The sequence below is a fragment of the Ylistrum balloti genome, unplaced genomic scaffold (assembly GCF_031769215.1).
Source record: "Ylistrum balloti isolate Yb309-2 unplaced genomic scaffold, AGI_CSIRO_Ybal_v1 Utg370614, whole genome shotgun sequence".
Taxonomy (NCBI): Eukaryota; Metazoa; Mollusca; class Bivalvia; order Pectinida; family Pectinidae; genus Ylistrum; species Ylistrum balloti.
In genome coordinates, this window is record NW_026782377.1 from 217,713 (window position 1) to 355,341 (window position 137,629).

At 36.1% G+C, this 137,629-nt stretch overlaps 5 protein-coding genes across 7 annotated transcripts; 3 read left to right on the plus strand and 2 right to left on the minus strand.

The window, feature by feature from the left end:
* Window positions 1-50,255: 50,255 nt before the first annotated feature.
* On the minus strand, window positions 50,256-59,836 carry LOC132557031 (2-oxoisovalerate dehydrogenase subunit beta, mitochondrial-like). The gene is made up of 9 exons (XM_060221493.1): window positions 59,701-59,836; window positions 57,445-57,522; window positions 56,797-56,865; window positions 56,402-56,535; window positions 55,866-56,021; window positions 55,151-55,322; window positions 53,963-54,108; window positions 53,419-53,505; window positions 50,256-52,049 (listed from the first exon to the last, which is right to left on the minus strand). Exons 1-9 carry the CDS (start codon window positions 59,825-59,827, stop codon window positions 51,909-51,911), a joined length of 1,110 nt encoding a protein of 369 aa, XP_060077476.1. The 5' UTR covers window positions 59,828-59,836; the 3' UTR covers window positions 50,256-51,908.
* A 216-nt stretch (window positions 59,837-60,052) lies between these two features.
* Window positions 60,053-71,262, plus strand: LOC132557032 (arginyl-tRNA--protein transferase 1-like). 3 transcript variants are annotated; one of them, XM_060221495.1, is made up of 10 exons: window positions 60,053-60,149; window positions 61,348-61,411; window positions 61,713-61,999; window positions 62,208-62,395; window positions 63,011-63,088; window positions 64,004-64,165; window positions 66,423-66,604; window positions 66,845-66,944; window positions 67,509-67,626; window positions 68,743-71,262. In XM_060221495.1, the coding sequence occupies exons 1-10, from the start codon at window positions 60,053-60,055 to the stop codon at window positions 68,922-68,924; spliced, it is 1,458 nt and encodes a 485-aa protein (XP_060077478.1). In that variant the 3' UTR covers window positions 68,925-71,262. The 3 variants fall into 3 exon arrangements, with proteins under 3 accessions (XP_060077478.1, XP_060077477.1, XP_060077479.1); XM_060221494.1 differs by lacking the exon at window positions 64,004-64,165 and adding an exon at window positions 64,196-64,357; XM_060221496.1 differs by having other exon boundaries at window positions 63,014-63,088.
* Window positions 71,263-75,021: 3,759 nt separating this feature from the next.
* Window positions 75,022-80,029, plus strand: LOC132557025 (transmembrane protein 161B-like). Its single transcript, XM_060221488.1, has 2 exons — window positions 75,022-75,081; window positions 75,986-80,029. Exon 2 carries the CDS (start codon window positions 76,013-76,015, stop codon window positions 77,504-77,506), a length of 1,494 nt encoding a protein of 497 aa, XP_060077471.1. The 5' UTR covers window positions 75,022-75,081; window positions 75,986-76,012; the 3' UTR covers window positions 77,507-80,029.
* Window positions 80,030-82,004: 1,975 nt separating this feature from the next.
* Window positions 82,005-118,810, minus strand: LOC132557038 (uncharacterized). The gene is made up of 19 exons (XM_060221503.1): window positions 118,397-118,810; window positions 100,328-100,431; window positions 97,817-97,934; window positions 97,381-97,413; window positions 95,720-95,745; window positions 95,204-95,344; window positions 94,876-94,971; window positions 93,956-94,017; window positions 92,498-92,632; window positions 90,917-91,000; window positions 86,480-86,588; window positions 86,230-86,373; window positions 85,742-85,868; window positions 85,278-85,363; window positions 84,977-85,052; window positions 84,662-84,750; window positions 84,467-84,536; window positions 82,410-82,550; window positions 82,005-82,143 (listed from the first exon to the last, which is right to left on the minus strand). The coding sequence occupies exons 1-19, from the start codon at window positions 118,808-118,810 to the stop codon at window positions 82,069-82,071; spliced, it is 2,130 nt and encodes a 709-aa protein (XP_060077486.1). The 3' UTR covers window positions 82,005-82,068.
* Window positions 118,811-126,282: 7,472 nt separating this feature from the next.
* Window positions 126,283-131,689, plus strand: LOC132557023 (uncharacterized). The gene is made up of 9 exons (XM_060221486.1): window positions 126,283-126,904; window positions 127,154-127,258; window positions 128,349-128,462; window positions 128,804-128,989; window positions 129,122-129,343; window positions 129,603-129,715; window positions 129,891-130,033; window positions 130,330-130,433; window positions 130,887-131,689. The coding sequence occupies exons 1-9, from the start codon at window positions 126,283-126,285 to the stop codon at window positions 131,687-131,689; spliced, it is 2,412 nt and encodes an 803-aa protein (XP_060077469.1).
* Window positions 131,690-137,629: the final 5,940 nt, after the last annotated feature.

The following is a 137,629-nucleotide window of genomic DNA, read 5'->3' on the forward strand; positions in this document are numbered from 1 at the left end:
CATATGCTAATGAAGCTCTGTGTTAAAACATTGCCATATGCTAATGAAGCTCTGTGTTAAAACATTGCCATATTCTAATGAAGTTCTGTGTTAAAACATTGCCATATGCTAATGAAGCTCTGTGTTAAAACATTGCCATATGCTAATGAAGCTCTGTGTTAAAACAATGGCATATTTTATTTTGATATCGTTGGTAGTTGCTATGGTATCTGGATATCTGTGGTAGATGCAGTTCTATAAAATATTGGTAATATTTCCTAAAGAAGCTCTTTGATAAAACAGTGTCAACTCCTAATGAAGCTCAATGATAAAACATAATGGAGCTTTACCTCAATGTTACCACTAATCCTACCATCCTACTTTCCAATTATCATTAATCCTGAAGTTGTGTATATTGTTGATCCAGGTTTTAAGTAGTCTCTACTGACAAAGGAATTTTCCTAGAATTCTGGTCAGTGTAGCAACGACATGTAGAAGACGATGGTGACTAATGCTGTCTTTGGTAAAGGTATTAATGTGTTGTACTTGTTAATCTCCATGCAGTTTGTCAACTCTTGTGTCACGAATATTCTATAAAATGGGTAAGTTTTGTATCTATCTGGACATAATTACTGGTCCAGGAAGTGTGCTCTCTAGAGAATGACTTTGTCAATGTTTAGCAATTTGTTCCGATACGTATCGTCCATGGTAACATATGTAGTTAATGAATTCGGTTGATACATGTATGAAGGTGTTTTGATTGACCCTTTAACTGACAGATGAAACAAGAATGACGGTGCAGTTGGTTATCTATGTAGACAGATAGCGTCCTCAGACAGCATAAACCAGGCACCTTCTACAACCTGTGACTCAACAGAGCAAATTCATTTTAAAATTAGAAAGAATCATGACGAAAGAATTTACTTCTTGTGCTCAAAATATTGTGGAGATTGTAAAACTTTGTTTTTGTTTATGGTAATGAAAGACTCTTGTCAAAACAGAATTTTAAATCTGTTTTAATTCTTGGTTCTGATATTTATGATCCTATGGAGGAAATAGTTCTTACATTGTTATATGGTCGGCTTGTGTCCCTTGTGTGTACTTTCCTACTCAAAAGTTGCCTTGGAAAGTTGCTGTCCTTGTGAAATTTATCTCGCTTCATGTCTTTCTATTTACACAATAAGTGACAATATGTAATCATCCAATCCTTTGTTTCCACCAAACATCTGTTTCCAGAGGACACATCCATTCAGACTATCTGTAGGACTTTCCACAGGGTGCATCTGTTCAGACTAGATTTATACAGAACCAGTGGTATTGTGTAACTATTTCAGTACTGAGAAATGCTATGAACAGATTTATATAAAGAACCATTTATTTGTGTGATTAAGTAAGGAGAAAAGTTGGAGCAGACTTACACAGAGCCATGGTGCAACAATGCTGTGAACAGAATTTTACAGAACCAGTGGTATTTTGTGTTGAAGTAAGGAGAAAAACTGGGAACAGATTTACAGAGAATCAGTTGTATTTTGCAACTTAGAGTGAAGATAAATGCTGAGAACAGATTTGTGTTGGTGTGATGTATAATGATACAGACATGTTTTTCTGTGGACTAATTGCCTCTTAATTTCCTGATATTATCCATACCATATGCGACACAAACAGCGGTGTGGCTTGCTTCAGTACTAGCTCACCGTTCAACAACAACACTAGTGTTTGATAAGGTGGTAAATATCACAAAACTTTGATATGTGGAAAAATGAAGATTGTTGTGTGAAATACCACTGATGGTCCTAAGCTGTTTCGTAGGTCAAGGCCATCGCCTCTGATCCCTCATCCTGTGTTAACTTTAAATTCACATTTTCAGCTTCTTTTCAAGATCTGATGGGCTGATCCCCCATTTAAGGTTTTAAGGTAACTGGCTCAAAAGTTGAAAGGTCATCAACACTCGTAAGAAAATAACTGCCAATTTTCTCCAAAATCTTAAAGTCTTTGTATGTGCAAGTGTAGGGAATGATGTGAAAATCATTTTGAACCAAGTTTAAGGTCACCAGGTCAAAGGTCAGTGAGACTGCTACATAGTAAAGCTTCTAATTTCCTATGAATCTGTTACATTTCTTTTTAGGCATATGCATTTGAAACATTATTTTTGATATCACAACACATCTGTACCCAGTCATAATTACCATATGCAGATTACTTAATGGCATGCTAAGTTTAGGGTTTTGTTTTTATAGTGGAAATTTGACTACCTAGAGAAAAATACCTGCCGATGTTTGAATTTAAACCCTGGCAAGGTTCAATGGTTTCTTGTTTTTGTTTTGATTTTGTTTTTCAGATTCATAAATTGTATTATTTTTAAACAAAACATATTTAAACAATTAATATAGCAAGTTGACAATATTTTTAAACAATTCAGAACTCTACAAACTATACATACAGATACTATCACTATATAACATGACTAGATCCAGAAGTCTAGATTCCATGTAGCTACTGTATTCAGATTTCAACCTCTCATCACAATGTAAATGGTGTTACCAGACTATCAGTTTAAATAAGGTGTCAGACTCTTACTATATATAGATTTTCAGTGCTCTTCAGCAATGTGTTACAAAACCATTTAGTCTGTTGGTAAATATGTCTAGATTCCAGTTCTTTTCAGCATGAACCCATAAAAAGGTCAAGGTCATTCGGTAGCTATATTTAGATTTGATTTCCCTGCAGCGTACAATGCTTCAAATTTTGAAAAACACAAGAATTCAGGTAATTGTTTTTGGTCATTGGATCGAAGACCAAGAAAGAGTCAAGACGATGTGAGATTTTGATATCTATCAGTACATGTATTACAGTGTCGCTAGATTACGGATGACAGACATTAATTATTGAAGTCATAACCAAATTGAAACTTGTTCAATTTAGATCCCTTCTTTTAAAGAATAGGTACCGCTGTGTGTTTACTTGCTAGATGTTATGGAAGTAAGGAAGTAAAATGGAAGTGAAGTTTAATGTTTTACTGAAATTATCAACACCATTAAACACATGATATAATGATGTTATCACAAATCACATCATTTAACACGTGTCTGTATCCCTCCATGTCTAGACCCATAAACACAAACATCTATTTCTCTGAAATGTTTGTAAGATGAAACGTTTCTATGACTTTAAGTTGTTTATATGATATTGCAGAGAAATGAAAACCTAAATAAGTGACCACTTTATGTTATGTAATAACAGCAGTTGTGGCTGTACATCTACTTTACAGTTATATCTGCATCCCCTGCCTTTGTGCACAGCAACATCGTAATGTCACTACTGAATTTCTACAACACAGGACTATTTTGAGTTCTGTTATGTAAGAACCTACCTGACTCATAAGGAAACAAAATTGATCTCTTTAGTAATGTGCAATCAGATCACAAAGTGTCTTTACATTTCTCTCTACTTTGCATAATGTCTACATAATTTGGCCAGTTGTTATAACTTAACAGCGCCTTCTTTTATCATATGAAATTGGCTGTTCTTTAAAAAAGTCTCAAAGGTTAAAACTATCCTGAAATCTGAGAGGTTTATAAATACACCACACAACTTTACTATGGAAACATTTTGGTACATCAGACAACCATACAACTGAAAGATCTGAGAGTTCTAGGTACATCAGACTAGTGTACCACTGTGATGTTTAGGTACATCAGACAGGTGTACCACTGAAATGTTTAGGTACCATGTACATCAGACAGGTGTACCACTGAGTGGTTTAGGTACATCAGACATCTGTACCACTGAGATGTTTAGGTACATCAGACAGGTGTACCATTGTGATGTTTAGGTACCAGGTACATCAGACAGTTGTACCACTTTAAGGTTTGAGTACATCAGATGGCTGCTGTAACACTGAGTGGTTTAGGTACCAGGTACATCAGACAGGTGTACCTCTTTAAGGTTGGAGTACATCAGACAGGTGTACCTCTTTAAGGTTTGAGTACATCAGATGGCTGCTGTAACACTGAGTGGTTTAGGTACCAGGTACATCAGACAGGTGTACCACTGAGTGGTTTAGGTACCAGGTACATCAGACAGGTGTACCATTGTGATGTTTAGGTACATCAGACAGTTGTACCTCTTTAAGGTTTGAGTACATCAGACAGGTGTACCACTGAGTGGTTTAGGTACCAGGTACATCAGACAGGTGTACCTCTTTAAGGTTTGAGTACATCAGATGACTGCTGTAACACTGAGTGGTTTAGGTACCAGGTACATCAGACAGGTGTACCTCTTTAAGGTTGGAGTACATCAGATGGCTGCTGTAATACTGAGTGGTTTAGGTACCAGGTACATCAAACAGTTGTACCTCTGAAAGGTTTGAGTACATCAGATGGCTGCTGTAACACTGAGTGGTTTAGGTACCAGGTACATCAGACAGGTGTACCTCTTTAAGGTTTGAGTACATCAGATGGCTGCTGTAACACTGAGTGGTTTAGGTACCAGGTACATCAGACAGGTGTACCTCTTTAAGGTTTGAGTACATCAGATGGCTGCTGTAACACTGAGTGGTTTAGGTACCAGGTACATCAGACAGGTGTACCTCTTTAAGGTTTGAGTACATCAGATGGCTGCTGTAACACTGAGTGGTTTAGGTACCAGGTACATCAGACAGGTGTACCTCTTTAAGGTTTGAGTACATCAGATGGCTGCTGTAACACTGAGTGGTTTAGGTACCAGGTACATCAGACAGGTGTACCTCTATAAGGTTTGAGTACATCAGATGGCTGCTGTAACACTGAGTGGTTTAGGTACCAGGTACATCAGACAGGTGTACCTCTTTAAGGTTTGAGTACATCAGATGGCTGCTGTAACACTGAGTGGTTTAGGTACCAGGTACATCAGACAGGTGTACCTCTATAAGGTTTGAGTACATCAGATGGCTGCTGTAACACTGAGTGGTTTAGGTACCAGGTACATCAGACAGGTGTACCTCTATAAGGTTTGAGTACATCAGATGGCTGCTGTAACACTGAGTGGTTTAGGTACCAGGTACATCAGACAGGTGTACCTCTATAAGGTTTGAGTACATCAGATGGCTGCTGTAACACTGAGTGGTTTAGGTACCAGGTACATCAGACAGGTGTACCTCTATAAGGTTTGAGTACATCAGATGGCTGCTGTAACACTGAGTGGTTTAGGTACCAGGTACATCAGACAGGTGTACCTCTTTAAGGTTTGAGTACATCAGATGGCTGCTGTAACACTGAGTGGTTTAGGTACCAGGTACATCAGACAGGTGTACCTCTTTAAGGTTTGAGTACATCAGATGGCTGCTGTAACACTGAGTGGTTTAGGTACCAGGTATATCAGACAGGTGTACCTCTTTAAGGTTTGAGTACATCAGATGGCTGCTGTAACACTGAGTGGTTTAGGTACCAGGTACATCAGACAGGTGTACCTCTTTAAGGTTTGAGTACATCAGATGGCTGCTGTAACACTGAGTGGTTTAGGTACCAGGTACATCAGACAGGTGTACCTCTTTAAGGTTTGAGTACATCAGATGGCTGCTGTAACACTGAGTGGTTTAGGTACCAGGTACATCAGACAGGTGTACCTCTATAAGGTTTGAGTACATCAGATGGCTGCTGTAACACTGAGTGGTTTAGGTACCAGGTACATCAGACAGGTGTACCTCTATAAGGTTTGAGTACATCAGATGGCTGCTGTAACACTGAGTGGTTTAGGTACCAGGTATATCAGACAGGTGTACCTCTTTAAGGTTTGAGTACATCAGATGGCTGCTGTAACACTGAGTGGTTTAGGTACCAGGTATATCAGACAGGTGTACCTCTTTAAGGTTTGAGTACATCAGATTTGTACATCAGACAGGTGTACCTCTTTAAGGTTTGAGTACATCAGATGGCTGCTGTAACACTGAGTGGTTTAGGTACCAGGTATATCAGACAGGTGTACCTCTTTAAGGTTTGAGTACATCAGATGGCTGCTGTAACACTGAGTGGTTTAGGTACCAGGTATATCAGACAGGTGTACCTCTTTAAGGTTTGAGTACATCAGATGGCTGCTGTAACACTGAGTGGTTTAGGTACCAGGTACATCAGACAGGTGTACCTCTTTAAGGTTTGAGTACATCAGATGGCTGCTGTAACACTGAGTGGTTTAGGTACCAGGTACATCAGACAGGTGTACCTCTTTAAGGTTTGAGTACATCAGATGGCTGCTGTAACACTGAGTGGTTTAGGTACCAGGTACATCAGACAGGTGTACCTCTTTAAGGTTTGAGTACATCAGATGGCTGCTGTAACACTGAGAATTAAAGGTACAATATGTGTTATTATTGTATAGGTTTTACTTACAATGAATGACGATATACATTTTTTACTTTCTTATTTCAATGCAGCTATATCTATATCAGAGTACTTTGCTAAATACAAGTGCTTGACCTTGAGATTATGTCTATCGATAGACATTCCTCTGGATACTCGACCTCTGGCTTGAAATCCCGGTTTCAGGCCTACTTCTCAAGCTTGTAACCAACTGAGTAACAGTCACTACCAGTCAAAATAATAACTGTCAGGCCTTAGCTTTGAATTTATAGCAAGTATCATAGCAAGTTTAAGGTAGATAGATTCTAAATAAATTTTCAAGGGGGATATTTCTTATTATACTACAATTTTTCACTGCTGTTAGGAAGTTAAACTTCAGACACTACTGAGATAAGTGGATCCTAAAACTATGATTTAATCAATAAGGCGACTAAAGAACCCTTGTGAAAACTGAATCTGCTAAAAGTGTGCAAGTGATACTCAGCTTACATCCCCATATTGATAAACCCATAAAAGATAATATGTAAATATTTATATCTTCAACTTTTATAATTGATATTTATAGCGGGTAAAATTTTCAGTTTTGCATCAGGGGGCATTTCTTTTTTTACAGCCAAAGATAGATATGTTTACCTGAACTTTTGAGAACTATCTTAATTCCAGCTATGAATTTTCTGATCTTAAAACCATAGTGGTAGAATTTTCATAACAAAACCCAGGGTAAAATTCTCACATCTGCAACCCAGGTAAAATTCTCACACCTGCAACCCAGGTAGAATTTTCACAGGTGCAACCCAAGTAGAATTTTCACAGGTGCCTAAAATGTGTCCGGGATAACATGTGTATGAAAAGGATGTATATATGTTTGCCCTTGAGAGATGACAATGATTGAAAAAATAGTGTCATATGTTTGTGTTTATGGATTTGGAGGGTAAGGATGTACAAACATTCAAATATAAAAAGTAGCCTGCTACCTTATATCCAGGAGGTACATTTCATGCATTACACCAGTCTATACAGTCACAGGATTCTATAAACAGTGTGAGATGTCAGGTCTATATAGTCACTGGATTCAAAGCTCTGTATCTATAAACAGTGTGAGATGTCAGGTCTATATAGTCACTGGATTCAAAGCTCTGTATCTATAAACAGTGAGATGTCAGGTCTATATAGTCACTGGATTCTATAAGCAGTGAGATGTCAGGTCTATATAGTCACTGGATTCTAAGCTCTGTTTCTGTAAACAGTGTGATGTCAGGTCTATATAGTCACTGGATTCTAAGCTCTGTTTCTGTAAACAGTGTGAGATGTAAGGTCTATATAGTCACTGGATTCTAAGCTCTGTTTCTGTAAACAGTGTGAGATGTAAGGTCTATATAGTCACTGGATTCTAAGCTCTGTTTCTGTAAACAGTGTGAGATGTAAGGTCTATATAGTCACTGGATTCTAAGCTCTGTTTCTGTAAACAGTGTGAGATGTAAGGTCTATCTAGTCACTGGATTCTAAGCTCTGTTTCTGTAAACAGTGTGAGATGTCAGGTCTATATAGTCACTGGATTCTATAAACAGTGAGATGTCAGGTCTATATAGTCACAGGGTTCTATAAACAGTGAGATGTCAGGTCTATATAGTCACTGGATTCTATAAACAGTGAGATGTCAGGTCTATATAGTCACTGGATTCTAAGCTCTGTTTCTGTAAACAGTGTGAGATGTAAGGTCTATATAGTCACTGGATTCTAAGCTCTGTTTCTGTAAACAGTGTGAGATGTAAGGTCTATCTAGTCACTGGATTCTAAGCTCTGTTTCTGTAAACAGTGTGAGATGTCAGGTATATATAGTCACTGGATTCTATAAACAGTGAGATGTCAGGTCTATATAGTCACTGGATTCTATCAACAGTTAGATGTCAGATCTATATAGTCACTGGATTCTAAGCTCTGTTTCTATAAACAGTGAGATGTCAGGTCTATATAGTCACTGGATTCTATCAACAGTTAGATGTCAGATCTATATAGTCACTGGATTCTAAGCTCTGTTTCTATAAACAGTGAGATGTCAGGTCTATATAGTCACTGGATTCTATAAACAGTTAGATGTCAGATCTATATAGTCACTGGATTCTAAGCTCTGTTTCTATAAACAGTGAGATGTCAGGTCTATATAGTCATTGGATTCTATCAACAGTTAGATGTCAGATCTATATAGTCACTGGATTCTATAAACAGTTAGATGTCAGATCTATATAGTCACTGGATTCTATCAACAGTTAGATGTCAGATCTATATAGTCACTGGATTCTATAAACAGTTTGATGTCAGATCTATATAGTCACTGGATTCTATAAACAGTGAGATGTCAGGTCTATATAGTCACTGGATTCTATAAACAGTTAGATGTCAGATCTATATAGTCACTGGATTCTAAGCTCTGTTTCTATAAACAGTGAGATGTCAGGTCTATCTAGTCACTGGATTCTATCAACAGTTAGATGTCAGATCTATATAGTCACTGGATTCTAAGCTCTGTTTCTATAAACAGTGAGATGTCAGGTCTATATAGTCACTGGATACTGAGCTCTGTATCTATAAACAGTTAGATGTCAGATCTATATAGTCACTGGATTCTAAGCTCTGTTTCTATAAACGGTGAGATGTCAGGTCTATATAGTCACTGGATACTGAGCTCTGTATCTATAAACAGTTAGATGTCAGATCTATGTAGTCACTGGATTCTATAAACAGTTAGATGTCAGATCTATATAGTCACTGGATTCTAAGCTCTGTTTCTATAAACAGTGAGATGTCAGGTCTATCTAGTCACTGGATTCTATCAACAGTTAGATGTCAGATCTATATAGTCACTGGATTCTAAGCTCTGTTTCTATAAACAGTGAGATGTCAGGTCTATATAGTCACTGGATACTGAGCTCTGTATCTATAAACAGTTAGATGTCAGAACTATATAGTCACTGGATTCTAAGCTCTGTATCTATAAACAGTGAGATGTCAGGTCTATCTAGTCACTGGATTCTAAGCTCTGTTTCTGTAAACAGTGTGAGATGTCAGGTCTATATAGTCACTGGATTCTATAAACAGTGAGATGTCAGGTCTATATAGTCACAGGGTTCTAAGCTCTGTATCTATAAACAGTGAGATGTCAGGTCTATATAGTCACTGGATACTGAGCTCTGTATCTATAAAAGTGAGATGTCAGGTCTATCTAGTCACTGGATTCTAAGCACTGTTTCTGTAAACAGTGTGAGATGTCAGGTCTATATAGTCACTGGATTCTATAAACAGTGAGATGTCAGGTCTATATAGTCACTGGATTCTATAAACAGTGAGATGTCAGGTCTATATAGTCACTGGATTCTAAGCTCTGTATCTATAAACAGTGAGATGTCAGGTCTATCTAGTCACTGGATTCTATCAACAGTTAGATGTCAGGTCTATATAGTCACTGGATTCTAAGCTCTGTATGTATAAACAGTGAGATGTCAGGTCTATATAGTCACTGGATACTGAGCTCTGTATGTATAAACAGTGAGATGTCAGGTCTATATAGTCACAGGGTTCTAAGCTCTGTATCTATAAACAGTGAGATGTCAGGTCTATATAGTCACAGGGTTCTAAGCTCTGTATCTATAAACAGTGAGATGTCAGATCTATGTAGTCACTGGATTCTAAGCTCTGTATGTATAAACAGTGTGATGTCTATATAGTCACTGGATTCTAAGCTGTTTCTATAAACAGTGTGAGATATGCAGGGCTGTTTATACATTTTGACAACAAAATTGATCCTTATTCCATAGAAAGAAGATTGACTGTAAAATAAAACTGTAGATTGTAATTATAAGTTTTTCACTTTATACCAGATGTTTAGTTATTGATAGGTTATATACCTAGTATATCTGTATGGTAATGTATTGTAAAGCTCCCCTGGGGCCGATCACTGTATTATTGGATTAGAACCCTTTTCTATCAATAATTCACTTTTGACACAAAAAATCACGTTTTGTGTAGGAGGATTTATCTGACCTTTTGACCTTTACTTGAGTTGTGATCATGCTGACGTGCTTTCCAGTTCACCCAGTATGGATTCTTTTCAGAATTGTTATTTAAATTTTTTGATATTTACGTGATGGAAAAAACAGATCTGGTAAACATGAAATTGAGTTTTAAAGGTCACAATAATTTGGTGATAACTTTAGAGATATCAGGTGATTATTTCAACAGTTTCTGTCTTAGTGCCAAAGTACATAATTGTATGTACCCATTGGTCCTTTTTAAGTCACAAGTGTTTAATTTTTACTGACTGAGTAATAAGGAAATCACATTTTGAATATTGAATTTACAGTACAATTTAACATCAAGTGAATGAGCAAATCAAAATGAACACCTACAAGCTTGTAAACCAGGATACTCTGTGTAGCAGGACTGACTTAAAGAAGAAAAACATTCATGATTTAATGTTCTTACCAGGTCAATCTGGCTAGCTTAATGTTGCTAAGAGCCTTAATTTGAAAAAAAATACCCGCAGTTTAGTAAATGCTTTACTTCTTCCACTATTACCTTAAAATAATAAATTTCAGTGTATGGAACTGCTTTCAGATCTAGTAAAATATATATCAATTCCATTAATGTATTTAGTTACTACATTTCACAAAAGTAGGAACAAATTAGGATGTTAGCAGTAAGTTTCAAATTTGTGTCAGAAACTTTCAGGCTGATGTCTCTGTCTGGTTCTTTGTAAGGAGGTCAAGATGACAAACTGAAATCTCTGTCTGGTTCTTTGTAAGGAGGTCAAGGTGACAGGCTGAAGTCCCTGTCTGGTTCTTTGTAAGGAGGTCAAGATGACAGACTTAAGTCTCTGTCTGGTTCTTTGTAAGGAGGTCAAGATGACAGACTAATGTCTCTGTCTGGTTCTTTGTAAGGAGGTCAAGATGACAAACTGAAGTCTCTGTCTGGTTCTTTGTAAGGAGGTCAAGATGACAAACTGAAGTCTCTGTCTGGTTCTTTGTAAGGAGGTCAAGATGACAAACTGAAGTCTCTGTCTGGTTCTTTGTAAGGAGGTCAAGATGACAAACTGAAGTCTCTGTCTGGTTCTTTGTAAGGAGGTCAAGGTGACAGGCTGAAGTCCCTGTCTGGTTCTTTGTAAGGAGGTCAAGATGACAAACTGAAGTCTCTGTCTGGTTCTTTGTAAGGAGGTCAAGGTGACAGGCTGAAGTCCCTGTCTGGTTCTTTGTAAGGAGGTCAAGATGACAAACTGAAGTCTCTGTCTGGTTCTTTGTAAGGAGGTCAAGGTGACAGGCTGAAGTCCCTGTCTGGTTCTTTGTAAGGAGGTAAAGGTGACAGGCTGAAGTCTCTGTCTGGTTCTTTGTAAGGAGGTCAAGGTGACAGACTGATGTCTCTGTCTGGTTCTTTGTAAGGAGGTCAAGATGACACACTGATGTCTCTGTCTGGTTCTTTGTAAGGAGGTCAAGGTGACAGACTGATGTCTCTGTCTGGTTCTTTGTAAGGAGGTCAAGGTGACAGACTGATGTCTCTGTCTGGTTCTTTGTAAGAAGTCAAGGTGACAAACTGATGCCTCTGTCTGGTTCTTTGTAAGGAGGTCAAGGTGACAGACTAATGTCTCTGTCTGGTTCTTTGTAAGGAGGTCAAGATGACAGACTGAAGTCTCTGTCTAGTTCTTTGTAAGGAGGTCAAGATGACAGACTGAAGTCTCTGTCTGGTTCTTTGTAAGGAGGTCAAGGTGACAGGCTGAAGTCCCTGTCTGGTTCTTTGTAAAGAGGTCAAGGTGACAGGCTGAAGTCTATGTCTGGTTATTTGTAAGGAGGTCAAGGTGACAGACTGATGTCCCTGTCTGGTTCTTTGTAAGGAAGTAAAGGTGACAGGCTGAAGTCTCTGTCTCGTTCTTTGTAAGGAGGTCAAGATGACAGACTGATGTCTCTGTCTGGTTCTTTGTAAGGAGGGTCAAAATGACAGATTGATGTCTCTGTCTGGTTCTTTGTAAGGAGGTCAAGGTGACAGGCTGAAGTCCCTGTCTGGTTCTTTGTAAAGAGGTCAAGGTGACAGGCTGAAGTCTCTGTCTGGTTCTTTGTAAGGAGGTCAAGATGACAGACTGATGTCCCTGTCTGGTTCTTTGTAAGAAGGTTAAGGTGACAGACTGAGGTCTCTGTCTGGTTCTTTGTAAGGAGGTCAAGGTGACAAACTGATGCCTCTGTCTGGTTCTTTGTAAGGAGGTCAAGGTGACAGGCTGAAGTCCCTGTCTGGTTCTTTGTAAGGAGGTCAAGGTGACAAACTGATGCCTCTGTCTGGTTCTTTGTAAGGAGGTCAAGGTGACAGACTGATGTCTGTTTAGTTCTGTATCAGGAGGTCAGGGCTACATATTCATGTCTCTGTTTGGTTGTGTATCAGGAGGTCAAGTCTACATATTGATGTCTCTGTTTAGTTGTGTATCAGGAGGTCAAGGCTACAGACTGATGTCTCTTTTTAGTTGTGTATCAGGAGGTCAAGGCTACATATTGATGTCTCTGTTTAGTTGTGTATCAGGAGGTCAAGGCTACAGACTGATGTCTCTGTTTAGTTGTGTATCAGGAGGTCAAGGCTACATATTCATGTCTCTGTTTAGTTGTGTATCAGGTCAGGGCTACATATTGATGTCTCTGTTCAGTAGTGTATTAGGAGGTCAAGGTTACAGACTGATGTCTCTGTTTAGTTGTGTATCAGAAGGTCAAGGCTACATATTCATGTCTCTGTTTAGTTGTGTATCAGGTCAGGGCTACATATTGATGTCTCTGTTCAGTAGTGTATTAGGAGGTCAAGGTTACATATTGATGTCTCTGTTTAGTTGTGTATCAGGAGGTCAAGGCTACATATTGATGTCTCTGTTTAGTTGTTTATCAGGAGGTCAAGGCTACACATCCATGTCTCTGTTTATTTGTGTATCAGGAGGTCAAGGCTACAGATTGATGTCTCTGTCTGGCTCTTTGTAAGGAGGTCAAGGTGACAGGCTGAAGTCCCTGTCTGGTTCTTTGTAAGGAGGTCAAGGTGACAGACTGATGTCTCTGTCTGGTTCTTTGTAAGGAGGTCAAGGTGACAGACTGATGTCTCTTTCTGGTTCTTTGTAAGGAGGTCAAGGTGACAAACTGATGCATCTGTCTGGTTCTTTGTAAGGAGGTCAAGGTGACAGACTGATGTCTGTTTAGTTCTGTATCAGGAGGTCAGGGCTACATATTCATGTCTCTGTTTAGTTGTGTATCAGGAGGTCAAGGCTACAGACTGATGTCTCTGTCTGGTTCTTTGTAAGGAGGTCAAGGTGACAGACTGATGTCTCTTTCTGGTTCTTTGTAAGGAGGTCAAGGTGACAAACTGATGCATCTGTCTGGTTCTTTGTAAGGAGGTCAAGGTGACAGATTGATGTCTGTTTAGTTCTGTATCAGGAGGTCAGGGCTACATATTCATGTCTCTGTTTAGTTGTGTATCAGGAGGTCAAGGCTACATATTCATGTCTCTGTTTAGTTGTGTATCAGGAGGTCAAGGCTACATATTGATGTCTCTGTTTAGTTGTTTATCAGGAGGTCAAGGCTACATATTGATGTCTCTGTTTAGTTGTGTATCAGGAGGTCAAGGCTACACATCCATGTCTCTGTTTATTTGTGTATCAGGAGGTCAAGGCTACAGATTGATGTCTCTGTCTGGCTCTTTGTAAGGAGGTCAAGGTGACAGGCTGAAGTCCCTGTCTGGTTCTTTGTAAGGAGGTCAAGGTGACAGACTGATGTCTCTGTCTGGTTCTTTGTAAGGAGGTCAAGGTGACAGACTGATGTCTCTTTCTGGTTCTTTGTAAGGAGGTCAAGGTGACAAACTGATGCATCTGTCTGGTTCTTTGTAAGGAGGTCAAGGTGACAGACTGATGTCTGTTTAGTTCTGTATCAGGAGGTCAGGGCTACATATTCATGTCTCTGTTTAGTTGTGTATCAGGAGGTCAAGGCTACAGACTGATGTCTCTGTCTGGTTCTTTGTAAGGAGGTCAAGGTGACAGACTGATGTCTCTTTCTGGTTCTTTGTAAGGAGGTCAAGGTGACAAACTGATGCATCTGTCTGGTTCTTTGTAAGGAGGTCAAGGTGACAGACTGATGTCTGTTTAGTTCTGTATCAGGAGGTCAGGGCTACATATTCATGTCTCTGTTTAGTTGTGTATCAGGAGGTCAAGGCTACAGACTGATGTCTCTTTTTAGTTGTGTATCAGGAGTTCAAGGCTACATATCAATGTCACTGTTTAGTTGTGTATCAGGAGGTCAAGGCTACATATTGATGTCACTGTTTAGTTGTGTATCAGGAGGTTAAGGCTACATATTCATGTCACTGTTTAGTTGTGTATCAGGAGGTCAAGGCTACATATTGATGTCTCTGTTTAGTTGTGTATCAGGAGGTCAAGGCTACAGACTGATGTCTCTGTTTATTTCTGTATCAGGAGGTCAAGGCTACATATTCATGTCTCTGTTTAGTTGTGTATCAGGTCAGGGCTACATATTGATGTCTCTGTTCAGTAGTGTATTAGGAGGTCAAGGTTACATATTCATGTCTCTGTTTAGTTTTGTATCAGGTCAGAGCTACATATTGATGTCTCTGTTCAGTAGTGTATTAGGAGGTCAAGGTTACATATTCATGTCTTTGTTTAGTTGTGTATCAGGTCAGGACTACATATTCATGTCTTTGAGCAATTCTGTTTAATTATTGAAACTTGTAGTAAGCTTTTCCATTATCACAAAGGTTAAAGTGTGAACAATCAAGGATGTTAGCAGTATGACTGATTTTGAAACTTATTGAAAGTTATTTCGAGCATTTCCATTACAAGTAGATATGTAGGTCAAGGTTGAGTGTCAAGACAACATAGGAGAATGTTAGTTTAGTCTATAACAGTGAAATAATGTACCTGATCATTTGAGGAGCACTGCAGTGCATATTTTATAGGTCAGCACATTCACAGGAGTAATTAGGTAAAACAAGGTGTCTGGCATGGTGACAAGGACAAGTGAGGTAGTTTGATATTTGACAAGTCTGTTTCATCTGTCTGAGGTTACATGGTACATTTGACATGTCTGTTTCATCAGCTGTTGTGGTATCTAAACACATAGTATTGGAGACCTCCCATCTGGCACACCCATCAATGTACTTACTCTACTGGACTTAAAATATTGTTTAAGTTCAAGTTACTGATATACATGTTTCTTGTTGGTAAAATATATGTTTCAGATATCAAATCCTTGTTTTTAAGCCTGCCATCATTCTTTAAAGTTCTTTGCCCACTTAAGAAAATATTAAAGTTCTACGTAAAACTATGGTGACATGATCAGTTTTGGCTAAAATCGTTTATGTTACATTTTTATATTGATCTTATTCAAATTGCCTGTCAGTGTTCATCATCTAATCTTTCATATAGGTGTTTGGGGTTCAATTGTTGTGTTGTGAAAAGTGCCCCACTGTTGTGATAAGTCTTCTACTGTTGTGAAAAGTTTCCTACTGTTGTGAAAAGTCTCCTGCTGTTGTGAAAAGTCCTCTACTGTTGTGAAATGTCTTCTACTGTTGTGGAAAGTTTCCTACTGTTGTGAAAAGTCTACTACTGTTGTGAAAAGTCCTCTACTGTTGTGAAAAGTCTTCCACTGTTGTGGAAAGTTTCCTACTGTTGTGAAAAGTCTACTACTGTTGTGAAAAGTCCTCTACTGTTGTGAAAAAAGCCTCACTTTTGTGAAAAGTCTCCTGTTGTGAAAAAAGCCTCACTGTTGTGAAAAATTCCCAATTTTTCTGAATTTTTTTCCTTATGGAAAGTGCATAACTGTTATTAAAGGACCCCTGCTGCAGCCCATAACTTGCATCCAACCTTCCTGAACACAAACTTTTTGTGATAAGATAACAGATATTAATTTAGCCAGGAGTACCCTTGAACATTGCTATTAATACACATGTACGGTCAGTGAAAATTCATTCGCTACTGGTTACATTAAAAAAATTCATCTCATCAAATTCCTTCTCTACAGGGCATGTTTACAAAGTTACCTCATTGAATTAATTCACTGCTAGGAATGTTCAAGGAAGAAACCTTTTCAAATTCATCCTCATCTGGGCATGTTTACAGAATTCACCTCATCAAATTCATTCTCTACTGGGCATGTTTACAGAATTCACCTCATCAAATTTATTCTCTACTGGGCATGTTTACAGAATTCACCACATCAAATTCATTCTCTACTGGGCATGTTTACAGAATTCACCTCATCAAATTCATTCTCTACTGGGCATGTTTACATAATTCACCTCATCAAATTCATTATCTACTGGGCATGTTTACAGAATTCACCTCATCAAATTCATTCTCTACTGGGCATGTTTACAGAATTCACCTCATCAAATTCATTCTCTACTGGGCATGTTTACAGAATTCACCTCATCAAATTCATTCTCTACTGGGCATGTTTACAGAATTCACCTCATCAAATTCATTCTCTACTGGGCATGTTTACAGAATTCACCTCATCAAATTCATTATCTACTGGGCATATTTACAGAATTCACCTCATCAAATTCATTCTCTACTGGGCATGTTTACAGAATTCACCTCATCAAATTAATTCTCTAATGGGCATGTTTACAGAATTCACCTCATCAAATTCATTCTCTACTGGGCATGTTTACAGAATTCACCTCATCAAATTCATTCTCTACTGGGCATGTTTACAGAATTCACCTCATCAAATTCATTCTCTACTGGGCATGTTTACAGAATTCACCTTGTCAAATTCATTCTCTACTGGGCATGTTTATAGCAATCACCTCATCAAATTCATTCTCTACTGGGCATATTTACAGAATTCACCTCGTCAAATTCATTCTCTACTTGGCATGTTTATAGGAATCATCTCATCAAATTCATTCTCTACTGGGCATATTTACAGAATTCACCTCGTCAAATTCATTCTCTACTGGGCATGTTTACAGAATTCACCTCATCGAATTCATTCTCTACTGGGCATGTTTACAGAATTCACCTCATCAAATTCATTCTCTACTGGGCATGTTTACAGAATTCACCTCATCAAATTCATTCTCTACTGGGCATGTTTACAGAATTCACCTCATCAAATTCATTCTCTACTGGGCATGTTTACAGAATTCACCTTGTCAAATTCATTCTCTACTGGGCATGTTTATAGCAATCACCTCATCAAATTCATTCTCTACTGGGCATGTTTACAGAATTCACCTTGTCAAATTCATTCTCTACTGGGCATGTTTACAGAATTCACCTCGTCAAATTCATTCTCTACTTGGCATGTTTATAGGAATCATCTCATCAAATTCATTCTCTACTGGGCATATTTACAGAATTCACCTCGTCAAATTCATTCTCTACTGGGCATGTTTACAGAATTCACCTCATCGAATTCATTCTCTACTGGGCATGTTTACAGAATTCACCTCATCAAATTCATTCTCTGCTGGGCATATTTACAGAATTCACCTCATCAAATTCATTCTCTACAGGGCATGTTTACAGAATTCACCTCATCAAATTCATTCTCTACTGGGCATGTTTACAGAATTCACCTCATCAAATTCATTCTCTACTGGGCATGTTTACAGAATTCACCTCATCAATCATGAGAGTATGAAATAGTGCTGCATACATTAAAGGCGACCTTCCTTTAAATCTAGGTTACTTGTTTACTGTAGGTAGGACATATGTTGATCTTGAACCAATTTAAATGACTGATTTAGGATAATTTTATAGTCATTAGAGATGTTTTGTTACAGTCATGTCCATTTAGATATAAAGCCAAATGTTGTCCTGTGTCCTTTACATGGTGATAACATCCACTCATTGAGCTAAATGTGCTCCATCAACCTCCCACAGATTCTGTGCCAGATATTTGTAGAGATATGTTGTAACTGCTATCCGAGGTATCAGTCTACTTGATGCTGAGTAGCTGTGTGTGATTATTGGTAAGTTTTCTCTGATAACAGATTGCTCCAGTGCTAACACACAGATGTTGGTGTTCAGACCTTCTAAAGAAGGCAGGCTGTTTGTACATATATACTGCAGGTGCTTGGGAAAATTCTCATAGTAAATTGAGTAAAAAATACAACAAGAAAAAAAAACTCATCTGAAATTGGTAAATGGTCTCTCATGCATGTGATAAGTGCTGGCTGGTCTGTTATTGGTTTTCATCTGAAGCTTGTCCCAAGAACAGTGACTCAACAGAAAAGTTTGGGTGCTCAGTGTACATAAGCCAAATCTTTATTTATTTCTTTTCATACGGTCTTCTTTTTGCCTGCCTTTTCCATCACCAATATCAGGTTTAAAAGTGTTTTTCAGTGGAACAAAATTACATGAAATATTGCTTTCACAGATGTATGGCTGGATCCGAGATTTTCCATCTTGATAAGCCCAAACTTAAACAAGACAAGACAAAATTCTTGACTTTGAAACATGTTACCATGAAGCAGTAATGTTAGAGCTTTTAGGACTGTAAACAGAATTTATCATGATTTAACATAGCAATGTAGAGTTAGTTTTTGTTGACAATTACGTGGAAATTGCCAGCTGTTTGATACCAGTTAACTAATACACATTTGCAGATTGTTGTCTTCTCAGCATGGTTTCCAAACAGTGTTTATTGGTATGTTGTTTTTCTGATGTTTTTGATTTTAATTAAAAAAATGGAAAAAATGACATGATTATAAATATTAAATACAAACAAACCAAACATAACACTTAGCATAACACAAACTACTCTGGACCTGTTAGGGAATGATGTTGTACCAATCTGGACCTGTTACTTAGGGAATGATGTTGTACCAATTTGGACCTGTTACTTAGGGAATGATGTTGTACCAATCTGGACCTGTTACTTAGGGAATGATGTTGTACCAATTTGGACCTGTTACTTAGGAAATGATGTTGTACCAATCTGGACCTGTTACTGAGGGAATGATGTTGTACCAATCTGGACCTGTTGCTTAGGGAATGATGTTGTACCAATCTGGACCTGTTACTATGGAATGATGTTGTACCAATCTGGACCTGATACTAAGGGAATGATGATGTACCAATCTGGATCTGTTACTTAGGGAATGATGTTGTACCAATCTGGACCTGTTACTGAGGGAATCATGATGTACCAATCTGGACCTGTTACTGAGGGAATGATGTTGTACCTATCTGGACCTGTTACTTAGGGAATGATGTTGTACCAATCTGGACCTGCTACTTAGGGAATGATGTTGTACCAATTTAGACCTGTTACTTAGGGAATGATGTTGTACCAATCTGGACCTGTTACTTAGAGAATGATGTTGTACCAATTTAGACCTGCTACTTAAGGAATGATGTTGTAACCAATCTGGACCTGTTACTGAGGGAATGATGTTGTACCAATCTGGACCTGTTACTTAGGGAATGATGTTGTACCAATCTGGACCTGTTACTTTGGGAATGATGTCGTACCAATCTGGACCTGTCTGGACCTGTTATTTAGGGAATGATGTTGTACCAATCTGGACCTGTTACTTAGGGAATGATGTTGTACCAATCTGGACCTGTTACTTAGGGAATGATGTTGTACCAATCTGGACCTGTTACTTTGGGAATGATGTTGTACCAATCTGGACCTGTTACTTAGGGAATGATGTTGTACCAATCTGGACCTGTTACTTTGGGAATGATGTTGTACCAATCTGGACCTGTTACTTAGGGAATGATGTTGTACCAATCTGGACCTGTTACTTAGAGAATGATGTTGTACCAATTTAGACCTGCTACTTAAGGAATGATGTTGTAACCAATCTGGACCTGTTACTGAGGGAATGATGTTGTACCAATCTGGACCTGTTACTTAGGGAATGATGTTGTACCAATCTGGACCTGTTACTTTGGGAATGATGTCGTACCAATCTGGACCTGTCTGGACCTGTTATTTAGGGAATGATGTTGTACCAATCTGGACCTGTTACTTAGGGAATGATGTTGTACCAATCTGGACCTGTTACTTAGGGAATGATGTTGTACCAATCTGGACCTGTTACTTTGGGAATGATGTTGTACCAATCTGGACCTGTTACTTAGGGAATGATGTTGTACCAATCTGGACCTGTTACTTTGGGAATGATGTTGTACCAATCTGGACCTGTTACTTAGGGAATGATGTTGTACCAATCTGGACCTGTTACTTAGGGAATGATGTTGTACCAATCTGGACCTGTTACTTTGGGAATGATGTTGTACCAATCTGGACCTGTTCCTTTGAGAATGATATTGTACCAATCTGGACCTGTTACTTAGAGAATGATGTTGTACCAATCTGGACCTGTTACTTAGGGAATGATGATGTACCAATCTGGACCTGTTACTTAGGGAATGATGTTGTACTAATCTGGACCTGTTACTTTGGGAATGATGTTGTACCAATCTGGACCTGTTACTTAGGGAATGATGTTGTACCAATCTGGACCTGTTACTTAGTGAATGATGTTGTACCAATCTGGACCTGTTACTTTGGGAATGATGTTGTACCAATCTGGACCTGTTACTTTGGGAATGATGTTGTACCAATCTGGACCTTTTACTTAGGGAATGATGTTGTACTAATCTGGACCTGTTACTTAGGGAATGATGTTGTACTAATATGGACCTGTTACTTTGGGAATGATGTTGTACCAATCTGGACCTGTTACTTAGGGAATGATGATGTACCAATCTGGACCTGTTACTTAGGGAATGATGTTGTACTAATCTGGACCTGTTACTTTGGGAATGATGTTGTACCAATCTGGACCTGTTACTTAGGGAAGGATGTTGTACCAATCTGGACCTGTTACTTTGGGAATGATGTTGTACCAATCTGGACCTGTTACTTTGGGAATGATGTTGTACTAATCTGGACCTGTTACTTTGGGAATGATGTTGTACCATCACATAACTGTTTTGTTTTAATCTTTGATACTTAGTAACTACTTGCACTTCTTGAATTACCTGTTACATGATCAAATTTGATAATATTTATCATGGTGATATGCTACCATTCTGTTTCTAAACAGATATTTGGTTATGTTGATAAAGATTGTGTTAGTATACTTTAATGCTGAAACATTGTGATTGTAATGTATCAGATTTAATGAGAAACACCGGTAGTTCTCTGTCCCTACTGCAGTCTGGTTACTGGGGAGACAGAATGTAGGGGCCAGCCAATGTAACTCCATCCTGTACTCCGGCTATCTTGATCTCCATCTTATCAGACCTGAGGTAACCTGAGGACTGCTCTTTCACCATACTTACTGTATCTTGTTTAGAAATCTTTGGAAACAGGCTAAGTGGAGTAGCTTTCTCCCAGAGTTCCTAACAGTACAGGTATGGACAGGGACTAAGGAGTCTCACTGTACTGCCTGTGGAGTGATTTCTGATCAGGTCAGCTGACCTAAGTTTATACACTCTATATTAGATTTGTAAAATACTCTTTATCAATTCAGAAGTAGGCCTCTTAAGTATGGAGCTGTTTATCTTCATTAATAACCTGACTCCCCTCACCTAGTCCCCCCACCACACTTCATACTCGACACATACACAAAGATCCCTCCACCTCCCATCACCCCATCACCACCACTGTTGTTGTATCAAATGACCTAGATTTTTGTGAAAAAGGGCAAGGTCAATGGTATCTTATAGCATGAGTGTAAAAAAGTTACCATCTGTTTTTCATGTGTGCTTATTTCACTGTATCATGTCACCTACTGACGTGAAACATATATGGCCTTAATAAATACCAAAATTGTGGATTTTCAGATAATTTATATATTAGCGGATTTTCAGATAATTTATATATTTTGTGGATTTTCAGATAATTTATATATTAGCGGATTTTCAGATAATTTATATATTTTGTGGATTTTCAGATAATTTATATATTAGCGGATTTTCAGATAATTTATATATTTTGTGGATTTTCAGATAATTTATATATTAGCGGATTTTCAGATAATTTATATATTAGCGGATTTTCAGATAATTTATATGTTTTGTGGATTTTCAGATAATTTATATATTAGCGGATTTTCAGATAATTTATATATTAGCGGATTTTCAGATAATTTATATATTTTGTGGATTTTCAGATAATTTATATATTTTGTGGATTTTCAGATAATTTATATATTTTGTGGATTTTCAGATAATTTATATATTAGCAGATTTTCAGATAATTTATATATTAGCGGATTTTCAGATAATTTATATGTTTTGTGGATTTTCAGATAATTTATATATTAGCGGATTTTCAGATAATTTATATATTTTGTGGATTTTCAGATAATTTATATATTTTGTGGATTTTCAGATAATTTATATATTTGCCTTAATTTTTTCCGATTTCATTTTATGAAGAATTCAATAAATGTATAGAGATAAAAGCTTTGTCATGTGACCACTGATTTGACATCAGATTCTGACAGACTGACCTTTACTTTTCCAAGAGCACAACAAACTGATTTTAGGATTGTGATAAACTTAACCAAGTATGACTGTTCAGTTTTGATATATAGCAATGCCTATGTCTACGTGACACATCTTATCAATCATCAGACCCTGGTTGTTCAAAGACTGTTCAGAGATAACCAGTGGTTTGTGAAAATTTTCAAACATGAATTAAACACAATTAAGAACATTCTTTATCATTTCACACCTGTATATGTGTTGAGACGAGTTAGACTGATATATTTTGAGTGTTCATTTGGCATGGAATACTCTTGTATCTTCAGTGGCAACAATTTAGATTTTCACTGCCCGCTGTTTACCTGTAGCTAACATTTGAAATACCAAGGCCTGGTGTCCATTTGACCACTGTCTGTTGTTTTGTATTTGACTACATTTTCATCACAGTTCAAATGTTTAACTGACCCTCCCACCTGAGTGTCAAGTTACTCTGGAAGAAAACAAAGTGTAATCAGAATTCCTGGGAATAAACAATTTAATACTTCATCAACACAAAAAACAATAAACAGTTTCAAACGATTCTTCAATACTTAACATCTCTACAAAACCATAACAATCCCACAATGATAGACTACAAAACCATACCAATCCCACAATGATAGACTACAAAACCATAACAATCCCACAATGATAGACTACAAAACCATAACAATCCCACAATGATAGACTACAAAACCATACCAATCCCACAATGATAGACTACAAAACCATACCAATCCCACAATGATAGACTACAAAACCATAACAATCCCACAATGATAGACTACAAAACCATAACAATCCCACAATGATAGACTACAAAACCATACCAATCCCACAATGATAGACTACAAAAAACCATAGACTACAAAACAATCCCACAATGATAGACTACAAAACCATAACAATCCCACAATGATAGACTACAAAACCATACCAATCCCACAATGATAGACTACAAAACCATACCAATCCCACAATGATAGACTACAAAACCATACCAATCCCACAATGATAGACTACAAAACCATACCAATCCCACAATGATAGACTACAAAACCATAACAATCCCACAATGATAGACTACAAAACCATAACAATCCCACAATGATAGACTACAAAACCATACCAATCCCACAATGATAGACTACAAAACCATACCAATCCCACAATGATAGACTACAAAACCATACCAATCCCACAATGATAGACTACAAAACCATACCAATCCCACAATGATAGACTACAAAACCATAACAATCCCACAATGATAGACTACAAAACCATAACAATCCCACAATGATAGACTACAAAACCATACCAATCCCACAATGATAGACTACAAAACCATACCAATCCCACAATGATAGACTACAAAACCATACCAATCCCACAATGATAGACTACAAAACCATAACAATCCCACAATGATAGACTACAAAACCATAACAATCCCACAATGATAGACTACCAAACCATACCAATCCCACAATGATAGACTACAAAACCATACCAATCCCACAATGATAGACTACAAAACCATACCAATCCCACAATGATAGACTAACCATAACAATCCCACAATGAAACCATACCAATCCCACAATGATAGACTACAAAACCATACCAATCCCACAATGATAGACTACAAAACCATAACAATTCCACAATGATAGACTACAAAACCATAACAATTCCACAATGATAGACTACAAAACCATAACAATCCCACAATGATAGACTACAAAACCATACCAATCCCACAATGATAGACTACAAAACCATAACAATCCCACAATGATAGACTACAAAACCATAACAATCCCACAATGATAGACTACAAAACCATAACAATCCCACAATGATAGACTACAAAACCATACCAATCCCACAATGATAGACTACAAAACCATACCAATCCCACAATGATAGACTACAAAACCATACCAATCCCACAATGATAATACAAAACCCCAATCCCACAATGATAGACTACAAAACCATAACAATCCCACAATGATAGACTACAAAACCATAACAATCCCACAATGATAGACTACAAAACCATACCAATCCCACACTGATAGACTTCTTACACATTGTTAACGCAGTTCTTTAGTGTTCTCTTCATATCTATACCAATCCCACAATGATAGACTACAAAACCATAACAATCCCACAATGATAGACTACAAAACCATAACAATCCCACAATGATAGACTACAAAACCATAACAATCCCACAATGATAGACTACTCTACAGAACCATACCAATCCCACAATGATAGACTACAAAACCATAACAATCCCACAATGATAGACTACTCTACAAAACCATAACAATCCCATAATGATAGACTACAAAACCATAACAATCCCACAATGATAGACTACTCTACAGAACCATACCAATCCCACAATGATAGACTACAAAACCATAACAATCCCACAATGATAGACTACAAAACCATAACAATCCCACAATGATAGACTACAAAACCATAACAATCCCACAATGATAGACTACAAAACCATAACAATCCCACAATGATAGACTACAAAACCATAACAATCCCACAATGATAGACTACAAAACCATACCAATCCCACAATGATAGACTACAAAACCATACCAATCCCACAATGATAGACTACTCTACAAAACCATACCAATCCCACAATGATAGACTACAAAACCATACCAATCCCACAATGATAGACTACAAAACCATAACAATCCCACAATGATAGACTACAAAACCATAACAATCCCACAATGATAGACTACTCTACAGAACCATACCAATCCCACAATGATAGACTACAAAACCATACCAATCCCACAATGATAGACTACAAAACCATACCAATCCCACAATGATAGACTACAAAACCATAACAATCCCACAATGATAGACTACAAAACCATAACAATTCCATAATGATAGACTACTCTACAAAACCATAACAATCCCACAATGATAGACTACAAAACCATACCAATCCCACAATGATAGACTACTCTACAAAACCATAACAATCCCACAATGATAGACTACAAAACCATACCAATCCCACAATGATAGACTACAAAACCATAACAATCCCACAATGATAGATTACAAAACCATAACAATCCCACAATGATAGACTACTCTACAAAACCATAACAATCCCACAATGATAGACTACAAAACCATACCAATCTCACAATGATAGACTACAAAACCATACCAATCCCACAATGATAGACTACAAAACCATAACAATTCCACAATGATAGACTACAAAACCATAACAATCCCACAATGATAGACTACAAAACCATACCAATCCCACAATGATAGACTACAAAACCATACCAATCCCACAATGATAGACTACAAAACCATAACAATCCCACAATGATAGACTACAAAACCATACCAATCCCACAATGATAGACTACAAAACCATACCAATCCCACAATGATAGACTACAAAACCATACCAATCCCACAATGATAGACTACAAAACCATACCAATCCCACAATGATAGACTACTCTACAAAACCATACCAATCCCACAATGATAGACTACAAAACCATACCAATCCCACAATGGTAGACTACAAAACCATAACAATCCCACAATGATAGACTACAAAACCATACCAATCCCACAATGATAGACTACAAAACCATACCAATCCCACAATGATAGACTACTCTACAAAACCATACCAATCCCACAATGATAGACTACAAAACCATACCAATCCCACAATGGTAGACTACAAAACCATAACAATCCCACAATGATAGACTACAAAACCATAACAATCCCATAATGACAAACTACTGAATATCTACATTACAAATTCATCACTTCATGATGTTAAAATACCTTACCAAACCACACTAACCAAAACTTGTCAACTCCACCATGTCATATTCACAAACCCCCTCATAGCATATAGCTGATGTCAGTCAGTCCTGTCAACTCCTGTTCTGAATCTATGTCATTTCTTCAAAACCTCTCAACAGATTTCATTCATATTTATCTCATGGTATCATTTCATCAAGTTCTACATATTATAGTACTATAGTGGTAAAAGTAAAGCGCATTCATGTTTTACAGATATTTCTCGTTAATTTGATAATTGATTTGAAAACAATGGAATATGGTTAAAGGACTATTAGTCCAGTCAATATACGGTTTCACCTCCAACTAATTGCAACAGAAACTATTCTTGTTGAATATTAATCAAGATATGTCTAAATAAAACATAGTAAAAGTCTAGAAAAATCTAATTAGGGGAAAGTAGAAAAAAACGTGATCAAAAACCTCTTAAAATGCACTGATTACGTACAATCCATATGAGTCGCCGTACATGCAAAGGGAGATAATTTCTGTTGGCAAACACGGTTTGTTTACATTTTGTCGGCTATCGATTTATTGAAGAAACATACGAAAAGCTGTTATCAGTATGGTAAGTTGTGATAAATCTGAGACCACCTTACTTACTTCAAACGGTATTTACTTGTAAAATCAAATCAAAAGAAGATTTTTAATGTTGTGTACATATTTTAGCCTGGAACGGATGTGTTGTCTGCTCCGATAGCCGAACCTGGGCCAAGTACCGTACGTTAATTTTGAGTATCTTATTCAATTTTTCGAATCAAAGTGATGGCATTGTCTAATAAGTAAATACATCAACATTGGGTCTAATTTAAATTGTATTTCAAATACACTTTTTTCTAAATCACTGTCAAATATACTATACCAGTTTGTACGCGGTAAAAAACTATGGAAACCTGTAGTCGCCGTAAATATGTTGATTTGGTTAGTTTATGACGTTAGTTATAGCGATGTAAATTCCATACCTGTAGTTAAAATAAAATTGAAAACAAATTAATTTGTTTGAATAATGATTTATCATTTGTTTGATTTTTTCCTGACAGTTTATTTATGCAAGAATGTTCGTAGTTGACTAAGTACCTTTTAGCAGGAAGATTCCCATTCCACTGAACACCTTTCCACAGGAATTGCCAATCGACTATATGCCTTTCTTATGGAAGGTTCCAACAACTTGACTGATTAATTTGTGTCATAACAATTATTAGATACTTTGTTTTAATTGTTTAAATTTTGTGGTCCCCTCTCCCAAATCCTGCCAATGTTCAGGAACCCCAAAACCTCACTAAAGGTCAATGACCAGCCGTTCACTGCCCTGGGAAATGATGTATTTGGGAGAAGCTGTAGTTGGACAGTGCCACCATAAGGACACCCACAGGGGTAAAAATACCTTCAAGTTCACATGGCTTAAGGTAACATGTAACTATTTGCCAGACATTAATTATTATACACAGATGTTGTATATTCTTATTGCACTTCCTTCTACTAGATGGTGACAGATTTTTTGGACTGTTTCTGGTGCTTCCATCTGCCAGGTACCTACAAGGAAATTACAGTTATCTATCTGCAACACAATGACATCAATATAATATCGGGCTGTCAGAAGTAGATTTTTATTTTGTATGATTTATATTACACCCACATATCTGTAGTTGTGATTTTAAATGTATAAGTGCTTATATACCCATGTCACAATATTGTATGACATATAAGCCATGATGTTATAAGTAAAAGATATACATTGTCTAGGATCTCTTATTGAAAAAAAAAACAAGTACAAAATTCTAAAAAGGATTTTAAAGTGAAAAAAAAAAATCTGTATTCACATCGTATTTATTATACAGAAAACCCCGATTCATATGGAAGTTTAAATATTAAGGCACATACATCCTTTATAGGACATCTATATTAATATGTATCATACATCCTTAAATAAAGTTATCTTCACAGGTGGTATTTACATGTATATTTAATAGAAGCATCATCTTTAGATAGCATACATCCTTAAGGGAAGCTATATTATTAGATATCCAGTGGCCTATCTTAAGCCAAGCTTAATGCTTTTGTTTAAGATTCATTCTTCTTTGTTTCACCTATTCATTAATCCAAGTCATTTTTTGAGTTGAGGTAAAATTCTTATCAGGATCAATAGAATTTTTATATTTGTATTGCTGCTCTAACTGGGGCTTATTTCACTGAATGCACAGTTTGAGGTCTTGTTATGTATGTCTTAAGGATCAACACTGGACATGTGTCTCCCATAAACTGGACAGGACAAAAGTAGTGTAGATTTGATAGATAAGCATGTGTAACTGCAGCAGCACACCTGTAATTAGCTGTTGCACCTGGAGATCTATGTCACTCTGACATGGTGCAAGTTGTACCTGTACAAGGTAGTCTGGATAAGGTTTGTCAGAATTTGGTTATGTAACCCTGTCCCACATTCCCTAATGGACCCATACAGGAAGTGATGCTTGTTGAAACAGACAGGTGCTTGACAACTGAAGGTGTCTGAGTTTGACCTTGAGTGTTGACCTTGAGGCCGTAGGTGTATTACTGGACAGGCTTTTTCCCCTGGGCAATCCATGACAGACAGGAATACCAGCAGACAAAACATAGGTAATCACCCTACATGAGACCGCTGTACAAGAAATTAATTACGTTACATATGGTAGGCCACTGATTATAGAATTATGACCAAGACTGCTGGGATTTGACAGAGTTACAGCAAATTATTCTGGTCTAGTCTGCGTATTGATTCCTGATCACCTTTCCCTCCACATTCTCAATTATGTGGTTAAAATATTTATGTTAGCATGAAATTTCTTGGCCATCTTGCAGATAATTTATTTGATTTATTACATAATAAAAATGATCTGAATGTAGATGAAAACATTCTAAAACAGAAAATTTCCGTACAAAATAGTTGATTTTAATTACATATATAAACTTCTAAGTATGGGAGAATTACAAAGCATGATAGAGCTTATCTTAAGCTGAGATATTTAAAGTGATGATGCAATTCCTTTAGACAATGTGTTTTCTGTATCAATCCCATTTCACCACTGCCAGGCTGTAAGTGTGATCCTCCTTTGGGTATAAATTTGTACTGTATTGTAGCTCAGAGTGGAGGTGAGAACTGTGATGTGAATTATCTGTTGTTGAGAACATAAAATGGTGATAAATGATAATTTTCTATAACGATTGTTCTGTCATGTCCTATTTAGACAACAACAACTCTTACAATCTGCCCCAGTGATCCCCTAATTGCTGCGTAAGTGCAATGCTTTTTCAAAAAAGTTGGATTGTACTTGTTTCTGAACTAGAGATAAATGTCCTGGATGTCTGTATATCAGTAGATGACAGACCAGCAGTTGCTATGCAAATCTATTACAATGATTCATTCACTGATGAACCTCAACAGAAGTCAGATAGGTTTTCTCATATAGTTTAGTACAGTGTATTAGATATATGTGTGTGCATGGTTACTATGGAAATCTGGTGCACTGCAATTTGTGATGCTATAGGTAGATAGACGATAATATATAAAAAAAAATGTATTCATGAAATATCATTATAGCTTGGTTTACAATCATCTCTCTGTTTAGAATTAAATTTTGGTATATTTCATAATTTATCAGACAAAAATTCTTCTTAATTCCTAAACAGAACATTTTATCAGATAAAAAATGCCTATAAAATTTGATATATGAAAAAAGCCTATCTTGACTTTACGAGCACTACCTGTCATTTTCACACACGGTCAGAACATCTGTTTTAAAGGAGGCCTACTAACCTCACTTTGATATGTTTTGACATTTCAGTTTGATATGTTGTACATTTTGTATCCAAACATCAAATTGAGGTTTTAATAAACATACATACACTTTTATAAATATGATCATTTTCACAGCAATACTTCTATGTTAACTTTACCATTTGGTTGATATGAGGTTTCATTTTAGTGATAAAAGTAACATTTTGTCCATATTTTACTACTAAAATCAATTTGCTGCTTTCTTTGAAACCAAATGAAAATGGTTTTCTTTAATGACAGATGAACATTGATACACATTGCTCAATGTGGTACCAATCTCAAGATACGAATCAGTTTGATAATTGATGCTGCTACAAGTTTAACACTCGCTGACATTTGGCATTTCAGTACCCTATATCCTTCTTTTCCACCATTATACTCGGCTTAACTTTTTTTTTCCCACTAGAAATTATTTTCAAGTCATAAGCTTTCAGGAGCTCTTGATAATTTGTTTTTATTGAAATCTGGTAGACCATGGTTTCTTTGTAAAATAGAAATTATATTGAGATCCCAAATCTTATAGAAAGTTCATCATAGGAAATGTGATGACTGGGTCAGTGTGTATATATTCATATTTATTGCTGTATGTAAGCATGCTGCTAGTGACGGAACTACTTTCTTGCTTAGTCATGTGTAACATTCCCATAGCAAGGTTAAAGGTCAAACAGTATACTATGTAGGAGTTACTATTTCCTGCTTAATACACCTTGTCAACTTGTGTAACATTCTGACTGGCTTCTGAATGTGTTGTTAACAGCCTGAACCTCCATCACTTCAATAATAGTTTTTTATCCTCATGATAAGATATATAGCTATCAACAATAAAACCAGGATGTTTTCATATACCAATAGGATTAGAAGCATACTATCATATTTTCATTAATTGTATGGTTGTGTAAAATAAATCTTATTGGAAACAAAATTCTTAATACTCTTTTTTCTCTGCCATTTTGATTTATCGATGAGTGTATATCTACTGTTCTATTTTAACAGATGAAGAAGGCTTTCTCAAACCTCCACATCAACTCAGGTACCAAGAATGAACAAAGGGCCACAACTCCGTATAAATACACATGCAATGGGCTTGACTCATTTTCTTTGTGTAATATCCAAAGGTTCTGATATATATAGGTTGACATTACTTTGTACAAAGGAAAATAGACAACACAGTTTCAATGCAACCTAAGAGAAATGCAGAAATAGAAAATGTACTCAGAAAAAGCGAAGAATTCAAGTCTATTGAGGACTTATATTATTATACACAAGTTCTTTAACTATAATCTGTGTGATAGTATGATTTTGTTCATAGGGGATATGTCGTGTCAGAGAGTTCATATCGTATGTCACCCTTGCGGAGTGTATATTCTTTTCGGTTGTTTTGACATGGACGGGTACAACAGTCACACCTTGGTAGTACATATAAATGTTTACACCAACGTATGCCAGGGATGGGTTTACGATCAATGATTCAGGCTTCTTACGAACATACTGGTTAACCGGCTTTCTAACATGATCAATTGATGACATTTTAAATCTTAAAACAAATATTTCTAAGATATGTACTCTTTGATAATTTCTAATGCAATTATTTTGAAAATTAAAATAAAGACGCCTATTGCTGAAGTTGTCTGAAAATTTGAAATACAATCAGAAGATTTCCTCTCTGACTTAATGAAGATATCTGTCTTATAATTACTTAAAGTTTAAGTTATATATAATGCACTGTTACTTGTAGAAATGAAATGGCTTCTGTGGCATTTAACTGTTAATGTTAGTAGTGAATGTTTATAGTGAAAAGTACATTTCTGAATGTAACTTTATTGGGTAATACAATGTCTTTACGTACACAATCATACATCAATCTCCCTTTCAATGACCCATGGGCATGTTTGGAATTTGATCTTTACAAAAGTATCAATTTTTTATAGTTTGTTCTCGATCATTAAAGAAAGTGTGAAATTAAATACCTAACAAACATGTATCATGTACGTGGAGACCAATGTGTAACACAAGCACAAAATTTCATCGACGTAAACTAGACTAAACTGGAACAACCCGGATGTATTAGCCCCACGAAATTGATCACTATAGAATACTGGTAATATGTACGTAATGAACCACACATGGCAGAACATATAGATATATAGGGTGTTGCAGGATCATCATTTTACATAGGACCACTGGGTATTGCATACTTTTCTCAATAATTGCTTTTTGTAGGGAAAAAAATAGGACACTTATTATGAAATATGTCACTGCAATTTTGATGCTCAACAAAATATCTCTAACATACAGTGTCACCAATTCTTTAAAGTACAGTGTACACATACAATGACACAGATATGTAAATGTAGAAATATTACATTATAAATGTGTATTCACGTATTTATGCAAGCGGATGTGTACTGGTACATTGATGCTTTTTCATGAGTTACAACTATTTACATATAATTATACTGACCAATTAATGTCACTGAGTTAATGTGAAAAAGCTTTAAACATTGACTAAAACTGCTGTCATTCTGCTGTCTAGTAAATAACATGGTGCTCATTTACTTTAATTTCAAAACATTCTAAAAAATTATTTTTGTGACTGCATCAAACAAGAGATCTGGAGACAAAAATGAAATCTGTCTGATATTATATCCATCCTTAAACAGATGATCAATAATTCACCAGTACTATCAACTTGTTACTGTCAGTAGCAAATAAAAACAACGAGCTCTCCTTCACAGGAGATGCAACACCCAATGGGACATACTGCTACAGTGTGACTCATGCCAGCTCATACAGTTGTGAAATAATTTTCTTTTTGTTTGATATCTATATTACGAGAAGTGAGTTCCACAGGTGAGATTCGGGTTAGATTTTTAAAGTGCATTTGATTACAGCTCAGTGAATATACTTAATTTTAATCAGCAGTAAGTTGAGGGTGTCACGCATAACATTTGACTCCATGTAAAGCAGCGGATTAGGACAGTGATTTAGCATTTGATAAATGACATTTAATTGAGCTGAAATTTTGCAGTCATGGGTGTAACAACTTATCACAAGGTGTACTGAGTTTTTGGTGGGATGAATACAGTAGATTATAGAATTCAGTGAAACTTAATTGAACAGTTCAACCTTCACACATCAGTTTTACATATACAAGCCAATAAGGAAGGTTGTAATTTGTAGTCTGTTGTAATCTGCAATCTGCTGTAATCAGCAATAAGTCCTTGAGAGACTAGAACATTTACTAGTGATTCAGAGTCACTCATGGTCAGTGGGGGTGGGCTTATTTAGGAGAACAATTTATCACACAGCATACATATTTAATCAAAGAGAATAGTAAAGCCATATGGGGGCTTATGACGTAGCATAGATTTATTATCAGATAAATGATAACTATGAAGTAGTGGCATTGTCCTAGCATACTGTACGCCGTTTTCATGCTTTTCCTTATAGTATGGCCAAAGGGAGGTAATTCTCAGATTTTTTTTACCTTGCTGATAACAGTTAGATATGTGCAACAAGCAGATGTCTTGTTATTTTCTTTGTTTTGATTCACATAACTTAGCTTGTATGATGTATTTGTGTCATTGTCCATTATAAGTTTCTGTTAGGACGCCCTACAGCTAAGGAGTTCATGTCCAACCCTTTCCAAGGCAGACCTTCATTAGGTGTCAGATGAGCTTTACCGTAATCGTGCTCAAATTTTTTACTTTCTTTTTCTGAACATTGGTGTTGAAAATCGCAGAAAATTCTTTTTGGTTTTTCATCAGTAAGGTGTTAACTGTATTTAGCCTAGCTTCTCGGATAAAATATGTGCACCATGTCCATATACCAGTAGCTACATCACAGAGTGAACAAACCAAATCACGGTCAAAAAGAGACTTGTATTGGGTAGTGAGAATTACTGATAACACCTTAAGTAACCTTCACTTTGATTTGCAGGTGGTAACTGTCATCAGTAATTCCTCAAAGATTTTAGTGTTGAAGTGGGGACAATCAGAAAATTTGTAAACATTTTACATGTACATTTTCTGTAGAAGCTGACCAGTATCCATTAGCTTTAGATATTTTGCACTGTATTTTAGACAGTCCTAATTAATTTTGTTGAGTTAAATACCTGTGTGCGATAATTTAACCTCTAATTCTACAAGAAAACATGAAATCATAGCAGTACCATTGAAATAGATAAAAGTAATATAGGTTCTCCCTACTGTAGGAAAACTTAACATTATTTCAACTGCTATACTGTCATTCAATTAAACATTTGCTAGTTAATGATTTCCCAAAAGATTTAGAATTTCTTGATCAACAGGTTGCAGCTTTTTATTTCAACACCACTACCTCATTCAATTCATGTTGTTGTGTCATTGATTCATTTTCCTCCACTGTGCCAGTCAAGATTGTGGTTAAAATTTGATAACTTCCAGCGATCAAATTACACATTTGTGAGTCTGATTATGTTGTATATACCTGTTCATAGCTAATCGTATCTCCTGAGAGGTGAGGAGACAATGTCTGTCTGCAGACAGTTAAAACACCTGCTACTGAGACTTAAGGTCTGTCGTCATACATCTTACCTGAGGCAACAAAGTCTATCAACAGTCAACCATTTTACCTGAAGAGACTAAGTCTGTCTACAGTCCACCATTTTACCTGAAGAGACTTGGTCTGTCTACAGTCCACCATTTTACCTGAAGAGACTTGGTCTGTCTACAGTCCACCAATTCACCTGAGGAGACTAAGTCTCTCTACAGTCTACCATTTCAGCTGAAGAGACTTGGTCTGTCTTCAGTCCACCATTTCACCTGAGGAGACTTGGTCTGTCTACAGTCCACCATTTTACCTGAAGAGACCTGGTCTGTCTACAGTCCACCATTTCACCTGAGGAGACTTGGTCTGTCTACAGTCCACCATTTCACCTGAGGAGACTAAGTCTGTCTACAATCATCTCACCTGAGGAGACTAAGTCTGTCTACAATCATCTCACCTGATGAGACTAAGTCTGTCTACATACATCTCACCTGAGGAGACTAAGTCTGTCTACAATCATCTCTCCTGAGGAGACTAGGTCTTGTGCAACCATCTCACCTGAGGAGACTAGGTCTTGTGCAACCATCTCACCTGCGGAGACTAAGTCTGTCTACAATCATCTCACCTGATGAGACTAAGTCTGTCTACATACATCTCACCTGATGAGACTAGGTCTGTCTACAATCATCTCACCAGAGGAGACTAAGTCTGTCTACAATCATCTCACCTGATGAGACTAAGTCTGTCTTCATACATCTTACCTGAAGAGACTAAGTCTGTCTACAATCATCTCACCTGAGGAGACTAAGTCAGTCTACAATCATCTCACCTGATGAGACTAATATTAAGGCCTGATTCACACAGTTACTTTGGCCTGATTCACACACAGTTATTTTTGTTGATTCAGTGGAATGTAAAGGCCTGATTCACACACAGTTATTTTTGTTGATTCAGTGGAATATTAAGGCCTGATTCACACACAGTAACTTTGGCCTGATTCACACACAGTTACTTTTGTTGATTCAGTGGAATGTTAAGGCCTGATTCACACACAGTTTTTTTTGTTGATTCAGTGGAATGTTAAGGCATGATTCACACATAGTTATTTTTGTTGATTCAGTGGAATGTTAAGGCCTGATTCACACACAGTAACTTTGGCGTGATTCACACACAGTTACTTTTGTTCATTCAGTGGAATGTTAAGGCCTGATTCACACACTGTAACTTTGGCCTGATTCACACACAGTTATTTTTGTTGATTCAGTAGAATATTAAGGCCTGATTCACACACAGTTTTTTTTGTTGATTCAGTGGAATATTAAGGCCTGATTCACACAGTTACTTTGGCCTGATTCACACACAGTTATTTTTGTTGATTCAGTAGAATATTAAGGCCTGATTCACACACAGTTTTTTTTGTTGATTCAGTAGAATATTAAGGCCTGATTCACACAGTTACTTTGGCCTGATTCACACACAGTTATTTTTGTTGATTCAGTGGAATGTTAAGGCCTGATTCACACACAGTTATTTTTGTTGATTCAGTAGAATATTAAGGCCTGATTCACACACAGTTTTTTTTGTTGATTCAGTGGAATTTTAAGGCCTGATTCACACAGTTACTTTGGCCTGATTCACACACAGTTTTTTTTGTTGATTCAGTGGAATGTTAAGGCCTGATTCACACACAGTTATTTTTGTTGATTCAGTGGAATATTAAGGCCTGATTCACACACAGTTATTTTTGTTGATTCAGTGGAATATTAAGGCCTGATTCACACAGTTACTTTGGCCTGATTCACACACAGTTATTTTTGTTGATTCAGTGGAATGTTAAGGCCTGATTCACACAGTTATTTTTGTTGATTCGGTGGAATGCTAAGGCCTGATTCACACACAGTTACTTTTGTTGATTCAGTGGAATATTAAGGCCTGATTCACACAGTTACTATGGCCTGATTCACACACAGTTATTTTTGTTGATTCAGTGGAATATTAAGGCCTGATTCACACTCAGTTATTTTTGTTGATTCAGTGGAATGTTAAGGCCTGATTCACACACAGTTATTTTTGTTGATTCAGTGGAATGTTAAGGCCTGATTCACACACAGTTATTTTTGTTGATTCAGTGGAATATTAAGGCCTGATTCACACAGTTACTTTGGCCTGATTCACACACAGTTATTTTTGTTGATTCAGTGGAATGTTAAGGCCTGATTCACACACAGTTATTTTTGTTGATTCAGTGGAATGTTAAGGCCTGATTCACACACAGTTATTTTTGTTGATTCAGTGGAATGTTAAGGCCTGATTCACACACAGTTACTTTTGTTGATTCAGTGGAATGTTAAGGCCTGATTCACACACAGTTATTTTTGTTGATTCAGTGGAATGTTAAGGCCTGATTCACACACAGTTATTTTTGTTGATTCAGTGGAATATTAAGGCCTGATTCACACAGAGTTATTTTTGTTGATTCAGTGGAATATTAAGGCCTGATTCACACACAGTTATTTTTGTTGATTCAGTGAAATGTTAAGGCCTGATTCACAGTTACTTTTATTGATTCAGTGAAGCATTAACTTAGCTGTCTATGTTGACATTAATGCTGGCCTTTACGAGCGGACCATTACACCCCAGCCTGTAAAACATAACTAGTATGACATCATTCATTCATGTCAAGTTTTTTCTCTTATGGGTTATGTAGATCGCTTAATAGACATACTTAAAGTTCATAGGTAAAATAATTAAGTTGTTTACCGACCCCAGGTACTAAAATGTTAATCCAATGCATGACAGCATCTTGTCATAGTCGCCACTTTTTGAATCAATAAATGTCAGCTTTTAATTAGGATGCTCTGCTGCATACTGTAAATCAACAAATTAAGAACAGAGATTTGAGAAATGATGAGAACACACACTCCAGGTGACAGTCTGTTAAGTATAACCCCTGGTATTTACACACTTCAAACTAAAACCCTTCACTGGCAAGGAAGTCCTTGTTCAATACAACCCCTAGTATTTACACACTTCAAACTAAAACCCTTCACTGGCAAGGAAGTCCTTGTTCAATACAACCCCTAGTATTTACACACTTCAAACTAAAACCCTTCACTGGCAAGGAAGTCTTTTTTCAATACAACCCCTAGTATTTACACACTTCAAACTAAAACCCTTCACTGGCAAGGAAGTCTTTTTTCAATACAACCCCTAGTATTTACACACTTCAAACTAAAACCCTTCACTGGCAAGGAAGTCCTTGTTCAATACAACCCCTAGTATTTACACACTTCAAACTAAAACCCTTCACTGGCAAGGAAGTCTTTTTTCAATACAACCCCTAGTATTTACACACTTCAAACTAAAACCCTTCACTGGCAAGGAAGTCCTTGTTCAATACAACCCCTAGTATTTACACACTTCAAACTAAAACCCTTCACTGGCAAGGAAGTCTTTTTTCAATACAACCCCTAGTATTTACACACTTCAAACTAAAACCCTTCACTGGCAAGGAAGTCCTTGTTCAATACAACCCCTAGTATTTACACACTTCAAACTAAAACCCTTCACTGGCAAGGAAGTCTTTTTTCAATACAACCCCTAGTATTTACACACTTCAAACTAAAACCCTTCACTGGCAAGGAAGTCCTTGTTCAATACAACCCCTAGTATTTACACACTTCAAAGTAAAATTATTCATGGGCAAGGTAGCACTTTTAGTACAACTCCTTATATTTATACACTAAAACCTACAATAGCTAATAGCCCTTGTTAATATAACCCTGATATGTAAACTCATCCAAAGACAGCACATCAGCAGTGACTGACATTTGGCTGTAAGGATGATACTGACTGTGACAGTTGGCTGTGAGTATGTTACTGACTGTGACAGTTGGCTGTGAGGATGTGACTGACTGTGACAGTTGGCTGTGAGGATGTTACTGACTGTGACAGTTGGCTGTGACAATGTTACAGACTGTGACAGTTGGCTGTGAGGATGTTACTGACTGTGACAGTTGGCTGTGAGGATGTTACTGACTGTGACAGTTGGCTGTGAGGATGTTACAGACTGTGACAGTTGGCTGTGAGGATGTTACAGACTGTGACAGTTGGCTGTGAGGATGTTACAGACTGTGACAGTTGGCTGTGACAATGTTACAGACTGTGACAGTTGACTGTGAGGATGATACTGACTGTGACAGTTGGCTGTGAGGATGTTACTGACTGTGACAGTTGGCTGTGACAATGTTACAGACTGTTACAGTTGACTGTGAGGATGTTACAGACTGTGACAGTTGGCTGTAAGATGTGACTGACTGTGACAATTGGCTGTAAGGATGTTACTGACTGTGACAGTTGGCTGTGACTGACTGTGACAGTTGGCTGTAAGGATGTTACTGACTGTAACAGTTGGCTGTGACTGACTGTGACAGTTGGCTGTAAGGATGTTACGGACTGTGACAGTTGGCTGTGAGGATGATACTGACTGTGACAGTTGGCTGTGAGGATGTTACTGACTGTGACAGTTGGCTGTGAGGATGTGACTGACTGTGAAATTTGGCTGTGAGGATGTTACGGACTGTGACAGTTGGCTGTGAGGATGTGACTGACTGTGACAGTTAACTGCGAGGATGTAACAACCTGTAACTCTGCTGTTGATAAATATCACACACTGCCTGTAACCCTGTGGTTGATAAATACTACACACTGCCTGTAACCCTGTTGTTGATAAATACCACACACTAACCCTGGTATGTAAACTCATCCAAAGACAGCACATCAGCAGTGACTGACATTTGGCTGTAAGGATGATACTGACTGTGACAGTTGGCTGTGAGGATGTTACAGACTGTGACAGTTGGCTGTGAGGATGTTAGAGACTGTGACAGTTGGCTGTGAGGATGTTACTGACTGTGACAGTTGGCTGTGAGGATGTTACAGACTGTGACAGTTGGCTGTGAGGATGTTACTGACTGTGACAGTTGGCTGTGAGGATGTTAGAGACTGTGACAGTTGGCTGTGAGGATGTTACAGACTGTGACAGTTGGCTGTGATAATGTTACAGACTGTGACAGTTGACTGTGAGGATGATACTGACTGTGACAGTTGGCTGTGAGGATGTTACAGACTGTGACAGTTGGCTGTGAGGATGTTACAGACTGTGACAGTTGGCTGTGAGGATGTTACAGACTGTGACAGTTGGCTGTAAGGATGTGACTGACTGTGACAATTGGCTGTAAGGATGATACTGACTGTGACAGTTGGCTGTGAGGATGTTACAGACTGTGACAGTTGGCTGTGAGGATGTTACTGACTGTGACAGTTGGCTGTGACAATGTTACAGACTGTGACAGTTGACTGTGAGGATGTTACAGACTGTGACAGTTGGCTGTAAGGATGTGACTGACTGTGACAATTGGCTGTAAGGATGTTACTGACTGTGACAGTTGGCTGTGACTGACTGTGACAGTTGGCTGTAAGGATGTTACTGACTGTGACAGTTGGCTGTGACTGACTGTGACAGTTGGCTGTAAGGATGTTACGGACTGTGACAGTTGGCTGTGAGGATGATACTGACTGTGACAGTTGGCTGTGAGGATGTTACTGACTGTGACAGTTGGCTGTGAGGATGTGACTGACTGTGATAGATGGCTGTGACAATGTTACAGACTGTGACAGTTGGCTGTGAGGATGTTACTGACTGTGACAGTTGGCTGTGAGGATGTTACTGACTGTGACAGTTGGCTGTGAGGATGTTACAGACTGTGACAGTTGGCTGTGAGGATGTTACTGACTGTGACAGTTGGCTGTGAGGATGTTACAGACTGTGACAGTTGGCTGTGAGGATGTTACTGACTGTGACATTTGGCTGTGAGGATGTTACAGACTGTGACAGTTGGCTGTGACAATGTTAAAGACTGTGACAGTTGGCTGTGAGGATGTTACAGACTGTGACAGTTGGCTGTGAGGATGTTACAGACTGTGACAGTTGGCTGTGAGGATGTTACAGACTGTGACAGTTGGCTGTGAGGATGTGACTGACTGTGACAATTGGCTGTGAGGATGTTACGGACTGTGACAGTTGGCTGTGAGGATGTTACTGACTGTGACAGTTGGCTGTGACGATGTTACTGACTGTGACAGTTGGCTGTGAGGATGTTACTGACTGTGACAGTTGGCTGTAAGAATGTTACGGACTGTGACAGTTGGCTCTGAGGATGTTACTGACTGTGACAGTTGGCTGTGAGGATGTTACTGACTGTGACAGTTGGCTCTGACGATGTTACAGACTGTGACAGTTGGCTGTGAGGATGTTACTGACTGTGACAGTTGGCTCTGAGGATGTTACTGACTGTGACAGTTGGCTCTGAGGATGTTACGGACTGTGACAGTTAATTGCGAGGATGTAACAACCTGTAACTCTGCTGTTGATAAATATCACACACTGCCTGTAACCCTGTTGTTGATAAATACCACACACTACCTGTACCCCTGTTGTTGATAAATACCACACACTGCCTTTAACCCTGTTGTTGATAAATACCACACACTGCCTGTAACCTTGATGTTGATAAATACCACACACTGCCTGTAACCCTGTTGTTGAGTAATACAAACACTGCCTGTAACCATGTTGTTGATAAATACCACAAACTGCCTGTAACCCTGTTGTTGATAAACACTACACACTGCCTGTAAGCTTGTTGTTAAGTAATACCAAACACTGCCTGTAACCCTGTTGTTGATAATACAACACACTGTCTGTAACCCTGTTGTTGATAAATACTACACACTGCCTATAACCTTGATGTTGATAAATACTACACACTGCCTGTAACCTTGATGTTGATAAATACCACACACTGCCTGTAACCCTGTTGTTGAGTAATACCACACACTGCCTGTAACCCTGTTGTTGAGTAATACCACACACTGCCTGTAACCCTGTTGTTGAGTAATACCAAACACTGCCTGTAACCTTGTTGTTGAGTAATACCAAACACTGCCTGTAACCCTGTTGTTGATAAATACCACACACTACCTGTACCCCTGTTGTTGATAAATACCACACACTGCCTTTAACCCTGTTGTTGATAAATACCACACACTGCCTGTAACCTTGATGTTGATAAATACCACACACTGCCTGTAACCCTGTTGTTGAGTAATACAAACACTGCCTGTAACCATGTTGTTGATAAATACCACAAACTGCCTGTAACCCTGTTGTTGATAAACACTACACACTGCCTGTAAGCTTGTTGTTAAGTAATACCAAACACTGCCTGTAACCCTGTTGTTGATAATACAACACACTGTCTGTAACCCTGTTGTTGATAAATACTACACACTGCCTATAACCTTGATGTTGATAAATACTACACACTGCCTGTAACCTTGATGTTGATAAATACCACACACTGCCTGTAACCCTGTTGTTGAGTAATACCACACACTGCCTGTAACCCTGTTGTTGAGTAATACCACACACTGCCTGTAACCCTGTTGTTGAGTAATACCAAACACTGCCTGTAACCTTGTTGTTGAGTAATACCAAACACTGCCTGTAACCCTGTTGTTGATAATACAACACACTGTCTGTAACCCTGTTGTTGATAAATACTACACACTGCCTATAACCTTGATGTTGATAAATACTACACACTGCCTGTAACCTTGATGTTGATAAATACTACACACTGCCTGTAACCTTGATGTTGATAAATACCACACACTGCCTGTAACCCTGTTGTTGAGTAATACCACACACTGCCTGTAACCCTGTTGTTGAGTAATACCACACACTGCCTGTAACCCTGTTGTTGAGTAATACCAAACACTGCCTGTAACCTTGTTGTTGAGTAATACCAAACACTGCCTGTAACCCTGTTGTTGATAAATACCATACACTGCCTGTAACCCTGTTGTTGAGTAATACCAAACACTGCCTGTAACTCTGTTGTTGATAAATACCACACACTGCCTGTAACCCTATTGTTGAGTAATACCAAACACTGCCTGTAACCCTGTTGTTGAGTAATACCAAACACTGCCTGTAACCCTGTTGTTGATAAATACCATACACTGCCTGTAACCCTGTTGTTGATAAATACCATACACTGCCTGTAACCCTGTTGTTGAGTAATACCAAACACTGCCTGTAACCCTGTTGTTGATAAATACCACAAACTGACTGTAATCCTGTTGTTGATAACACTACACACTGCCTGTAATCCTGTTGTTAAGTAATACCAAACACTGCCTGTAACCCTGTTGTTGAGTAATACCAAACACTGCCTGTAACCCTGTTGTTGAGTAATACCAAACACTGCCTGTAACCCTGTTGTTGAGTAATACCAAACACTGCCTGTAACCCTGTTGTTGATAAATACCACAAACTGACTGTAATCCTGTTGTTGATAACACTACACACTGCCTGTAATCCTGTTGTTAAGTAATACCAAACACTGTCTGTAACCCTGTTGTTGAGTAATACCAAACACTGCCTGTAACCCTGTTGTTGAGTAATACCAAACACTGCCTGTAACTCATGTGGGTGACATAAAAGAAGGGTGTCATTAAGTTAAGATGGTTCTGTTACGTGATAAAATGATGAGAGCAGTAACTTTCTTACTGTTCTTTCAGGGATTTGTATCATAGTGGATCATGTGGGAAATGTTCATTGCTTCTCTTTAAATCTCCTTAAACACACCGAAGACATCCATCAAGATTTTCTTCTGTGTCATTGATTTAATGTATTTAGTAATGTTGAAAATAGGCTTGAAGCTGTGAAATACCACATTAAATACTTAAGAATCAGGAACACTTAGTGACACTAGCTGCCCAGCTGTTGTTGTACTCTCTAATACTGCGGTAAAATGACCTGGCTGGTATTTAGAGCTACAGATAAAAGTAGGTTATACATTCTAATATTGTGATTTATAGTTCACGATAAAGAATCAATATTTTTTGTATTGAGGTGACAAACTACATTGGAAAAGTTATTAGTGTATGTAATATCATCCAATAGATGTTGGTGTGTGGTACCTGATCAAGTTAGGCTAAGGTTACCAATCAGTGAGATTGGTGTTGGGACAATTTGTATCGTATAGACACACCCTGGCATCAACATCTGAATGAAATATGTATACTATATACTGATGGTGGTTTATATCACTGAGGCCTGTGATTATTGATGCAAAATCATGAGGTCAAATATCATGGAACAGTTTGGTAATGTCAATAGAATAATTCTCATAACACAGCCAGTCGAAGATTAGAGTGTGATAATTAAATGACTATGTTGTTACCTTCATCAAATGACCAGTGTGAAGCACTGTTGTATATAGCATACACGATAATGCGGAATCAATCAACTTGTCTTTAGACTGTACTATAATCCTGTGTACGGTAGAAAATAGCTGGTAAAAACACTATAGAAGATAAAAGATGGTGACTTCACTGCAGTACTGTAGCAGATGACCTTAACCAGCCACCTAGTCAAAGATCAGCTGTATAAATGCCTGTATTTTCAATGTCAAGGTCACAAATAGGAGTCATATCTTGTAAACTCCAAGGCCATTAAAAGTTGAGGTCAAAGTTATGGCTCTTTTGTCTGGTAGTCCAAAAATTAAGGTCACTGTGGGAGGAAACCAGAGGACCTGAGGGGTTCACCTGGGGAAATCTTTGACGTGGGGCAGTTTGGTAACCCCAAATTTTTTTCACTTGCACATGCAAGTCACTGAGGTGAAATACAAGTCACCAGTAGACCACCATTTTAGTAGTGGTTTATGTTAGAGATGCAGTGTGAATGTCGACATATTTAAACACATTTAAAAATCACAAATAACATACTGGTTTACAGACGGTTTATTCCATTATTGAAATGTTAGAAACTCATGATGTAATTTGAATGAATTAATTACATTATGATCAGGGGGATATATGAACTAGGCCCTGAAATACTCACATGGCTTCTGTTAACAGATTTTACCTCGCCATGATTTTCTAAAATAAATAAAAAAGGGCGAGGTACAGCTGTGATTAGATTCTTCTCGTCATATTGTTTAACTCAAGTTTTTTTTTCAGAGAGCACAGCCGTACATTATCAAAGGCGCAATGCGAAACATGCTTCATGCATTCAAAGCAATTACAGGCAAATGTCAATCAGAGAGATGTTTATAGGGAAGATAGAAATTCTCATTTCAGCTTAAGTTCACAGAAATCAAAGACCTACTGGATTCAAATCAAAGTGTATTGTGTTAATTATCAGGCCTGACATGACTGAACTACTTGGTTTTTTCGCTGATGGCCATGTTTTGATGTTTAGAGAGAATGCAGTGGGTCACCATTAAGAGTACAGGGACTGATAAAGCTTGGGTCACCACTGCCTCGACACTCCTTGAGAAAAACATTTGATGTGGCTAGCCGTACCAGACAGGCAAATTGACAATCTACTTCAGAGAAAGTACATTTATTTTATTTGTATATACATTTATTTTCTAGCACTAATGAAGAGGACAACAGTCTGCCTTAATTTAGAGCATTGTTGAAGAGGACATTACAAATTATCCTCCTTTATTTCATTTGTGTAATTTGACATTGGAAACTGATTCCTTTTGTAGAGAAATATTAATTCATATCTGATATAGACCAAATGACTGTAATTATCCTAAAACTGAACATTTACATTTGAAGACCATGGATCTGAATGCCTTCTCTCATAACCTGTCTATATTGTTATTAACATCACCTACTAAACCTTCCCCAGGACTGTATTAGTATTTTCCAATACAGCATCTGTTTGGCCCTTGATCTCAACTTGAAACAGTATATAACAGTACATCTGTGATACAAAAATTGAAATGTAACATTGTGTTAACCATTTAACCTCAACACCTGTTCTGTAATTGATACAGTGCTAATTCAGTGTGTTTATTTAAAAACTTGAGGAGGCTATTCCACATCCTTCTTATGTAAATATAAAATGGATGTTTCGTAAGATTGACAGATGTATTTTTGGTTTGACCTTTCCTTTGAGATTCATTTCTGCCACATCTTTAGAAAATGACAGAATGTAAAAAAGCGTAATGACACACCTTGAAGTATTTTCCTATAACCAACAACATAATTGTCCTTACGGTGTTATTGACAGTCACATTTCCTGGCAGTAATTCTATATTAGTATAATTTTGTCACGTATAGTCTTGTACATTTACCTCTAATGACTCAATTATCAGTTTATGTTGTTTCTTTGTATTAAAATTTACCAAATTTCATCTCCCAGAAAGGTCACTTTGCCATTTTAATATGACTGAAGCTTTAAAACCACCTACCAGTGTAACGATGTGATTATATTAAAACAATTGGATCCAAGTGTAGAATGATGTTATATGCATGTCTTTATTTCTATAATGTACTTCATCTACCATGGAGGTCTTTACAAAGATACATCAGAATTTCAATATTGATTGTGTTGACAAACACTCTGGAAATTACTCCTTACTCCTTAGATTGACCCGATCACAGATGTCACCTGATTGTGAACTGTAAAATACTTCTACATTAAAACATCAATAGGCAAAGCAATTACAAGCAGATGTTAAAAATATACTACAAGATGTTTTCTTCCTCACACAGGTATGGTGATATTTGTTCATCATAAAGACAGTATATTCAGAAGTTGGAAATGAGATAAGAACGATGTCCAAAACTAAGAAAATGAGAAAAATTAACAGAGTAAAAATATAAGGTTTCAAGGTCAAACAAGGACAGCTGTATTAACTCTGGTAACATTGAAACAGACGTGTATACATATATCTGATGTTCTTTTTTTTCTTTCCCAAACTGATCAGATGAATTATGGAATGATTCCACTTCCATGTTTAACATTGATTTTGACTAATTTTCTGCTGGATTTCTATATTTCTGGCCCCTATAGCACCACTGAAGAGTCTTAGAAGTAAGCTGACACCCTCATAATCAACAAGGTTTATAGCAGACACTGACTCAAGAAACAAACCACACAATATTCATGTGCTTCGGTGTGACTTAAACCTCTGGTCTCTTGACTTCTTTTTTAATGCTGACAAACTTTATGTTCTTAATGTGAACAAAAAAAAATTGTTCATCATTTAAAAAACCTTTTAGACCTACTGACCTTGACCTTTGCCCAGTAACTTGATCTCTTCAACACCATTACCTTGACCCTTAGTCAGTTGACTCTTTGATTCCAACCACCTATCATAACAAAATGTTCCTCAGTGAAAAGATACCAAACTTTACCTTGACATCTGACCCAGTGACCTTGATGTCTTTGATCAAATGAAGATGACCTCTAGTCATTTGACACAATGATAAATTCCTCCAAACGTTGCAATATAATGTCACAACTAATTATTAAAGGGCACCTGTGTTTTTGTTATGGGGCCTTAATAATGATGTGGTCTTATTCATTATTTAGCATATATACTGTATCAATTGATATTAATTCATGCAAAAAGTTTATTTCTATGTCTTGTTCAGTCCTTTTATATCCATTTTATCTGGCATCCACTTGTAAGACAACATTTTAACTGTAATGATCTGCTTTTAAGATAATGAGTTGTTCTGATAACAACTAGGGTCAAAACAGGTTTCTTCTGGTAGATAGCTTACTTAATGTATTAAGACAGGACTAACAACCTTCAATTTCAGTTTTATATGGCAACATGCTGGGATATTGGAATAAAAATTTTAATTTTTATGATTGTGAAACAAACAGGTTCTTTTGATCACTTGTAAATTTTAAATGAGAACTAGCCGATTTGAACGATTCCATAGAAAACTTGTTTAGTATATCTTGATGAAGTTCAGTCACCATGACTTTGTATTGTTAATATGCTGATATTGGTTATCAAACCCATAATAATGTGTTTCTATAAACATCTGTTGTAGTCTTTAGGACTTTTTATTATCGAGATCCAGTAAAGCTTTTTATGGTGCATCACCACAGAAAGTATAGGAAAGTAATATATGTTTGCTTTGTGGTTGTTTTGTGGTTTGTAGCAGTAATTACTGGAAGATATGATGTTAATGACTAGTATGGGAGGGGTATATATATCTCAAACAGACAAGGAACAGAAGATTCAAAATGCAAGTTTGCATGTACTGGAGATTTATTGGCATAGTATACATACAAGTGGTGTTTGACCCATGACTTGCATACATATCATATCACAAACAGACATTAAACTGTCTTTACATGCATTACACGTTCACACAAAAACACCTTATCAGATCGCTCACACAGAAATACTATATCAGATATGTCAATTTTTTTCAATAGATTATGTCATCTACAGCACAGTATGATTCAATCAACAACCTTTATGAACTAAACAGTGAAATATGATCACTTTTTCTGAGATTTGTCAGTTTATTTAGTGTCCCTGTAAGAGTAGAGTAGGATTGATCAGTAGAGCATGAAGGTCTGGAAACAGATGGTTTCTCATTCCTCTACACATTCCTTCTACACATGACATCCCAGGGTCAAGGGAGTTTACAGCTTGTTAATTTTTTTTCCCAAATCCACAGAGTTACTAAGGTTTGGGGCTATTAACAGGATCTGCAATAGTTTTCAAAGGGAAGGTCCTAGTACAAAACGAATATATGTAGTGAAACATCAGGAACAGACAGCCAGACAACACCTTCGGTAGATTGAGGACGACACACCTAGTGTGTCGAAACATGTAAACCATTAAACTTGACCTAATCTACCGAAGGTGTTGTCTGGCTGTCTGTTCCTGGTGTTTCACTACTTACGTTTTTGGAGCCGGACTCGGTATTCCGTGCGGAATCCGCCTTGGGTAGACTACTGAAATTACTGAACCATTATCCCGGATATTGGATCTCTTTTCTTTTGTATTGTAAAACGAACATATGTTTAGGGTGTGAGAGGTAGAGTGTACCAGTACTCGGGCTACTAAGATTTAGAAGCCTGGTACATCAGTACACAGAATACTGAGGTTTAGGGCCCTTACAGGTACAGAGTCCCAGTACACAGGGTACTAAGGTTTAGGGGTCCCTGACAGGTACTCTGTCCCATTACACAGGTTATTAAGGTTTAGGTACGCCACACGGTATCCCAGTATTCAGAGTTATTACTAATTGTCCAACCATATATTGTTCTTTATTGAGCTAATTATGAAATTTGTAACTTTAGAAATAGACAATAGGGGCAGACATCCATATAGCTCCTAAAGTGATCACAAGAGTCATCACAGAATGGTCTTACATTGTGGCTTACTTTATTCAGACTTACTGAACTTATCAACTTATTCATCATTACTCTGTGATATTGTCCCAAAAATATATGAAAATAATGTTACGTAAAACAGAAGCTGTAAAGCAAAGAGTTCCCACATCCAACCAGCCAACTCCTTCTAATGTCACCCAGAGTTTCCATCACCATGCGATGACCTAACAAAGTACATGTGTGTTCCTACAAATAGATTAGCCAGACTATCTCTAACCATTAGTAGTCCTCCCCTTAACCCCAGTGAATATTTACCTCGACCCTAAACTCCACAGGTCTCCCCTCTACCTTTACACACTGATTCCTTAGGCCAAATTTAGGTTCTGAAGTCAACAGGAAAATCAAATCTTATCTTAACACCTCCCATCCTTAATTAGTATAACACAGTTAAGCTACATGTTTGAATTAGGTTTGCTAATTTGATAAGAGATGTTGTGGAATCTGCAGTGATACCACAAGTTTATCTCTCCCTACTACACACATCACCACTAATGTCATTAGACTAATACATGCTGTTAAATTAATTCATGAATGCAGCTCCACCCGTTGATTTCACATATCTCTATAGATATTTGAAAACTGAATTCCTGCCACCTTCGTCTTTATCAAAATTTCATGGAGTAATCAATTTAATGTTTAAGGATTAATCCTCATTTGTAGCCTGCTGGTGTATACTGCATACATAACAACACCTACTACTACGCCATTTTGGTATTAGATGCAATTGACAAAAGTGATCTCAATTTTTTCCTTATTGATATAGATCCACTTCCACATTCTTAACTTTAATTTCCCTATAGAGAAAACCATTGTTTTAGTTAAGGAACAATCCCAAACCATCTAGAGATGAGATAATTAAATTCTTGTAAAAAGTACAAAGCTACCTGATGTTTCATCTCTTTATTTCTAAACTGTCTTTAAAGAATAAACATTTTCAGTCAAAAATCAGTTTTCCTTCTGTTTGGAACTAAAATAAATATTACAGGTTACCAGATAGAAATGACACACTATACTAAACCAAGTATTATATTAACATCAACGTGATGAATGTTTGATCATTTTAACATCCAACAATAATAATAACAATAAAAAAATACTCCAACGTTCAAATTGGATACTATCAGTATTATAAAATGGCATCAGAGTATACTTAGAATTTATGTCAACTGTCCGAAACATTTCAGCACTGTAATTATTAAATCCTTCATATGGCAGTGCCTTATGTTAAATACTAGCAATATGTACAGAAGACCTGAATAAAGCAAGAATATAAATATATAACAGGAATCTGGGTCACAATCTTTCTTCTGGAATGCATGATTATTATCCATATATAACTGTTCAACACACTTGATAATTCAGATATTACTCCCTCCAGTAAGACATTGTAACTGAACTGATTAAATGTCCTGGATCTCCATCCAGTAAGATATTTGTAATTGAACTGATTAAGTGTCCCATCCCTCCATCCAGTAAGACATTTATAATTGAACTGATTAAGTGTCCCATACCTCCATCCAGTAAGACATTTATAATTGAACTGATTAAGTGTCCCATCCCTCCATCCAGTAAGATATTTGTAATTGAACTGATTAAGTGTCCCATCCCTCCATCCAGTAAGACATTTATAATTGAACTGATTAAGTGTCCCATCCCTCCATCCAGTAAGACATTTATAATTGAACTGATTAAGTGTCCCATCCCTCCATCCAGTAAGACATTTATAATTGAACTGATTAAGTGTCCCATCCCTCCATCCAGTAAGACATTTATAATTGAACTGATTAAGTGTCCCATCCCTCCATCCATGTATCTTTGAACTGACTTTTTGTACCAGTTCTTCATCAAGTAAGAAATCAAAGAAATGTGCTTTTATGTCTCAGTCAGTCTCTCCACAACAAAGAATTCCTTGTAAGTTCTTACTGTACCTGTACATATAGTACAGTGATGTCACTAAGTAAACAATATTTACTTGTTGGATCTACTGGCCATCCTCATCCAGTGTCCTTTTGAGTTGAGGCCTCCCTATAGTAGCTGCTTGGTACCTAACTGAACAACATGCAGGAGGCCTAATGCATGCCATCCACAACAATTTGGGTAAAGTTTAGTAACACAAACCACTCCATGGTGTGACTGAACACCTCCGACTGTCACATGGAGTTGTATTGTCTGAGGCAGTTCTACACTAAGTTATCAGGGCCTTTAACAGCAAAACAAATCCACACGTTATGAGCCAGTCAGCAAAGTGATGAACTTCTCCACACTTGTGTAATATGATGAGATTCTTTAAAGTTAACTTGCCTGGTTCCTGATCAGATCACATATTCACATACATGATGCAAGCATCAAATTATATATATATAATTATATTTATATATCACAAGATCAGATACAAGGTAAAACTTCAATGACTTGTTATATGATTCCACATACTCCCTATTTCATAACAGTTCCTTATACATGTAGATGAAGGAAAATGGCTGACTGTAGATCTGTGATGACTACTTGTCAATAACTAAAGAGTGGTATGACCTCTGGTCAATAGTTCACAACTGTTTTGACAGCTTCAAGACATCTCCACTTATCTGGAAGGTAGAAGGCCTCATACACATGAGGGAAGGGCGTGTCATATCCACAAATTCTCTGTATAGGTGCCTCCAAGTTTAGGAAACATTCACTCTGAAAAAACCATGGAAAATATTATGTAATCTATGGGAGCAGATTAAAAATACTAGGTTTATCAGTTTTGCTTTATTATCTTGGTTTACTTGTCACCATATTTAGTTTTGCATTCAGTAATTCCACCTTTGTATTACACCGAGTTATTTCTCCTACTGCATCTCCATATCAAAAGTCATTACTCTCTCCAACTTCAAAACACTGGTAATGTTCCTTACTGTTCCTTATTTAATGTTCACATATATGTATCAATGTCACCTCACTTCATCCTTAAAGGTGATTTCATCACATCGTAACTTCCTTACTTGCCTTGCATGTCCATTGGTATAAAGATTCTCATATCCTGTCCTTCACAATCTCAATCTTATCAATTTTTCTTTGCTATTTCCCATATCCTGCATTTTCATGGAAGCCCTTCATTACTCTGTCCATGTCCCTTAGGCCTAACACTGACCCCATATTATCCATATCCAGTCAGTTTTCTTAACAAAAACAATAGTTAAAAGTCCTGTCATATTTTTATAGTAAATGTGTGTTTTGTAAATTCCAATTCAAACCTGTGAGTCCTCATATATCAATGTACCATTACTTCATTCCTGTTTTATCATATTACATGAATCTTGGTATAAAACAGCACATCTCTTTATAAATACCACAAGTCTTACATCACCTTAAACCATTGATGGAGAGATATGGGTGGCCTCATTATTTATTTCAAAATGTTCATTAATTATTAATCTTCGCTCCTGTTAAACCTCAGTAATAAATTTAACTAAGGAACAGATGTAGTGTGTGCCTAGTAAAACATATAGTCCAAGGGAAATAACTCTTAATTTGCTGAGTGTTAAAATGGTACCAAACTTCAGGAGAATCACTTTGCCAGTGACAAATTTCCATGCTCCCAAACAGTACCCTTCCAATGATTCAATGATATATACCTTTAACTCATGCTATGACAGCCAAGTGAAATTTTGAAATAGCCTATTGATGTTCTGAACAAAGATATGGTACCACAATAGCACTGTCGCTTCTAAAATTCTAATGTGTGTGAATCCATCTAAAATGGAAGTAGTCAAACTGTCTGTAGTCTGTAACCATCTTGTACTGAAATACTCTTCATGAGTCAGTTCTTTTATTGATAAAAAATGCTCAAAATATCCTTCCAATTAGTGATGGGACGACGATTGGATATAATCTATTATCTAATTGTATGATCTTGTCTGAAGACATTGTTACATTTACTCTTGTTTGAAGCAATGTGGGATCGTTATTTTAATATTCTTTCAGCAAAATGAGAACAAGGTATACATTTGCACCAATGGTAACTGCTGTATGTCTATAAATCACAGAAATAAACTCTAATCTATACCTGTACGGTGGCAGCTATCTCTGCAGCGAAACCCATGGTTACTGGGGCCTCATGGGCAATCAACAACTTCCCCGTCTTACATACAGACTGAAAACAACCACATGAGTCTTGTATTGCCACGGAAACGCATCACTTAACACAAAGAAAATGTATCTACTTTTATTTCATTACATATTGAAATCTAAAACTCAAACACCATGTCAGAAATGTTTTAAATGTAAAATTCACAGAATAAGCTTAGTTCCAAATATTGTTATCTTGTTTCATGTTTTATTGCTATAAATATAAACCATTTGTCCTTGATCTTTGACCTTGTAATTAAAACTGTTTTTACCACAAAACTCCTCCTTTGATTCTGATCATTTTGGTTATAATACTATTCAGCTGTCAATGGAGAATTTCACCTTGATCTTTAACTCAATGACTTTTGGTCCCATGACTGAACATAAGGTTTCATTAATACCAATTGCAAGGAGTAGGAATAGTTCAGATAACATTAATTTGTATCAAATGGGCCATAATTACTTTTTGATATATAATTTACCTTTAGAATAGTCTCTTCATCCCAAGGGAGAATGGTTCTGAGATCAATAAGTTCACAAGACACATTTAATTTTTCTTGAGCTAGTTGTGCCACCTCTCGGAGGACATGAACTTGTGTTCCCCAACCAACCAGTGTGACATCACTTCCTGTAAACAAATAAAGCTACAGTTTAGCGATACTTCCTGTGATAATAGGTCCAACAGACCTCTATTGTTCACAAGTGTTTAATTCTTACCATGTTTGAAAATGTCTGAAAATGACTGATAGATATACACATTGATAAAGCTAGGTATATAGAAATGTAACTTAACGCTGCCCAAATTCAGATCAATTTTTAGTACACAAGAAAAATTCAGGATTTTTATATGAAGATGTGTTATAAATGATACCAGAATGTTCTGCATTTTGATTTGAAAGTGTTCAATCTTGCAGTAAAGTCTTGAATTTCAACAGGTCTTAAAACTGGTGTGAGAAATCCATGTACCATGAAAATAAAGGCTAGAAATGATATTTTTCAGATAGTTTCTTCAGGTTGGATGATAAAGTGTTAAACAAAGCATAGTCAAATTGACTAGGATTACAATAATCTCAAAGGGAGTGAAATCACTCTGCTTGTGGTATACCAGGGTGTGTGCAAATATTGTCTATGAATATCTATCTTGTTATTGTGATTGGTCTTAAACTGTCGACATCTACAACCTGCAATAGGATCCTGTGTGTCACTGTATAAAAACTCATGTTCACTCTACCACAGGATCCTGCAAGTCACTGAACAAATACACAGTTCACTCTACAATGGGATCCTACAGTCACTGAACAAATACACAAGTTCACTCTAACAGGATCCTGTGTGTCACTGAATGTAAACACATGCTCTCTCTACCACAGGATCCTGTGAGTCACTGAATGAAAATGTATACTTGGTCTACAATGGAATCCTGTGTTACAGAAGAAAACTCACATCTCTTCGACAATGAGATCCAATTTTAACTCATATTAATTCTGGAATGTGGTTCCATGTATCATAGTAGGAAACTTTAAAAATAACAGAGTTCTACATGGTGTGGTACTAAGTATCACAGACAAATTTCCCTTTAAGAGATTATCATGGCCACATTATGACCTATTTACTATGTATGTACTGTAAACATAAACAAACATATTTTGTCAAACACAAAGTACACATACCCTCTATGAGGACCTCAGCCTTAGACAAGGGGATCTCATAGTCCCCGACAGGTACTTCCTCAACAGCTCCGCGGTACAGAATCTTGGGCTCCATAAATATACAGGGGTTATCATCACGAATACAACTCAGGAGGAGACCCTTGGCCTGCTGTGGGCCTCGTGGGACAACAACCTACAGTACACAATGTCAGTGTTGTTCAATAAAAAATGTTTGGCAGCGAAATTTAAGAGGAGGTATGTGAATGTTTACCTGTTACAAGATATTGTGTCTATATGATAATACATTCAGCCTGGAATGAGTCCCATGGCTAACACATCTATCCTTACTTACAGGAAGGCGATCATGGGCTAAATCCAAAATTGATATATTGTTTCTTGACATTTCTGTTATGAAATTGCGATAGATGTGCTTATTACCAAAAATAGGCTTATTTGCCAGATGACTTTAGTAACAATTATTACTGTTTGTCATACACATTCTTTCAAAACATGTATTGACATAAGAATGCTAAATGAACCCAGAATTTCATACAAACAAAATGTAATACCTGGAGGCATTAAACGTTATAAAACATCCATGTAATGGCTCATTTTTATCAAGAAACCTTGGTAAGTAATGAAATAGTCCTTCAATATAATAACACAATGATTCTTAATCTATCGTAAAACATCAGCTAATGCATTGTGACAGGGTTTCAGACAGACATCTTCTTACTTTTAGGCCAGGTAAGTGAGCGAAGAAGGCCTCTGGACTTTGTGAGTGATAGAGTGCACCATGTCCTACTGCTCCACAAGGTGTCCTAATGGTCAGCTTACCACAGTCAAATAAGTTACCTGTACGGTACCGAAACTTGGCTGCTTCATTAGCTATCTACACAGAGAAAACATTACAAAACTTCACTATGTAATACATTGAATTATCTAAGAAGTCACTTGAAATGTTTTCGTTATTATGGAGCAAGGGCACAAAGTCTTAGTGAACAAACTACAAACATTTAAACCCGTCATTGGAATTGAGTACAAGTTATTCTATTGATCAGATTTGACAGCCCGTCATCTTAAATAACAACTTACCCTAATATTGAAGAGGATTTATTGAAAAATGGGCTACATGATTAAAGAGTCCTTGTTTTTGAAGATAATAGGTATAAAGAGAAAGGCTGATTGCTGGTAAGACAAGAGAATGTAGTATCCTTTTCTATTTTTACCTGTAATGACATTCAATAAGATTTAACATTTCATGTGTCTGACCTGATCAAAAGCTGGGAAAATGTAGTCAGCAAACTGGATTTCTGCTATGGCTGTAGCACCTGCTGTGGCTAGACCAATTCCAAATGCCACAATTCCCTGTTCACTAAGAGGTGTGTTGAACACGCGATCAGAACCTAAAACAAACAGACAGTTCCTGTTTAATACTAGTCTTCCACATCCATGTCAAACATTTAGCATGAAATGCACAATAAAATTGATGTTGATTATATGCAGATTACTGTGATATACATAAATATCATACTATGGAAATTCTATCATCATCCTTATACATCCTCAAAACATGTCAATAAAACAAGATTTTCCCATGTCCTAGATATACTGGATTTAGATATGGTTTATGTTTATTGATATTAAATATGATCTTGGAAGTTTACCGTAGTTCTCTCGGAGGTTGACACTACACCTAAACACACCACCAAATGCCACGTCCTCACCAAACAACACTATAAAAGAAAAATAGGAAAGGGAGATAATTGGACATTCATATCAAAAAATTGACATTTCATATTGTAATACCATTTTAGTAGAATGTATAAATTATTAAAATATACTCTTGATGGTGGAAGTGTGCAAATTTTAATTGATGTAAGTAATAATTATATTGTATCCCATATGGTCTAAACTTTTTCTTTAATCCAATAACGAAATAGAAACCGAAGCTTTCAATCATATGATGTACTCATACACAGTCAAGTAGATACTGATCTATTTCCTCCCCTGATATACAGCTATTTCTGACAGTCATCTCATTTTAATACAATGATCTAACATGCAATGGAACAGTATTAAAAATTTATTTAAAATATCATCCACAATTTTCTAAACTCTATAAACTGAACTAACATGGGTTCCTGGCGTCAGGATTTCTATACAAATCGAATAGTCATGTTTTTCGAGGAAAGCATTTTTCATTACTTGTTCCACCCATTAATAGACTCTAGACTCAAAACATTTTTAAAAGAAAAAAGCAAATTATTTTAGAAAACCCTGTCCCAGGTACCTGTGTAAACTAAGAGACATACCAGATGTTGGGTCTGTTGACAAAGCTATATCCATGGCATTATTCAGTGACTGTACCAAATTAGAACGATTTGTTTCACCTGAAAATAAAACCAATACATCACTACACACAGCTTTCTATATATGAGATATATAGAAATATCTTAGAAGATGGATTTTCCATGTATTGGGTATTGACATCAACCTTTTCCATGTCAGTTTCATGCCAAACTGTAGTAAAGTTGTTTTTGTCTGTTGATAGCAAGTTCAAGATTAAAAGATCAGTGTCTAACTTAAATAGCTACAGAATGATGTTAGTAGGACACAGGACAATGACGGCAGAACAGAATATGTAAAATGGTAATGAAATTTATGATAAAAACCTTTCTTTACAAATCTTTCAAAATCAGTGTTTAAAGAATTAATATTTTTGTCAAAAATAACACCAAATACTGCAACAATGGTGTAAAATATGAACATTTCTAGATATAAAACTTTACAAAAGATATGAGTTTAAAATGGTTTACAATTATAAATCTGCATCCCAGTGGCCCAAGCAAGATGGAGGGATTTTCTTATGGCAATTTCTTTGTTTATGATTTTGTCTAGGTTCTTTCCTCCTTTTTTAGAGTGAGTGATGGTTAAGATATTGGTTACACCTGGTCATTTGATGTTGCACCACGCGTCAACTATTACAAGTAGGTTCCAAACTGATCAGACATATACTGGTATACTCTAAAGTTGGTCTAATTAGTCCTATATGCCCACTCTTTTGCAGATGTTGAGCTGATTTTGATTTTTTTTTCTAAAGCTGTTGCAGAACTGACTTTACTGTGACTTTGATGGTATAAACAGGGATTCCCATTAGACTGGATGATGATACGTGATTACCATACAAGTACATGTACACCTTATTTAGATTATGTATGTTGTAGCTTTTTTTGTACAGCATGATAATTTATATTTACACAATGTTGTTCATTCTGAAAATTGCAATGTTATTCCCAGTAGTCATTTCCATAACAAAAGTAACATGTGTGGTACTTGGTAGTGGCAAGGGATTTGCATTTCTAATTGATTATTGATGCCTATGCTTTCTTTCCTACAAGAAATCCTTCATCCAGGTGTAGACTCCTCATCAATACCACACTATGTTTATGACAGAGGAGTCAATGGTTTTGCTTGTTGGATGGTTTCTAGATGTTAATAATTAGAACATTGGTCCCTGTTAGCCATGTCAATAATGGAACTGATACCAACAATAAATTCAACTACAATGTACTTGTAACTGGCTCTCAATCATGTGATCGACCTTCGAAATCTATCCTTGAGAGGATAGATGATGTGATTTATGCCAGTATGGTTCATAAGTGCAAACATTTAAGACCACTGTTCATTCAGGACCAGGACAAGAGATCCCAGGACTTGACCCATCTGACAAAAATTCTTTCAGAAGTGAAAGGCATTGAGCATACAATGTAGGTGTTTTGCACTTTACCCATAGCAGGGATATATACATCCCTGCCCATAGTTAATGTTAATAAAAAATACTATGACAGAATTTTCACTTTCATGAATTTGTTTGACTTACTTTTCTTTTTACTTAACACACAGATGATTTGAACAAATGCAACTGGCATGAATTAAAATTCTTCCCAACTACCCAGCATATACCCAACCAATATCATGACATGACACCACATACACAAGCACACAAGCATCACAAGAAGTGCACAATCAAGCACTCATTGCAGCATGCCAAATTTTCTTGAAACACTGACAAGTTAACCAATATCTACGACTGTTTTATTTTCTAAATTCTTTCAACTGAGAATGTCATTGTGGCATGGAAGCTTCCCTCTTTCCGTGTGGTGGCAGCTGACTCACATTAAGTTTGCTGGTAACAAATAGTTAATGCGTGTCATAATTACTGGTATGAAATACCACTAGAAACCTGGTAAACCATAGAACATGTGACAAAGGTTTTTTTTTTTAATTTAAAATTTCTAATAAGTTTGTAACATAGATCTGTTAGTATTTGAATTTCAACAATTATTGTTACCTATCCTGTGTGGTGTAGAACAGATGTCCCCAATTTAGAAATGTACAAATTGTGAGCATATTTAAAGACAGAGAATTGTAATTGTCGCAACTTTTATCATAAAAATTCTTTTGACAATCGCTTGCGTAGTGTTAACCTGTTAACTTTGTCATTTTGCTAAGTTTGACCTCTACGAATATAGGACTATCGGTCATGGTAACTTTCATTTCCAATTTACCTAAGTCCGTAGGTGGAATATCGGGTACATATTTCACTGAGTATGCTCTTTGTGATACCACCGACTGTCTGCGTAGCACATGTGCAAGCAGTCGAGGTTTCCCTACAACTCGTAGTATCCGCTTCATGGAGGCAGCCATTTTTTATGTTTACTATGTGTTTGTAAGTCCGCAGTGTCTACTTTCGATTTGATAAACAAATGATGTATGATGTTATACAAAAATATAAAAATATAATAATTCACCGTAACAATATTTCAAAATAATTTTCTATATTTGATATAAACTCTGAATCCATTCAAGCGGGTTTCCCCTTATTTTTAACTCCGCAGGAAATTAGCATTTTGTAGCATCATGGCGACTGATGGGGAACCGGGTATAGTGGAATATTATGGATCTGGTGGTGCACATAGATGTGGTTACTGTGGTAACAATGGCAACTGTTCTCATGGTATATAAACTCTTTTTTGAATGCACGTGCATAATCTATTGAAATTGTTCAAATGCATACTGAATCCTTCCCTGCTTGTCACGGGTGTTACTATAAACAGAAAATAAACAAACGGCAACATGTTTTAGCACAGAGCTAAGTTCATATGTTCTACGCAATGAACGACATTGTATGATGTCATACATCAATGTTATTCCTATGCAATACCACCCCATGTATAATATAGAACCCGAAGACAATTAAAACTATCACCCTGAGGCATGTGTATTGTTTCTTGCATGAAAATCGAAAGTGGGACAATAAACTAAGAAAGTAAAGCGATAAATGATGACATTGCACAATTGAAGGCTATAAGTAGAAATAAATACAATTGAAAATAATAATGTAGGTCTCATATATACCATCCTGCCCTTTCTCACACCTTCATCTTGATCAAATGCAACAGGATGTAAAACATTTCCTGTTAGATACAGCAATGTATATCTAAGTCTTGGATGTATTCAAGTTACAGCTAAATTAACTATAGACTGTCATTTAGAACCACACAATCATATTGGAATATAGTACTTTGATCTCATTTCATATACATGTACAAGAACAATAAAAAGTATGGTACATATGCCAATAGAGGTCTGCCGTTTAAAGATAGCAAATGCTTTAACAGTATTAAGTGAAATTCACTGCCTTTTATCTCGGAACCATCTGCAGCTCAGTCACTGACTGATACTCAAAATTTGATTTGATGTATCTCTAGGAGTATCCTACTATTTCCAGTTTCTCCACTTTCTTTATAACTGAATGGCATAGGCATCTCTGATAAATTTTTAATGAGCTCACAAGTATCTGCCTTTGGTTTTTGAAATATGTAAATACACCCTAATACAATACAGGTAGTTTAGGAGTGGTTTCCATTTTTCTTTCTATTTAATTCATATTGATTTTATTTTTTTTCTAGAAATAACAACATGCATTAGAAACAGGATGGGAAGAGTGTTCCTACCTGATGTTTGGTGATTGGTCAGATTGTATATGCAAAAATCCATTCATCCTTTCCTGGTCTATTCTTTGTTGTCAACTTGCTGTCTGATGTTATAGAGCTAATCTTGTTTAGCCCCTACTATTTCAACAGTTATCCTCTTTTTTAACAGCCCTGTTCTTTAAATATCCATGGTTATAACAATGTTTACAATGATTTCAGGAATGTGGTCCCATTCTTTAACTGTCCAGGATTACCAGGACCTTATTGACAGAGGATGGAGAAGGTATAGTTTTTTTTGTTTTTTGCTAGAATTAAGAAATCAGTTACTGCAATGACGTCACTCTTTCAGAACTAAGGAGTCTTTCTGGTTACTTTTTTTATCAATTTCAAAACTGATGTTTTAAAAAGGAGATGTGAAACAGGAACTGAAAACTCCTAGTCTCTTGGTCTTTTGATGTGTTTCATTGAATTAGTTTCCAGAAGTCAATTGCCATATTTTGAAAACTATGAAGATGTTGATACATGTTAACATTATGGTCAGATTATATTATGAACAGTTCTGAATCCTTTTGATTCTTCTGTAGGAGTGGAAAGTACTGCTATAAACCTACAATGAATAAGACTTGCTGCCCACACTACACCATCAAAATGGAGGCATTGAACTTCAAGTTGAACAAATCCCACAAAAAGATACTAAAGCAAATGAACAAGTACCTTATACACGGTAGTGTGAAGGGTGAGGCTTCCAAACCTTCAGAAGATAAACCGAAGTCGGATGTAAGTGGAGCAGAAAAAACTGCAGAAGACAGCAGCAATATAAAAAATACTGATGTTATGGATAGTCATGCAGCGAAAGCACCTCCTAAACCAGGTAAAGCTAATACATCAGATTTTTTGAGGAACAGGACAGATTAAATTGCAAATAGATTTACATTGGCTCTTTTTCTGCTCTAATGTTGCATACAAACATGTATGAAAATTTCAATATGCAATTAGTTCATTAACATTTCATTGTAATTTTCTGAGGATAAAAACTACTTAAACACTATTTATCTACTCTAACATAACTTATGACTTAGGTTCAGGAGCTGATCCTAACAAGCCACCAATGAGGAAAGCCAAGGACATTCGTTTAGAAAAGAAAAAGTCACGAGAGCTGATAAAACTACAGAGTATGACCAAGGAGGAGGCTATGGCTGCACAGGAGTTGGCTAAAGGCCTTGACCGTGAGGCTAGTACCATGAGCTCAGTCAGCGTGTGTAGTACGGTAAAGACATCTTTACATTTAGTCTGATATTAGATACTGAAAATTATGTTTTGAGAATTAGCTTTCAAAAAAAAAGTCATAGAAATGTTACAAAATCCACACACCCACGTTTTATGTATTTGTTGTCTTTCCATGTAGCCTGTAATGTCAAACCATGGATGATACCATTTGGATCATCTTAAACTTTGCAAACTGTTGGCATCATATTTCTTACAGAATCCAAAGGTTATAGTTGTAATGATATGTAAATGTTTGTCTAATTTTGCTGCAAGAAAATAGGTTTGATGATTTATCAACAAGGGAGATAATACAGCTGGAGAAAAGTTCACTTCATTGTAGTTAGTGGTTCAAATATTTAGCAGTATCTTAACACACATATAAATTTTAAAGTGTTTACAAAGGACCTTGTGATTCTAAGCAGAAAAATAATTTTAATGTTAGTTAATTAAATTTACACGTCATTACATGAAAGATAAAATGTGTCCTTTATTCCACATAACTGTTTGCTTCCTGTGCTGTCCCGTCCATACACACATGTTCAAACTTTCAGGCAGGGATAACCTAGGCTTATCCAGCTATTCAGTTTTTTGTTGATAGCATTGTAACTGATTTCAGCAGAAGAATGAAGCAAAGACACTGGCTGACTATCTCAGTGAACCTGACAAAGCAGAGAAGTGTGCTCATAAGCTGGAGGTAATTAAGAAATATGTTGATTGCTACATATATTTTCAGTACTCTTAAAGGTGATGAATTTTTAGTGAATATGTTCAAAAAAATCAATTTGTATTAGGACCTTGGTGAGTGCAATACACAATGACTCTGGGTGGTCTGGTGACTCAGTGATAATGCATTTGCCTTTCACCTAGACGTCAGAGGGTTGATTCCTCAAACAAAAGGGAAAAGGTGAGGGGTCACCTACACAACATGTGGGTTTTCCCTGGGTAATCTAATTTCCTCCTAAGTAAGACCCTTTGGTGCTTCTATCTTGGCCAACATGAATGATTATAAGTTGGATAACTTGTATCACAGTTTTTTTTAGATAAATATAGCTTATATTTCTGACTTGGAAAATTTCAGGTATGTTTATGATTTGAAAATATTATTTTTTTCCTGTAAAAAAGTTATATTTAGGTTTAAGAAACAATGAGTTCATACTCTCACAAAGACTACAATGATGACTTATATCACTGTTATTAAGACTGTTAATATTGATACCAATTTATTTTATTTTTGCCTTTTAGAAATATCATAATATTACTTATTTCTACTGTGGTAGAAGTTTGCATTCATGAACAACAAATTATAATCATACAAATCAAATGAGAATTTTATTTAGAATATCAAAATTAGTAGTATAGGTCTCAAGTTCCAATACGTTTAAGGCCTTGAGGTCTTGAAGTTTAGCCAAAGGCCTTCTGGTGCAAGTTTAAGACCTCCTAGTCTACAATCTTAGATGAAGGCTTTCTGGTCTTGAAGGACTCCTTCTGTCTCTTTGAATGTTTTACTACCAAAAGTCGGTTTGTGTCATAGACACTTTTTCTAAAATGGATATAATAATTTTGAGATGATAAAGAATTATCATTATTTCTAAATCCTCAACCATTTCAGATTAGACTTGTAAGGTCGAATCCACGAAGTAAGGAATTTGATGAGTCATTCAAAGAGTCACATCAGGTCTACCATAAATACCAGATGGGCATCCACCACGACCCCTCGCATAAACCTAGTGAGAGCCAGTACACTCGCTTCCTGTGTGACTCTCCCCTACAGGTAAACTAACTTTTCCACATGTGTTTGTAGGTACGCCTCGTTAGAACTGCACCACAGAGCAAGGAGTTTAAAAACAGTGAAAAGGAGTCTGCAGAAGTTTTCAAAAAATACCAAATGAAGGTGCACAAAGACCAGCCATACGAATGTGATAGAAACCAATGGCTTGACTTCCTAGTTCACTCACCACTAAAGGTATCTGGTTGAACGGGGCACTCAAGTTGCCAGGTCATACTCACCTCCCAGCATATCAGACAGAACTTGCTGTCAGGTTATACTTAGTCTGCGATTGTACTAAATCTCAGTTCAAACTTTAGGAGTCACACTCAGTGTCAGATGAAATTCAATAACAGGTCACACTCTGTGCTTGGTCACACTCTGTGCTTGGTCACACTCCGTGCTTGGTCACACTCAGTGCTTGGTCACACTCCGTGCTTGGGAGTGTTGGTCACACTCCATGCTTGGTCACACTCTGTGCTTGGTCACACTCCGTGCTTGGTCACACTCAGTGCTTGGTCACACTCAGTATCAGATTAAATTCAATAATAGATCACACTCCGTGCTTGGTCACACTCAGTGCTTGGTCACACTCAGTGCTTGGTCAAACTCAGTGTTTGGTTACACTCAGTGCTTGGTCACACTCAGTGCTTGGTCACACTCAGTGCTTGGTTACACTCAGTATCAGATAAAATTCAATAACAGGTCACACTCTGTGCTTGGTCACACTCAGTGCTTGGTCACACTCCATGCTTGGTCACACTCTGTGCTTGGTCACACTCAGTGCTTGGTCACACTCTGTGCTTGGTCACACTCAGTGCTTGGTCACTCTCAGTGCTTGGTCACTCTCAGTATCAGATCAAAGTCATCTTTCAACATCATGTCACACTTGATGATTGATTTAACTTAATGTCAGGACAAACTCATCATTCAATGTCAAATCACATTCATTGTCAGATCAAACTCACTTTTCAAGCTTTCAAGTCACCATGAATGTCAGAGCACACACATTGTCAAGGCAAACTTACCTGTCAGGTCACACACAATATCAGGGCACACACATTGTCAGGGCACACACTTACCTCTCAACATGTCAGATCAAAATAACTGTCAAGTCACACTCAATATCAGGTCACATACATTGTCAGGGCAAACACATTATCAGGGCACACACATTGTCAGGTCACACTCAATATCAGGCACACACATTGTCAGGGCACACACATTATCAGGGCACACACATTGTCAGGTCACACTCAATATCAGGGCACACACGTTGTCAAGGCAAACTTACCTGTCAGGGCACCCACATTATCAGCGCACACACATTGTCAGGTTGCACTCAATATCAGGGCAAACACAATATCAGGTCACATACATTGTCAGGGCACACACTTACCTCTCAACATGTCAGATCAAAATAACTGTCAAGTCACACTCAATATCAGGGCACACACATTTTCAGGGCACACACTTACCTCTCAACATGTCAGATCAAAATAACTGTCAAGTCACACACATTGTCAGGGCACACACATTGTCAGGTCACACTCAATATCAGGGCACACACATTGTCAAGGCAAACTTACCTGTCAGGGCATACTCAATATCAGGGCACACACATTGTCAGGCACACACATTGTCAGGTCACACTCAATATCAGGGCACACACATTGTCAAGGCAAACTTACCTGTCAGGGCACACTCAATATCAGGGCACACACAATATCAGGGCACCCACATTATCAGGGCACACACATTGTCAGGTCACACTCAATATCAGGGCAAACACATTGTCAGGTCACACTCAATATCAGGGCACACACATTGTCAAGGCAAACTTACCTGTCAGGTCACACTCAATATTAGGGCACACACATTGTCAGGGCACACGTTATATCAGGGCACACACATTGTCAGGGCACACTCAATATCAGGGCACACACAATATCAGGGCACCCACATTATCAGGACACACATATTGTCAGGTCACACTCAATATCAGGGCAAACACAATATCAGGGCACACACATTGTCAGGGCACACTCAATATCAGGGCACACACATTATCAGGGCACCCACACTATCAAGGCAAACACAATATCAGGGCACACACATTATCAGGGCACACACAATATCAGGTCACACACATTATCAGGGCACACACAATATCAGGGCATACACATTGTCAAGGCAAACTTACCTGTCAGGTCACACTCAATAGCAGGTCACATAGTGATGAAATCTTTTCTTGACTTAACAGGAGATGACAAAGAAGGGTGGAATTCCAATGGGATATGGTTCCTTCCATCAACATTATGTATTGGATGGTAAAATTATTGCTGTAGGTGTCATTGACATTCTTCCTTATTGTGTGTCATCTGTCTACCTCTACTACCACCCGGATTATGACTTTCTATCTTTAGGAACATATACAGCACTTAGGTATGTAAGATTTCCTTTTTTGTGTGTGCTATTTCATTATGCTACCACTAAGGCATACAAGTGATCTATAGATCAAGGTCTAGTGTTTTGTCATTTTATCAAAACATTATTTGTACTTTTATATAAAGATATATATATGATATTAAAAATTCTTTTTGTTTTGAATTTTCCTTGCTCTAATGAGTCTGTGCTTGTTATGCATTAAATGTATTAACAGATGTATAAATTTTATCCTTACAGGGAAATAGCCTTTGTTCAAGAGCTCAACAAGAAAGCCCCTGACCTTATATATTATTACATGGGATACTACATACATTCCTGTCCAAAAATGAAATATAAGGTAAAAAAAACCCCATCAAATAACCAAGTAATGTTGCTCTTCAATTTAACATCATGATCTGACAGTCATTTATCTCTTTTTTTTTTCATTTTGATAAACTAAGCCTGTTGAGGGTCTGTATTGAATGTCAATAATAAAACATTTGAATTTTTACAAGAGACATTTAAAGTTACAGGAATTGTAGGTAAATTTTCGCTAAACTTTCTGTCACTCCTATGACCACTGATCAAAAGGCTTCAGCTGTTTAATGAAGTTCTATGTATCCAACTAGATTATTTATCAGCATCATAGTCAGATCGAATCTCCAAAAATTTGATAATCAGATCATTCTAATAGCAATACATTCAGTAATATTAAAAGTTGCCTAAGTGGATTCACGACATTAAAATCTAATTCAATACAATGTTTTCAACCATCCAACACTTTCCTACTACTGATATAAATACCCTTCATCTTTTGTCTCCTATACAAACAGAATCTGTCTTATATAGACTTCATACTCTCCAGGAAATAATTGTTGTGATTTCTATATAAGGAATAATAACACTGTTATTCTTTCTTCAGGGTCAATACTTCCCATCATTCCTATTGTGTCCAGAGACCTACACCTGGCTACCTATAGCAGAATGTACACCTAAACTAGATGTCAATAAATACTCGAGGTTTGCTGCTGAAGAAGTGGGTATGTACAGTTCCAAAAGTGCTTAATTATGCCACGACCATACATGGTAAGGAGCATAAAGAATGCACCTTTCAGTCATTCTGTCTGCCCCCCTTTGCTTTGTCTTCCCAACTCCTCCTTAACCCTTTGGAGGATTTTAATGAGATGTTCAGAGAAAGATCACAATGTGTAGCTGTGCAAATTGCAAAGGGAATGCTGTTCAAATGTTTTTACAGGATTTGTGACCCTTGAACTGAGATTTTCCTATGCAAAATACCTTGTCTATGTAACTACTCCTAAATGCTTAATAGGATTTTATCAAAACTTGGTACAAAGAAAGACCACATTGTGTAGATATTCATATGGCAAGGGGAATGCTGTTTACAGGATTTATGACCCTTGGACTTAGATTTTCCTATGCAAATTAACTTGTCTTCCCAACTCCTCCTAAAGTCTTTGGAGGATTTTAATGAAAATTGGTACAAAGAAAGACCACATGTAGATATCATCAGTCTTCAAAAGAATTATTGAACATTTCAAAACCATTCAGTATTCTCAACAAAATCATCAAGCAACTAGTGTTTATGGCTCCAAACTAGATCTTGCTTTTGTGTATTTAGCCATCAATGTAGATTTATGTATGTCTGTAAACTACTAAAATGACCACTATGCAGTTCAAAGTTGTTCTGTGTTTCCCTTGAAATCCAGTGTTAATGTTTCTCCTGAATCCTTAATTTATACGTAATGACTAATACACTAATAATGACTACACTATATTAGACATTTTAGAAGTACTGTTGTCAAGAAATCTTTACCAAACACAATTACAAATAATCCATTTTGATGTAGAAGAATCCGCAACAAAATATGTTGAGCTGCCAGAATTGTAATCTACTTCAATGATAGATGGATGTTGTCTACATGATTACATTTTCGTTATTGGATTGGATTTCTGTTGTGAAATAAGTTTTTTTTTGAGGCATAATTGTTTCATTGAATTGGAAATGGACACTTTTATACATTACCTAATATTGAGAGATATGTATGTGATAAGGTATATATGACATACACATAGCGCCTTTTACTTTATTTATGACAGTTAAACTGTAAAAGACAGTTTTTGTTTTTCTTTCACAGAGGATGAAGGTGGAAAACTTGAGATCAACAATGTGCTTGTACTGTTCTGTCGACAAATTATGACTTATGAAATCTACAAAGCTTTGAATGCAAGAGCACGGGATGCAAAAGAAGTGCTGGAGTATGCCCTTTTAGTGGGGAAGAAATGTGCACAGAGAATGTTGTTGTTTAGAAAATCATAGACATATTTAATGGTGAACATATCTGTGTGGTTTTTTACCTTAGCTGTATTACTTTATTGTTAGTTATGCTAATAATTTTATTTACCGACGCACAAAGTCCGTCCAGCAGCAACTTCATCTTGTACAACATTTTAAGACTTGTAACTTACCTACATGATATTGAAAGTCTTAAAGTTTGGCCAGAATTGCTTCAATGGATGGACATCATGTCATCAGGTGAATTGGGTTAGTCCATTTAGGTCACAGGGTGTAAATGTGATTATGTCTGACTGATTGATCAAATGAACAAGTAATAAGAATGTACCCATAAGTGTAAGTTATCAGGTTTTATATACAATCTCTTGTACAATATACAGTACTTTCAGCTCCCCATATGATATATAATCGTCTTTCTGTTTATGTGCGAGTCCATTTGTCTTTCTGTTTATGTGCGAGTTCATTTGTCTTTCTAAGAAGAATGATCATTGAAATAAAAATGCACCTGCAATAATTTAATTTAGTAAAGGATTAACCTCTTAGAGTCAATGGGCTAGAGGTGAATAATTTTCCATTTTGAAAATAAAACAGAAATGGATGTTGTCAGGAATTTGAGAAAATATAGACAGTAATCAGGCTCAACAAACATAACATAATTCCTGGAAGGATGAACCCTACTGATTTTACTTATTATTGTCTCAAAGATAAAGGTCACATCAGTCTTACAACAAACAGGAGTAAAACAGATGTTTGTTAATTACAAGGTCACAATGCCGTTGTTATGTTATATTGTATTTATTACATGATGTCAGTTTGTTTAATCTTTATAATCAGCATGGATACACTATGCCATATGATATTAGTGATGTCTTTGATGAAATGTTGCTACATGTCTCTGTTTCTTTGTAAGATATGTGAATGTAAACTCTTGGAAGTATTGCTCACATAGATATGTACACAATGTACACAAATACAAGCCCTTGATCAGTGATGATTTTTGTGTATAACAATCTTATTTAATAACTGGTATATTATCCCATAACTGAGTACAAGAAAGCAGTGTATGTTTCACTAGTATGGTAATTCTTATTTTAGCAAATTCTTCAAATATTTGTCATGTTTCCTATCAAACTGACTCCCCCACCCCCACCCCCATCCCTCTGACACATATTAAAACCTCTCTTTCTGTTACTATTGATTATGTCATAATGCCTGAAGATGGCTGCTAGGCCTGAAAACATTAGTGAACTAACTTATTGGTTTTAACTTTTTAATCATCTAACCAATGCACAATGTAAATACAAGTTAAACCAACATATGTATTCAAACTGTAGATTTTATCCAATCGTTTCTCCTTAAATTTCTCATCATCATTACAGCTGACTTTTTTACTAACACTGTAAAAATAAGATAGTGATTTTGTGTAGTGAAGAGCATTGAATTATTGAACATTCATCAACCTTGTGCAATTTTGTTGGAATTGAAGTAGAAAGAAAACAAATGTAGAATTGTAGAATACACTATCATTTTATTGTAAATTTATTTTTCAATACATTTTTTTGTACTTAGGATGTTAGTTAGATTACATGGTTAATGTTATATTAATGTTTTGTGAAATCTTTGAAGATTTTATTTGATCAGATGCAATAATAAAACTTGATCATTCTTGCACATGAACATATGAAATACAATTTAATATTCAATCTCTTCTGAACTCTATGTTTGTAATGCTCTGTAGAAATTGATAAAATAATACACATCTCTTGGTACCAATTTAGATTTGATATACTTTAATGCAGAAATATATTTTGACAGGAGAAAAAGAATTATGAAAAAACCATCAAAGGATAGTTGGATATACTTTATGCGTAAGTGAGTTTGACAACCATATTGAAACTTTAATCTTCACATATTAAGAAAGCACTTCTGTATTTTAAAACGTGTTAACTGAATATTTGTTAATTTATTTTTTGTGTTGTGTACATATACATTCTACTCATGTTACCAGGAGGAAACTGCTCAGTAATACATGTCATTGGACTTGAACTTTCTAATTTTTATGTCGCTGATGATGCATTTTCATGTTTTAATACATTTGTGTAATTTTACAATGTTCTTATGATCCACTTTGAGTTGAATTCACATGGCCAACTAAACAAAAAAGAAATTGCAACATGAAATTTCCTACATTAAATTAGGCATGATTTTGTGTAATGTTATCAGACACCATGAAGCTCCACATTGCTCATCGATATGAATAGCATTGGCCTTGTTGATGTACATGTGTACATGCAATCTTGAATTTAATTATATTTTGTATCAGATGAGTAAAAAAATAAACTTTCTGTACACCAGAGTAAAATATACTTGTTTTATGTTTCCTGAAAGTTTTCAGTGAGATCATATAGTCACCGCTTTGTCCATCTCGTCGTCATTTTGTGTCTTTAGCATAACTCTGCCCACATTTAAGTAACTATCATGAAACTTGGTGTATGTATTGGTCATACTAAGGCAAAGTATTGTGTATCAAATTCAATGCCCTCAACCCCTGAATTACAGAGTTACTGCACATGTCCTTCTCATCTGGAGCATAACTTTGCACAAGGTTAAGCAAGGATAATGAAACTTGTTATATCCATTGATCATATTAAGACAATATGCGATGTACCAAATTCAGGGCCCTCAACTCCTCAATTGCAAAGTTGCTACCCTTTGTTAAAATTTTGTGTCCGGAGCAGAATTTTACTTGCATTTAAACCAGCTAGGTTAATAAAACATGGTGGATACATTGATCATACTAATTCGATATGCAGTTTACTAAATTCAGGGCCTGAAACCCCTCCATTTCTGAGATATTGCCCTTTGTTAAAACTTTCTTGTCTGTAGCATAACTTTACCCATAGTAAAGCAAGAATTATATACAGTGTACCAAATTAAGTGCCTGCAATACCTTAACTACAAAATTATTATTGATCAAAATAGTTAAAATTTTGTGTCCAATAGATTTGTTTTAGGGAGCATCTATCAGTTTCACTGATACTCTTCTTTGTGATGGCTGTCAATAGGGAAACAAAAGTTCCTATTCCCTTGTAACAGGAAGGAGTAATGTAAAACACCCTGCCACTGCTAGGGTTTGAACTAGTGACCCTTCAGTCTTAGCCAGACTACCACTCAACTGAAACGAAATTCTCACTAGCTGAGGGGCTTGACTTTTTACTCCAGTACACTCAAATACACAAAAATATACTCTAAATACACCTAGACTTCACTGTAATCTTCTAATCTTATGCCTAGTGTGATCATTTTAGGCCTAATTATTGCAGTATTTGACTCTAGTACAGGCAAGTAAAATGTCAAAATAGGAAGAATATATATGCACAAGGTAAATTCTACAACAAACTTTAAATGGACGAATATTTTCATTTTATACAGTGTACCATTCAAACCAAACAAAATGTACATATAGGAAGCCATATCCCTTGAAACAAACCATGTTACCTTTTAAGAAAGTGTGATAAAACAGATGTGTAGGTTTATTATATCATGTGACTTTAGTTATTTAGAACCTGCCTATAGCTAACTCCTTGTCATTTTTCTCTTTATATGGTTTACAATGAATTTCATTCATAAACTACCAATAAAAGTTTCTGTCCTGAAGATATTTAAGTTTAGAAAAATTGTATCATAAAGGGAAGCACACTCATTATTCATTTTTAAAATTGTGTTTTAAAAATTCTTAAGCATAATAAAAATTCAATGAAAATTCAACTGCTCCATATAAGTGTATCAGATATGAACATTTATCCCCTTATTTTATTGCTGTTGTTTATACTCTAAAAAGTGCTGTTTCCATCTATTAAGCATTTTCTACACTACATAACATCTTGCAATCAATTTGATTTACCAGGACAATTTATGATTATTAATTATGTAATGTATGTATGTATTGTATATTGTTTCAATCTTCTCTCCTATTGGTCATACTTTGACTGGGTTACTGGTAATGCCTCAGGTAACCTTAATACACCAATTAGAGTGCTCTACTTGGTCAGTGTTACAGGAGTACAGGTAAAGCACAGAAGAAAATTCAATACACTGACCAATTAATGGAAGTAATTAGGTGTGTCAATCACCTTGTGCAACTAACATGGTATAACTTCAATGACAAATGAGTGTTGATTGGTCGTTGCTGATAAGACCCAATATATATATATACAGTTGTAGCACATATTTTCTTTGATCTGATACATTAGATGACTTACTGTTTCATATTCAAGTTCGATTATTGAAAAGAATGCTAAAAGTTTACCTGGTCATAATCATGATGAAGATCAAACATAACATGGATGATTGATTTCTGTAAATTAATATTAAAGGCAGGTGTAAACAATATCTAATTCTTCAATAAAAGAATAATGACATTTGAGCTGACTCAAAATTAAGGACATCCATACAAAAAAATAAATCTTAAAGAGAATGATGCATGTTCAAAGGAATAGGAAGAAAAGATAACTGCTATCAACAGAAATGAAAAGTTTGTATGATGAAAAGGTCCTTTTTGTGATAAAAAAAAAACATGAATTTAAAGTTTCGTATTTTGCAGTTTCATCATAATGACAAAACGGGTCAGATGACACGTAAAATTACACGTAATTCTTGCTTTTATTTAAATATTTAGTTACTTTGTATAGTTGTTCAGCTGATGACATGACCAGGGACGTAGGTAACTGTTATCAACGTCCCTGATATGATGGATGTTCATTATAGTCTATATAACAGTCAGGCACAATAGAGAGTTATTCCCCTTAGTCCTTTGATTTAAAAAGATCACATACACATTAAGGAGCCTACTGGTAGTCTAATAATGTAATAATTAGATCTAATGGATAGATCAAACGCGAAAAGAGAATAATTGAGAGAATTTTAGACGTTTTTAGATTTATTTTGGTTTATCTGAGTATATTTTAGTGAATCTGAGTAAAAAATCAAGTCCCAGCAGAGGCTCGAAAGACGTCCGGTACTCTCAATTTCTACCCAAGATTTGATCCTTGTCACGGCACCATTTGTAGGAGTGGACTAATGGGATATAATACAACCCGGGTTCTGGATCAGGGCTTCCATGTGGCTAATAGTATTAGATAAATTAGCAAGTTGCATGAAACAATTATGAAAAAATAGGAGCATACAAATACAAAGGTGCGACAAGCCCACTGCTCTGAAACAATATTCAATACATAACAGATACATGGTCAGGACCTGGCATCTCAATGGACATATTCAGGCACCTCCTCCTACTGATAAGTTAAACAGTACAGACAATTAGGAAGGAGAAGAGAAAAGGAGAGACAAATTCATCTCAGAGAGCTTCTGTCCGAACCTATTAACAACTGCTTTCTGTGCGGGGAATATCTTTCAAGGAGCTATATTAAAGGCATGACTCTCTGATCATGGGTATCTATAGTATGTTGACTGAAGGGAAATCCCCACTCTCCGGGGCTAGGCTTGTTGGTGACCGTTAGCCTATTGTCAAATTTTACACCATCAGTTAGAATTGGTAATACAGATGCTGCACTATAATTTATTAAACATTACATGATGTTGTTGAATAACTCCGTAGCCAAGATATTCTTAAGAAAGATCCAACAGAAGTTTGGTTTTTTTTTTTTTTTTAGCCTTACATAACTGGAAGCTGACATTTGAAATACATGTACTGAATTTCCTTTTGAAAAAATACAATCATGTACATATTGTACAAGTCATTTGAAATGGAGCCGTTTTGATTTATGATCTCTGATCAGGATTTTTGCTTGTAAAATTAATGATATAGGTGCACATCCTTAAAACTTAAAATCTTTATTTTTTTGTTTGTTATATTTTTATGATTTTGTTTATTCACAGTGCTGTTATTGTCAACTTTTATGTGTACGAGTTATTTCCCCTCTCTCCTGACTTTTTTCTGTCGTCTCTAGCATACCCATAAACTAATTCACATATCGTAGAAAAAAATAGTTTGATGGGATATTCAATCAATATCTAAACTGCATTTGAACATTGGATGCAGTCATTTATTTATTTTTGTTTGAGGTAAGCGGTGCAGATTTGTTATGATATAAGCGACACATGTGCCGGCAAATCCTCCAGTCGTCTATGTTGAGAAGGCAGCGCCCAAATAGAATCCAAGGTGATTATTCAATGACGCTATATTAATTTAAGTATCTCAAATTCGTTAAGGTTATTTTTTCTGATACGTTTGCTAGACCGTATAAGAGCGTTTTTAAACAGACCAATATTTTCGAAGCAGTGCAATACTGTCAATAGCAATGTGATCTCTTTATGCTCACCACTCACTGGTCTGTCAATAATATAGATGATTGAGTTTTGTTTGTTGGATTTGTTTCTATCAAGGATCGTGTCATAGCCGTCATTATTAACCAAATCAATGCAATACATTGACAGTTAACTTAAGTGTTGGTTGTCGGCAAAATTAGCCTGTTCAATCAACTAAAAACCACCAAGTAAATATTAACTTAATATGCCGGCTATTTTCAAGACTAACCGGCAGTTTCAAACCTTAGAGAGGACACTGCACTTAAAGTCACCATTGTATGCTGAACATCCTTGGATGTACGAGAATGCCCGGAGTAGGTTGGGCACAAACCCTCATATAAGGAATAGTCTGCATTTGAGGGATAATGACAGCTTTTAGTTAAATTAGTTAATTTGTTAAAAAAATAAATAAAAAAAGAAAATGGATTAATAAAAAGTTAACACAAAAGTCATTAGACAGAAGAGCTTTAACAATCATTAATAAATAAAAGAGAAAGAAAAAGAAAACAATGAGTAATAATTTCAGTAGGTTAATGAGTAATTCATTTTATAAAAGATTTTATCTATTGTTGTAAATAATGTTTGATATTATTTAAAACAATTTTCGTAATTAATGCATATTTTCATGCTTTTTTCTATGATATTCAAATAGAAGACCAGGAAATTAAACTTGATATAACTCATATTCATCTTCAGTCTTCTGACTGTGTTCATTACTTATGGATAAAACATAATACTTCTATTGATTTCATTTCCAGATAAGTGATTGCTGTAGAGAAATACACATGGCAATCCTAGGAGCCCAGCTCGTGTTCAGTCTCGTCGTTTTCAGCATTTTGCAGAAGTTGGCAAAACATTTCTCTTTTGGGCGATGGCTTTTGTGTGGGAAGCTTTTTCGCTTTTTGCATCCTACAGATGCTCAGATAAAAGAAGTTGCTGGCCTTCCTAACTCAAATGCACCCAACAAAGCTAAAAACAGAAAATTTGATAACCGCAAAGATAAGAATGGTGCTGGAAATGCTGAAGGGTTTTCTGTACCTAGGAACATTCCTCTTGAGTTAGATACAGCAAAAGTGGAGCTTCTAGATCTCTTACAGCTCAAGTTTTTCGATGAATACCAATGGCTTATGGACTTTTCAGCATCAGCAGTAGTTGTGTACATATTAACAGAAATCTATTACACATTAGGACCGAGGTCTGAAATGAACATCAGTGTTCTATGGTGTTTGTTAGCAATAGGATTCTGTCTACGTTTGTTAATTGCCCAAACAGCCATGTATTTTAAGTCGGATGAGGGTGGAGAGAAGATTCTATGTATAACCTTTGGGTTCTTCTTCTTGGTGGTTGCTATGGGTGTACTTGTCATTGACTCCAATACATTGGAACTTGGATTGCAGGAGGGATACAGTAATTTTTCAGAAAGTGCAACAAAGTTTCTGAAAGAACAAGGACTGGAATCACATGGACCTGTATCATTTCTGACCTTCAAAATCATCTTGACATTTCTATGTTCTTTCATAGGTGCTCTTTTAACATTTCCGGGATTACGCTATGCAAAGCTGCACCTTGACACTCTAAAATATCACAAAGAGCGTCGAGTAATGCAAGCTCTTTTACAGCTTAATTTTATTCTGCCACTGATCATTTTATTGATGTGGTTCAAACCTATAGGGAGAGATATAATTTGTGCAAAGCACTGGAAGGTGACATATCGTCTAATGGACGAGCCAATGTTTGAAATTTGGAGAATTGTACTGGTTGTTATATTCGTAGTACTCCGGTTTTCCCTCTTGATACCTCATCTACAAAGCCATCTCAATGTAGCTTACATTCGAATGGAGAATTTGAAGAAAGAATCTGGCCGTGTAAACAGTGTGGACTTGCAGAAGATGGTGGCTCGTGTATTCTATTATCTTTGTGTTGTGGCACTGCAGTATATTACCCCTCTAGTGTTCCTTTTGTTTCTGACATTTTTGCATAAAACTCTCGGTGAATTCTCCTGGTCAGCCATGTTTGGAAAGAGTGCAGAGAGTTATGTTACATCCTTCAGTGCAGGGAAAGTTAACATTGCCCCTAGCAATGCTACTACACCCATTCATGAGCCAGACAGTGTAACAGAGGCAGCTGCTCAGTTCTCCTGGGCTATGACTAACTTGAGACTTGTCTTCTCTCCTATGTGGTACCGAGGACTCATGGCCTTCCTGGTCTGGTGGGTAGGAGCCAGCTGGTTTACTTGTACAGCCTTCGGAATCTACTACTACTCAAGCATATCTTCTTAGTATCGGGGGTAAAATCTGGGTTGGGGGTGAATAGCTTCATGTGTTCTGAGAATTATTTTTGGCTTGTGATTTGTTAATTGATCCATGTATTTGGTTTCCAAAATGCTTAAAGAATTAAAACCTAGTCAAATAAATATTGATAGAGATAACAAATGATAATATTGGTGCAGAAGTGAAAAGTATTTTTGTCATGTTCATTACAATGCTGGTATCATTGTTACATGGTATTGCCATTTTGATATTATTTATGTTAATAAATGATTCAAGATCAGATGTTCAGATGTTTGAAATGTCATGATATAACCAGGAAAAACTATGTGCATATGTTTTGGGGTTGTTAAAAATGATTCTAAGAGAACATGCAGTTGATTGGAGTGGTTTGATGATGATTTTCCTTTTCCTTCGCTACAACAGTGTTTTCATTTTAGCCCTATTAAGACATCTTTTTCTGTTTCAATACATTTTTTTTTTGCCTCGATATATATAATCAATATTAAATTAGAAATTGATAGAATAAATCCTGAAAAATTCACATTTATATTTTCATTGGGATTTTCCAGTTTTTCAAATACTTTTTTTATTCTGGGTAAGATCACACATGCTGTTAGCCTACATATTCACTTTACCTGTATTTGCTGTACCAAAAACTTTGTATTTCTATTTTAAAGCAGTCTTCAATAATTTTCTCTATATACCGTCTGTATCAGAACATTTAATGATCTCAGTATGTGGCTGGCTCTTGCAGTCAAATTTTTATTTCACATTACAACAAACCTATCACTTCTTTTCACTGAACTGATCAGTATTATAGAGTATTATAGAAAACATATATCTTTGATTTTCCTTCATGTTTATGATCTTCACAGGTAGCTAAAGTTTGATATGCAGAATGCAGTTCACTGTGTCAAAATGATTAGAGTTGACACTAAAATACTTAGAATATTCAAATATAGAATTTTTGTCATTGAGATAACCAGACATGTCATTAAAAGATAAATGATTCCCAAATATCCATTCCATCTTAAAAGTTAAAAAATTATCAGGTTTTGAGAATGATGTGGTTCTATCTTTCCATGTAACAGTCTTGATAGATGTGCTTCGCTGTATTCAGTCAAAATTTGAGGTGGTGATCTGTTATACAAGTATATATAGAGGAGGTGATAAAGGTATCATTGTGGGGAGGCAGGGATACAATTTTTTCTTGAGAGATATATTTATTGTTTTTTTCACTTAATGTTGCCATGGTAATCAGTAGAAAAAACCCCAATTAATTTCAGGATTCTAATGCACACAGTCTTGGAACAATTCTATATCAATTCTGTTTTTACCAGTACCTGTATATTTCTGTTTGATATCCATGACCAATCATTTATTTTAGATTCTGAGGAAGACAAAATAAATCTGATTAGATATTCAAATATCTCCTATTTCATGCAAATTTGGACATAGTGCCATAGCAAGTTTTAAAAAGAATACAAAATTAGAGGAAATTGTTAAGGATTTCATGAAAAGGCATTTTGAAATTTGCTGAATTTTTACTTTTTGGACAAGAAATGACTCAAGCCAATGGAGAGTCATTGTTTACCATTACCAAATCATGGTGTTAAAAAAGTAATCTAATTCCATGTCGATGTGGTGCTGCTTTTTTGGTAGTTGCCTTGTTAATTTTTATTTCCTTTTTTGGGGGAGGGGAGAGGTGAACAAAACTTATAAATATGAGAGCTATGAGTTAACACTTCCGATTGAAATCTAATGAAAGCTGGGGGTATTATCAAAAGGAATGCATTTACCCATACCATTTCAAGTGTATTATTTAGATATAATGAAGTGTTGCAATTCTTAACATAATGTATGTATTTTGTGTTTGTTTGTTTGGTTTGGGAAAATTGAATCATTGCATGTGTAGATAGTATTTGATATGGTATGGATATAGGCAAAATACCTCTCTATCCATATCTGAGAAATTTCCTAGAAAGAACTATTTATAGCAACTTCAAGAGTCTTGAGGTCAAGGTATTGACTTACATATTTCTGTAAATAAAACAAGTAAAGATATAATTGGTGCTTGTGAATGTTCTGTGCACATTGTTACTGTAATTTTAGAGAAGTATATATCTAAAACTATTTATAGTCGGTCAGTTTTTTCAGACTGATTCTCATTATTGCTGGAATCTTGAAAATCTTCATTTAGTTGGTAAAATTAGGGTAAACTGGGTTTTTTTTTTTTTTGCAGAAATGATTATTTTCTGTCAAAACAATACACTTGTCTAATATTTCAGAGATCACTGTACCTACGGCGAAATAAGCAACTCTGACGTTAACTGATAAACTGGTCTGATTATAATTCAAGGAAGAATATAAAAAGTCATCTGTATGTTTATTGTGAGTTCATATCTCCACAAATACTTGTAAATGATATGGCTTGTGTATTAGGAATGTTGGAATGTATTAATGTTGATCAACGCATGTTTATCCAGGAGTATCTCATTTTACAAAGTTTTTAATAAAAGAAATGATGAAAGATTCAGGTTTTTATATTTTTTTACATATCGGAATGATGAAGTTTGCTTATTTACCAGGAATCGTAAACCTAAATATTTTCATTTTTACAAAAGACGAAGTACCCACAAATTATGTGACTGTCATACATTTCACAATAACAGTTACTTAGTAGTATATCGTTGACTTCATAAGAACTTAAGGTTCTGTTTTATCATTGATCCGACTGGTTGGTAATATAGAGAAATCAACAACCAAACTTAAGTAGGTGTATGTCATGGTATTCCAATGATAATTACGTAATCTCTATTGTGAGAAGAACTCTGATGAAAGTATTTTCTCAGTCCCTAAGTGCAGGTGCATTCTTCGTTTCTTTTGTTTAAACATTTTCTGCCATATACACTACCAATCTCGGACTTTTTTGGTTGGAATATTTCATGAAGCATTTATACGATATTGCGACACGCTAGATAACAAGAAAAAAACCAACTTCGATATAAAACAATGCGACGTATGAGGATGAAACAACTTTTATTTCAAATTGATAAATATAACCCGACAATAAACATATTGGAATGATTAGCTGGTTACATGTCACTATTACCATCAGGTAGCTTGTTAGGACCAGGCTTCTTTTCACTTAATATTGTGGGACTAAGACATTCAAGGAAATGTAAATTTGTTAAAATGGAAATTACTACTAATTCACACACAATGAAGACAATTTGTTTGGTGATATTGTTTGTTTATGAGTGTTGTAAATAAATATATTGCGATACACAAGTAAGGAAACATGCGGACAGAGCAGGCGGAGCTTCCTATAACAGCACTAATAACAAGTTATGATGAATACTAAATTTAAAAATCCCACTGAATAGTGAAGTTTGACATCACTATATTAAACAAGAAACTATGTTACAATGTTTTGATAAGGATGCGACATAACACAAATGTCTAGGTTGCCTAGTTCGATTTAGCATGGTCGTGCTACCATATATGAACTTTACCGAGACGTTTTAGACCAATTATCGAATGTCACATTTCAAATGACGGTCTCAACTAATAATTTGTCAGGAAAAGTTGCTTCAAACCACAAAACAAAAATAGTGTTTTTTTTCATTTTTCACTTATTGATATACAAAGAGTACTGGATCAATTTACTAATGAAGCCCGGAAACACGTCTTTCTACCAGAACTGTACCAGGACAAGACGATAAAAGTAAAATACGAAATATATTGAACATGTCCAAACTTTATGGTGCCGGAGTTTCCCCTGTCTTCTCCCATTAGAAGTTTGACAACAGATGTCTTGTGAGGGCATCTATTCGTTAAAGTGTCTATGATACTTAATGTAGGCCTGGGGCCAGAGAACTTTCAGATTATGATTCAGGCATATGACATGTTCATATATCAAACGAGTGTAATTCACCACCGATACCACATTTTGACGTCATTTATCAATGACATCACAATAGTGGTCTATCAAATAATATAGAATGGCAGAAACTGACATTTATATAATCTATTATTCTTTAATACATTAATGATCACGAAAGTTTGGGCGACTAAATGTCAATAATGCATGCAAGTAAATATATCATGACTAGAAAATGAACGATGATCACAGAACGTTGCTGGGGGGATACATAATTGGAATAAATACTTTAAAAACACAGATATCATCCCGTATCTCCTCCATTCATACCGGTATTGGCAGCACAGGTTACGGGACACATTGTAGATCTGTACACTTAAAAGTCACTAGATAAGAAATAGAGTAACTATTCTCTGGTTGGCTAGGTATAAAGCGTACCAGCTGTTCATTGCAGATGCACGTGTTGTTCTTCACCACTATTAGCTCAGTCTGGAACACAAAGTTACCTTCTCAAACGCTGATTTTAAAGATACATCCGCTGATGTATTATAAGGTTTCGGCCATTATTCAGTTTTAACCGAAGACAAGCTTTCATCTTTATAAATCAAACGTATTATTTGGTGTCGACTTCGGGAGTTTCATGTTAAATCGTGGTTCCTTTTTCTCTATGATCAATATAGATGTCACATCAAGATGCTTTTAATGACATGAAGTACGGGATGTATGCGAGGAACTCAATCTTGGTAACCTGTATGGCTTCACTCTGAAACATTAACGATAGAATATTATATTATTGATCAATGTATAAGTGATCCGATGCTAATGTTAGATATCGTATGCTGCTTACTAGTCAGTGTTAAATCAATGAGAGGCTTTGAAACCAGGTAACATACCAGTCTGCTCTTTTACACGTGTATTTAAAAATATACCATGATTCTTCTCTGTCATAGTTAAAATACCACTTAGGACAAAAGTTCTGTTTAAATAACTCGGTATGTCAACAGAAAAATGTCACCAAATCCAACTTACAGGGTTAACAGTTTCCACGATTTTATCCCAGAGGGCAGTGTCGCTGTGAAGGTCACGTCCTAATACACCATTCAGCACTTCACGTAGGGAATCCAATGATATCTTACCCTTCTGTGACCTGTCCACTGATTGGAATATTTCCTTTAATTAAAAAAACATATTAGATTTTTAAAAACACACTACTATTGACCTCTGCTTTCATATGGTTGTAAATAGTTGTACTGCGATAAAAACCTGTTTTTAAAATAAAGGTTAAACAACACATCAACCATGTACATTGTATTTAAGTAGATCTTTACATGATATAAATCAGTATTACACATTATATATAACACACGATACTCTTCATTTGATCTAAAACCTCCATATATTGTGTGTCTTTAATAAAACTATACTCATAATATATATTTAATGTTTTTAAATGAAATTATGACACAGTTAAAAAAGAATGTGAAAAATAAGATGTCCTTTGTTAGAGATATTATAATTGTGCAGTAGTTTATCGCAGATTGATACAGAAACTGATTGCCCGAATATCTATCAAGATCTGTTTAAAGGTATTATTGGTAGTGTGTGTATATTTGATTGTTATAGATGTGATTAAACACTGCCGGTAACAGGTACTTAAGTATTAGTAACATTTAATCAAACGTCAATTTGAATAATCGTGGCATCCTTTTTATTGAATATATATTAATTTATCATTTACTGACACACAAGAAAAACGTAAACTCCATTTCTGGTAATTTTTTTGTTACTTCGTGTCAATGTATCGTTTAATTTATACAGCCAACTGAAGACACACTTCTATTCTATTAGATACTACAACTTCGAGTTAGCCATCATCATTTTATCAAGAAATCTCAAGGCTGAATAGGTGACAGCCATTGATTCTCCCGACTGCAATGACAAGTATACCCTCGTTAGCATTTGTTGTTGCTGGAATTCTGCGATGTTTAAAGTTTATTGCACTATCTATTAGTGCCAAAGGAATGTTCTGTCACTCTTCCAGAAGTACCTGGTGTAGTACGGAGAGAGTTGCTGGTGGATTTAGGGCGTTCGAATTCTCCGAATTAATATGTCACATACATGCCCAATTGCCGAATGATCTGTTGGGTACCAGGGTAACGTGTCAACATTGTTTTAACAAAGATAGTCCATTGTGTGTTACACCACATGATACTGGTCATGATCTTGTTGAAAAAAATACGTTGTGCTAGTGGATAATTGTCAATGCATCTTTGACATGTCACATTGGTTTCAATGACAACCAAGCGAAAATGCCCCAAAGTTGCCATCGACGTAACACCAGACTCCATATCTCCTACGTCACCTTTCAAATGTGTTCCTTTGCAACAATGGAACCGGGTTCCCTTCTCTAAAGAGTCAAGACTCAGTCTGTACCGTTTAGATGGGCGTCATAGTGATTTTCGACGTCATAGTGAACGTGACAGGTTTGGTGGTGGGACCAGCCTGTCTAATGCGGCTGTGGTGATATTGTGCCCTACGGACAATCAGAGCAATAATGCCGCCACGTTAAGGGTATTGACAGCTGACAGTAACTGCGTTGCCTCGTTGCGTTCATCGACAGTTTGCCTCGATATTCTTTACCCAATGTCAAACGAATTTCAATACCAGACTATTTTTGCTAGATACCTGAAGGATGACAAACAAGTCTGAGAAGCACGGAATACTGCTACATGTACCCATGCACGTGCTAATCGTGTTATATATTTTATTACCAATGTCTCGCGGACGCGGATATGAGAACGCGTAGTTTGGCAGAGTTTAATCAACTGTGAATTTGGATTTGGAATGTGTGTCATATTATACTATTCAAAACTGCTAACCATAGTTTATCACTTTAAAGAATATTGACATTTAATTGGGAGTGTGCTTTTTTTCAGTAAATGTTGAAATGGTAATAATACTTGACCAATTTAGTAATATTTAACGGGGCTATTTTAATCCCTACATACGTAAGTAGGGTTGAAGAGAAACTTTTTTGGTGGAAATTGTGGGTATTGATGTATATTTGGTAACAAAATGATACTTACCACGAAAGCTATTATATCGTCCTTTAAGGTACTAAAATCCAATGTCTGAAATGTGACTTGGAGGGAGGAACTACAAAACATAAACAGAATTTATAATGACAACCAGTCATATTGTAAAAAAGACATTTCTTTGAAAGTAAGTGGATTGATACTCTTTAATTTTGATTAGGAAGGAATCACACAAATGTTTCTTACCTCATATTTGTCACTAGTTTTGTTAGAGAAGACATCAACAGGAATTCATCCACACCGAAGAAAGTATTGGAACTGGTGATGTCGTAAACCTGTAAAAATAACATGTTTTACGTTTCTCAACCAAAACTTTGTAAACTTGATGTTTCATTATTTCAATTCATAGTTCAAATTTTCATTTTGTTTTTTTTTATTTCGATCATTAAAATGTTTCGATTGATTTTGATATACAAATAAAACATTGAATGTAATTTTTAAAGAATCCTTATCATTCTTTTAATAGATTAGTTGTCTATATGAAAAACACGTGAAACGTACCTCCTTCAGGAAGCGCTCCTGTTGTTGGGACATCTGTTTAGGTAACTGTGTTTGTAGTTGGGCATACTTTAAATGTCTGTAAGGAGACATAATGGTTTGGAATATTTATTGGTGGTTAAGGAAAATGATTTAAGTAATTAACACCCCCTTCCACTAAACATTATACCTTGTCTTTGAGTTGGTGTAAATGATTGTTGCATTCTCCTCATCACTATAGTTGTAGATATTCGGATTATCACAAAATAAAGTACGAAAATAATTTGATCTGATTGTAGTATTGTGTTACTGTGTGTATACTTACCCATCAGAATCTGTGTCTAATTTCTTAAATGTTGCATGTAGTTCGCTTCGTTCTGTTTCTGGGATCATCATTGACAATTCACTTCCCTGTTTCGTGCCAACAAAACACAGTCGTAAACACGTTTTCTCCAGCATTGAGAGATTATTTTTACGTAATTTGATCATAAACATTGGTTTCAAACTGTTTCATTTCAATACGATTTGCTGATTCTGCCTTCGTGTGTATGAAATATCATTATTTCTTCCATAGACAATATTTTTCTAGACGAGATTTTAACTTTTAAAAATCTTGATACTGATTCTAGTCTCATGTTTTAAGTAAAATACAAAACAAAGTGTTTTCAGTTGTTTAATATTGGTTTTACTTTTATATCTATTTCATATCATTTTTACTTTGCTTCCGATGATATTGCTAGCACGCGCATCAATTTGAGTTGTACATTTTTTTTCAGAACATCTTCTCACCCGTAAAGGATTTGGCGTGGCGGGCGGTTTAACAGGACTGGCAGTTTTGGAGGTTCTACTTGACATCATCTTTTGACGGTCAGTTAGGTCTTCGTATACCTCCATAGAGGCAGGGTCGTCATGTTCACTGTGAAGAAAAATTAACACCATAAGGGTATTGAAGCATTATATTTATCAAATTAAGCTACAAAAACCAACAAATATTTAGATAAATGGCATGAGTCGTGCAGCTCAGTCACAGACGCTTTTCCAGGTTTATTTATACATGTAAAATAATGTGCTACAATCGGGTATATGTTCCTTATTTTCAAAATCGAGCCTATGAAAATGTGGAGAATCTATCTTGAGTTTTATTAAATCATTTTGCTTTATTCATCTGTAAATTTGATAACTCGTTACAGTAATATGGGGCTCTAGACGTTAGTGTCTAACGTAGTAACTCTAGCCGATTTTGTCAGATTTACGTTATTTTCAATTTGATAACTTACACATTTTCTTTCGCTTCTGGAATCTCCATAGTTCCTGGCTCCGGATTAGTTTCAGGTCGTCCTCCTCGCGACTGAGATATTCTAGGTACGGCACCAGCAGATGGTATATCAACTCGCCTAACATTTTCTGCTTTTGGGGTAACTCTACAAGAGAAATAAGCATTTGATTGATTTTAATCATTGCACAGATTTACTCGGTTGGCCTCTGTATATGTTATTAACTGTGTTTTAAAGGTTGTTTGTGACTTACTTGAGGTCTCTGTCCGGACGACCTTGTACAGATGTGTAACTTCTTGGCATAGCATTATCAAACTTGGACACATTGGTTCGGGATCGGCGCAGGTAAGCTGGCTGTGTACCTACATCGTGATATATTGTTTAGTATATGACATGCAACGTCGTCAGGACAAACGAAACATAAGTTAAGATCACCGTAATTACAAGACATTGCAAGAGTCAGATTGGGTATGTCAGTTAAGCGACAAACATGTTAAAAGGGTTAGAGGGACAAATAGTTTTAAAGTCGTGACAAATACTTCCGATATCAAGCCGTTTGTGTAGATATTGTTCTAACAGATAGCACGTAATTTGTATCGTGTTTTTGCGCCCTGAACTATTTCTTGGTTTAAGGTACGATAATGATAATTTGTAATAAAGAACTTCATACTAGATGAAGCTTGATATCAGAAGAAATGTATGATGAAGACTAGGGAAGAAAGAGTTAAATGTTGTGAATTGTCAGTAGCGCATACTTGCAAGTAAGAAAGTAACACTACAATTATATAAGCATTAATAAAGGATTTGGTGTTAATACACTAGCAGCAAGAGGCAGTTATCGCACATATATAGCTTGTTGTTAGGGTAGTGATGGTGACTGTGGATAACAGCACATTACATCATACCTCAGTACGTCACATGTATCAATCATACTCGGCACACAATACGCCACATACATGTATCAACCATACATTTCACATGACTGGTCGTGCAAATAATGTATACTCACGTGCATTCTGATTCCACAAACAATATAAAAGTCATTACCAAAGTCCCTCTTCCTGATGTACTGATCTGTCAGGCACTCCTCTTCTCTTTTTATCGCGACTTATTTCGAAGTTTTTAAATTACATTCAAGATTTATTTAATTTTAACAATAAAAACTGAAAATGTACATATCTGAATCATTATATGATCATATTTAAAATGTAAACAGATGTAAACTCGTTAAGATCAGAGAAAATGTTATAAGTAGTCTAAATACATTTCTGTGTTATGTAACACACAAGTATATATATGTGTATATGATTAAGAAACATGCACAACATTTCAAAAAGAAATTGAAAGCAAACTTATGAGAGATATTTTATTTGTTGTTTATTTGTTGACAAAACAAAGACAAATCATTTATGTAGGGATCACAGAAGCCAAACATGTGTTGTTATTATTCCTCACACATACTATAACCGGTGTAACTAGTCTAAAAAAAACGCTGTACTCTATCATATCTATTTCCACATTGGAAACTACAAGCCATGATGTTTAATTACTAAACTATTATATCCTTTGCAAAATATAATATTTATGCTAATACAGCACTCCAATATGCGCGTGAATTCTTTTGTCTATATCTAGATTTTCTATTAAGCACCGAATCGTGTTAGATTGTCTATTAAAGTATGCATGAAGAACATGTGCTTACAGGTAAAGTTAGTATTGCGGATTAATTTGGACTGGAGTCCATATGGTTTGCAGAAGATATAGCTACAAGCTTGAAACAGCCATAGGAATAACAGCAACGGCTTGAAAACTGCATTGTTGAGATAGTTTGTCAGAATTTCATTTCTTTAAAGCAGCAGAAATAGTTTTCAAACACAAGAGAGAATTTCAGATTTTCAGGCAATTCTTTTCTATCACTGAAAATTTCTAAGAGACTGACACAACAATGCATTACCAAATGATCTTGTAACACATGCAATAAATTGATAACTATAAAATAAGGACGATGAATATCTTGGTATACTGTTGCGCAAATATCACAGTATCTAAGGAATATTCGATTCTATGCTACCCCAGACCTAAAAACAGCCTTATTAAAGGCCTTGTGCTGCCTCGCTTTAAAGAAAATCTCATGCACTCCCTGAAACAGATCAATTTCTTCCTTGTTACAGAATTACATGCTTTCAATCGAATATATGGATGTCAGTCCAAATTACAGCAACACTACATTTACCAAACAGACACATCGTATCACAACCATCTTACCAAAAAAGGTAGATTCTGTACATGTTCAAGTAAAATGTGGAAAATAAACACAGTTGTTTCATCCTTTTGATCTTTCAACATTAGCACCGTACAAAGAAACGTTTATAAATAAAACAACAATAACATACATGATACTTCTGTAAATATATGAAAATCATACAGTTTTAACAATAAGTACCATAACTGAAATAATAATAGTTCCTCGACCAATCAAAACTCGAGTAACCCTTACGTAATACAGAGAACAATGCTTTGTTATACATTGACAGGTTCAGATTGAACGGCAATTTGGACTCAGGGAATTAAATGATGAGAGAGGGAAAACGATTTTTACTCGAATGAATGAAAACGATATAAAAAAAGGAAAAAAAAAGGAAAATTCATGAATTATGAATAACTTAAATTAAATTCTCTTTGATATATGTTAGTTATGGTTTGAATGGATACAATTTGGTATTTAAGTTTGGTATATACAATGGGTGATATTTCATCGTCTTTAAATTACTGGTATGTGCTCTTGCAGAAAACGAAGACGATGTATGGCAAATCTCTGATAGCAAAACGTAATGCTATTGAATGCTACATTTGACGTCTCTGTGTACCAGAAAGGGTGAGAAAAAAGACACAAGGGGAGCTGAGATATTTGAACTCTTCTGTTCTGATATTGTCAAAATTAATCTGCGTCTACATGTTACATTAACTGTTTTTTTTATATAAATGTATTTTTTTATGAATATTCTTTAAAAAAAAAACCCATTAATCATTAATCGCGATACATATGATATATGTCATATTTGATGTAAAAAATACCTGGGATAGCACTCTGGTGTTGTAAATGATAATGATCAAATAACATGATGACTCAATGTATTGAGATCAAATGTAGAAATGAAAAGCGAAAGACACATGGTATGTGGAATCACATATGTGATATAGCATAACACGTCAAAAATACTGCAATAATACTTTTATACTTATAAACTCTCCTTTGTATGACAACTTGTACTATGAATAAAAACACATAGCTTTAGCGCACCACAGACACTTGTCTGTTTTGTGCTGGACTTTGTTCATTGATGTCTCACAAAATATACTGACGTAATGCCGGGATTTTATGACGTCACACACCGTAGGACAAGTACATGCATGTTGATATAGGAATAAATAGCCTTTGCATATGACGAAAGAAAGTTCATGTCAAATGCAATTATAAAAAAATCTAAGTGAATTGTCTTGTAGAAATTATCTCTCTCATAGAGGAGATTAACGATCATTCACTGTGGAGGATAATAACCACTCACTACGGAGGATAATAGTAACGAGACCAAGCGATACCTTGTCGTAAGATTGGTGTCCAAGGCCCCTCTTCTGAGAACCTGTCTGACTCGCCCAGCATTTGATGCACCCTAACTGATAATGCCTTCTTCCCGCTAGGCACATCGTCTACATTTGAAAGCCAGGAAGTTTTATTACTAAGGTTGCTCAAAATAACATGCGATTTGTTGTATTCTCATTATAACAAAAAGAAAAATAGTTATAAAAAAATTACTACCAAGAATAAGAAATTACACGTAATTTTTAAATGTCTGTATACTTTTTTTATAACTTATTCCATGTTAATAAACATTTTTTATTAATGATACGTTCGCTATGATATCTGTCAGTATATGCATGACATATCGAAAATGTGTTTCTTTCCTTAAAATCGATATAAAACATAAGAACAAAATATGAAAGATTTAACAATAATAGGAGTAAACTCACACATAACTCCAGCATCGACGAAAAAGTGAAACAAATCAGAATTGCCGACAAAATTAAATCGGCAGTAAAGCAGTCCATGTTAATTGCTGCGGCGCAAATACCGAAAGGAAAGGTGTAGCAATCAACGTACTCGTCAAATTTAGAAAAATTCAAAACAAAGTTAAACATCAGCGAATTTACAACAATAACATAGTACTGCACCAATATCAAACACCTTCACTTTCAGCTTCAGGAAATATACAAATACGCCTCACACACAAAAGCCATCCCCCACACAGTATTATTTGTATCCACAGCCTCGGGATTACCAGCTATTATTATAATATAGTATTATATATGCCACACACCAGCAACACAACGGTTTAGAAGTATAGCGCTCAAGCTAACCAGCATGACTCTTTATAAAGTTTGCAAATTTTTGCAAAGGGGAGATAACAATGTCCTCTTTCATGTTTTAGCAGAAATAGTAATCTTTGATATTAAATAATTTTATATAGAATCTTAAAGAAAAGAACAGTAGTCAAAAGATAGAAGTATACATGTGATAAAACATTGAGAATTGTATATTTGGTGAAAATATAGAATAGCATTCGTCGATAATTGTCCGAAAAAAATGTAGAAATATAAATGAATTATAGGGTCATTTGCTACATAATCAAACCTGCAGGTATGCTAATTCTAGCTTTTATTTGATCTACAGTGCGCCTTTCTCTGGCCAGTATGATGGGTGCCGAAGATCCATATCCTGTTTGATGAAAGAAAATTGGATGGAATCGTGTAAGATCATTGTTCAAGGTAAAGTGTGTTTAAATCGTTTGTGCTGGTATGTGAGTGAGTGAGTTTAATATGGCAGAAGTTACTCTGCGTGCAGACGCTCAGATTTTGTTTTGCGTGTCATAGTTGGCAGGGGTCTTAGTTTAGTCACATATTAGTGTGTAAAAATTGATTTTATATACAAAAAATAAATACAGAACATTAACACCATACATACATGAATATTTCATAGAATCATGAATATACAATTTATAATATAATCCACGCTACTATATATATAAACACACATTTCATATATAATAAATAAAATGTCCATCGTCTGAAGTAAATGAAACATATCGGAACAAAAGTTTACCTTGTCCTTATAACACATTAATTAAAATCCACATTTGAAAACGTTTCAGACGTCGGGATCACAGATTATATCAACTCATAACTTCACCGCAAATTTGAAGGATTATTGAAGGATTAAGATAAGTATTCAGAGGATTTCATGCTGGTTGGTTTCTGTAGTGAAATGCATGCTGGATTAATACCATGCGTCAAACAAAACCACAAAATCGGATTTAATTTTGAAGGTTGTAAACTGAACAGGTCGAAGAACGATTATATACCACTAATGTAAACGTCATCTAAGAACACAACAGTCCTGAAACTCTTCTATATCTACTCTAAAACATGCAATCCTACCTTGCCAAGCCTGTAGTTTAGCGTTTCGTGGATGTTCGATTTCCTCAGCCATTCGATATTCCGTATATTAAACTTCCACGATGTCGCATTTTAAACTAAATGTACCTGGTACACTAAATTCCTCATTTCGTTTACAACCCCCATCAACCACGACATGGTCTGTCCATTAATCATTGGTAGATATGTAATGCCAATACGAATGGGGTCTTATATATGGATTGTACATGCCCTATGAAGCTTACTTTATTTATATTGCAATCAGATTTGTGACGTGCGAAAGCATGTAAAAACAGGAAAGCAGAACTCTTTTGTGAATTTATATAGATGTCATATGTCTATTTCTAAAGTCACATTGCATCCCATACTGTCACACATGTTAAGAAATACTCTAAATATTAGATATTTTACTGCTATTCTACTCATGCACTGATATCCTTTTCAAATCAACGTTTCAATAATATTATCAATAACTTTTCATCGAGTTGTACATAATGTTATCCTTAAAGAATCTGTTTAAACCATACGTTGAAGTAGTATTTCCCATATTTTATATACAAAATGTTACACAATTGCAGTACAATACATCCATGATTAAACTAACTAAGATACTTTCCGTCGGTAAGTCTTATTTACTCATTCAGTCGTGTAGAGTATTAGAGTAAGAAAACATCAAACATATATGTTAGTTGACACACTTTGTAAGTCAGGAGGGTTCCATACCCGGACCCGTACACGGCAAGCATGTTAAGTGTCACACGTAAGTATTAAGTATCTGTACCTAACATGGAAGATCTGGTGTTAATTCTCGGCAGATGACCATCATAGCTACGCCGTGTTTTTGTTTTTGATCCCCCCATATCGGGGTCATGAGAATACTTGGAACGTTGAAACGTGCTTCGAGCAGACGAGGTTACTGGAAACGAGACGAAACATTATTTACCAAGACCAGTGGCAAATCTTCTAGCAGAAGAAGCCAATAGACACAGACATGTATTTCTAGGCAAGCGTTAATTTAAAGCTGGACCCGCTACCACATATTATCGTTCCAAGATTGATGCTGATGACATTGGTAGCGTCATACCCTTTACTAGCTATATTGTCGGATACACCAGTATAAATATAAACATCATATGTATATTTTTATACATATGTGATTCATGAAAAGCACAATTGTGTTCTAGACATGTAAAATAGATAAACTTTGATTACGAAGTAAACATTATTGAGATATTTTGCTATGGTGCAAATAAATCTGTTTTGTGTGTGAACAATTTGCTAATTCTTCACACACGAAATAATGGTGATTAAGAAGTATTGTGTGTGATGTTTGGGTGAATGATTGTGTCCGTTACTGGTGCTACTGTTTCACCGTAACCATAATAATATCCATTACCAGAAACACATCAGAAGAAGGCAAGCAAGGAGAAGATATAACTGTTGGATATCTAAAGCTAAAGGGGGAAATGAAGATTGGATGAGAGGTACTGGATTACCAAGACAGGATGGATGAGTTAAAATGACATATGATCAACATATTCCATGGCAAGATCATATAGATAATGTGTACAGATGATAATATAGAACATTAGTTCACAGAAGACATTTGTATCTTAATTGATTCTGTATTTCACAAGGAGTGTTAACATTTCAGAAATAATGGCCAAGACCTATCCATGATGCAACCAAACAATGTTCACTCTGTTGATTTGTTAGTTTAAATTGCTTACATTTCTATGAGCTGGCTCTGACTCGTGCTCAGATATAAACGTAGTAGATACACAAATTAAGATAAACAATTTCTCTTTCATTTCTGAACATAAAATAACTAGGTAGTTTCTTTATATGTATAGTGGTTCTTTACTTGGCCCTCATATTTCGCCGCTAGATGCATTGCATTGCAGAATACTGAGACCACATATGCAGGTTCTTTATTTATTCTACCGTTAAAAACTCCTGTAGCCTTTCTGAATTTATTCCATTACTGAATACTGGGTAAACATATATGACTTTTTCCATCTTTTTTCGTTAATTAAAAAAACCTTGAAAAGTCATATCAAAACATATATAAGTTAATTTTATTAATTCTATCGCTGAATACCGGACACACATTTCCCCGGTTTTTTTTTTCTTTTATTGAATATTGGACCCACATATGCAGTTAGATAGGTCAAGGCCTTTTATCTCCGTTCGATATAAACATGAAATGTATGAACAACTATGATTATAATTCACTTACTGTCCTCGTCACTATCATAATCTATTAAAGGTGGTCTCCGAGGTTTAACAGATGAGTGCTCCCTGGAAATGAATAATATTATCTTATTAGTTGTGAAAAAATAAGATAAAGGTATTGACATCAATGTATATCAGTTATTATTGACGTAAATATTGGAATAAGTTATTTTTTCTATGATTAATGCCAAACAGTACTCAAGATTTCGATTTCTCTATGATAGCTTATACTGTTAGACCAAGGATGAACGAAGTCGGGACTTTTTAACCTGAACTGGCACTTTTACCTGAATATTAAACCTCTTAACAACCTGGTCACTTCGGGTATCCTAGTATCGGATAATTATTTTATTTGTTATGGAGAAAACACTTCCTTCTACATTGATTGTAACCATGCAAAGCCGATACATTTCGAAGTAGTCGCATGCAGAGAAACCTCGCTATCTTTTCTCTTTCTTCACTCTCTCTCTCAAAAAAAAAAAAAAAAAAACCAGTTAATTCTAAGACACTGACTAAGTATTCTATTTTTCTTGTATCATTTATTGAAAATTCAGACTATCGAAATTTAAACAAATTATCAGACATATTTGGTCTTTTAAGTCACTGTATACCGGACATTGACATTGGAAATATAGTTCCAAATGGCAACGGATATAAACACTGAAACAACAAGTCTATGGCATTTAAAACAAATAAAATCGCTAATTTAAAGAATCATTTACATCTTTAAACGTAATATTTAAGTGAATAAGAAAGTAGTTCAGTAGACTTAATGCACGTTCTGAAATACAACTGTTTTTCGTCACTATCGAAAAGAGTCGATCACAAAAATGTGTGAAAAGTGTATTCCGAAAGCGCCAGTTGTAGGGTAAATATCTATAGTAGTATACACCATACAAAAACTACAATAATGTATTGACTTACGTTGGCAGAGGGATTCCCCTTCCATGGTACAAATCTCTGGCGTTTTGAGGCATTATTAGTGATTTCAATTTTTGGATTTCTTTTTGAATGTCGAACCTGTAGTAAAAACAATGTATAATGAACCAATTTTGTATTAAAACAAATGACATTTTAAGAAATGAAATTACCGAATACCTGGATGCCTCACATCGGATATTTCAGTGTTTATTTATCTGTCAATCATATTTTACCTGTAAAAGCTCTATTGTGATATCACTATCTATCCAATAGATATAGCTTCGACATTAACAGGAAAGTGATGTAATTGTAGAATAATTGAATCCCATACCTTTCTACGAATTCCACTTTCTTGCCTCCCATTAAGAGGTCAATCTGCGCTCGGTGTGGTAGCACCTCCCGTCGACGTTTCACGTATCGTAGTCTTTCCATATATTCCAGCTCAGCCCGTAATCTCTCCCTTTGGCTTAAACTACAATGCAGGCAGAATACTTAAAATCGGTGTGTATGGCGAATTTACAGAGAACGAACGCAGATGTAAAATAAATCAAATAACGAAGGAGCTTTTGTAAATTTCTGGATATAATATATGTATGCTGGTGTTTTTAAGTATTAAACAGTATATTAAAATTAGTATTACTTAAGACTTTCGTGCAATACAATTGTATAAAGACGGAGAAAATTATCTGACAAACTTGCAGGTTGAAATGGAACAGGTTCTTGGTTGACTGAACACTATGATTTTAAAAACTAGTATTATTCCAACAATTTTTCTTTTGCTTGTACTCTGTTCAAGAAATAACATTTCAATTTATTGCTCTAAATACTTTAGTTTGACTAGACTTACCCCTCGAACACTTTAGGCGAATCCCACTGTGAAAAGATAAATCATTGTTTGTATTCTATTGTTTAGATTTTTCATTTGAGAGGTTAATGATATCAGAATATCAGCACAACGAAAAACATTATATTCGCTGTATTCATAAAAGTATCAAGAAGTTTATTTCAAAACCCAATGTTCCAAATTTTGTTGAATTATTACTTTAATACTGTTTTAGTCAAATTAAATAAAACCCCACCATATCATATATTAAGATAAACTGTTTAATGACTACCATACACGTACAAACCAGTAGTATTAGCATTGCATCTACATATTACTTGTTCTATGTAAGCTGTATTATATTCCCAGCAAATTCTTTATGCTCTGGCACTCTTGCCCTAGTATGGTGCCGTCTGAATTCGAGCTAAACATCCTCTTTTTATTTACAAACTACATTTGTTCTGTTCAATGCAAACATTAGCGATCACTTGCAGTCATCCGTTTTACTATAATAGAATTCATTAACATCTCTGACATCTGTATTCATCAAATCAATATCGTCTTAGAAAGAAATATTTGATAAAAATGCATTGAACTAGCGAAATAAAGTGTTATGTGACAATTTCAATTATCAGTGAAATGTCTGTTATATGTTAAATCCAAGATTCCGTGCTCTATTAACATTGAAAACTGAATTGACGACATGAACGGTTACTATTTTACATGAATTGTTTTAAAGTTGCTAGTCCATGCCATTTTCACCATCATGAAATAATCATTAGAATTTGGAACGTTAATGAAATCAAAAGGTTTATTATTTCATGAATTGATATTAATGATAGACTAACAGATGAATTAATTACTGTAATTCGGGAACGGCTTTTAGTAAAATTGAGTATCATTATCGCTTGTTTAAAAAAAATTAAGAAAAATACACACTTAACTGAGAATGAGATACATAAGAGCCAGATAATAAGCAAACTGCATCATGCAGGTTTTTAGCATTCATCATTGTACGACCAATCAGTTATGTCCAAAATTTTAAATCTAGGAGAATACTAAAAATCTGAAGTGATCGAAAGAAATGCAAAATAACTCTTAACATTCCCGTTTTACAGTAGAATATGATTGTTTCAAGCAAATCTCACTTAGCAACAACAACAATCACACTTGCTTCCACTGGGAAGCCGTTCGTGTCTACTAGCACAACCCAAATACATCCTCCTTCTCCATGCAGTGTTAGCTACTGCACATGGCTAATTCCATGAAATGGACAAGTCTACCTAGGAAATACCATTAGATTACATCACCACCATTGGATAAAAACTCCGAACAGTGTAACAGTACATACCGAGAAGGGATACAAATACTGCAATCAGATCATGTATAACATGTATGTTTAGTACGAAACATAATGAATCGTTAATTCAGAGGAGCACACATCACAGTAATAGTATAGTCAAATAATACAAAGAAATATTGTGTTAATATATAATATCTTCATATATTTTTCATCCTTAAATGGAAAGAGTTGCTTAGCCGCACGTAATCAGAAGTAGAAAGCAATACGGTAACGCGGCATACACGCTTAGCATGTATAAGAAGCCATACTTACCATGAGAATGAAAATTTAAGCATAGGGATATGTTTTATAATATACATACATAAATATGTTAATACACTACCTGGTCCGAGATGTGTGATTTCGTGTTGAAATTCTGGCATATAGTTAGAACAATGTAATTGGCTGATTGCTATAGATACAATTTTTACGTTTTTATGACAATGTATAGTAGTTTCGATTAACTTGAAAGTAACAAAAGTAGTATAACAAGCCTTTCGTGCACCACTTAATTCTAACAGTGAGCCAATCCAAAAATATTATTCACTTTTTTACCAGAAACGTAAGGTAGAAAATACATACCTACACTGGTATTAGTTATAACATTAGAGTAAAACATGTTATTTAACTAATTCATGGTTATTAAGGTGTGCTTACAAAAGTCTGTGCGGGCGTTATGGAAATCAAAATGACACTTGTCTAATAAATATTTAAAAAAATATTTAAATATTTGAAAATCGATACATAACGAAACGTTGACATAAAACCTGAACACAAACCTGGTATCTGTCTGTGTGAAGTATTATCCCGCGTTTAGCACCCATACTGTATTCATAACCCCCAAAGGAATCCAGATGCCGCTTGGGGATTGGAACCTTCTTCATCGAAGTGGAAGACCTAGAATTAAAGAGGAGAAACCACTTTTAGCGTGCCCCTGATAGAAATTTGTACTGACTTAGAAATAAATTCTACCGAATTGTGTTTGAACAAGTGAATATTGATGCATCAACAGTTTCCGTTCACATCCAATTTCAACGAGTGACTTTTCTTTATTTTCTTTTTAAACACACACAGATATGAACACAAGGATATCAAATATCAGCTGAACCGAAACTCAACCATTTATGATTCTTTCTCAAATATATTGATGTTCTTTTAAATCTTTAAACTTAACATGGTATAATGAACTAGCTTTGGACTACACGAAAGGGATATATTCATCTAGCTATTATTTATAGTACGGCAATTCTTGTTTAAGATAAGGTACAAAATATTAGCCAAATTGAATGCTTCATTGCTTCGTGTAACTTAATTGTATATAAAATGCACTGATACATGCACATCTCAAATCTGCATACTCAGGAGCGTCGTTTAGTAACTTGTATACAAACAAAGTACATGTATTAAGAAAAAAACACTATCATAATTCGTTACAATTCCCAATAAAAAGGGACAGATGATAAATAGTCTGGCCTGGCTATTGCTAATCAGCGATAAATATGTGGTAACCTTGGGTTATATCCCCTGCCTTTCACAGCTATCGAAGGTAGATTGGCTGGTATATAGTGCCCGCCGGTGGTCGTGTGCCGTCAGGTAGATTGGAATTTAATAGACGTTAACAATCAGCGGAGATTTAAATCAGAACGGTCTGACTTTGTCAGATGGAAATTTAAATAATACGTAAACATCATTTATAAAACATATATAGGATTTAATCTGTTAGATATATATTCTCGTTTATAAAATATCATACGAAGAATTTAATCTGTTAGATATATACTTTTGTTTAAATGATAGAACCTTCAGACATGTGGTTATCTTCGTTTAACAAACGAATCAATAAGCATTATTGTATCAATGGTTAGATTTAGTTATTTACATCCAAAGAAAACACACACAAACATTAAGACTTTTTTCTTTGTTTAAAGAATGGCATTTAAATATCAATCAATCGAATGGCAACATTAGAATTAATCAATATCTTGGCACGGATATATGTCTAAAGGCAAACTCATGTGCGTGTCTCCAACGTTACACGCACGATGTTACACAGTAGGTTAGATCACAGGTAAAGTAAATAATATCAGTAGTGAGTCTCCGAAACGCAGAAAGAACAAAAGGACACCTAATGATCACATCAGTGATCAGGATATTGTAACAGAAATAGCGATGGTTGACGTCGAGCATGCATTTCACAATAAAGAATAACAACGCATTATGAGCTATGTACTTGTCCCGATACTTACTCCGCAGCAGCACCTCCACCACCTCCGTAGCCCTTAGCCTGTGGTGCCATATTCCTGATATCGAGAAGTTGCACGTGAAGGTTTGGAAAACAAGTGATTTCACCCAGGATTTTTGTTAATTCAGGATATGAGGAGAAGATTTTGATTTTCAGATATTTTGAAATTAGAACGGATATGAAGGCCGTGAAAAATAAAAATATGTTTTTGTGAAAATCTACTATTAATAAAATCACAAAAAGCCTGAAAAACCAAATGTTCGGAGTATCGCAATAACATTCATTCTTGTTAGATTTATTACTCATATATTTGTAAATGAGAGAAATATAAACATGTATGCGACTAATCTTACATGAAATAGATTTACTTCAAGGTCAAAGGTAGTCATCACACTACCCCGTGCTAATTAGCCTTGTTTATCTGATACGGACAGTGTGCGTTTTGTAGAATGCTATAACATGATCTTATCGTTATTTTTCTCACATTGCCTTCTGTTTAGAATCTTGATAGAACACCTATAAACTCCAGCCCTGATACTTGAATTGTTATGCTTTATCTACAATATAATCTATAAGATCATAACAAACCCTCAAATTCATTTGTTTGAATAATACGAGAAAAAACAATGTGTATTCCGAATTAACTCAACGCATTGTATGTAAAACCAACCTACTCTGGCGGTTTGCCAACAACATAAACAAAGTAAGATCCTATCTGTCCACCGGGGTTAGGTTTCTTAATTAAGACGTCCTATATAGGAGTGTGCAATTATAATGTGTCTCGCGTGTGACCTACCTTCCATACATATGGACTCATCAATAGGTAATTTTGATTTATTGTCGCAGATGTTAAACAAATCAAATAACGATTTTTTTTTCGAGCTTTTGTAAATTTTGATATGGATATAATATGTGTATGCTGGGTTTTTAAACTATTAAACAATATATATTAATTTAGTCTTAATTAAGACTTCCGTGCAAAACAACTGTATAAAGACGGAAAAAATGCATCATTGAATTAAACAAGAAAATTCTTTTACAAACTTACATGAAATTTTGAGGTTGAAATGGTACAGGTTCTGGGTTGACTGAAAAATCTCCGTCATCTGGTAATTTTGGTCGACTTCCGGTGTTGAAAGACATATGCCGGAGCTACAAAAAGAAAATTTCTTTAGAAATAAGATTTGTGTTTAGGCTAGGTATATCCTTTTATTGAAAATATGTATAATCATCAAAGGTAAAGCAACTTTTTCAAGAAGCTAAACGCACCATCACCAGCTGAGGAACATCCAAACAAATTTCCAAACCTTAAATAACCTTGGTCTACTTCCACTTCTGGAAACCTTGGAAAGAATACAAGTAATCAGTTAGTAAAATGATAGGAAACAGGAAGAGCTAACTATTCAGCACAAAAATGAATTGTTGACACCATCTAAAGAATTACCATTATATAGTAAAATTCAACATTAATGTGCGCTGGAGGAAACATTGAGGCGTAATTTACAATTAACTGGATGACGTTAATAACAAAAGATAACAAAATGCTTACATAGGTAGCTGTCCATATTTTCGGAACAACCATGTTGCTAAGGTCAAGTCTTATCTTTTTGAAATTGATATCCTGATAAAGTATCCCATGTATCGTTTTTGAGATGTAGCAGTCTTTGAAATTGTCAACGGAAGCAAGGTTATTGATTCAACATTCGCTATCGAACTAAGTTCATTTAAAACAAAGCCCCTAGAACTAATTGTGCAGCTACATATGACAGTATAGAATTGAATGCCGTCAGAAAATGATACGTCTGGGGCGGTATAGGTCATAGAAATAACACAACTAGCCTGGACTTTTAATCTCTGTGTTTACTTAAAGTGACAAAGTAGGAATGCAATCGATTTGATGTGTTTGAAGACCTCATTTGTCGATATGTGACTATATAAAACACATACCTTTTTCCAATGCGCAACTAGTTCGTAAGGACACAAAATCAATCACAGACTACTACAGTTTAAGTTAGTATTGAGTGGTGTCTTCGTATAGTTTAAAGTAATGGGACACAGGATTTACAAATGTTATTGGCACTGCTTAGTTACAAAAATATCTAACTAAGAAAACTGACACCAAAATCAGACATGACATGGAAACTATGACCACGTAAACATAATGTTTAATCATTATGAAACTATTGGGTTAGTAAGATATTATTCACACACATTAAAAGGTATCAATCAACATTGATGGTGACCACAAAATCTAAATTGTCAGTCCCTAAATCCGAGCTACAAATGTCACGAACATACTACCTCTTCGTTCTTCACACCCAGTCCATCCTGATGGATAATGATAGAAATAATATTATTAATCAGAACCAAGTTGGGCCCGAATCATATCGTTCTTGTCGAGATCACGCCATTACAATTAAACTTACTAATAGTTATGCATATGATACTTTCTCAAAACTGTTATGGTTCAGAACATCCACTTCTGCTTAACAATTTCAACACTAAAATCTAACAATGACGTTAGATTTTGAGCTCCAATGCATGTTATTGGTATTTTATTTCTAGGTGTCATTTGTTGAATATCGGTGAAAAAACACTCATTGCCTATGATACAATACAGCTGTACAGGTTAAAATTTGTGATTTGTGTTTTCATAATTGTTTCAAGTTGATAAACATTATGTACTGTATACACTGCTGCCAGTATACATTGACACAGACGTGACTACCTCAGATATTTGTGTGTTTTTTTTTAAATGTGTAAATCTATATACTTTAAACAAATATTAAAGATAGTCTAATTTGTGAGCATAATGTATAGGGTCAGGATAACACACTCTGTACCAGAAAAAAACTTCCTTTTTGATCAGGCTGTAATAGTTTCGGCAGTGTTTTGGATGTCATTCGGGGACAGACATCATGAGCTCGTGGTTAAGACAGAAAACATGAATATTTACATTATATCCTTTCACGTCTAAATATAAAGTACTGCAGGAATACATTTTTCTTCAAACATTTTTGTAGATTTTCCGATTTAAACTTGTCAATGATGTTCGGAAATGGAATTGAAAAAAATCATGAGAAAGGGGATAAAATGCTTTCCAACACGCGTACTATATTTAAGAATTATTGAATACCTAGTAAAAACGTCCGGATAGTAGTTATATTCATGACCAACGAAAACACACGACAACTACCGACCATATCTAAAAATGTCATTTGTTAAATATCTGTAATAATACCAAAAGTCCTACTTATATCTCCTCTCTCTTCCATTATAATAACACGTTTAGAAGGTTATTGACGAAATGATGTTACTTTGGTTGAATGTCTTCATATAAGAAATGTTAAAAGAGATATTTCTTGAGATAAATGCATCAGGCCGTGACTATATCCAATCATTGACCAAAGTTTTGTGGGACTATGGTAAACTATAAAAATCTCCATCAAAACGTATGAAATTATATAATCTACCTTATATAACATTAACAGATAAAGAATATACAATTTCTACAGAAATATTTTATATAAGGTAATATACCGGCGTGTCTGGAGTCTTCATTTTGGTGCCCTCCAGGATAAACGCTGTAATTGGCCCTAAAGGACTCGTAGGGCTCGGATACAGGTCCTGGAGGGACAATCCGTAGTCCTCCATCATTACAACCACAGTTAAGTCCTCATAGGGTCATGTTCAATATCCATTTTGAATATCTATATCACACGCAAATCACTAGCAAAGCTACAGCAGAGTTACGCCATGTTGTCCTTCATTGTAGATCTATAAGTTTGGAGTCTCATTGCCTATAGAGACAGCCTGACAGGAACCTGTGCCCATACGTCATTGTTGAATTGTTGGATACCTACGCCCAACTTTAAGCCCTTATTCTTTATTATTCTATTTAACATATTAAGATACAAAGAGTTAATAGCGATTGTCAGTAGGAACAGTAACCTGATCTACGGTGCTATTGGATCTGCTTGGCCTAGGTCGGGCCGTTCGCTGATGCATGACAACGGTCCGCTGTGTTCCTATGACTGACGCTATTCCAATAGAGGTCGGTGCTATATAATGGTCCGGTGTTGAAATCGGCCTGTGGATCCGGGTGAAGATTCGGATCTTACCTCTCTTGCGTCCAATATAACATTCTGTCTGCGCCATTTTCTATCAGATATGAATAAGCAGTTCAGTGTATTAGATACTTGTGTACTAGCCCAGAATATCACTCCTCTACAGTCTGTATCCTAAAGCACGATGTGTCCAACTTGTGTGGACTCTCAGACATAGTTCACAGCCTAGAGTTCTTGTTACAGTACATTTCTACCCTAGGAAGTGGTATATATCATTCTATATGTGAATACCATCAATCTGGGAGGTGGTGTGAATGCCAGGCCTTGTCGATAAAGTCAGACTAATGACTGGAGTATAACACGACCGCCTGTGCAGCAGTCTTATAAATGTTTCTTTATCAACATTGCTTGTGAATGTAACAGCTACTTACGTCTACTATCCTATTCGTATACCCAGAAATACATTAATTCTAGTCGTACAAACCGCAAACGTGTATTCCCGCCAGCTGGTTGTACGTTCAGTGTTCCTTTCATACTTGGAAGGGGGTCACTGATATGTGACACTTGAAACAATTATAGAAGTTATATAATTTATCTTTGTTAATAGAAATCAATTTATAGATATTCCTTGTTAATTACGATTTTGTCTTTTTATTGGTCAGGACATTTATTAAATAAAAACAGTTAAAAATACTTAAAATGAAGACGCGAACATTCAACCAGGTCGGACTTTTGAGACTTGTCATGGGAGTTGATCAAGTTTGTAATTACGTCCGTTAGATAGGAGTCTATGGTAAATGTAAGTCTATAATTACAGACAGAAATGACAGATTATTTATCCAGTGTATACCAGTAGGTAACTCAGACAATACGATCAAGGTCATTCACTTGTAGAAGTTAATACTCAGTCAAGATATTCTTTGTCCTTTTAAGTTAGACTGCAATTAGAAAAGAACCAAGTGACCTGACCATACTCAGAGGAATAGGTGTCATATACCTCTTTGACAGTATTTTAACGGGGACCGTGGTTTCTCAGTCAGTAGGGCGCTTGAGAAGGCAACCTCGAGTGAAGAACTCCAGTTTGTGGCTCAACGCTCCTTAACCGTGGTAGATTGTATTTCTCGGGAAGCAGAGAGACTGACTGTATTTGTAGTCATGTTTGTGTCCTTTGGTCAAACATGCATCAATTCGAAACCAAATCGAACATTTGACAAATAAGAAATATGATACTGTTTGCAGACTAAGATCAAATAATTTATACTTTGTTTCTTCCCAACTTTACAACTGATCACAAGAATCGGATTCACTAAATACGGGGTTTTATTGGCTTTATATTACAGTATTAGCTGCTGGTGAAAACTCTTGCGAATTTATATTGAAGATCCCCAGTTAAGATGTTTTAGACGACACCATAGATTGATGAAAATAAAGAATTTGCTCTGAAAGAGAAGCTTATTGAAGATTATGACAGCTGTAATGGAGTTTGATGGTTGCTTTGTGGAAGCAATGGATGCATCTGCATAAACTCATATAGTTGTGTAAAACTCAACTGAAATGTCAAAAGAAATGTTTAATTACTTCAAACAATTAAGGACGGTGGTTGGATGATGACCTTTAGTTAGTATAAGTGAACATCCCCTTTTAAAGTCAATAGACCCATGTATTCGCCTCAGAATTATAATCGAACTATCTCCCCACGTACAGAATTAAATCAGAATCAGGCTTAATTCATGTAAAGATACCGGGATCTGATATCAAACAAAAAACTCAAAAAAAAAAAAAAAAAAAAAAAACATAAAAAGAAATTCTAATTAACATGACAAAAATACAACAACTGTTTTGGAATTAAATGTAGATAGTTAATCCGTATCGTGTTGGATAAACCAACGATGTTGCATGCGTTCTGTCACGCATGGCGACAGGGTGTGTCGATATGTAAATTAGCCGGATAATTTATGAGATAAACATCCCTCTTAGCGAAATTTCCAAGTATATATGAATGATTTCTAAGTAAACACTTCGTTTAGTATGCAGGTGTTTATTTCATATTCAATAATCCTATTTGCATCAATTAAGATTCATCGATTTATATATATATATATATATATACACTCGAATTATCAATGAATGCGATGTTTGTCGCACGGATTACCATTAGAGCAGATTATTTCCATATCGTAACATATCATGTAATGTAGGAGTTGATACCGTTGCATGAGAAATATAGAAATGATACAACAGTTCAACACACAGAAGACCCACGAAAACAAAAAAGTAATAACACAGAACATAATGGGTATCATGACAACAGTCAGGCAGTCAAATAATCAATTCACATAGTTAAGTAGAATTCACTGTATTTATAAACGGATCGAATTCAGTGTATTTCGGAAATGGTTAAACAGAATTAACTGTTTATAAAACAGCTTATAGTGTTCCTAGGTTGAATTTACTGGGGTAAAGATATTAGTTTACATCACACTGTGTTTCTAAAATAGTTTGATACCGATCACTATATGATGGGTTAGACCTATGTTACTATGTTAAATAACTCACTTTATCTATGATATAACAAATTTCAATGTATCTAGTATAGTATATTATATAATTAAACAAAAACTCGCTGTATATATGATGTAATTAAATAGTCGCTATATCTGTTAAAATAAATTCTGTATATACGATATAATCAAACAAAACTCATTGTATCTATGATATAATTAACAAAACTCACTGTGTCTATGACTTAATTCATCAAAACTCGATGTACGCATTATACAATAAAACAAATTTCGCTGTGTTTATGATATGATTAACCAAAGCTCACTGTGTCTATGATATGATTAAACAAAGCTCACTGTGTCTATGATATGATTAAACAAAGCTCACTGTGTCTATGATATGATTAAACAAAGCTCACTGTGTCTATGATATGATTAACCAAAGCTCACTGTGTCTATGACATGATTAAACAAATCTAACTGTGTCTATGACATGATTAAACAAAGCTCACTGTGTCTATGATATGATTAAACAAATCTCACTGTGTCTATGATATGACTAACCAAAGCTCACTGTGTCTATGACATGATTAAACAAAGCTCACTGTGTCTATGATATGATTAAACAAATCTCACTGTGTCTATGACATGATTAAACAAAGCTCACTGTGTCTATGATATGATTAAACAAATCTCACTGTGTCTATGACATGATTAAACAAAGCTCACTGTGTCCATATGATATGATTAACCAAAGCTCACTGTGTCCATATGATATGATTAACCAAATCTCACTGTGTCTTTGATATGATTAACCAAATCTCACTGTGAATATGATATGATTAAACAAAACTCACTGTGTCCATATGATATGATTAAACAAAGCTCGCTGTGTCTATAATATGATTAACCATAGCTCACTGTGTCTATGATATGATTAAACAAGTCTCACTGTGTCTATGATATGATTAACCATAGCTCACAGTGTCTATGTTATGATTAAACAAATCTCACTGTGTCTATGATATGATTAACCATAGCTCACAGTGTCTATGATATGATTAAACAAATCTCACTGTGTCTATGATATGATTAACCATAGCTCACAGTGTCTATGATATGATTAACCATAGCTCACAGTGTCTATGATATGATTAACCAAAGCTCACTGTGTCTATGATATGATTAAACAAATCTCACTGTGTCTATGATATGATTAACCATAGCTCACTGTGTCTATGATATGATTAAACAAGTCTCACAGTGTCTATAGTATCGTTAGAGATAATTTCTCTACCTGTTTTAATATCAGAAAGATTCCACTGTTTCGGTACTGTTTAGAGAAATGGAGTACTTATCTAGATTGTGACCGCCATACAAACCCATCATTAATCATATGAAATGTCCATATGTGTGGTTTCAAATACAGTGAATCAGATCCATTTAAATGAAATATGGCCGTGGTATCTGCACAAAGCACTCTATCAAAATTCTGTCAGTTTGTTGTTAATGGATACAATCATAGTAAAACATTCTAATAAACGTTTTTGTCCGAACGTTTACTGATTTTTAAAGAGTTCAAAATTTAATTAACAAATACACTACCACCTATTGTATGTATCCAAGGAAACATGGTTTGATGCCTAGGTCCTATCAATAGCTTTCTTATGTACCGCCATCGTACATTTACACCATCGAGAAACAGTGGGTGAAATAGAAAACTGTCTTATACATCTACAAAGAGACCATCATACAAGAGAAATAAGAAATGGTGTCCGGCTGTCTTCTTCTTAACCCACCATTTTAGATCTATAACTAATGTCACCTTATCAAAACAAGAACATGGATAGATAAAGAGAAACCCCCGGGCATATTTACAAGTACTGACTACATCCAACTAGATCTATTTTACAAGGAAATGGAATATTAACATAGTAATTCGACTAATTAAACAGTTATATGTTAAAAGTGACACAATCACTTGTAGTCATGTATCTAAGTAAGATACGACGTCTATTCAATGACTTAAAGACTTCAATAACAACTCTACAAAATGATGAGACAATAGTTTGTTTCATTTCTATTGCATGCTAACTACTTCTATATGCTTCTTACGACAGTTTGTCAATAGGAATGTATTCCTCTGTCTCACCTGGCTGGTATTCTGCCGTGCTGGGATGTGTGGTAGAGAAGTAAGTGATTTCTCCACACGAACGTCTACAGGTGGAGTATCCATGTCGTAGGAGTCAGGTGAGATGTTTGACCCAGTCACAACAAGAAAGTTCCGTCTTTCTACACCCATCATCACACAGTTATATCCGGAAAAATGTATTCCATGTCTTCAGGTGTCCTTGTCGTGGTGGCACTGACTCAAAGTCATCGAGTATGTATATGTTTTATAAGTAAAGTGTATTTACCCCATACCGACACGACGTAACGGGGAGGGTGTTTTATTATCAACCTTTCAATAGATTCTAATTACATACACTATACTCCGTCGTCTTTATATTGCAATGTTCCCGTTTTACCCAATTGGATAGTCAATTACCTGTACAGGTAAATCGTACACACAGGTAGATAATGCGAGACAAGATCGAACGGATTGATCATCAACTACCACCTGTGTAAGTCACTATCAATTAAATCGTATCAATCTGTATTCCTCTGTAAAACATTTAAATTTCATGAGGTTATGGTGTCTAACAGTCACAATGTCCCGATATTTACCATAGGGGTGTAACATAAAGAGGACTACAGTTACTCTACTTATAACACTAGCCTACCTCTTATCAAGCTCTACTTGTAATTTTTACCTCTATCTTAACAAGAATTTTAAATTTTAATTAAACACACAAGCCATTGAAAACGTATAGGAGAACGAGTTCAATTCAAATGTCAATTGTTCAGATATTTTTTAGTTTCATTTCTTGGCTGTTCTTTTGTGATATATGTTTTGCCTGCACCACATGTGGTGAATATGTTGCCTGCACCAAATGTGGTGAATATGTTGCCTGCACCACATGTGGTCAATATGTTGCCTGCACCAAATGTGCTCAATATGTTGCCCGCACCACATGTGTTCAATATGTTGCCTGCACCACATGTGGTCAATATGATGCCTGCACCACATGTGCTGAATATGTTGCTTGCACCACATGTGCTGAATATGTTGCCTGCACCACATGCACTCAAACTAAGTATTAGGAAGTGAAGTACCTGGGGAACATAAGAGGAAACTTATACCTACTGTACAACATTTTGAAACACATACAAAATAACAGAAAAATATTTAAATGAATGTCGGATATATACATATTACCTGAACGCCGACCGATGCACGGGTTGCAAAATCAAGACTTTTATACAATGAGGAATGCTGACAGTGGACCAAGACAAATGTATGACAACAGTTAAATGTATGACCTTTCCGTAACTATGATGGCATGCGCTATGTCATTTTACCCATGGACCAGAGTATCTACATCAAAGTGACAAAAATGTACGAAATAAAAATAGAATCGACAAGTGCCTTAATATTTCTACAAAAGGAAGAGAAAATCTCTTCATAGAAACATCGACGAGCTTACGTATCTGTTGACAGAAAGTTTCAGACATCTGAGTGCCTGTCTCGAGTGTTTGTACATTCTTCTGCTGAACTATGGCTCTGAATAGCGCTGTGAGAGGCCAAACATTATATACAATCTCAAAGTATCCAGTGATAAGGGAATCGATTGAGAATCGAAGAAAAACGATTACACGATAAGAGATTTAAGGACCACATGTAAAATATAGCATATGTATACACCCGGTGACTCAGTACAAGAGCTTTATACAGTATATATATAGACAAAGCCTAAATACAGGGGTTCTATACAGTATATCTATATATATATAGACAAGGCCTAAATACAGGGGTTCTATACAGTATATCTATACAGACAAGGACAAGTAAAAGGCCTGTATACAGTATATCTATACAGACAAGGACAAGTATAAGGCCTGTATACAGTATATTTATACAGACAAGGACAAGTATAAGGCCTATATACAGTAATATATATATATATATATATATATTTAAACAATGCCTAAATACAGGGGTTCTAAACACTAAATATATATATATATACAGACAAGGACAAGTATAAGGCCTGTATACAGTATATACAGACAAGACCCAAATACAGGGACTGAATACAGTATATTTATACAGACAAGGCCTGAATACAGGGACTGTAAACTATATTTATACAGACAAGGCCTGAATACAGGGACTGTAAACAGTATAATTATACAGACAAGGCCCAAATACAGGGGCTGTATACAGTATATTTATTCACACAAGGCCTGAATACAGGGACTGTATACAGTATATCTATACACACAAGGCCTGAATACAGGGACTGTAAACAGTATAATTATACAGACAAGGCCCAAATACAGGGACTGTATACAGTATATCTATACAGACAAGGCCTGAATACAGGGACTGTATACAGTATATCTATACAGACAAAGCCTGAATACAGGGACTGTAAACAGTATAATTATACAGACAAGGCCTGAATACAGGGACTGTAAACAGTATAATTATACAGACAAGGCCTGAATACAGGGACTGTATACAGTATATCTATACAGACAAAGCCTGAATACAGGGACTGTAAAAGTATATTTATACACACAAGGTATGAATACAGGGACTGTAAACAGTATATTTATACACACAAGGCCTGAATGCAGGGACTGTAAACAGTATATTTATACACACAAGGCCTGAATGCAGGGACTGTAAACAGTATATTTATACACACAAGGCCTGAATACAGGGACTGTATACAGTATATCTATACAGACAAGGCCTGAATACAGGGACTGTATACAGTATATTTATACACACAAGGCCTGAATGCAGGGACTGTAAACAGTATATTTATAACACAAGGCCTGAATACAGGGACTGTATACAGTATATTTATACAGACAAGGCCTGAATACAGGGACTGTATACAGTATATTTATACACACAAGGCCTGAATGCAGGGACTGTAAACAGTATATTTATAACACAAGGCCTGAATACAGGGACTGTATACAGTATATTTATACACACAAGGCCTGAATACAGGGACTGTATACAGTATATCTATACAGACAAAGCCTGAATACAGGGACTGTAAACAGTATAATTATACAGACAAGGCCCAAATACAGGGACTGTATACAGTATATTTATTCACACAAGGCCTGAATACAGGGACTGTATACAGTATATCTATACACACAAGGCCTGAATACAGGGACTGTAAACAGTATATCTATACAGACAAAGCCTGAATACAGGGACTGTAAACAGTATAATTATACAGACAAGGCCTGAATACAGGGACTGTAAACAGTATAATTATACAGACAAGGCCCAAATACAGGGACTGTATACAGTATATCTATACAGACAAGGCCTGAATACAGGGACTGTATACAGTATATCTATACAGACAAAGCCTGAATACAGGGACTGTAAACAGTATAATTATACAGACAAGGCCTGAATACAGGGACTGTAAACAGTATAATTATACAGACAAGGCCTGAATACAGGGACTGTATACAGTATATCTATACAGACAAAGCCTGAATACAGGGACTGTAAAAGTATATTTATACACACAATGTATGAATACAGGGACTGTAAACAGTATATTTATACACACAAGGCCTGAATGCAGGGACTGTAAACAGTATATTTATACACACAAGGCCTGAATGCAGGGACTGTAAACAGTATATTTATACACACAAGGCCTGAATACAGGGACTGTATACAGTATATCTATACAGACAAGGCCTGAATACAGGGACTGTATACAGTATATTTATACACACAAGGCCTGAATGCAGGGACTGTAAACAGTATATTTATAACACAAGGCCTGAATACAGGGACTGTATACAGTATATTTATACACACAAGGCCTGAATACAGGGACTGTATACAGTATATTTATACACACAAGGCCTGAATGCAGGGACTGTAAACAGTATATTTATAACACAAGGCCTGAATACAGGGACTGTATACAGTATATTTATACACACAAGGCCTGAATACAGGGACTGTATACAGTATATCTATACAGACAAAGCCTGAATACAGGGACTGTAAACAGTATAATTATACAGACAAGGCCCAAATACAGGGGCTGTATACAGTATATTTATTCACACAAGGCCTGAATACAGGGACTGTATACAGTATATCTATACACACAAGGCCTGAATACAGGGACTGTAAACAGTATAATTATACAGACAAGGCCCAAATACAGGGACTGTATACAGTATATCTATACAGACAAGGCCTGAATACAGGGACTGTATACAGTATATCTATACAGACAAAGCCTGAATACAGGGACTGTAAACAGTATAATTATACAGACAAGGCCTGAATACAGGGACTGTAAACAGTATAATTATACAGACAAGGCCTGAATACAGGGACTGTAAACAGTATATCTATACAGACAAAGCCTGAATACAGGGACTGTAAAAGTATATTTATACACACAAGGTATGAATACAGGGACTGTAAACAGTATATTTATACACACAAGGCCTGAATACAGGGACTGTATACAGTATATTTATACACACAAGGCCTGAATGCAGGGACTGTAAACAGTATATTTATACACACAAGGCCTGAATACAGGGACTGTATACAGTATATCTATACAGACAAGGCCTGAATACAGGGACTGTATACAGTATATTTATACACACAAGGCCTGAATGCAGGGACTGTAAACAGTATATTTATAACACAAGGCCTGAATACAGGGACTGTATACAGTATATTTATACACACAAGGCCTGAATACAGGGACTGTATACAGTATATTTATACACACAAGGCCTGAATGCAGGGACTGTAAACAGTATATTTATAACACAAGGCCTGAATACAGGGACTGTATACAGTATATTTATACACACAAGGCCTGAATACAGGGACTGTATACAGTATATTTATACACACAAGGCCTGAATACAGGGACTGTAAACAGTATATTTATAACACAAGGCCTGAATACAGGGACTGTATACAGTATATTTATACACACAAGGCCTGAATACAGGGACTGTATACAGTATATTTATACAGACAAGGCCTGAATACAGGGACTGTATACAGTATATTTATACACACAAGGCCTGAATACAGGGACTGTATACAGTATATCTATACAGACAAAGCCTGAGTACAGAGGCTGACGGTTAACATCAAGACTTTAACTGCTCTTTTGCAAAGAAGTTCATAAGGAAGGAAAGAGATCGATTTGAAGGAAAGAAAAGAAAACACTTGTTCTTACGATCGGGCAGAGAGGACTGTAGCCAGAGTTCTTATGATCGGACAGAGAGGACTGTAGTCAGAGTTTTTACGATCGGACAGAGAGGACTGTAGCCAGAGTTTTTACGATCGGACAGAGAGGACTGTAGCCAGAGTTTTTACGATCGGGCAGAGAGGGCTGTAGCCAGAGTTCTTATGGTCGGGCAGAGAGGACTGTAGCCAGAGTTCTTATGGTCGGGCAGAGAGGACTGTAGCCTGAGTTTTTACGATCAGGCAGAGAGGACTGTAGCCAGAGTTCTTATGATCGGGCAGAGAGGACTGTAGCCAGAGTTTTTACGATCGGGCAGAGAGGACTGTAGCCAGAGTTCTTATGGTCGGGCAGAGAGGACTGTAGCCAGAGTTCTTATGATCGGACAGAGAGGACTGTAGCCAGAGTTCTTACGATCGGGCAGAGAGGACTGTAGCCTGAGTTCTTATGATCGGACAGAGAGGACTGTAGCCAGAGTTCTTACGATCGGGCAGAGAGGACTGTAGCCTGAGTTCTTATGATCGGACAGAGAGGACTGTAGCCTGAGTTCTTATGATCGGACAGAGAGGACTGTAGCCAGAGTTCTTACGATCGGGCAGAGAGGACTGTAGCCAGAGTTCTTATGATCGGACAGAGAGGACTGTAGCCAGAGTTCTTACGATCGGACAGAGAGGACTGTAGCCAGAGTTTTTACGATCGGACAGAGAGGACTGTAGCCAGAGTTTTTATGATCGGACAGAGAGGACTGTAGCCAGAGTTCTTACGATCGGGCAGAGAGGACTGTAGCCTGAGTTCTTATGATCGGACAGAGAGGACTGTAGCCTGAGTTCTTATGATCGGACAGAGAGGACTGTAGCCAGAGTTCTTACGATCGGGCAGAGAGGACTGTAGCCAGAGTTCTTATGATCGGACAGAGAGGACTGTAGCCAGAGTTCTTACGATCGGGCAGAGAGGACTGTAGCCAGAGTTCTTACGATCGGGCAGAGAGGACTGTAGCCTGAGTTTTTATGATCGGACAGAGAGGACTGTAGCCAGAGTTCTTATGGTCGAGCAGAGAGGACTGTAGCCTGAGTTCTTATGGTCGGGCAGAGAGGACTGTAGCCTGAGTTTTTACGATCAGGCAGAGAGGACTGTAGCCAGAGTTCTTATGATCGGGCAGAGAGGACTGTAGCCAGAGTTTTTATGATCGGACAGAGAGGACTGTAGCCAGAGTTTTTATGGTCGGACAGAGAGGACTGTAGCCAGAGTTCTTATGATCGGACAGAGAGGACTGTAGCCAGAGTTCTTACGATCGGGCAGAGAGGACTGTAGCCTGAGTTCTTATGATCGGACAGAGAGGACTGTAGCCTGAGTTCTTATGATCGGACAGAGAGGACTGTAGCCAGAGTTCTTACAATCGGGCAGAGAGGACTGTAGCCAGAGTTCTTATGATCGGACAGAGAGGACTGTAGCCAGAGTTCTTACGATCGGGCAGAGAGGACTGTAGCCTGAGTTCTTATGATCGGACAGAGAGGACTGTAGCCAGAGTTTTTATGATCGGACAGAGAGGACTGTAGCCAGAGTTCTTACGATCGGGCAGAGAGGACTGTAGCCAGAGTTCTTACGATCGGGCAGAGAGGACTGTAGCCTGAGTTTTTATGATCGGACAGAGAGGACTGTAGCCAGAGTTCTTATGGTCGGGCAGAGAGGACTGTAGCCTGAGTTCTTATGATCGGACAGAGAGGACTGTAGCCAGAGTTCTTACGACCAGCAGGACAATGAGAAATATCTTATAACGTTAGCAAGTTATGGGTACTGTGAATTTTACATTATACAAATATCTCCTTTATACTTACAAGAAATTGTTTATAAATGGTGGTTAGCGACAACAAGTCAACCTTTGAATGTGATTATAGTAAAAAAAAATGTCTAGTGGTATTTAATCGCGGTCATTTGAGCTCCTTGTTTTATAGGACTACGGCAATGTTGAGCAATAAACTTAAATCCTGATCGACCACTGTTGAAATAAACTAAATAGTAAATGGTTAATAGATACAAAGGCCTTTATAAGTATTTATGAGTAGACATATCTAGTATTTAAATTAAGGCTTACACTACTCACAATGCGGCTTGCTGTGTGATGACAACAACAGTTAAACTGACAACGTTTCTGCTTATACATTTACACTATTTAAAACTCAGTATGGGAAAGCTGATACAAATAATAGATTATCGTTTTCTAAATAAAGCGTATTGTTCCTGAATCATTACCACTATAATATGCCTGTCTGATCACATTACTGTCAGGATAGCATTCCATTGTAGCTCTCAGAACTTTGTGGAATTAAATTACAGCCTATACCGTTCTACTGTAGAAATGTTTCTTACGCTTCAATTGTGATAGCTAAATCAAAATGATACCGAGAAAAGCATTATCTATTCTAAACGAATTGGGATTGATGTCGCCGTTGAAAATACTCCCCTCTCCATCACTGTTAAAATATAACTGATCAATAATATAATAATATAATATACTTTACAGTATCTGGTACAGGTCACTATCATGTCTAAATTTCTCGTAACAATATTTCGCTCGATATCAAAGCTCAGTACGCATTGGTTTTACAAAACTTATTTTTCTGTTGTACATTAATCAGAGAGATCTATATGTTTAACTGTGGTAATGACGTAATAGTATATCGTGTTGATCTATGTATATAGATAAGTATATAAGTAAGTTGGCAGTAAATTGACCTAGTAACCTCAATGGTCAAGTGTCGACATACCCTGACTTACAGTAATGTTGTATAATATTTGTACAAATCACGCGCCTTTACGAATTAGGGTCAATCAACAGGCAAGACTAATCTTCTTTATTTTTCCCCTTTTAAACATATAGTTGACCAATTCACCTTGTCCTAACTCTTTAGTGACCTAGCCGTACTTTACATGGATTTAGTTCACGAACGCCACGAGCAGAACAAAACATGGTTCCTGGCTTGGCTGTTCATGTCTCCATTCCTACGAGCGTTCTTGGTAACTTTTATAACCAAAATTCTTGTTTTATTATCGCTATGTGTGTTAATTAGTATCATGATATGAATATATTAAGACTGCTCGTCGTGTTTTTCTATTTTTAGAATATGAAAACATACGCACCACAAATGTGATTTAACTCGCTGAAATTCTTTATAAACTGTTCACAGCCATTTATAAACGATCTTTACACAGCGCGTCCCTTAATTAGCACATGGTTTGCCTTTATATTATAAGTATTTCTCGGAATAAGAACGAACCGGTCTGTTTTCTGTTTTATCTTTTTTAATGTTTTATCGTTTCTGCGATATGGATGGGTGATTATGATGTCATTCGCCAAGTCGAAGCGACCTCAGTTCTCCTGTCGCATACATAATGTGGACTGGCATTCAAAACATTGACTTCGTAATCCACTGAGTGAGGTTGAAATCATGCATGCTTACGTTCGTATCACATCAGTACACAGAAGAAATTTTATCATCGACTTTAAGGCTTACAGCAATACCGTAATCCAGAGTACACTTTCAAACCTTGATAATATGACGATTCGACCAATATATCAATCACGATTAGTTTGTCGTTATTAACTGTGAAATAAACTTCGATTGACGGTATAACGGTAATGTGTGATGGTATTGTTGGGACTGAGATAAAAGTCTGGGGGACGTATTTACACATATACTCTATTACTCGAATAAAATACGACATTCTCGGTGATGTCAATGTCCCGTCAATGACATAAACTAACATTATAATCCGTATACACAGTAATCGTTCACTCGGAAAATTTTGTCACAACATCTGTAATAGTGAATGGCGTCTGTCTTTGTGTATGATAAGAAAGTGCTGCTATATGTACTTTTCTGTCCCCTTCTATCAAATGTTAGTAAGTCGGTGATAATTGCTCTACCTAGGACAAGGATTCATGAATGTTTTCTCGACTAAACTTTTATCAGACCCATATCTGGGATCTTTCGACTTTATTACTTATCGTGTCTGTTGTATAATTATCAGAGATAGCAGAAAATACTCCATATGGACGTTCTATAAACTTCCTTATGATATAGTAGTATAACTTGTCTGAAACATGTCTGGATTTGTTCGGGAAAGATGCATAAATATTGTAAAATTATTCATATAAACATGTAACCGATGTCTATTCACGGAAAATACGTGGTTTGAAAGTCAATGGTACGAAATGGATACTAGTTTAACAAAACACCTGAGTTGAACAATATGTAAGCGAAAATGTATGTGTATGTGTTAAGGAATGAATTGCTTGTAGGTATAGGAAAGTAAAAGCTAATGAGTTTGAAGGTATAAAGTGTTTGTTAAATCAATGAAATGTTTTTGTTCCTCGGAGGAAGTGCATTGTTGTTGGGTTTAGGAAAGAGGCTGTTTTTTTGTGTGAAGGAGTTAAATATTTGTCAGTGAAATCCTAGTGTCTAGTGTAATGTTTGAAATGTTATGTTTGTAGGATGAGAGGAACGCTAAAGGTGTGTGGGTGGGTTGATAGTGGGAGGGGGGGGGTAATTATTGACGGGTTTATGCAAGGGTGCTGTTGGAAGGGACTGTTAAATATTTGTCTAAATGTTATCCTTTGTTGAAGACGTTTAAAGTTGAACCATGAATAAGATTTATCGATAATGGTCACAATCGAACGCTGGTCAGTGGAATACAACCAATACACACTGGAGAAATAAGAAATACATGTTAGGGTCAGCAAACTTCACACCGTCGGCTATCGGAAAGTAGAGTGGTCATCCATAACATTAAGGCCTCCTTTGATGTCTCAGTGATAAGATTTAATTACAGATTGAAGTCGGAAGAACATAGATTGATTTTGCCGGGAGAAATCCCTGAATTACTCACTGGTGTGAAAGGTGAAAATTCGCCGACATAGAGACAACCATTTACAGAGGACAATACATACAGGCATGAAATATTTCTTAGGTGCGTTTTAATATCAGAATGTGTGTCGTTATATTATTATTTATTTTTTTTACAGAGTTAGGTCATTAAGAAATAACAATGAAAGATCAATGTGGGTAGTACATTGGATCTAAACTTAACAAAAATGCACATTTAAACATATGTGTTCTAAGTAGTTACACTTCAAAGCATGTTAAATAATACATAACTATCATCATACCTTTGGGTTGGTTGAAGATCCTCTCCAACTCGGTGTTACATCCTGGATAAGGGGAGCAGATTTACTGATCATCGGTAAGTCTTTTGTTGGTAGAATTTGTTGACATATGGATGTATAAGGGCTTTCACTGACGATACTCTTGAGAGGGGTGATACTGGAACCGTACATAGTCCGTGAGGATCCCGTCGTAAAACTGGGACTATCACTGTTCATGGACATGGGAGACAGGCCCTTCACGGCCCGTCTTCTGAATCCCATTATCCGCGGACTGTCTTTGAGAGGCGCCGATTGTTGACTGTAACCAGCTTTCTGTTTCTGAGCATTGTGTGCGGCAAGTGCAGCCCGGATGTCCTTTTTATCATAGGCGACACCTGAATCCACAGGTGAAGGTCGTAGCACCTCCATTTCGGACATTTTGATCTTGGGTCAGACACAGAAGGTACAGGTCCGTTTTGATGAAGTGAAAATGACGACTTTTATTCAATAGAGAGGCACTTTCCTCACTTTCTGATACAGTGTTCGTTATAACACTAATAATCCTAATATCACATTGAAAATGATAAGTAGAAAGTTAGCAACCTTCTCCAGCTAGCAGTCACACAGTTGACACCTTTTGACCATTATCCACCTCCAAACCTGTCTCGAGATGACTATACTGTGACATGTCATGTCTCTGGTATTATCAATCTGTGTAATTCACCAACATACCAGCTCATTTAACTTATCCTTTGGCATCTTTTCTCCTTCACCTGTACAGGTAAATCAGTTCATATCTAACTTAAATCAGGTAGATAGCCACCGCTCTCACTGTATATTGTCGTAAGGAATTTTCTCTCTGTCGAGATTCGACCTATGGCTAGTACACGGGTATATGTTTTATCATAGTAGGTTACGCGATAATCCGATTTTTCGTTGGCAAGCACGCTTACACTTTCACGCATGCGCTCAGTAGGATACTAGCCTGGATCGAAGGTGTCCTTAGAGCTACAAGCGGGCTTTTACCATAGGGATATTGGTAGGGATTAATTTTATTGATTTCCAGTAAAAGCCGATACATAAAAAGCTATTACTTCTGTCGGTTTGCTATTTAGCACTTTAAATACTAAAAATTGTCATCCATACAAGTTGGTGATTTGTACCCGGACATTTTACTTCCGAAAAGTTATATAGAATGTCTACTGATGTGGTTCTTGTTTGTGTCATACGGACAAACATGGCGGGATGGTATGTCTGTTAGAAGTGTTACATCACCAATATGTGGCAGACTATTTGTTATGTAGATAGAAATTAAATCGTCAATATTGGTCTCAAGCTAAGACTAATGATAGTTAGTTCCCGGACTACCGGAAGTGGACGTTCTGTTTGAGATGAGTTCCACTTCTCATTCCAATCACCAACGGTATGGACTGTGCGAACGACACACAATAGAATTAGGAAAGACTATAATTCTTTGCGGTACTATATCGTTAATACATTGTTACTTACCTTCTGAAACTCGAATAAAACATTGTCAACTAACCTCCCCACGAAGATGGACAGGATTACATGAGCTTTAACATCTGATAAAAGTGTTGTTTGTGATGTGTTCTGTTGTTTTTAGACATGCAATACTTGTTTATTCTGCCAAAACCGGGTAACAACATATTGATCACGGTTACTTCTGTAGTCGTGTTTCAGCGATAATTGTTACGTAATCCGTAATAATTTTGTTTATATATATAAATATGTATTTTTTTATAATTATTATAAGTTGACTGGTAATAAACTTTTATCTATTACTGTATCTATAAAATGCTAAAAATTTTCTTTAAAAGTCTCAATATTGGGATCCTGTGATGAATGAAACAGTGGTCGGAGTAAAAAGTATTAAATAATAGACAAAAACCAAATTGTCTTTGTTGGTGCATGATTTGTGTACTCACCTGTTCCTGTTGTTTACTTCGTCTTTTGATCATGATCGATGAGAAGCTTTGCTAGAGACGGAGTACACTAGGGTGATGATTTAGCATTGTACAGTGCCAGTATCACAAAATCTCCGTAATCATTTCTTCATGTCATCGTCTTCTATCTTGATGAAAAGAAACCATGCAAGTGTGGTCGTTGTAATGAATTCGCATTCTCCTCATTATACGTGTAACGCGCCATAACGTTCAGATGTTGATTTCTCATGACGTACTTGATGTTAGTATATGCAGAAAAATCACACATGCATACCAAATAACATGCCGACATTTACTTAACACGCAACAATAAATTTCAACAAAATCAAAGCAGTTATCAAGGTGATCAATACTAGATATATGTATATATATAGGTATATGAACATTAACATTTATAGACTGGGGCATTACAAAGACCAGAAACAGGTCTGCTATAGTAATTTCCGAATTCTTTCCTATCAGTTAATTCCCTAGGCCTCCCAGAGTCTTGTTCATAACAATATACCGTCCGACATTACCAGGATACTCACAGACAGAAGACTTCAATAGATGATAATTGATTCATCTTCATTTGCTTTCGTTAATATTTTGGTATAATCTTAAAAATGATCCAAAACAGAACAATGGTATACTGTGAAGAGGGAATCTTGGAATTCTTATTTCATATCAAGATCGATACTCGTATCTTAATTGATTTTCATATCATTTGACATCCAATGATATGTTATACCTATCCTGAACATAAAATGAAGAAGATTATACAAGACACACAAGTGAATAGCACAAAAGGGAAAAAATGTCAATATAACCACAATTCAAACTCTGATCCAATATAACAAGGGCTAAATATGAACAAAGAAAAATTTACACGAAGACTCATGAAAAGTACAAGAAGAATAAAATCAGGAATTCCGGATGAGTAAGCATTTTATGCTTCATCGAGGACTCCCACCATGTAAAACTTGGTCAATCCAAGTAAGTAATGTTGGTTCTCAAATGAGAACAAGGTATACAACAACGGAACCAACAGGCGAACAAATGAACATCAAACACGTCCAGCTTCATAAAATGGAAAAATTCTCAATGAGATCACTTTGACGACCATAAAAACCCCACAATTTCCATCAACCTGTATCTTTTGATTCCCAGTTAGAATTGTTTGTCCGCCAGTCGACAACTTCTTGCACAAAAATCATGATAATGAGAACAGGACCTCGAATATCGAATCAACTGCGACATGCAAACACGATATGTTGGGGATGCAGGGATGTTGATAGCAAGAAATGGAATATTCACAATAGGAATATTGAAATCCTAACGCTTATCATACAATTTGGTGAAAAGCTTTAGCAGATGATGAAGAAGAGGCAGTCGTGTCTTTGATTTTTAATTCTGTCGGGGTCATACGATGGGCATGGTCAATAAATTTTTTGTTATCTAAAGATAAGACGTCAACAATGTATGTGAAAGTGAAAATAAATGACGTCGCAGAGGCAGCTCTTCGATAAATTTGCCATGTACGAAAATGAAAACAAGTCACTCAACAGAGGGACAAGTTAGTTCCCATATCTTCCCAGCCAACTCGACGAATATGTTGTCCATCAGAAACTCGGCCTTTTATGATTTCGCCATCTTTTTATTCCTTCTTTGATTTGGACATATTTTCACGAACAACGCTTCAGTAAAGTTCACAACCATATATTTAACAAAGAATTGGAAAAAAACACCGTCAAACAGTGAATCCATCTGAATCGTTTATCTCCTCCATCCTTCTAGGACTCATTAGTGTTGCTAAGGCCCGAAATTTTGAAACATATGAGGCGACAGCGGAAAACTGAAAAAAACTTAAACAACTGTTAAAATCTAGATGGGGAGATGCCTTAGACCTTACATCTTTGATTGGAATATTTTCATATACTTTATGTATAACCTTTTGTTTGCTAATGTATAGAATATCGGTATCCCTGTCGTTGCTTTTAATTGCCTTGGTATATTGGTGAAGCTGTTGTGATTGGGGTTGGAGGCGGGTTCCTCTCGTTCCTTTTCCTGGTGATTAACTTCCATTTATTGCCCCGGTCAAATTGGGATGAATTCGATGCTGGTTCCTGTCATTGCCTTGCTTGCTCACTAAGTTTCATTTATTAGCCTGGCAACGTTGTTTTGGTTTGAGAAGCTGGTTCCTGTCATTGCTTTGCATACTCACTAAGTTACATTTATTATCCTGGTAACGTTGGGTTGGATTGGAGAGCTGGTTCCTGTCATTGCCTTGCTTGCTCGCTTAGTTCCATTTATTATCCTGGTAACGTTGGGTTAGATTTAGGAAGCTGGTTGCTGCCATTGCCTTGCTTGCTCACTTAGGTCCATTTATTATCCTGGTATAATGCTCAAACTAGTGGCGTTGGTATATGTGTTATAACTATTCACGCAGTAGTAAAATATACACGGAAGGGTTAAAGGGAAATAACTCATACACGGTTACAACTTTGTACCTCAGTTCTTAGCGTATTGTTTCCCTCTATGTGGAGACCGAGTGTTATGTTTTTATTTGTATTACTTTGTCATTGTATGCAGACATTAATATCGATTTTATCCGATAGCTGATATTGTGGTAAATCCGTTATCATCATTCCATGGTTGATATTGTGGTAAATCTATCATTATCTTTCCATGGTTGATATTGTGGTAAATCCGTTCTTATCGTTCCATGGTTGATATTGTGGTAAATCCGTTCTTATCTTTCCATGGTTGATATTGTGGTAAATCCGTTATCATTATTCCATGGTTGGTATTGTGGTAAATCCGTTATCATCATTCCATGGTTGATATTGTGGTAAATCCGTTATCATCATTCCATGGTTGATATTGTGGTAAATCCGTTATCATCATTCCATGGTTGATATTGTGGTAAATCTATCATTATCTTTCCATGGTTGATATTGTGGTAAATCCGTTATCATCATTCCATTGTTGATATTGTGGTAAATCCGTTATCATTATTCCATGGTTGATATTGTGGTAAATCTATCATTATCTTTCCATGGTTGATATTGTGGTAAATCCGTTCTTATCTTTACATGGTTGATATTGTGGTAAATCCGTTATCATCATTCCATGGTTGATATTGTGGTAAGTCCGTTATCATCATTCCATGGTTGATATTGTGGTAAATCCGTTATTATCTTTCCATGGTTGATGGTATACTATAGAACGTTACTGCAAGGCATTGACCAATTGTGTTAAAACCATGCTACCTTTTGGTGCTTAGGATCCCACAATTAAAATAAGAACTGACAAAACATCAAATCATGTGGAATGATATAAACATCTTCAGACTGATCAAAACAAAACTTAGCGGTCATCTGCCCAGTAGTGTTGGGAACAATCACGTCAGTAATAAAAGCTTACCTTGTATCAGCAGTTTGTTATTGGATATTTGTCCTTGCAAGTTCCTATTAAATCATGTACGAATGTAATGACAAATTTGAGACAATAACATCACTTTGTTTACGACTTGGAATACTTAACATCCCCAATGATTTCAGCTGAATGTGTTTTGTTTAGATAAACCATGTTTGTGCAAGTTTGTGCAAAAATGCTCGTTATCTAACCAGGCCAACAACACTTTATCTGTCCCTAAACATCATTCGTCGAATTTCAGTTCAGTGCGACACCTTGAACTACAAGGAAGATTAATTTTAACAGTGTTATTCATGATGGCGGCCATAGGGATAGCCTTTGATTTGAAAATAACAACACATGGCCAGGAAAATCGTTCGAGTCAAGTTTCATCTAAATCGTAACAGTGGAGCTTTAAAAGTGTAAAAGGCACGCTAGGCAAAGGCAACGGACGATGATAGGGGAAAACACAAGAGTTATAACTGGTATTTCATTAGAACTCTTCGGGTCAGATGTCCTAAAATGGAACACCAGAAAGGTAAACGAGGATCAAAACATTAAACACAAGGAAATATTGACGAAGAAAACATCTTGTTGTGATTATAAATAACTATTCACAGCTGAAATGTCTCAACTAATTAAGACTTATTGATAAACAATGCAAATGAGAATGTGACATTTACAAACAAACCAGCGTATTGATTTCAATTTCCTTGCAGAATCTTCTTTGCAGAATCTGCAGATCACAGATTATTCTATATCCAAAGGAACCTTCAAAATATTATAAATTCCGTGAGAGATTCTTACGAACGATAGAAAAACTACACATATTTTTGTGTTAAGTGATGCAGATTAAAATCAGGACTATGAGGAAGTCTTATAAGGAAACCTTCGATGTTATACAGAAATATTATATTTCCATTACAGGTATACTAATATATGTGCTCCGTGTCTGTCGTAGAAGGGGAATAATGCTATAATAGATGTGATCTGACTGGGGAATAGTTCTATAATATACTGATGGGATTTGACTGGGGAATAGTTCTATAATATACTGATGGGTTCTGACCCGGGAATAGTTCTATAATAGATGGTATTTGACTGGGGAATATTGCTGTAACAGATGGGCGCTATTTGAGTTTGAGAAATAACTATGCGGTGAGAACGATATATAAGACTGATCAAACGCTGCTTTAACGAATGTTTGAGGAAGTATGAATTATGTGATAGATAGAAGCTGAAATTTGTTTCGAATTCATATTCATTATGAATGTTTATGGAACTTTTTACTACGGATCACGAAACTGATGATTATTTGAAGGTTTGTGTGGTAAGCTGATATCACAAGCCCCAATCTTCTGTCGTGGTTGTTTCCAGGGCAGTACGATTTCTCCAATAATTACACTTGATTGCCTGCCTGATCTTATACTCCTGATTAGTTTTGACCGTGAAAACGATTTTTATACAATACTTGACGATTGCAATTTTCACCACTAAACAAAACTGGGTAACAAAGACATGAAGAACAATCAAACACATTGTTCACTGACAAAATGTTATTTTCGGCAGTCATTGCTTCAAATTTAAATCAAAGAAAGATCTTAATTTTTGGGTCGCCAGCGAAGGAAAATAAACTCTCCTGTCTGGTGAATTCATCCTGCAAATAGATCGTAAGAACTGTGTTTGCTGACATGTATGCGTGATAGTATGAGAAGACTGAACATGATATCTTCGTTTACCTTTTTTTATAAAGATTATATTGTTCAAATGTCTCTTCAGATATTTTCTGTTGTGGTGAACGTCTGCCCATGTAAAGAAAGCTATGGGGTTTGTTCCTATACCAGGACGTACAAAACTTAATAGTACTTGTTGTCGTTGTCTTTCGTTTAGCATTAAAGAGGAATTACATGGCCGTGTGAGCCCGTTGATAGTATAATGAGATCGGTTGGGATATGCTGCTACTATCACAGGTTGACATAACATTGTGAAGGCACTGTATAATCGTCACTGGGAATCCCATCATCCGTGGAGACCTTCGTCAAATGACTGTTGCGAGGAATAAGACCATTTTTGTCCTCTTTTCGTCGGTGGTTTGTGGGAAATACGAGTTAATTGTCCGTCGGTTTTACTAGTATGTATGTATCCAGTATTGACTCTTTGATCTGTATATCTATATCATGTCAAGTTTATTTTCTCTTTCACCTGTTTTGCAGAGGCTTATCTGTCACAAATTAAGATGGAGGTGACTTTAAGGCATTACTAAAATTATAGTAATGTCATTCTGCTTATATTATAGATGTTTGTAACAGAGAAAAACAAATATATAGGGATACCCTTTTATTCGCAAGTACATGCATACAGTTCAGTGCAGTACAGGTAACCGAACACCTTAACGCTTGGTTAATTTAACAACAGACTATTGATCACATGTCGTAACGTCCGTACCGTGTATGGGAATGTATATTATATACGAACGACATTCATTGTTGTATATCTAATCAAGGACAAAAATACATATTGTGATATTGTCTATGTCCACATATAGCAACCATGTCGGATTCCATAAGTCATCCTTTTGTGGGAAGAGAGGAATTCCTATTGCTCTTCGAGGAAGCCTGGGATGATCATAAATTTATGGGAATATTTGGTTTGAAATCCGTAGGAAAGAGCAGGACAGCACTAGAGCTAACCAGACGTTTTCAGGAAAGGACTATGAACACATCAAAGGTAATTGTTCGGCAGCTTCCAAAGGTCAGGCCCATGTTTCATCTGTATCGGCGGGTTCTTAGCGAGCTAAAGATGTACGACAGTTTGAGGGGAAATATGAATCAGGCAGCCTCTTTGATTGCAGAGTTTATTCGTGACCTTGACCATGAAATGGTTATGATAATTGATAATTGTGAGAAAGTCATCGAGAGTGACGAATACGCGGCTTTTATCAACTTCATCTTGACGCTTACCCAGAAGTCAGTTCATTTACATATCATTGTAACATCTTATGTAGATATACCGGAAGCGGAACGTCATCTTGGATTCTTTCGGGATCTTTCACCTTTCAACAAGGACGAATCGTTTATTTTCCTTTATCACATCGTCCCAGAGGAGAGTGCTGCAAATTTGAGGAAAATGGCCGCTCTGTGTGAAGGTCTTCCGCTCGCTCTACAAATGATAGGTATTGTCATTTGATGTGTTGATGTATTTTATACTAAGGTTTCGAATGAAATGTAGACAGCTTATTGCATAGAGTTTGTATCTTACAGCATTACAGCCATGGAATAGAGAAAGAGTGAAATGAACTACAGAGGGTTCATATCAGACACGGAACAGTATAACCAAAAAACTATGATGATATTCTCTAACTAGATATCTTAATAGATAGGTGTCAGATCGGTATCATGATCTCAATCGTTCATGTTTTTAGGTACACAACTAGGCGATTACACTGCGGATGAGATGATTATGCTGCTGACAGCCTCTAGAATAGAGTATCTCAGTAATGAGTTTTATCCAGCAGACGAGAAACCTGGTAAGAAGCCCTTCCCCCCATCCCCCCCGGTCCCCCCTCATTTTTCTCATTTTTAAACCAACTATTTTGACTTCAAAGTAAGCTGTACCATTTCATAGCAATGCGCATAGATAAAAGGGCACGTAAAATGACGCATGTCAAAAAATTGTATACCGGAGCATCTAGTTTGTTTACAGTGTAAACTTCTAGTTTCAAATTGTAACTTAAAAATATATACGATTGAGATGGCCACAAGGCTTGAAAAAATTGGTGATTGTAATTTAGAATTTTTATTTGCCATGTTAAACTATTGTTTTTATATTTATACAAATACATAAATGTATTATTTTCTACCAGATAACATGTGATCTAATGAAATATTTAAGCACAAAAAGAGTTTATTAAAAAAATCTCTAGTTTGTGATATGGTTCTTAGTTTGACCTTTGTATAACCGATATTACCCCGAAAAGGAGTGTAAAAGAAAACATTGCAATTTGATTCCTATTTTGCAAGGTTGTAAACGTTAAGCGTTTTAAGCAATAAACACGAAGAGCAAACACATCGTGGATTTTTTTCTCTATTTATGATCGTTTACATAGGCTATCAACTGAGGTACTTATATGCTCACTAACATTTGTTCAACCTGTCACAATCTCTAACAACTACCTGTGTTGTGTAACTGCGTCATTGTCAATTTAGGTCAATAACATTATGTTCAGGTATGATTCAATCTCATCTTAAAAACGATTCCTTTGATAAAAAATATCTCAATACAAATACATATCAAAATATTAAAAAATCACTACATTATAGTAATGAATGTTTCTATTTAACGCATTTTACGAGGATAACAAATGAAAATATGGAAAAATGTATCTTCAGGATTCTCATCAACGATGTAGATATCTTACAGTGTGTCACTTATACTCCTATCCAGTAAACTAAACTCACCCAGAGAATTTGTCAAATCCCACTATCACGAGGAAACGGTTGCGCATAAATTCATAAATGATATATTTACATTGAACACCGGATTTCTGATTATTTATGATATTATTTACGAAGACACAGTTTCAGAGCTATCTTAGTCAAATCAAACCTATTTTTCAGGCTATGTATTTACTAAGCTGATCAACCAGTTATCTGCCCTTTTTCAACAACGACTCGCAGCCTTGGAATATATTCCAGCTTCATTTCAGTTAGAACAAGCTCGTGGAATGATATGTAAGTTATAAAGCATTGTCTCGGGTATAATCAAATTACAATTTCAAACATACGTTGAACAACCCTTTTAAGTATTAATTATGAATAGCTTTTAGATAAAAGGATGTAACGCTATGAGGTCTTCTCATGCAAGCATTTTCATATATATATATATATATTAACGATTTAACGCTATGAGGTCTTCTCATGCAAGCATTTTCATATATATATATATATTAACGATTTGACCATACCAATAACAAAACAAGAATTTCAAAACCAACGTGAAACATGAATACTGATTTTGTGTAAGATTATTTCTGATGATAAATTAAATTTAACAGTTTATTGTACTTGTACAGATAATATTACGACAGCAGAAGATTCATCACTACCTTTGAATCTCCGACGGCAAGACCTCAACAATACTTTGGACTACCTACAAGGACATCATATCCTCAGTTTTGACCAATCAGCAGGGCGATACAACATATATGGCATACTGAAAGATTGCATTCGACTATCTAATATCATTTGTGATAAGAAAAGTATGTGAAAATACAATGAATGGTTTTCGTATTTACAATAAATTAAAAATCTGATTGAAATTATCTGAAACCTATACTGATATCTTGTGTCAACCTAAAACACCGCAATCATTTCTTGTTTTCATATGACAGAGGTGCGAGATCGATACTGTCGTGTATTTGGCAATGTGCTCAAGAACATCAGCTCCAAACTCGACACAACAGAGTACACACAAGCACTTGAACAACTCAGTCATGACTTTCCAAATCTACAGAAGCTTCTCAGTGATGTAGAATACAGTACTGGTGATACATACCACGTGTTTGTGGATCTCGTGACGTCATCTACGCAACTTCTGCACAACTATATGGGAGGTTAAAAAACATTTTTTATTCATGATATCCGATAATAATTTTAGTTAACTATATTCCAATGTCGCTGAAAATACCTTTACAATAATGTCCTTCATATATATATAGCTCCGTTTCCTCACTCTTTGGAATTAATCCGTGCTAACTTTATGGATATTACACAAACCGATGACGTATTCGTTGTTACTGTTACCATGCCATCATACAGCCTCTACAGAATGATATTTTCTGATTTAACCATGAAAAATTAATTACGTTTCAGAGGAGAGTGTCTCATTTTACAGAAAATGTTTGGAGATAACCCCACAGTTTGGCAAACCAGAGGACGAGGCTATACTCAGAGGTGGATTCGGCAAAATGCTGACAGTAGAAAGGGTATATCCGTTTTTCATTTCAATCTTCAGGCAAAACAGTTACTTGCCTCAAAATGGATTTCTCTTGGTTTTCAGTATCATTTTGATGAGTACCTAACTGTTTGGTTTTAAATATGCAAAAAACAACGGTTGGATTTTGCATTCTTCTTTGTAATGTTACCATCATTTCACTATAGGCAAAGTTTATTGAGGCGGAGAGCAACTACAGAACAAGTCTAGCACTTCTGGGCGACAGCGATCTCAGTCCAACACACGTGACTATCTACTCAAACCTTGGGGAAAACCTTAACCATCAGTCTCGGAAGGCTGAGGCGCTGGAGTATGTTTTACACGTGGCTAATATAACAAATACGTCCTATATTTTTGTTTTCTTGCAACAAATAATGAAAATGTACATATTACGCCAATTTTTATAACATATTCATGCAACAGAATGCAAACATGAAAGCTTTAGAAGGAAAACAAAATCAAGTTTAAAAAAGATTAACTTAATTGAACTTGTGATTGTAAATTGACCATTCGAGTTGCAGAGAACAGATAAGCAAAATATTCCGAACCAATATTTAATATTAAGATTTAATGAACACATGACATACGCTGCCATTGTTTCGTCAGAGCTCTACAAGTATCCCTTCATATAGCTGACCAACTCGGTATGTACGATGAGGACCCAATCCTGGACACTCTGATTAACCTTGGCAGGGTGTACGGACTGGCAGGTAAGACACATTTGTACTCTCACTTATCTCCTGTCTTTTTTCTTTATTCCTCATATTTTTCTTTTTTTGATGTTTTATCGATACATTTTCATGTTCAAATGTTGCCCCAGTTTTATCGTTTAAAGTCTAAATTTCGATTTATTTGCAATGCATGTAGTTTCACTCTTTAAAAAAGCATGCCCAGTTGATCTAGACGTTTAATGACCCGTCTTTTTTACACGAAAACTCCATTTAATAAATACACGTAATACATGTAGATGAGGATTCTGTTCTAAATTCTGTGTTTTATCCCATTTGGTATAGGTCGTTATGATACACGCGGATTCAAAATGGGACATTTAGAAAAGCATTTTGGTAGTTTTGTTAACAAGTTTTTTATTTCATGATATATGGTACAACAGTGTGGTTCCATGACACGACCTACCATTATAAATATACCTACCTTTGTTATAGAACTCCGCGAGGAAGGAGAGAGTTGTTTGCACAAAGCTTTAAGCAGAAGTATCAGAAGATTTGGGACAAAGTTTAATAGAATATCCTCAAAGTGTTACAACAGTTTGGGCTCATTAAAACAAACAAATCAAGACTATGACACGGCACTTGAATATTTCTCAGAGGCACTCGACATCAGAACGAGGCTAAAAGAGGGTGTGCAAGCCATTGTCGCATCTCTTAACAACGTGGCACTACAGAAATCTGCACATGGAGACAATAAAATTGCCATGGAGATGCTCTACCAAGCAGAATTGACGCTGGCAAGGACCCCGGGGGTTCATGGGATAGGCCGTCTGGCGACTTTAGAAAACTTAGGTCGGATGAACCATCGAATTCGAAATTACAATACTGCTATTCCCTACTTCCTTGAGGTTCTGAAAATACGTGATGTCGAAACTCCCAGAAACGTAAACGTCATGGAAATGTTGGAACTACTGGCAGGGTCGTATGTGATGCAGGGACGGTACAGAGAGTCTGTAGACGTATGGGAGAAGGCTATAGGTATAACGCAGGTAGTTCAATCGGCTATCCCAGGGTACCAGCTTCCATTGTATTGTTACCTTAGTTATATGGAAGTATTGGTAAAGATCCAGGAAATCGACAGAATAAAGGAAATCAGCAAGGAGGCTAAAAGAGAATATGAACGATTAATTTCCTTACATGAAGGAAACAATCGGACAGACTTAGTGAATCGGTTTAGTTCGCGATTCCGTGCCACAAGAAAGAGCGTCATGAGCAGCACTGGCTTTGATATTGGGTGATAGAAATAGGTCACTTAAGCTATGTATGTCGGGTGATAGAAATAGGTCACTTAAGCTATGTATGTCGGGTGATAGAAATAGGTCACTTAAGCTATGTATGTCGGGTGATAGAAATAGGTCACTTAAGCTATGTATGTCGGGTGATAGAAATAGGTCACTTAAGCTATGTATGTCGGGTGATAGAAATAGGTCACTTAAGCTATGTATGTCGGGTGATAGAAATAGGTCACTTAAGCTATGTATATCGGGTGATAGAAAAAGGTCACTTAAGCTAAGTATGTCGAGTGATAGAAATAGGTCACTTAAGCTATGTATGTCGGGTGATAGAAATAGGTCACTTAAGCTATGTATGTCGGGTGATAAAAAAGGTCACTTTAGCTATGTATATCGGGTGATAGAAATAGGTCACTTAAGCTATGTATGTCGGGTGATAGAAAAAGGTCACTTAAGCTATGTATATCGGGTGATAGAAAAAGGTCACTTTAGCTAGGTATATCGGGTGATAGAAATAGGTCACTTAAGCTATGTATATCGAGAAGTAAGGACATTGATTCTGTATCAAAACGTGGTCGGAAGAAATGGAGAATTTGTTAGATAATTAGATTTCCATTTAAAAAATCCCGTTTTAGGCCATGGAAATAATGTTAAATGGCTTCAAGTTTGGATACCACCGCCAGAGAGAACATGAAAACAATAAAACACTAGGTATTTTGTATCATGTAAGGTGCAGACAGATATCTCAAATTTGAGATAAAATTTAAGAGATGATTGTCATCAGATTATATTGTTTCCTCTCTTTCCAATGATATGTAGCTCAGCTTCTCTGGTCCTATGGAAATCTACATTTTCCTTTGACATAATCCTTTAATATGGAATATTCCAAGACATAGGTGTAACGAGATCATTCAATGATTAGGCACTCCGAAATGGGAAAAGATCGACTTATTGAACGTAACGGGGATGTAACAAAATGATAAGTTTAGTCTTCATCCTCTATAAAAAAAAGGTAATTGAAACTACAAAGGTCAAGGTGTACCGTGGACAGGGCATTACAACAACTTTAAAACCCTACAAGACGCTAAGAAATAAAATGAATACAGAAAATGTCACGGATCATATACAGAAGAAGGAATTGGAAGGCGATAAGGCGTCCAAACACGAGAAAGGCACAAATTAGATAGGATAAGAAATCAGAACATATCATAAAGGAAGTACTCCAGGTTCCAGATCAATAGATCAGCAATGATGGATCGTGTCACATGGCAATATACTATTGACTGGACAGTCTTTAACGTAGCTGGTTGAAAGAGCCGTCTGGAAAGGCCGTTGCGAAAATGGTATTAATCAAGATGAGGGAGCGCATAGACCCTTGTACATATTTGACTAGGTGCAAAACAAATCGTAAAAAAGTCTAATGTTTGCATCTAAACGGCTTAAGCAGCCTGCCAAGTTAATACAGACATACTTTTCTATGAGGATTGGTCTTACGAAGGGGACAACATAGCTTTCTAACTAGCTGTCGCTGTCACTTCAAACAGATGTACAATCATTATTTCTTTATTACAATGCCAGATAAGATTCATCTAATAAGACCAATCTAATTATTTCTGGTTCTAAGCGATTTATCTTTATATAATATCTGACAGATTAGATAACCAGGTTACGATATGCTTTAGCTATTCTATCTTTCCCTCCTCTCCTCTCTTATTCTAGCCCACCCTTACTTCTCACAACAACGGTCACTGTGTGTACTTCGAAATAATCGTTTATCAATATTTAATGAATAGTTTGTGTATTTATGTCTCAGCTGTAAAGATAACATAAAAAACACACGTCTGTTTTCCTGATCTGACCGGCTAGCTATGGAGGACCAGTATTCTCTGAGGTACTAGGCGTGGTAGAGGAGAAAGGCAATTCGCAGCAAGGGATATGATGGACTGCAGAAAAGTAATGTGTGTACAGAATAGTTTTATACTTATGGCGACGCGTGATCGCCAATAAATTATTCGTTCATATATTTTAAATACCCGTCGGTGTCCCATATCCTATTCTATCCTATTTTGCTGTAACCTCATCTTAAACTCGAACTCTTTCATATTATATAGATATTAATCTTATGCAATCGCGTTATATTTGTTTGTTGAAAAAACGTAAGGAAGTTTTTATATATTTTGTCCAGTCCATTTGTGTTTTGTTTGCAATAAAATTTATTTGATAAACTAAGTAAAACGAATTATTATCATTCTGTTGACGTAACATCTGAAGCTTGCGCCTCGGTGTGAAATTTCGTTATATAACCTTGGCACCTGGCCGAGATTACTCTATACTGCATAGTTACACGTACATATTGAGTTCTACTTCATATTCTGTAAAGACAACAGGAATGCTGAAAACAATGACTGCTCTATATGGGAAGCCAATCAGACACATCGCAACGTATTACTGTATCTATATTCATTTGCATGTAGACATTTCACTTTACTGAATCTAATTCTAAATTAGTGTAGAAAAATTGAAAATAGCACCTGTCCTTCTACGGATTCTTTCCCCTGACATCTTGGTTTCAACACTCTAGATACTCGGCATCACTGGTGAATCAGAGAGAAATGAAGAAACACTTGCATGATGCAGATTAATTCATTATTAAACTCTACTGTATTACTGAATATGATTCTAAATTTCACTATATCTGATTCTAAATTTAACTGTATTTAATTCTAAATTTAACTGTATTTAATTCTAAATTTAACTGTATTTAATTCTAAACTTCACTGTGTATGATTCTAAATTTCACTGTATCTGAATCTAAATTTGTATAGAAAGGTGTTATTAGCTTGTGTGTGTTTTCTAGAGTTACATTGTATAAATAATCTTTCTAACATAATGGTCCATACTCTCGAAAGCCGTTCAATGTTTTCGCTCCTTACAACTGGTCTTTTCTTATGGTTTGATAGTCCCTTATAGCGCACTAGAAAAATAAGAAAGATCCCATGATCAACCCTCGTCATCCCAACCAGAGAGATATTTCGCCCTCTTTCTCTCATCATAGATCTTGGTCCCTACCCTCTTATCACCAGCTCCACTTCCGTGTTCTTCTATTGTAACAGAGAGTAGTGCTACAGATAAAAGGTTATACAAAATACCTTGTATTGCTGTGTAGCACCTGGTCAGTAAATATTTCTCACTTTTCACACAAAGTTATTCACTGATGTCCAGATACGTGACTAATAAAGTTATCGCAGACACGTCTCAGCAGGACTTTTATTGTTTTTGGAGGCTACTTAAAATTATTGAAGAATACATTTTGCGGTAAATGTCTTCTGATTTGGGTATCATTCTGTAATAGATGGGTTCTGATTTGGGTATCATTCTGTGATAAATGGGTTCTGATCTGGTTGCCATTCTGTGATAGATGGGTTCTGATTAGGGTGACATTCTGTGATAGATGGGTTCTGATCTGGTTGCCATTCTGTGATAGATGGGTTCTGATCTGGTTGCCATTCTGTGATAGATGGGTTCTGATTTGGGTATCATTCTGTGATAAATGGGTTCTGATCTGGTTGCCATTCTGTGATAGATGGGTTCTGATTAGGGTGACATTCTGTGATAGATGGGTTCTGATTTGGGTATCATTCTGTGATAAATGGGTTCTGATCTGGTTGCCATTCTGTGATAGATGGGTTCTGATTAGGGTGACATTCTGTGATAGATGGGTTCTGATCTGGTTGCCATTCTGTGATAGATGGGTTCTGATCTGGTTGCCATTCTGTGATAGATGGGTTCTGATTTGGGTATCATTCTGTGATAAATGGGTTCTGATCTGGTTGCCATTCTGTGATAGATGGGTTCTGATTTGGGTATCATTCTGTGATAAATGGGTTCTGATCTGGTTGCCATTCTGTGATAGATGGGTTCTGATTAGGGTGACATTCTGTGATAGATGGGTTCTGATCTGGTTGCCATTCTGTGATAGATGGGTTCTGATCTGGTTGCCATTCTGTGATAGATGGGTTCTGATTAGGGTGACATTCTGTGATAGATGGGTTCTGATTAGGGTGACATTCTGTGATAGATGGGTTCTGATTTGGGTGCCATTCTGTAATAGATGGGTTCTGATTTGGGTATCATTCTGTGATAAATGGGTTCTGATCTGGTTGCCATTCTGTGATAGATGAGTTCTGATTAGGGTGACATTCTGTGATAGATGGGTTCTGATCTGGTTGCCATTCTGTGATAAATGGGTTCTGATCTGGTTGCCATTCTGTAATAGATGGGTTCTGATTTGGGTATCATTCTGTGATCAATGGGTTCTGATCTGGTTGCCATTCTGTAATAGATGGGTTCTGATTTGGGTATCATTCTGTGATAAATGGGTTCTGATCTGGTTGCCATTCTGTAATAGATGGGTTCTGATTTGGGTATCATTCTGTGATAAATGGGTTCTGATCTGGTTGCCATTCTGTAATAGATGGGTTCTGATTTGGGTATCATTCTGTGATAAATGGGTTCTGATCTGGTTGCCATTCTGTAATAGATGGGTTCTGATTTGGGTATCATTCTGTGATAGATGGGTTCTGATCTGGTTGCCATTCTGTGATAGATGGGTTCTGATTTGGGTATCATTCTGTGATAAATGGGTTCTGATCTGGTTGCCATTCTGTAATAGATGGGTTCTGATTTGGGTATCATTCTGTGATAAATGGGTTCTGATCTGGTTGCCATTCTGTAATAGATGGGTTCTGATTTGGGTATCATTCTGTGATAAATGGGTTCTGATCTGGTTGCCATTCTGTAATAGATGGGTTCTGATTTGGGTATCATTCTGTGATAAATGGGTTCTGATCTGGTTGCCATTCTGTAATAGATGGGTTCTGATTTGGGTATCATTCTGTGATAAATGGGTTCTGATCTGGTTGCCATTCTGTAATAGATGGGTTCTGATTTGGGTATCATTCTGTGATAGATGGGTTCTGATCTGGTTGCCATTCTGTGATAGATGGGTTCTGATTAGGGTGACATTCTGTGATAGATGGGTTCTGATTTGGGTATCATTCTGTGATAAATGGGTTCTGATCTGGTTGCCATTCTGTGATAGATGGGTTCTGATTAGGGTGACATTCTGTGATAGATGGGTTCTGATCTGGTTGCCATTCTGTGATAGATGGGTTCTGATCTGGTTGCCATTCTGTGATAGATGGGTTCTGATTTGGGTGACATTCTGTGATAGATGGGTTCTGATCTGGTTGCCATTCTGTGATAGATGGGTTCTGATTTGGGTATCATTCTGTGATAGATGGGTTCTGATCTGGTTGCCATTCTGTGATAGATGGGTTCTGATTTGGGTGCCAATCTGTGATAGATGGGTTCTGATCTGGTTGCCATTCTGTAATAGATGGGTTCTGATTTGGGTATCATTCTGTAATAGATGGGTTCTGATCTGGGTGCCATTCTGTGATAGATGGGTTCTGATTTGGGTATCATTCTGTGATAGATGGGTTCTGATCTGGTTGCCATTCTTTGATAGATGGGTTCTGATTTGGGTATCATTCTGTAATAGATGGGTTCTGATCTGGTTGCCATTCTGTGATAGATGGGTTCTAATTTGGGTGCCAATCTGTGATAGATGGGTTCTGATTTGGGTATCATTCTGTAATAGATGGGTTCTGATCTGGTTGCCATTCTGTGATAAATGGGTTCTGATTTAGGTATCATTCTGTGATAGATGGGTTCTGATCTGGTTGCCATTCTGTGATAAATGGGTTCTGATTTAGGTATCATTCTGTGATAGATGGGTTCTGATTTAGGTACCATTCTGTGATAGATGTGTTCTGATTTGATTGCCATTCTGTGATAGATGGGTTCTGATCTGGTTGCCATTCTGTGATAGATGGGTTCTGATCTGGGTGCCAATCTGTGATAGATGGGTTCTGATTTGGGTAT

What these genes read in the sequence shown, in the direction of transcription:
- LOC132557032 (XM_060221495.1), top strand. Translation starts at nt 60,053, where the DNA reads ATGGCGACTGATGGGGAACCGGGTATAGTGGAATATTATGGATCTGGT. An exon ending in CAGTCAGCGTGTGTAGTACG is followed by an intron (nt 62,396 to 63,010) that starts GTAAAGACATCT and finishes AACTGATTTCAG; the next exon opens with CAGAAGAATGAAGCAAAGAC. An exon ending in TGTGTGACTCTCCCCTACAG is followed by an intron (nt 64,166 to 66,422) that starts GTAAACTAACTT and finishes TTGACTTAACAG; the next exon opens with GAGATGACAAAGAAGGGTGG.
- LOC132557038 (XM_060221503.1), bottom strand. Translation starts at nt 118,810, where the DNA reads ATGTCCGAAATGGAGGTGCTACGACCTTCACCTGTGGATTCAGGTGTC. An exon ending in TCGCCTAAAGTGTTCGAGGG is followed by an intron (nt 95,345 to 95,719) that starts GTAAGTCTAGTC and finishes CCTGCATTGTAG; the next exon opens with TTTAAGCCAAAGGGAGAGAT. An exon ending in AGGAGCGCTTCCTGAAGGAG is followed by an intron (nt 84,751 to 84,976) that starts GTACGTTTCACG and finishes TTATTTTTACAG; the next exon opens with GTTTACGACATCACCAGTTC.
- LOC132557031 (XM_060221493.1), bottom strand. Translation starts at nt 59,827, where the DNA reads ATGAAGCGGATACTACGAGTTGTAGGGAAACCTCGACTGCTTGCACAT. An exon ending in TATTCCACCTACGGACTTAG is followed by an intron (nt 57,523 to 59,700) that starts GTAAATTGGAAA and finishes TTTTATTTTCAG; the next exon opens with GTGAAACAAATCGTTCTAAT. An exon ending in TTTTCCCAGCTTTTGATCAG is followed by an intron (nt 56,022 to 56,401) that starts GTCAGACACATG and finishes TTCTCTGTGTAG; the next exon opens with ATAGCTAATGAAGCAGCCAA.
- LOC132557025 (XM_060221488.1), top strand. Translation starts at nt 76,013, where the DNA reads ATGGCAATCCTAGGAGCCCAGCTCGTGTTCAGTCTCGTCGTTTTCAGC.
- LOC132557023 (XM_060221486.1), top strand. Translation starts at nt 126,283, where the DNA reads ATGTCGGATTCCATAAGTCATCCTTTTGTGGGAAGAGAGGAATTCCTA. An exon ending in GCTCGCTCTACAAATGATAG is followed by an intron (nt 126,905 to 127,153) that starts GTATTGTCATTT and finishes TCATGTTTTTAG; the next exon opens with GTACACAACTAGGCGATTAC. An exon ending in TCCAGCAGACGAGAAACCTG is followed by an intron (nt 127,259 to 128,348) that starts GTAAGAAGCCCT and finishes CCTATTTTTCAG; the next exon opens with GCTATGTATTTACTAAGCTG.